This window comes from Phaseolus vulgaris, chromosome 1 (genome assembly GCF_051622355.1).
Source record: "Phaseolus vulgaris cultivar YP4 chromosome 1, ASM5162235v1, whole genome shotgun sequence".
NCBI classification, from domain to species: domain Eukaryota; kingdom Viridiplantae; phylum Streptophyta; class Magnoliopsida; order Fabales; family Fabaceae; genus Phaseolus; species Phaseolus vulgaris.
Genome location: NC_143498.1, coordinates 41568352 through 41712530, shown reverse-complemented (window position 1 = coordinate 41712530; position 144179 = coordinate 41568352). Strand labels below are relative to the sequence as shown.

The following is a 144179-nucleotide window of genomic DNA, read 5'->3' as shown; positions in this document are numbered from 1 at the left end:
ACTTTTATTTAAGTTGTGTAAATTTCTTCCACTTCTGTCAAATAATTAATAATTTAAAATATTCATTGTCACAATTATTGCAATTTTATTGAAATTGTCAATAATCAATAGGTTCTAGTTCTTAATAGTTTGTATAGCTTATTTTTAATATAGTTGCGAATTTTGAATGTATTGGTAATTCACGCTCATTAAATATTAATGCAAATATTTTAAGTTTTTTTTCATTTATAGAAACATTTTAAACTTTTATGAATGAGGTTAGTTGCTATCCTAAAATCTGAAATTGAGAGTATATGTTGTGAAGAAATTTAATTGCAGAGTTTGGAGTTCTATATTGAGTAAAAAAATTAAGGTGGATAATATATAAGGAAAAAAAAATCATAAATCTAATGTTTTAAGAATTTAGGTTAAGTGGTATCAATATCTCTTATTTATAGATTTATAGATTCACTTATAACTTGAGATTCACTAAATCTATGTTTCCTAAATTAGGTATTAACTCTTTTTGTGAGTTAGATCATCTAATAAAATGATATTTTCTATACAAAACATTTTTTTTATGTCTAATTATATATAAAAATCAAGAATATTTGACACTTATCAATATAACTTACTCATATAATTATATAATTGTAAGTTGAAGTATGTATGCTTTAGAAGTAATACAATTCAACTATAACTTCTCATTGTATTGGTGGATCTTAGAGGGACATAATAGAATGAGGTTATGAAAAACTTCAATATGTAATTTAGAGAAGTTAATATATTTAGTGTAAGAGCAAAACATTGTTTATATGAACTTGTTATATTAATTGTAGGACTCTTTTGTATTATGTCTTTTTTTTTGAACGGGGAATAATGTCAAGTTTAAGTTATTAATGAACCTTATCAAATATATATCTTTTTTAAAAGTGTTGGAATATCCTAAGTATTCTGATTTTGATCTAATAACTTCTACTGATAAAAAACAACTAAAAAAACTAAAAAGGAAAATGATAAACAAGTTCTTTAACATATTTTTCTAACACATTCTATTAGTTCCCCTCTCCAAAATAATGTTAAGAAACAAAATAATTGTGTGCAATTGAAAAAGCGGATAATAATATAATATGTTGACTTGAGTTCAATCTGCAAATCATATAATGAAGTTAAAATTCAGAAAATATATAATTGATATTCATAAGAGAACCCTTTACATTTTTTTTCTTTGTTGAATGGATAAGATTTTCCCCTCAAAATATTCAACGATAATATATATATATATATATTTATTTATTTATACCACGATCTTATCTACCAAAGAAATATTCACCATCTTACCCCTTCAATTCGGCCTAACTTTCTTGCTCATATGTGACCATATACCTTAATGGCCAACTACAACTGTATATTAAAAGTTTCTTTTATATGTTTTATTTCCCATTAAATGGTCTAAACAACCCTGATTTATACTTCGAGGGGACCACTTTCCTTTTATTTCATTCATAATTACCAAATTGGTTTTTAAAATTTAAAATTTGGATTATTTTAATTTAACCATGATTTAAAAAAAAATATTATCATTTTTATTTCTGAAGTTCACAAATATTTATAAATTTTAGGAATCCAATATTATAATTGAAAAGACTATGATGTTTTTTTTGTATTGATCACATTTTTACATATTATCTATATATTAATCTCAATACTTCTATTTACCAATATAAATACTTTAAAAAAAAACTAGTATACCTCCCTTGCCTTTTTATGTTATCTTCCTTCTTCCTTTTGACGATGAGTCAACCTAATTATGAGTAATTTGTAATATGAGTAAGATCACCTTGATTCCTTTGTAATGTTTGATAGTGTTATTAATCATATATAGCCTTTTTATAGCCCCTTCAAGCGTAGTAAAATTATAGAGGATAGAAAAGTTTTCTCCACCCTCCTATGATAAATAAATAAAATAAAAAAGTTGAGAAGCTTTTGTTATCACGTGCCACATGACATTTATGGAATACCTAATACATTAACTTATCAATAAAACATCATTACCAAAATGAAACCAAAATATGTTTCGTGGCCACCATTGGATGTGGGAGCTAAATGAGTACATGGTACAATTTGAACAACCAAAGCTTGAGTACTAATTATAACTTCTGGTTTCGTTTCCTTTCATGTGTGTGTGACTCTTTAGTAGCATTGCTTGAGAATGGGAGAATTAATGGTACATTGTCCATTGTCCTTTCTCGAAGACTCAGAATTAACAGGTCTAGTGTTGTCTCTTTACAATCAAATTTCACTTTTTTATAATTGTTGAAGTGAATTATGCTTGCTAAAGTGCCCTATAAAGGAGAACCTATTTCACTTTGATAATGCCATTGTTAGGTTTGTGTGAAGTCAGGGTCTTCCCTCAGGATAAACCAACCCTCCAATGCAAGTTTGTTAAATGAAAATAACTTGTTCCACTCATATAGCCAAATAGTATAGGTATACCAATGTGTCCTATCCAATAAACTAGAACACTGAATACGACTACACTCTGCTTGCCAACCCTAGCCAATTAAACAATAATTATATTCTTTTCTAAATTTTCATTATTTATAATCAAACTCTCATTTAACATTCACCTATAAACTTGTTTTCTTTCTGAAATATTTTTTTTATTTAATTTATTCATTATTGTCAATCATATCATATTATATACAAACAAAAGTTAAAGTTATTCACTAATTATAATATTATTAACAATTTTTTATAAATAAATTATCAATTCAACTATATAATTATAATTTTTTAGGAATTTTTTTTATCAAATTTTATCATTTATTTATTATCATTCTCATCATAATAAAAAAATCTTATAAACAAAAATAACCAATTATAAATAATATGTTGGGAGCTTAAGCACATATGGAAACAAATTCTTTTCTTCTGTCGGCAAAAAGAAATAGCACTAAAGGTACTATACATATATTCACATAACTCTTTAACTAAGAAAAACTTCATTCTTCCCTGCAATTCTTCTCTACCCTGAGCATAATTTTTTCATCACTGTCTTTTTCTTCTTCACATTTTTCCTCATTCAAATGTTTACTTTCCATTTTGTTTTTCATTCTCTTCTCTTTTATTTACTATCCTTTTCTTAGTCAAGACTTTTGAATTTTGTTTCTTTTGTTTATATGAATCTATGTCATACTTTAAGAAACAATTGTTATCTCTATTTCTCACTATATTATAATTTTTATATTTTTGTGAAACTTTTTATATTATAACAGTTTATATTAGGGTTTAAGACTATAAAAACGTCCAAAAGACATGCAATCATTTGAGTTTATAAATGATTATTTCTGTGGTCCTAATTAATTATAGTCCAATCGTATAACATTTATAACTTACCAAGGACAAGAAAACAACAACAAATAAAATTAAAAAATGAAAAATAAAACAAAAAGAAGAAAATTTATAAAGATATAAAATACGTTTAAATTTAATTAATTTTAACTTTTATCATAAAATGTCATGATCCTTTCAAAACTACGGTAGTTTGAAACTTTTTAAAAAGCAAGAAGGATTTTGATCCTTATCCTAAAAAGAAAAATAATAATTATATTTTAGGTTCTATCAACAACTTATTCTACCTTATCTAATATTTTATCTATACCAATATTAAAGAGGATATATCACTTGTTAATTTTTTTGTGTCATCCTTTAATTAGACAAATTTACTCTTTAATAAATAAAAGATAATTTATTTTTTTCTTAAATAAATATATAATTAAGTAACTTCTTTTTATTTTAAAATAATTAAATATTTTTTAAAATAGTTATATAATTTTTAATATTATTTTTACATAATTATATATATATTTAAATTATATTATTTTTTAATTAATTACTCATAAAAATAGTAAAACTATAAAAACAATAAAATTATATATATTTCAATATAATAAAAATATAAATATACATGGGTAATAACACATGTGTTTTCGTGTTCTTAGGCCTTACCTTTTAGGGCATGTCAAGGTTTATATAAAAAATTTATTTTGTTTTATTTTTTGTTTCATTCATTGTTATTGTATCGGTCGGGACCGAATTGGCTAAGTTACTCGATCTCGGCGACCGACCGACCAGTTGAAACTACATTAAAAGTACACTTGTAATGAATGACAGTTAAGGAAACTCCTTACAAATTAGGACTATACCCATCAAATCCGGTAACATCCTGATAAATCAATCATTGTTGATTTATCGGGATGTCACTTAAACATACCATCATATAAATCAGAGTTACCTCCCAAGAAATCAACTAACATTGATAATTAGTGCATATATACACCAGATACAACCGATCAATCAGATGACCCATTACTAAATGTTACAAATAAGCCCTCTACAATGGAGTAATGTACATTTTTATCAGTTTTACCATACACTCTCATAACACAGAGTGCTTACTTGATCATCGGAGAACCTTTTGCAAGTTTACTCCCGATCGAGCACTAAAAAACTATAGGGAGAAGAAGTCTTGAAAGTATGAAGGAGTGAAGCATTGGAGTACGAGAGAGCAACCCAACGGCCGATGTTAACAACAATTGTTACAGTCAATTTGAGGTAATATTAAGACTCACTTTGTCTATACAAGAACAATTATAAAGAAAAAACATTTTTTACTTTTGTTTTTTCATTTATCAAAAAGATTTTATATATATATATATATACACACCTTTGTTCCTTTCATTATATTTTTTTTACTCCATAAATTTTTCATGGACTACACTTCCTTCGTCCTTTGTTGAGGTTAGCTATCATAACTTTATAGGTTACTTATTCTCAAGGACCACCAAATATCATTTACTTGTTTTGCGGTTTAGAGGTTAAAAAAAATGAAAAGTTCAAATTATATTTGGTCAAATATTTGGAGTACAATTAAGCGATCATTTTCTTATTACAAAGTTAAGCAAATAATATTGGATACAATTTCAATTAAAAACTAGTATTCACATCATTATTATTTATATTACTTCGCATGATTTTATTAAAAGGAATGAAAATATTTGTTTGATAAAATGTTGTTTTCAAGGAGAATGTTGATTACATGATGATAATGTAATTGAAGATGTTACATGAAAGAAACAAGTGTAAGAAAATGTTAGACAAAGGGATTACAAGGTACCATTAGAAACTAAATGAATAGAATTGTCTAGTTTTACTTTTTTTATATTTGGTGGGTTCTTTGACTAGATAGTGGGAGAGTAATATTACCTCTAACCTAAAATTTTAAGATAAAAAATGAGTATTTTTCCTTACATATTGCTCATATCCACCAAATATAATATTCCTAACTTCATACTTTGAATTTCTCACTATCTTTTCTTCAAGTGAGTCATATATATATATATATATATATATATATATATATTTTTTTTTTGTTATCTATTTTAATTTGTATTACTTTTCATGATATGTTGAATGTATGTAGGTCTAGTATTCGAACTTTGACAAATTACATTGTTTGTCAAAATTTTGAGAGTCCATATTGCTGATGAAAAAAAAACCGCACACGGAAGTAACACCCATAATCACGAATTAACTGCAGAAAATAAATAACACAGGATTTAATGTGGTTCGTTCGCCAATTGCAACCTACATCCACACGGGCAACAATTAGGTTTCATTCAGTCTTGTTGCACACCAATTACAAGTACAATGATCTCTTTAAATAGAAATTATAAAGGGGACACAATGATTAAGCTCACTCACTAAACATGGTGTCTAGTTAGCCCAACCCAATTGGTCCTGGTTTCATACCCAACAATCTCCCACTTAAAGCCACGAAACAATGTTCACCTGCGCTTCAACTGTGTACATGTACTTCTGTAATCTGTCGACGGAACTCAATGTTCCACCTTTAGTTGCCACCAGCCTTCTTAATCATTTTGAAGACTTTGTTGAAAATCCCCTGAGTTTTAACACGTTCGTCATGACTGAAACGACCACTGACCCATCCTCTGTTCCTACCGACTCTCACTTACACGAACTGTCGGATCCTAGAATAGCCTGAGAACAAACATACTCCATACTCAACAAGAAATTTTCTGGACATGTTTCAACAGCTGGAATACTGGTTCTCCTAACCCACTATCGTCTAGGAACCTCAGCTGAAGCACGACCTGTGCTCCCACTGCCATAAGTACCTATGACTAGTGTATCTGAACCTTTCCATGCTCGTTCATTCTGAATCTGACTTGTGGCTCTATGTTTCTCTCTTGTAAAGACAACCCTCTTCTGCCCACGAGATTCTATAAACCGGACTTTGTTTATCTTCCGAGTTGGGACGATCACTCCCTCAGACGGTAGTCCGACGATATACAGTGAACCTCTCTTTCTTCCGTGGGCCATGACAAGATTTCCCTTCACAACTTTCCACTGTTGATTTCTGAACTTTACATCATGTCCCTGTTCGTCCAACTGCCTAACAAAAATCACACTTTTCGTTAAGCTTGGAACAACTCTGACATCCTTCAAAGTTCAAAAATCGACTGACGTCTTCAACACTATGTCACCCATGTCCGTAACATCAAGATTTATGTTGTATGCTAGTCTTACCTTTTCAAAGTCTCCAATAACTAGATTCTTCAATGCTTCACTACTGTGGGTAGCATGGAATGAAGATCTAGAATCCATGACCCAGGAATCCACACTGCTATCCGCACAACAGACTAAGAGGTCCTCGTCCGCGAAGTCTTCTACAACGTTGACTAGTTTATCATTTGGGCATTGATTCCTGAAATGCCCCACCTTCTTGTAGTTCCAACATGTTACACTTGAGAAATCCCGAGTCTTTGACTGACTTCTTCTTTTGTTCTTGCTCCCACTATCTCTTATATCTTTCTTACCTTTGATGACATATAACGATTCACTAAATAATTCCCACTACAAGAAAAACGCAAATTATATACGGATTATTACATACGGATCAAAATCCGTATGTAAAATCAACATTACATACGAATTCTATTCCGTATGTAAAGAGATATTACATACAAATTTTTTCTGTGTAAATTATATTAGTAATAATATAATAAGTATAATAAAAATCATAATATGACCAAAGAACTTGTCTGGTCTAAGTCTAGTGGTTAATGCTTCACTGTCATAACTTCGTGCCGCAGCGAAAAATAGTCATATCTCGCGCCTAGCACCACACCATCACTGCTGCACCAATAGAAAAATGCACGGGCCACCCTGCGTCTTCCGTCACTGCTATCGCACTGCACCTCCGTGTCGTCTCGCTCACCGCAAGCATTTGCACCTGTTCGCCGCAAAACGCGATCTGTCGTCGCACTTGCACACTCCACCGCACTGCCTTGACACGACCCTACTGTGAGCAAGCCACCTGCACAACGTCGCGAGCTGCCACCACTCTTGTTGCGACCCACACCATTGCACATCACACCGCTTACTACGCGCGCCTGCCACGAGTTGCAGGTCTGGGCTGTCGCGAATCTTGGGCCGCAGTGAAACCCTAGCTTTGGGACGCTGCTGCCACCTCTACGAATCCCTAGATTTGGGACGCTGTTGCAGCCACAATTTTTACGTCTCGAGTCGATTAATTTCTGCTGATCGGATCTCTAGTGTGTAAACGAACCAAGCTCTGATGCCACTTGATGGGAAAAAACGTATGTGGAAGGAACACACATAATCACGAAACAACCGCAGAAATTAAACAACACAGGATTTAACGTCGTTCGGTCGCCAACTGCAACCTACATCCACACGAGCAACTATTAGGTTTTCATTCTGTCCTGTTGTGCACCAATTACAAGTACAATGATCTCTTTAAATAGAAATTATAAAGCAAACTCAATGAGTAAGCTCACTCACTAAACATGGTGTCTAGTCAGCCCAACCTAATTGGTCCTGACTTCATACCCAACACTTGCATAAAGTGAATCTTAATATCTCGTTTAAGATTTAGTATAAAGATCAAGTTTACCTCCAATTTAAAATGGTCATATATTTTATTTTTGTAAAAACTAGAGGATGGATTATTAAATTTTGAATTGTCTACTTTGGACATTTTGGAAAGATTAATAATTTTTCAATAATTTTGATATATATATTTTAATCTACATTTTCATGAAATTTTGATTGGTTGCAATTTGTGTTAATTATTTAATTGAAGTTGATTTTGACGTCACCATTTTAATTTTGTGTCATTTGAAAACCAATGCAAAATAATGCTAAATTTTGTTGAAATATATAAATGTTAATTTAAATTTATGTTCTTGTGAATTGTAAAAAGTGAATTTCATAAATAAGATACAAGCACACATTTTTTCTTAAAAAGTGAGATAATCATGCATAAATCTAATTCTTATGATATGTAGTAATGGATTCTTGTTGGATGAATTCAAGTTGAATAAGTAAGAAGTATAAAAATAGATATGAAGAGTATTTACAAGTTGTTCAACAAAATGTAGAAGACACTAATGAAGGATATCATTTCCCATGATAAATTATTTGAAAGGAGAGAAGATTACAAGTTGAGTTGATACGTGAGCATCTTCTTATGATAATTTCTTAAGGAGTTATACAATTTGGCTTCACATGGTTAGAGAGTAAACATTCTAGACATATAGTTTTCTTGAGTCTCAAGTCATACAACGGTTTGAAAATACAAATGGAATGTGGGACATACATTTAATAAAGGATTAATGAATCCCAAGATATTTTCTTAACTCCTTATACTAATGTATAAGTACAACTCACTTATAATATATATATATATATATATATCACTTATTAATGTAAATAATTTATGTCTCATTGATAATGGATGATTATTTGTCCGATAAACAATATTGTTTTATAATTTTTTTTATTATATAATGTACTGGTAGCCTAAAACCGAGAGGTATAGGCCGAGAATTACATGTCCAATAATCAAAATGATAAGTTAGAACCGAAAGGTCTGGACCGAAACCTGAAAGGATAATAAAGCCCAATTTAAATAAGGAACTTGCACAAGGGGGTGTAAAAGTAATAAAAAGGTGTGATAAGAAAGTCCAAAAGTACTGTAGAAGGCCCATCAACGAAACTCTATAAATAGGAGGTTAGCACAAGAAAAAGGTAAGAGTGATTTTATCTGAAAAACCATTACATTGTTTCTGACTTTGGCATCGGAGCGACTTGCAGGTACATCCCCCCACCTGTGATGAATACCAACCGAGAGGAGTAGCCGAGTGGAACAGCCGAGAAGAACAGCCGAGATGAATAGCCGAGAGAAGCAGCCGAGAGGAACAACCGCGAGCCTAGCCCAGTTGAGAATCCAGCCCAAGAAGCAATCCAGCCCAATAGAAACCCGAGAGTATAGCCCGAAATCAGAAGATTTGTGTAAAAGGCCATCTTGTTTTAGTTCGAGTGTTCTTGGTCCCTTTTTGTAAGAACATTTTGGCGCCCACCGTGGGGCCGAGAACTAGTTAGAAGGAAAGGTAGGAGACAAGATGGATCAGAGAGAAGGACAAGACGGAGAGCAAGTAGATAACGTCAGTATGCCAATGACAATGTTGGTGCAGCTGCAAAAAGAGTTCGAGACGTTAAAAAAAAGTAATGAGGAAGAGCTGAGTATGTTAAGAGCCGAAAATGCACGCATGAGGAGAAAATTACAAGAGGAGACAGTTTTGAATGCATCATTTGAAACTGTTCAGCCAAGAGCACAAGTCAATGAGAGGATTTATCATAATGAAAGTTCCCAAACGAAAAGAAGATTCCTTGGAGATTCTGAAGTTTTTGCAGGAGCATCTTCAAGAAAACATCCCTTCTATGATGTTATAGTTGATACTCCATTGCCTGACAATTGGAGAAGTTTAACTATTGACAAGTATGACGGAAGCACAGACCCTGATGAACATGTTGCGGTATACACCACGCAGATCAGTCTATATACGTGGAACGATGCTATTATGTGCAGAGTGTTCCCTACAACCTTAAAAGGGACAGCGTTAAGTTGGTTCACACGCCTTCCGCCTTTGAGCATAGATTGTTTTGATACATTGGTGGAAAAGTTTGGAGCTCAGTTCGCAACCAGTCGTCCCCATCGTTTAACTTTGATTGCTTTGGTGAATATAAGGCAAGAAAAGGGAGAGTCGTTAAGAATGTTCATGGAACGCTTTGGGAAGGTTGCCCTGGGAATTCGAAACCTCAGCCCAGAGGTTACCATGCATCATATGATAACAACATTAAAGCCGGGACCATTTGCTGATAGTCTTTGCAAGAAACCTGCGACTAGTTTAGATGAGCTAAGACAACGAGCGTCAAAGTTCATGCAAATGGAAGAACTGAGAGAGTTCCGGAACCAGGCAAGGATGGATGGAGGTGAAAAAAAGGTGATAGAAAAAGAAAGTGGACCTATGGCTAGAAGAGCCAGGGATGAATTCAGAAGCCGAAAGTTCCAGCAATACACACCCTTAAATACAAACAGAACAAGAGTCTTACAAGAAGCCATGGCAGCAGAGATAATACCACCAACTAGAAAAGTGCGAACACCGGAAAGGGCCGACCACACCAAACATTGTGAATATCATAAAAATCATGGCCACCATACAGAGGAGTGTGTCGGGTTGAAAGATAGAATAGAAGAATTGATTCAGGCTGGGCAGTTGAAGCGTTTTGTTCAAGGAGGAAATGTTAGACTGAGGATCAGTCCGGAGAGGAGGTTGAAAGGAATTGAAACAGGGGGAAGAAGGGCAGACAGATTTGAAAGAGAAAAAAGAATAGAAAGAAGAGATGATAGAAGAGGTGGAAGATCAGAAGGAAGAAATGACAGGGTTTATCAAAATACACAATCAGTAAGGCGAAGTAGGGAACGGAGCTTGGGGAGACCTGTCAGGGGGTTTATAAACACTATTTCAGGTGGTTTCTCTGGAAAAGAATCATCATCAGCAAGGAAACAACATTGGAGAAGTATAAGGACCATTAACCACATTTTTAAAAGAAGAACTTTGCCACCAATGCTTTTTACAGATGAAGATTTCCAAGAAATTGATCTCGATCACGACGATCCTATGGTGATAACAGTTGAAATAGCCGAATATGCCGTCATGAAAACCTTGGTTGATCAAGGCAGTTCAGTTGATATTTTGTTTTGGGATACTTTCAAAAGACTGCATCTGAAAGAAGAAGACATTGTACCTTTCCGAGAACAAATCATTGGTTTTTCAGGGGAGAGAGTCAGCACGAAAGGGTATGTGGATTTGATGACTACGTTCGGAAGAGGAAGTAAGACTAAAAAGATTAAAATCAGATATTTGGTGGTGGATGCTTCTACGTCGTACAATGTGTTGTTAGGACGTTCTTCTTTGAATAAGTTGGGAGCAATAGTTTCAACGCCACATCTAGCAATGAAATTTCCAACAGAAAAGGGGGAGATAGCAACAGTTTATGTTAATCAAAGAGATGCTCGAGAATGTTATGCAGCCGGTCTAAAGATGAACTTAAAAACACACAAAGATACCGAAAGAATGGTGGCAATGGCGGATTTGGATCCGAGATTAAATGATGAAAGGTTGGAACCGAAAGAAGAGACTACAGCCGTGGTATTAGGCCGGGATGAGAAGCAATGCACTTATATAAGTGGAAGTTTGCCCGAAGAATTGTTAAACAAACTTGTCACATTGTTACGCGACAACAAAGACTTGTTCGTTTGGGCACCGTCTGATATACCTGGAATTGATCCAAAGGTAATTTGTCATAAGTTGTCGGTATGCCGAGAAGCAAGACCGATATCTCAGAAACGAAGAAAGTTGGGTGAAGAGAGAAGAAAAGCAGCAATGGAAGAAACTGAGAAGTTAATGCAAGCCGGTTTCATTAAGGAAGCTCAATATACGACATGGTTGTCCAATGTGGTGCTCGTCAAAAAACCGAATGGAAAGTGGAGAATGTTTACAGATTATACAGACTTAAATAAGGCTTGTCCGAAAGATACATATCCATTGCCCAACATTGACCGATTGGTAGATGGGGCGTCTGGACAAGAAATGATGAGTTTTCTTGATGCTTATTCGGGGTATAACCAAATACAGATGTATGAGCCAGATGTCCCCAAAACAGCTTTTACCACAGATACGGCAAATTATTGTTACAAAGTCATGCCTTTCGGCTTAAAGAATGCCGGAGCAACGTATCAGAGATTGATGGATAAGGTGTTCAAAGATCAAATTGGAAGAAACATGGAAGTATATGTGGACGATATGGTTGTGAAGTCAGAGAAAGTGGAGAAACATTTGGGAGATCTTGAGGAGGTGTTTTCACGCATAAGAGAGTACAATATACGTCTCAACCCAGAAAAGTGTGTATTCGGCGTCAAAGGTGGAAAATTTCTAGGTTTTATGTTGACCAACAGAGGGATTGAGGCTAATCCTGATAAATGTGAAGCAATTATGAAGATGGGGAACCCGAAAAACCTGAAAGAGGTACAGAGGTTAGTGGGAAAGCTAAATTCATTGTCAAGGTTTTTACCGATCTTAGCCGAAAAAACTAAACCGATAATAAGCCTGTTAAAAAAATCTGAAACCTTTGAGTGGAATGAAAAATGTGAGCAAGCCTTCTCTCAAATCAAAAGCATGGTAGCTGAACCACCAATCCTAATCAAACCTGAGTTGACCCAACCCATCATAGTTTACTTAGCAACTTCCAATGAAGCCATAGGAGCAACGTTAATCCAAGAGAATCCAGACCAGAAACCAATATACTTTGTAAGTAGATCCCTCCAAAATGCTGAAACCAGATATCCCAAAGTAGAAAAAGTCGCCTTAACCTTGGTGTACGCCGCAAGACGTCTTCGGCCATACTTTCAGAATCATCAGATAATTGTGAGGACAGATTATCCAATATCAAAAATCTTGAGAAAACCAGAACTTGCAGGTAGGATGGTGACATGGTCAATGGAGCTTTCCGAATATGGAATCAAGTATGAACCGAGAGGACCAATCAAAGCTCAAGCCCTTGCAGATTTCATCATCCAGATGCCGACAACAGCACAGCAGGAGCAGTGGATATTGTATGTAGATGGCGCATCAAGCAAAAAAGGAAGCGGAGCAGGGATAGTACTTGAAGGACCAGACAACTTCCAAATAGAGATGGCATTGAGATTCGAGTTCAGAACATCCAACAACCAGGCCGAATACGAAGCTCTTATTGCAGGACTACTACTGGCGAGAGACATGGGAGTTGAAAACGTCATTTGCAAAAGTGATTCTCAGCTCTCAGTGGGACAGGTACGAGGAGATTATCAGGTAAAAGATCCATTATTGATGCAATATTATCATAAGGTATTAAATGTCATGCAATGTTTCAAACAAGCTGAAATAAAATATATTCCGAGAGAGCTAAACATGAAAGCAGATTCATTATCCAAATTGGCAAGTCAACAGCGGCAACTCCAACACAATTCGGTTATACAACAAACCCTCAGTCACCCGACAGTCGGTTTCGAGGAATGTTGCAATGTCACTACAACAACAGATGAATGGATAGAAACATATTTGGAAGCCATAAAGAATCAAGAGCAAGGTGTTCAATTGGATACAAAAATGACCAAAAAAATAGCTAGTTTTGTGTTAATTGGAGATGAACTCTACAAGCACGGATATTCGATACCTTTGTTGAAATGTCTCTCAAAAGAGCAAGCTCAGTATGTAGTGAAAGAACTTCATGAAGGAATATGTGGCTTACATTGTGGAGCCCGAACAATGGCAACAAAAGTTTGCAGAGCTGGATATTATTGGCCAACACTCCAAGAAGATTGTGAAATTTATGTTAAAACATGCAAGAAGTGTCAAGAATTTGGAAGTTTGAACCATATACCAGCACAGGCATTACAAGGAATTACTTCTCCATGGCCCTTTGCAAAATGGGGAATTGATATACTCGGTCCATTTCCACTTGGCCGAGGACAAACTAAATTCATGATAGTCGCTGTAGATTACTTTACGAAATGGATAGAAGCAGAAGCACTGACTAAGATAACAGCTCAGCAAGTTCAAACATTTATATGGAAAAATATAATATGTCGATTTGGAATCCCACACACCATAATAACTGATAATGGTCGACAATTCATTGACAAAAAACTTATGGAATTTTATGCAGATTTGGGAATCAAGTCAACAACCACTTCAGTTGAACATCCGCAGATGAATGGACAAGCGGAGGCTGCAAACAAAGTTATTTTGGGACAATTGAAGAAGAGGTTAGGAAATGCCAAAGGTTTGTGGGCAGAGAAGTTACCAGAGATCTTATGGGCATATAGATGTACGCCACAAACTTCAACTGGTGAAACACCATTCAACCTCACATATGGGACGAATGCAATGTTACCTGTAGAAGTGAATGAACCAACGTTACGAAGGCAGATAGAAGACTGGAATATCAACAATGAATGTTTGAGAACCGACCTTGATCTCATTGAAGAACTTAGAGAACGAGCAAAGATAAAAGAGGCAGCAGTAAAAAGAAGAGCAATGAAAAGGTTCAATGCGAAAGTAAAATTCAGAGATTTTAAGGAGGGGGACTTAGTATGGAGAATGCGAACTGATGCACGAAAAGATCCGCGACATGGAAAATTGGCCTCTAATTGGGAAGGTCCATTCAGGATACTCGAAAATTTGCAAAATGGAGCATACAGATTAGAAACTCTAGAAGAAAAAATAGTACCGAGAACATGGAATACAAGTCATTTAAAGTTTTATTTTAGTTGAAATTCGAAGATGTACAAAGAAGGTTGTATATATATATCTATCCATCAATGAAGAAGCATTATCCATTAACAATGTGTCGTTCATTTACATAACTTTCGGTCATGGATGATTTCACTCTAAGTGAAAACCCACCCGAAAAGAAACGTGTTCCTAAATCTTTCGGTCTTGGATGATTTCACTCTAAGTGAAAACCCACCCGAAAAGAAACGTGTTCATAAATCTTTCGGTCTTGGATGATTTCACTCTAAGTGAAAACCCACCCGAAAAGAAACGTGTTCATAAATCTTTCGGTCTTGGATGATTTCACTTTAAGTGAAAACCCACCCGAAAAGAAACATTTATAAATCTTTCGGTCTTGGATGATTTCACTCTAAGTGAAAACCCACCCGAAAAGAAACGTGTTCATAAATCTTTCGGTCTTGGATGATTTCACTCTAAGTGAAAACCCACCCGAAAAGAAACGTGTTCATAAATCTTTCGGTCTTGGATGATTTCACTCTAAGTGAAAACCCACCCGAAAAGAAACATTTATAAATCTTTCGGTCTTGGATGATTTCACTCTAAGTGAAAACCCACCCGAAAAGAAACGTGTTCATAAATCTTTCGGTCTTGGATGATTTCACTCTAAGTGAAAACCCACCCGAAAAGAAACGTGTTCATAAATCTTTCGGTCTTGGATGATTTCACTCTAAGTGAAAACCCACCCGAAAAGAAACGTGTTCATAAATCTTTCGGTCTTGGATGATTTCACTTTAAGTGAAAACCCACCCGAAAAGAAACATTTATAAATCTTTCGGTCTTGGATGATTTCACTCTAAGTGAAAACCCACCCGAAAAGAAACGTGTTCATAAATCTTTCGGTCTTGGATGATTTCACTCTAAGTGAAAACCCACCCGAAAAGAAACATTCATAAATCTTTCGGTCTTGGATGATTTCACTCTAAGTGAAAACCCACCCGAAAAGAAACGTGTTCATAAATCTTTCGGTCTTGGATGATTTCACTCTAAGTGAAAACCCACCCGAAAAGAAACGTGTTCATAAATCTTTCGGTCTTGGATGATTTCACTCTAAGTGAAAACCCACCCGAAAAGAAACATTTATAAATCTTTCGGTCTTGGATGATTTCACTCTAAGTGAAAACCCACCCGAAAAGAAACGTGTTCATAAATCTTTCGGTCTTGGATGATTTCACTCTAAGTGAAAACCCACCCGAAAAGAAACATGTTCATAAATCTTTCGGTCTTGGATGATTTCACTCTAAGTGAAACCCACCCGAAAAGAAACGTATTCGTAAAACTTTCGGTTTTAGATGATTTCACTCTAAGAGAAAATCCACCCGAAAATTCATATATTCATAAAAACTTGTGATCTCAAACGCTTCCATTTCCGATAAAAAATTCACTCGCATACCATGTTTTTGTTGATAATAAATTGGATAAAACCACTAATAAATTATGAATCAACACTCATTATGATATTTTACATAAATTTGATTTCATGCGTTCATAGATTACAAAATCCGCAAAGAATCCGTTATTTCGAAACCACTTTCGCCTACAAACCGACAGGTACTCGGCGTATGAACAAAACATCATCGCATTAAAAATAGTACAATTAACTCGGTAGGTTACAATTATGCGACCAATAATGCAAAACAATATAACGCTTGACAATCTAACAAACTTTATATGTATTAAGGCTTTCAAAAAGACAGTACATTTAACAAAACGAATCCTCCCACATGGATTAGCATATCAAAAAGCATCCATACATGGATTGGTAGTTCAAAATAAATCTACTTTCGGCAAGCACACCTACACCTTTCTAGCTCTCAATATTGACATCTTCAGCATCTGTGTCTGGGATTTCGTTAGCCGGCACCAATTCACCCTTGTAAAAATCCTTTTTAACATCAAAGTTGCCTTCATCAAGTGGAATCTTATAAAAATATTTGGCTTGTTGAAGCGCTTTCTCAAAACCAAGTTGATGTTGTTCAAATATAAAGCTTTCGGCTTTAAAAACGTTGGTCCTCAGCTGACTTATTTCTTCATCCATGAGTTTGATGGCATTTTTGTCGGCTTCGCTCGTAGACAATAACGCTAACATCTTCTCGTTCAGCAGTTGATTCTCTTTACGGAGTTGAGCGTTTTCTTCACTTGACCTCAAGCTTTCATTCTTCAAATCAACAATTTCTTTTTTAAACTCTTCCTTTGCAACTTCTTGTTCACCTTTTTGTTTCTTCATTTCTTCTAGTTGCTCGAACAAAGAGCTCGTTTTCTCCTTGTATTCAGCAAGGTCAGTCCTCAATTTCTCAAATTCAGATAAAGACACACAATTTCCATTTTTCTCCTTCATCATTTTTCCAATCAACAAACTTCTACTCGACAATTCAATAATCGAATCAGCCAATGAAGCAGCATCCATATTTTTCAACATATTGTAAGACGATTCATTAAAAGAAGTTTGGACAAACTTTGCATACTTAGTTGATGCACAAAAAATGGTTTCAGAAAGTGGTTCCGATGACACATTCTCAACACAACGATGACGCCGAGAAGAAGAGTGTGATCTCTTGCTCTTCTATCTCATTTCTTTGATTTTTTCGAAGGCCCAGCAACATCAACATGATGCACAACTTCAACCATTTCAACAGGTGCAACACGCTCCGCTTCTTCCGTTTCAACAACAGGATTCACCACATTTTCGCGCCGAGGAGTTACATCACCTACTTTGTTTAGCAGCTTCGAAAAATAAGACCGAGCTTTCGGATTTGTGCTTGCCATCAAAGCTGAAAATCAATAAAAAACTTAGCAAAGTTAAAAAACACATCCTATCAAACAAGTACATGAAGAACAACCACCTACCAATAAGATCTTCTTGTGGATGGGACGAAGTGTACAATTGTAGCAAGGCGCGAGTGGGAACTTGGTACGAGAGGTGACTGAAAACTTCAATAACATGACGATCGGCCGCCCCCATTGAGTGAAAAGATATTGAATTAAACTTCACCGGATCTCTTGTCCAGTAAAGAGGAAATTTTGGAGATTCTCCATTGAAAAAATACTCTTTCCCTATCGGCTCTATTAGAATTTTGAAAAAACCTCCCTTGAAATCCTTATAAGAGGATGTAAAAGGTTTAAGGAAGCAAACGTTGGATTTACTAATAAGAGAAAGCCATCCTGGTCGTTTACCAGGCCGAGAACTATAATAATACAGGAACGAAGCTGGACTAGGAGAAAGCGATAATAATTTACACAAAATACTAAAAGCTTGCATGGCAGCCCAACCATTAGGGTGAAGCTGAGTAGGGGCAACATTAAGAAAATTAAGAACGCCTATTTGAAAGTTGTTCAAAGGCAATCGAATATGAAGGTCTCTAAAAAAGCAAGCATAAAAATAGAAAAATTCATAACTATCATCTTCTCGGCCATGGCAAACATTATCAACATCCCCAACACGCCGAAAGGAAATAATATCGTTTTCAATATCAGAATAATAAATCTGAGAATGAGAAAGAAAACTACGAAGTTCGGTAGCAGAACGATACTTCGAAAAATATTCCCGAACCCTAGGGTTAACCCACTGATAACCTGGACGAAGGTTTTTCCGAGGCAACATAAAATCGACTTCTTGAGGAACATCAACAGTAGGATCTCCATTAGAATCATTCATGCAAGAAGGGGTCGCAGATGAAGACTTTAAGTCTGGATGATCCTCTTCCCGAACCACTCGCCCAGTTGATTCACCACCCGCGCTCGAACAATCATCACTAGCAGAAAAGCTTGAAAGAGACATTACCTTTCCAGAATCAACTGAAGATGAAAAATGAGCTTCTGTTAATAGCGATAAGTTTCACAATCACAAAAAGACTCAGAAAGGAACCTATTTATAACCCACGCGAACCCTAGAATTTGAAACGTTATGATAGCACAAAATTGTTCAAAAATATATATGATCTAACGGTTAAAATGGACATCTCATGTCAAATCATGTATTTTCAGAAAAGTAAATTACGAAAACCAAGGCATTAAATACCAAATCAAATCAACACTTAAAACTATTATATTATATTAAGACACAAATCATTTCAATCTAAATCAATTATTTTTGTCTCGGGGGCCAGTGTACTGGTAGCCTAAAACCGAGAGGTATAGGCCGAGAACTACATGTCCAATAATCAAAATGATAAGTTAGAACCGAAAGGTCTGGACCGAAACCTGAAAGGATAATAAAGCCCAATTTAAATAAGGAACTTGCACAAGGGGGTGTAAAAGTAATAAAAAGGTGTGATAAGAAAGTCCAAAAGTACTGTAGAAGGCCCATCAACGAAACTCTATAAATAGGAGGTTAGCACAAGAAAAAGGTAAGAGTGATTTTATCTGAAAAACCATTACATTGTTTCTGACTTTGGCATCGGAGCGACTTGCAGGTACATCCCCCCACCTGTGATGAATACCAACCGAGAGGAGTAGCCGAGTGGAACAGCCGAGAAGAACAGCCGAGATGAATAGCCGAGAGAAGCAGCCGAGAGGAACAACCGCGAGCCTAGCCCAGTTGAGAATCCAGCCCAAGAAGCAATCCAGCCCAAGAAGCAATCCAGCCCAATAGAAACCCGAGAGTATAGCCCGAAATCAGAAGATTTGTGTAAAAGGCCATCTTGTTTTAGTTCGAGTGTTCTTGGTCCCTTTTTGTAAGAACATATAAGAAGTTGAAGAGAGACCCAAAATTATAGTATATGAGTATAGTTTAATTACAAAATGATCTTGTTTTTTCATTTCATCCAAATTATTGTTAATAGTTAATAATTTTTTCTTTATTAGTATTATTAGTGTATGCAATGTCTTAAGAAGGTAAATTTACTTTATTATCAAATAGTCAATGTTAAATTTATTCTAAGTTAATTTTTCATTGAAATTATTATAATAATTCTTATTAGCTCTTAATGTATTAAGTAATTAAATTTCATATATTAATATAATAAGCAATAAATATGTTGTGTGTACTACATCCACTAGTGCAAAAATGACTTATTTCGACACTACATTTAAGGCAATTTCTTCAAAACGCGGTGACATTTTTTAAATTAAATTTCTCTAAGAGGGCGGTTATTTGGTAAAATGGTCTTCTTACAACAAAGCGCTTTGTGTAAGAAGGCAACTTTACCTCACAGTCGCCCTATTAGAGTATTTTCATTACCCAACTCAGAGCGTGCCAATTACGCTTTCATACTTCATTTGTCTTCTGGCACTTCATTTTCTTCTTCTTCTATATGCTTCTTTTTCGTTTCCCTCGAGTCATTGTCTTCTTCGTGCCATTGGGTAAGTTGCTTCCGAGCTCTCTACTTCTTTTTCACCATTGCTTGTTTATTTTGGTTTCTCTTATTTGTTTCTTTTCTGCCATTGATGTGAAGGTTACCATTCCTACTGTTTCATTGTCTTCAACGCTGTTATTTGGGTTTTCGTTGTGCCCCCATTTGCTTCGTTCCGTTGTTGTTGTTGTCGTCGCTCTTCACCACCACTGTTGCCTTCACGTAAAAAGTTGGTGGTGTTTTAAACTTGTTTAAATATTTTTTTAATGTTATTAATTTGTTTATTTTTTTATTTATTATAATTTTTATTTTTTAAAAAATTTAAATTTATATTATTTTTCTTTTTAGGTTAGAATAGAATTATTAAATTACTAGATTGTAGATAGATTTATATTATTTAATATTTACAATTAATTTAATGATTTTAATTTGTATATTTAGTATTTATTATTAATTTATATTATGTTAGTTGTTAGGTTAGAATAAAATTATCATGTTAGTATTGAGTCTGAGGGTGTTCGACCATCGACAATTGATACGTTATGATATTTAGTATGGGGGTGTTCGACTCTCGACAAACATGAAATTTCACACCCATTAGTAAACATTTGAACGACTATTACAGAATATAATGGATCAAAAATGGATTAATTTTTTTCGCATAAGTGATGAGTACGAAAGGGGAGTAAAATAATTTATACAATTTGCACAACGTAATGCCAATAATAGTGGTTATGATGGAGCAAATATTAAGTATTTGTGCGTTAATTGTTTGAACGGAAGGAGATTGAATGTTAAGCGTATAAGGGAGCACCTTCTATGTGATGGGTTTCTTCGATCTTATACAACTTGGACATGACATGGTGAATTATTAAATTTACCACGTGTTTCCGTAACGGAAGATTATGTGGGGTCCACAATGGATGATTTAGTACATGGTGAAGTACATCATGATCGATTGGAGGACATGATTCGTGATGTGGGAGATGAGTCTTTTGCAGAAGCACATGGATATGGAAGTATTTCAAGCGATGTAAAGACTTCATTGTATCTTAGATCAACTAATTTCACACGGTTGTCGGCGGTGTTAAGTGTAACATCCCTAATCTTTACTCATATTTGCTACTATATTATGCATGCAATATCTAATTAACAGATAAACATATATTGTTTTCTCATATTTGTATCTCAAAACAAAAGATATCCCTCTTCATAGGGATTTAATATATACATAAAAAAGTTTTAAAAAATAAAACAAAGCAAAACTTTAAATTTATTTAATCCTTCTGCTGCTCACTGAGGAGCTCTATTACCTGCAATCTCATATGCTCCCGTGTAAATACACGATCATCATAGTTTGAGAAACAACACAACCAAAATAACAAGGTAAGCTAGCCATATAAAACAAAATTCTATAAAATTTCACTTTGAAATTAATAAAACATAAATCATAAGTCTTATACAAATTCTCAAATCATCAAGTGTCTATTAAAATTCAATATTCATTTTTCACATGTCAGACTTCCACTGACTCATATAACATAAATACTTGACTCTACTTCCGGAAGACTTGTGCGTTGACTTAGACTCAGTGATCAGCACCTGTCATACTATATCACTGTGAAATCCACACAGCTATGCGCATATATAATCTCAATATCATATCTCTCCTAGTATGACAGGGTTAACTCATATAACATGTCAAGGTAGTTATCTTTCAAACAACTTACCCATTCATATGAACCTCCTTCGACTCTCACCACCTGAATAACTTCATCTATATGATTCCATTATCTCAGTAGAGTCAGGATATCTCCTTTTAGACGAATCCCTAGTCAATGCACATCCTAAACAATCTTAACACGATATTTTCTTTCCTGAAAATACTATGTCTTGATCTTACTTTCACATCATCGCACACTTCTTTTAACACATCAATACACCATACAATCATAACATATAATTTAACTTTCTAATAATCCAAATATATCCAAAAATTTATTTAACAATAATAATCTAAAATAAACTATGCTAAAATAATAAAATAGCAATATTCATATATGTATACAAACTTTTGGATTGAGTGAAAATATTTTAGGTTGATCGAAATCACACCAGAGAACACCCAGGAAATTTTGGTTTGAACGAAAATATTTTAGGTTGATCGAAATCACACCAAAGAGCACCCATAAATTTTGGTTTGAACGAAAATATTTTAGGTTGATCGAAATCACACCAGAGAGCACCCATAAATTTTGGTTTGAACGAAAATATTTTAGGTTGATCGAAATCACACCAGAGAGCACCCATAAATTTTGGTTTGAACGAAAATATTTTAGGTTGATCGAAATCACACCAGAAAGCACCTAGAAATTTTGGTTTGAACGAAAATATGTTAGGTTGATCGAAATCACACCAGAGAGCACCCATAAATTTTGGTTTGAACGAAAATATTTTAGGTTGATCGAAATCACACCAGAGAGCACCCAAATTAACAAAGGCCCTGTTATAGCTAAAATTACTCTAATCAACATCAAACAACCAATACTCAACAACATTATATTTGTATAACAACAACCATATATCAAATTTCACCTTCAAATCTTCTAACCTAGTGTTCTATTGGAAATGAAGGCTAGCTTCCCTTACCAGAAAATTAGAAGATATTCACTAAGAGCTCCAAAATCACCAAGAACTCAAAGGTAACTTAACCTATATCACATAGTCCTAATAAAAAATCTAACTATATCACTAGGACCCTGAGCTAACAGAGATTAACCTTGAAGCTAAAAGGGTCACATGCAAGCAAGGACAAAAACAACCTAACAAGTTCCAAATTTGACTCAAAGAGAAGAACAAAAATAAACATACTCTATCAGAGATTCTGATCGGGCAGTCTTGTAGTACTCACTGCCAGGAGTCTGATGGTGGACTCTGATCGTCGAACAGATGAACGAGGAAGTCAGAATTGTAGAGAGAAGGGAGAGGAAAGGAAAAGAACTTTCTAGAGAGATGATGAAATGAAACCTGAATAACTGAATTTCTATTTATATGCCCTTTTCATTTAAAATTATTCAGGAGTCATTTAAAATATACCACTTCTACTCTAAAGTAATTTTCTAGATCCTTACATTCTCCCCAACAAGAAAAATTTTCGTCCCCGAAAATTGACTTACCAGAAAAGAGATAGGGATAGGTTTCCCTAATGGTTTCTTCTAATTCCCAAGTGGAATCACCACTTGAAGATGAAATTGTTGTTATCTTGTGTGAATGGGAGATGTTTTTTCCTCCATCTTTTTTTGACATCATGGTTTATCTAGTTGTGCATCTGGTAAGAGAGGTTAGATTGTATGAACCAATGTACTTAAGATGAATGTATCCTATTGAGCGATATATGAAAATTTTGAAAGGGTATGTGAAAAATCATTATCGTCCATAAGCTTCAATGTTTGAAAGGTACATAGTTGAAGAAAATATTGAATTTTGTTTAGAGTACATGTCATAAGAAAATCCAATTGGTGTTCTTCAGCTAACTCATGGCACCACAGGCATTCTACAAGTAAATGTTTACGTGGTGTACATGTGGTAAACAAATCTCTATTAGAAGTCTTGTAAGCACATTTGTATGTATTAAATAACACAAATGAAGTTATACCTTTCGTATATGCTCAAAAAGCCATTGTGAAGACAAATAACCCAAGAAAACCAAAGAAATGGGCCTTGATGGAACACAATAGAACTTTCATGCCTTGGTTTAAAGACAAGGTGTTAAAGGATTCAACGACATCGAAGACCTTGATCTGGTTGGTTGCTGGATTGAAGTTTGATGTCATTTCTTGTACAGGTTACAAAGTGAACAATTGTATATTTTACACGAAGTTTATGGATGAAAAGAGTACAATTCAAAATTCTGGTGTAGTTTTCCACTTCGAAAGATACCAATCTTGTACTTGTATCAATGGCATACTATGGGTTAATAAAAGAGATATGAGAGATTGATTATACTAAGTTTTTCATTCCAGTTTTCAAGTGTAAATGGGTTGACAATAAAAATGGGGTTAAAATTGATGAATCAGAATTCATACTAATGGAATTTCGAAAGATAGGGTATCAAGATAAGCCATTTATAATGGTTCAACAAGCATCTCAAGTTTTCTACGTCAAAGATCCTACGTCAGAACATTGGTATGTCATTTTACACGGGAAAAAACAAGGGGAGGCCATTGATGATATTGAAAATGGTGACCCCCCTTTATTCAAACTAATGATAATGAATAAAGATGATGATTTAGTTGATGATGTACATGCAACCCGTAAATACCAAAGTGAAGGAATTTACATATGAACATTCAACCCACTATGGAAATAAATTTTAAGAAATACTTTTAATAATATGAATTTAGAATTTTATGTATTTGTTTTATATGATTTTCTTTCGATGCAATTTAACTAATGTTTGTTACCTAATTTTTTAACAAAGATATGGCCGACGATCAGACTCCGATCAGACCCCGATCCGGATGATTCAGCAAGGGACCTACTAGATTGAAACGTTTGTCATTGAGATGTGCTCCAGGTTAGAAGACACCGGTTGAGCTTAACGTCAACACTGGAGTGGCTTTTGGTCCTAAAGTTGAGACCTTTAACAACTATCTTGGAGATGTTTCTCGTGAGAGGCTCTCCATTTTGATTAATTCATGGGATGATGTGTCAGAGGTCGATCGGAACATGTGAGCAAGCAATGCCTTCAACCACCATAGAATATGTGAAACATGCTTGGGCCACATATTTCCTAAATTTTTAGAACTCTAGGATATCAATCAATAGTATAGGAATTTGATAAATATATAGGAATATAGATAAAATATATATGTTATTAGTGTTTGTAATACATTTTTATCAATATATATAACTTGATTATCTGAATTTATGTGTTTGTCTGGCTGAATTATAATTAAACATGTCAATTTAGATGGAAATTAGCATCAAACAGAATGTGTTAAAAAAAATTACCATCTACAAGAACGACTATTTATCATAACCGCCTTCTTAGATGTTCCGCAATGGTTTATAAGGGCGACTATGGTAAAAGTCGCCATTTTACACCTCATGCATACATCTTATAATGGATGTGTAAAAAGGTAGCTATTACCATAACCGCCCTCTTTGTTTGAATTTAAGAAGACAATTAAATAGCTATCTTATTTGCTTTAGGACATAAGACTACAAGTTGATCAAATGTGAGCTAGAAAGCCGTCATTTTACGATTAAAATAACCGTTATTTTTAACATTTTTTGTACTAGCGATCACACATTGATGTCAGTCATAATCCATAAAAGTATTTATGATTCATGAAATTAAATAATATAATACTTTAATTTTTCTAAAATAACACATTTGTGAATTCAAAATATACTATTTTAATATAAAATTAGTATGTAATATATATGTTGCAACTTTTTTTTGATAACAAATAATTGGAACAAAAACAATTGAAGAATTCGTAACGGATGAAAGAAATATTTTATACATAAAAAAAATTAGTAGTCGTTATGGTTTGATTTTAGGATTGAAGTGTTTAGTTTTTTTTATTGATTGTTATAATTGATAGATATTTAAATTTTTTATTTTAGCCTTTAGATTTTGATGTACTGTTATAAGTATAATTTTTTTTCATATTTAGTATTCACTGTCTTGAATAAATATGAACTTGATTTTGGCTAATATATATATAACAACTCTATGGATTAATGTTTTTTCCATTACAAGTGAAAATACCTAAAATAAAATCTACTAAAAAAAACCTTATACTACATTATATATTGTCAAAGTCGATGTAAAACACCTAAAATAAAACCTACTTAAAAAGCACATCATACTAAATTAATTATTGTCAACACCAATATAGTGTGAACGTCTTTTGTATCGGTTATAGTGTGCAACTTATATAGGGATATGCTTTCAGTACATTTTGAACAATTTTCCTTTTTGTTTGAATCATACTACATTGAACCATGTTATAATCGATGCTATATGTCTATTTTGTACATAGACTATTATCTAAATAAAAAGGTCTTCCACTTTTACATTATTAACATCTAAATGGACTTTACAACATATAGAAAATAACCAACAAAACAAATATTTTTCCTAGTAGTGAACCATCATTATTATATATTATTATAGTATGCAATGAAATTTCCAAGTGAAATTGCGTGATAAACTATCATAAAACTCAACCAGAAATCACCAATTCGGATCTGTGTTCAATAACCACACTAATCTTTAAAACATTGATTAAAACTATATAAATTTTAATGATTTTTTAATAAACGTTATACTTATAGGATACCATAAAATTTCTTAATAATACTTAATAATGAGTAAATTCAAATTTGGATGACAAAAATTCTAATATTATCATAAAGTTTAATACATTTACTGAGGCTGCATACATATTCACCACAAATTAAAAGAACACGACCATTAAAAAATAATACTAAAAAAGTGTACATCATATTAGTAACTTAATATTTATAAGAAAACCTTTTACCTAAAGGCTAACTAATAATGTTCTTCTCCTATCAGTAAACGTGTTAAGAATTGTTTTCTCTATTTAGTTTTGTTTCTTAGACTACTCATAAATGTTGTGGTTTTAAATATACCAAGAATAGTCACACACTTAACAATATAATAATTAGTTGAGTAGTAGAAGAAGTCATATTCATACTCTTAATCGTAAACATTCAAAACGTAGCTAATAATAAGCTTATTTTTTGTATGATTATCATTTATCATAATTAGATACCTATATTTTCTTTCTAATATACATACATTTAGGTTGGTTCTTGACATTCTTTGAAACTATATACATACATTTACCGAAAGGGGCTCTCTTTTTCAAGCTTCTAATGTGGTTCCTTTCGTTCCTAATTAAGGTGCTCTCATAATAATAATACGTGATCAAAGAATCAACAGTGTTTAGTTTTTCCAACTTTGGCATGCAAATATTGGAAAGCTGAAATGTTTTAAGAAAAAAAATATAAGGAATCTCTTCTTTGCATGCACACAAGAAAATTAAGAAAGATGAGCATCGAAGAATTAAACCTACTTATATATATACTTTGGAGAAAACTTAAAAGTTGGGATTTACTAAAGTCTGACGGAAATGTGACTCTGCCTTGATTTGTGTTGCGTTTACTATTAGGACAAATGTTCTTTAGATGCTTCGTAATCGATGAAATACTTGTCTTAATTACGATAGAAAAATCAGGTTTAGGATTACTCATATTTTTCGTGAAGGGAATGCGTGTGTTGATATTTAGAATTTATTCATAGAAAAATCATTTCATTAATATAATAGACTTCTATCTAGTCTGTTCTTAAATTTTTTTATTAATAGATATAGTCTACATATGTATCGTTAGTTTTTATTAACATGAGTTTTGATCTATGCTTCCCATATTTTTGTATTTTTTTTTAATAATATTTTTTTCATATGATGACAAATGATTGTTGTTACTTAAAATGTCAAATAGTTATGCTTAACATGAAAGTTTTTAATTAAAAAATAAATTAAACCTACTTATCACGTTATAATTAAACAAACTAAAAACATTATATTGGTGATGTGCGTTGCTTATCAAATAATTAAAAATAAAGATTGAATGTCTATGAAACACGCCCTATTCCATTTCATTAAAATAAAAACAATTTTATGATTAAATCCCTGAATTAAAAAAAGAAAACGAAAGTTAAGATCACAGGAGTTTTAGCGCTGACTCTGCGGTCATGTGAAGCACGTTACGGAGGAAGTAATGAATAATTGAATGAAGAGATTAGGCAAGATGAGAAATTCCGGAAAGAGATAATGAGTTGGAATCGCTTTATAATGGCACTCACATTTCAAATCGATAACTTATTATGAGATAACAAAGGGTTATAAGAAGGTTAGTGCAAGAAATAGATTATGATACGGAGTGCGTCAACGAACGGGGTTCTTGTCATCCGCAGGCACATCGAATCTCCGTAATCGTAAAAAGGAGGAAACAAACTATGCGTAAAAAAAAGAATGAAACTGAATGGACGGTGGAGATAGAAGGAAGGCTCTTGAACTGAAATCAGTATTTCTGAAATAAATAAATAATATTCGCAGAGCATGGGGCCCTCAAAAGGGTGGTGGTCCCCAACGTTCCCTTTAACCTTACCTCAACGAAACTGTATGGCTAGAACCGTACGCGTACTCAACAGTAGTAGAGTAACCGTAGCGTAGCAACGTTGCTTTCGCAGACTTCAAATGGCTGAGAAGCAATCTCAGAGACAGAATCACAGAACCAGAGAGAAAGAGATAGAGAGAGAAATTCATTGACCGCCATTGAAGAAGGACTGCTTCTTCTACTACTATCTCACTCGCAACAAAATTCCTCACGCACATTCTTCATTCCTCATTCCTCATTTTCTCCAATTTCCACTATCCGCTTCATTACTGTTACGGTTCAGAGCTCGCATAATTAACACAATTCGAGGTGAATCCGGTTCAATTGGATCTTCTACTCTGCGTTTCGTTCGCTCAATGGAGCAAGCTCCGGTAGGATTACGCGGATCCGTGCACGACGGCGCCACACTCGAGTCAATTCAATTCAACGAAGAAATTCAGGGAATCATGGCGCCAGCACCGGCGCCGGAAAACGCCAACTCGTTCACCGCGCTGCTCGAGCTTCCGCCGACGCAGGCGGTGGAACTCCTTCACTCGCCGGACTCTGATGGAACTCGGAATCCGCTTAATTGCCACGTCAGCGCTAATCACAAACCCTATTTGCTCAACTCTTTCGGTGGCAATTTGACCTTTCCTTCCAACGCCGCCTTAATTGAACGCGCCGCCAAGCTCTCCGTCTTCGCCGGCCAAAACTCGTCGTCGCCGGGGGAGGCGCGTCTGCTTCCGGCTGGGTCTGGTTCGAATTTGGATAGGGTGAAGAACGAACCGCAAGAGACCGATTCGAACCCGTGCTCCACGCAAGGATGCGTTTCGGATCCCGCTGTTGAGAACAAGAACGAGAGAACCGCGAAGAGAAAGGAACGAGAGAAGAAAGTAACGGTAACGTTGATGTTAACCTCCCTAACTACAAGAAATTGGATAATCAGGGTTTCTGTTTACGGTATACTTGAATGCTCAAAACTTGAAATGGTATATGATTTTGCGGAATTCAGGTTAAAGGATCGTCGAAGAAGATTAAGAGCGTCGCCGATGAGACCTCCGGCGATGGTGAGAAGCTTCCCTACGTTCACGTTCGAGTTCGTCGAGGTCAAGCCACAGATAGCCATAGCTTGGCGGAAAGGGTAAAAGACTTGATTAATTACTAATTAATTTGTTTAATTTTGATCACTTTTTATCAAGTTTTAATATTTTTTAACTAGAAAAATAATATCTCTCTTAAAATTAAAATCAAGTACTTTACAATTCATTATAATAATATAATAATGAATATTAAAATTTTAAGTTATAACATAAAATAAGTATAATTAAAATATTACTATTTTAAATTGTCAAATCAGATGTATTTTATTTGGTAGATGTAAAAATATCATCCTCGTTCGGATGTAACGTAACTGAGTTTCTTTCTGCTGTAGGCTAGGAGAGAGAAGATCAATGCTCGCATGAAACTTTTACAAGAGCTGGTCCCAGGCTGCGACAAGGTTGGTCTCTCTTCCTTTCTTGTTTTAATCTTAAAACCTTAAACCCTTTAGTTCTTTGGATTAATTAATTAGTTGTGCTTTTCCGTCTAATTTTTCTACCAAAAGTGCAATTATATAGGTAGATTACGAGCTTTAACACGGTTTTTGTCATTGTCATCTTTTCAACCCCTTCAAAAAGTGATTGATTTTATATCAAGAGAAGTGCTTGCTGGCACCGAGTGTCAAGAGTGACATTTATGTAATTTCATCCTTTCTTTTGCTTTTGCCTTTTATGGGTTTCTTTCTGGGCAGTGCTAACAATTTTTTCTCAAAGCTTAGTTTAGTAATTACATACTGTGAACTTTTTGGCTCTTACAGTGGAGATATATGACATTATAAGTATCATATCTCGACACTGATATGATAAGATAGTATTATCTTATCACTATATTTTCTATCTCGGAAAGAGGGATTAGATTCAATATAATAATTTTTCTCTATTCTTCTTTCTAATATTTATACCTAAATTTAAATATTAATCATAATTAATACATAAAACTTTTTATCATTCAATTTTTTTTAAAGAAAATATTAATTCATATAATTTATTTATAACTATTTAAAATGTAACTATATAGATAAAATAAAAGTTTGTATAACTTTGTTGATATCAATTTATATCATATTGTATATCATGGTTTTTATTTAACATATTACCATATATGTATTTATATTTATATTTATAATTATTGTGACATTTAAATTTAAATAATATTATTTATTAGAATATTAAAATTAAATATAAATTGCTTAAATATTTTTTTAAATATCATATAATTCTTTATAATATAAGAAATAGTTATATAAATTTGTATAATTTATTTCAAAATACATTTTTATTATTTGTTAAAAAATTAAATTAAAAATCAATTTTAAGATAATTATATATAATCTTAATAGAGAATTAATGTTTAAACATAATTGTATTATATTTTATAATTATTTAACTTGTTATCTTGTCTACACCAAACAATAATATATTAGTATAACTCATTCTATTTTTATTATATTATAGATTTATTGTATCATTTTATATTCTTTTATTTCTATTATATTAGGTAGCTCAAACGAGTTGTTAATATCCTTATGATATGAGCTGAATACGCCAGGTAAGTAAAGGAAACTTTTTAAATTGGTTACTTCCAGAAATAACAGATTAGAATTTTTTTTTTATAACTTTGGGCTTTATTTTAAGAATTGGAAGGAACCTCCTTGTAAGACAGCTTGCGTATTCTAGCCCATGTTTTGATCTTGACAGAAAAAAAATAAAAAAAAGTAGAAGTTGATAAGATAAGCTCTATGATACACTATGGAGTACCATCCAACCAAGTAAAGCTTAGCCTTGCGTACCTTACTTGAACCCAGACAAAAAGAATGGATAATTCACAGATAAAGAAGTCTTAGACGTTGTTAAGTAAAAGTCTCTCCCCGTTTTAACCTAATTTTATGCTGATAAATTGAATAATTTACTAAAAAAGTAAATTTTAATTAGTATTAAAATGCTCTTACAGAAATTATTTATTTATTTTTAGTTACTCTTCCAATTATTTAAATAAGTAAAATAATTCACTATTTTTTTTAATTTCTAACAATTCAAGTAATACACTTTTTTAATTTGTTTTTTAAGTTAGGTTTCTTTTTGTTCATTTGTCTTTCTTTTTCTTGTACAATTTTTTTTTTCTTTTATATATTTTCTCCGTTTCACTGAACAGCCTAAGTGGACAACTCTTAATGCACAACTTCATGTGTAATCATGTATAAGCCACGTGAAGTTGGGCCGTCTTTACAAGACCACGCTTGATTGGATAATGGGACACGTGTTGTCACTCAGTTAAAGGCATAGCTTTTTTTTCATATAATTAATGCACTACCTTTTAACTTTTGATGAGATAAAAAATATGATATGCATGGCAAAAAAACAAAAAACATAGGGCTTTAACCATTTAGCAAGCAGTACATAAGAAAAGATTTGACTCAGGATGATGGCTTCTTACAAAACGGCACTTGTGTTTTTCACAAAGTGCTGTCACGTGTAGAAGGCCCCAACACTGGCAATTATTTGTGTGCGTTTATATATACTTAAAAATAATAATTTAAAAAATTATTTCTTATCTTTATTTGGAATTTATGAAAAAATAGTCTAATAAAATACGTTAGGAAGTAAACTAAACCTATAGGAGCCTTCAGGGAGTGGTGAGTGAGTATCCAACAATTGGACATGGAGCTCAGTCCATCTCAAAGTGAGCCATAAAGGAAAAAGGAAACAAAAAAAAATGAATACATTGATTTACTTCAGCATGGGGCACTACGGGTTGAATGAAGGAAAAAGAAAGAATAAAGGAAGGAATAAAAAAGGTAGAATTATTGTCAGGGGAGATAATTAGTCGAGTTTAAATAGGGGAAATAGAGCATGGTTTTCATACCCAGGTCCAAGGAAACAAAACTGTAGCTAATTTCTTCGTAGAGCCTTTTCCATGTAGATCTCTTAAAAATGTTTTAAAATTGAAGATGTAGGTTTTAGGAGTTATAAAAATATTTTATTAGTATATGCTGACAGTCTTAAAATTAAGAACTTCCATATAGAAGACATATAATCTTAAAAATAAGAAAACATTTTTTTTAATATAAAAAACCATATCTTTATAACACTAATTTCACGGGGAAAATAACTTTCCTAACATTTAAGTGTAACATTGTGAGCTCTTATTAAACATCAACATTAGAGAAAGGTATAAAAGTGAGCTTTATAAAACTTTTATATTAAAGTAAAACTTGTAAAAATTAAATCTTTAAAATAGTATAGGAGGAACCACTTAGAATAAAATAAGAGCTCACAATAAAATCTTTGGAGATAGCCGAGGAAAGTTTGACATATAAACTATCCCTTCTGTAAAAATCTACTATGTTGTGAGTGTTTTTTTTTTTTTTTTAAATACTTACAATCTAGAAACAATCCTTAAACGCCAAGAAAGAGGGGTAAAAGAGAGTGATGTATAAGGGTGATGATGTACATGTTAGGTACGTGGCAAGTTGGAAGCACATGATAAAGAGCGCGGGATTGGGTGAATTTTTACTTTTCTCTTAATTTTTTTTATTGTATGTTAGTTGACATTTAACCATATTATCAAGTAGTTTTATGAAAAATAAAAAATAAGTTGTGCCTTCTAAACTCTTAACAATTAGGACAGGCATTCTTGGGATGCACTGTGGGTTGGACTAGCTAGGCTAAATAATCCAACCCAACTTCTCTAACTTGATCTAATTGAACAAGGTTAAATTTTGTCAGTTCAGCAAGTTACATTGGATTGAATTATGTTAAATCTAATCTAATTACCTAAGTTATCAGGTTAATAATGGTTGAATTTTATCCTTTTTTTTAAGTGAACTACACCTAACTCAACACAAACTTTTAATCTTTTTACTTTTTAAATTTATTTCAATTTTTTAAAATTTAATTTCAAAAAACTTATGATCCACCCAATCTCAATTGATCGAATCAATTAATTCCCCCCACCACCCCCAAATCGGACCCATTGCAACGTATGTCTAGCCTGCTTTTTGGCTTGTAGATTGCAATGAGTTTTATCCACAAATAATAGTTTGTCAAATAATAGATTTTTTTTTATCGGCAATTTTTGGTTAGATTCAATTATGGTTTTCCAATCCAATAGAAACACACCACTAGTCGTTTAATCAATAACACTCTTGCACGTGTTAAATTTCTATTTTTGAGTGAAGTTGTGTTTGAAGTGAGATATTTCGGGTTGGAAATTATATCCGTTGCTTGCATTGGCAAAATAAGATCCTACTAGACTCTCGAAAATAGTTTCAGAACTACGTCTGTAACTACTGAAACATTCTGAAGTTATGCCAAATAATTCACTATAGGCTGAGAATATTCCGGTGTACTTTGGAGGTTGTGTTTCCTTCGAGTCAATGCCAAGATGTGCATGATGCTCTACCACAACGTATGAAATATTGAAACTAGGCAATCACTAATTGCTGCTGAGGATCAATAAGGGCTGACTAAATATCTTCATAATGACTTATTATTTATTGCACCCAACGGAATCACAGATGTTGAACAACGTTAGCCCAATTAAGAATACATTTTACCAAACTATAACTGTGATCTTAAGAATCCTGCCTGCCATCGAAGCTGCACCTAGCATAAATGGGCAGGCAGAAGAGCTTGGCGACACTTTTATTAAATAGTCGAGTTAAGTTTGACCTAAGTCTTTTAGAAAAAGAACTTAACAAACGCAGAAAAGAAAATCTGTTCTCCTAAACAATTGACATGTACAATATTACATATAATACAACGGTAGTTTTTTAATGGTAAGGTCGCTGTTGTTTATAGAATAGGACGATATATGCATACACAAACAAGTAATGGGTTATACACGACAATTGTGGTAGTCCCCTATGCTCCTTTCTTGAGCCATCTGTCTTATTTACGAGACAGAATGGTGGCCCTGTGGGGGCGGAAGAAACAGGAAAGAGGGGGGCAGGGGTAGTTCTACTTGAACTTCTAACTAGTATGCATAGCCCTCCTGGGTCCCTTTGACAAGTAAAGTATTTAATATGTAGTCCATTTTTTGACGGTGATGGTATGGTTATCTTTACGAGTTTGGAATCCATCGTTTGTAGAATGAAGAAAATGGGCGAGAAAAGAATGCGTACTTTTGGAGTCCAGCTGCCAACCAGCAGACCATTCACCTAACTGCATGGGGTCCTTTGTACAATCAAATTAATGTCACTACACTTAAGCACATTTTTTATATCAACATCACACACTTCATAATATACAATTATTGAAATCATATTTAAATATTTATGTGTAAATTGCTGTCTACGTGATATTGACGGGTGAAAAGTGTGCAACAAAAAAAAAAAAAATATTTATTAAACTAAAATATGTAATATATTTCAAAATTCAAACAAACTATTTTATTTTTTCATGGCATTAGAAGAATTACTGCAAATAAAGAAAAGGAGGTATTAGAAGTTCTAATGAAAATAATATTTTTTCTCCGTTTTTATGTTGTACAAATAAACGTGGTAATATTTCATTCATGATGAAATATTCTAAGGGTTATTCCCGTCTATTCCTAAAAAGCCCAGCCTGGTGGTATAAAATCCCATGCGTAGTTTTGAAATGGAATCAGAACCGTCGTACGAGGCTACAGCAGACAGCATACGCGGATTCCACGACCTGAGGGGAGATAGTTGGGCCCGTTGATCATGGTTATTGAAGCTTTAATCGACAATTTTCTTTCTTTATTTTTTTGTTTGCTTGGTGAATAAGCTTCATTTAGTTTTAGTTTTAAATATTTTGGATCGCTGGCCTGGTTCTCTTCGCTAATCGATTAAAAATGGCACTTGCATTTTAGCACCATTTTTGTTGTATTTTCCAAATCTAAAATTTGGGGGTTGGTTTTAAATTTGAAATTTTAACAAAATGAGGCAAAAAAGTTATCATGTATCTAGATAGTATTTTGAAGTACTATATGAGTCATTCTAGTCTGTAATATTTCGGAATGTGGGGGAAGAATAATATGGTACAAATTATAACCGAAAATGCATTCTCTCATTCTGGCCCAATTACTATGTACCATTTTTCATCACACTTGCATACATTCTTACGGCTTGTTTGATCCATAAATGAGCCCTTGTTTTTTGTTTATATGGAAGCCTTAATCCCAAAATCTGATATACAGGTCACACAATGCCAATTATCTTTAACAGAGAACTTTTCCAAGCTTCCTTTTGTCTTTTCAGATCATGAGTAATGTGATAAAGCAATATGAATCGAGAAGGATTGTCTTAAGTTTGGGAATTAATTTTCACGGAGGGACTTTTGTTTTATGCACTGCTGTTGTTCTATACAGGATGTGATTTTTTTGTACTTTCGGGTGGTGAGAAATAAGGCATTTCTTTTGCTTACTTTGATCTACTTAATTGCAGAGTCACTATAATTTTGTAGTGCATTTGGATTGTCTTTATATTCTCAAAATAGCCAATGTGGGTGAAATATATCTGAGATTAATTGATTTTCTGTGCAGATATCAGGAACGGCAATGGTTCTAGATGAAATCATCAATCATGTGCAATCTCTACAGCGTCAAGTGGAGGTCAGACTCTCAAATTGAAGATATGTTGCGAAATATTTTTACAATGAACAGGCTTAGGCTGTGCTTGTTAATTATTATCTGTTTGGTTCCCAATCAATTACGGACTGTGTTTAGAAATTTTTTAAACAAAGTAAAGCATTGATTTCCTGTAACTGCATGCAAGAATTAAGCATTAACAGTGATGGTCCTATTGTTTTGGACTATATGACTTGTAATCTACTTAAAAATTTCTTAATGGGTCGTCTACCTACTATTCTTCCGTCATATTGTGGACTTGAGGCATGACACTACTAGACTTTTTCATCTGTTTGTTCATTGAACATGCTCAAAAGTTACTATATTCTTGTACTTCGAATAATATTTGTGTACTTTAACTTTCATGAATATGATTTTGTTCTCACTAATTTATGCTCTGGCTGCAGATTTTATCAATGAAACTGGCAGCAGTTAACCCAAGAATTGATTTCAGCCTTGACAGCTTATTGGCTACTGATGTGAGTTATAAATTCATCCAAATTACACAATTTTATCTTCTGTCGAAAAAAAATCTTTTTAATTTTGACGGGGGAGTAATCTGAAGACCTAAATTATTTATTTCAAGTAAAATGCTATATTTGATGGATAATGCATGACCTCTCCTTCTGAAACACTTAATTTTGCCTTCATGGTAACCATTGACGCCATAAACTTAATGCATCGTGTAGGTGAAATGTGCTTGACAAAAATTCCAAATGTTGTTATCATCCTATTTAATTGTCTTTGCTTAATTAATAGTTGTCTGAAAACTGACGTGATACTCGTGGGACTCTGAAAGAGATGCTTGTAGACAGTTAGTCATTTATGCCAATCTGTTGGATGTCATGGCAGAGCATCTAAATAGTATGAACATTGCACATAGCAGCAATGAGCATGTCAGGCAAATGATTACACTTGATTGCCTCGATCCATCGTAGTCATCAATTACAAATCCTTTGGCATATTTTTTTTTAAAGCCTTTGCATCTTAATCCTCAAATCAGGGTCAGGGGTTGCTAGCTTGGTTCATAGAAATGAAAATGACTGTTTGAATGTCTTCAGCTAAAGATGGAGTTGGGCATGTGTGATTTGGTGAAGGTACAATGCTGAGAACTGCTGATAAAAAATAAAATATCCTTTGTGACTTACAGGGGGCATCTCTAATGGATAGTAACATACCTAGTATGATGACACCTCTCATGTGGCCAGAAATCCCAGTCAATGGCAACCGGCAGCATTACCAACAACAGTGGCAATTCGATGCATTCCACCAACCGCTATGGGAGCGGGAAGAAGTCAACCACAATTTTATGACTCCGGAAAACTCACTTTTGAGTTATGACTCGTCAGCGAACTCAGGTAGATCAGAATTTTAGCCTCTATTGTTTAGTCTCAAAAACCATGCTTAAAAAAATATTATGATACTGTGTCATGGTTCATGCTGCCATTGTCCAACGGACTTCATAAGTAGGTATAGATTGGAATTGTTTTCTGTCTCATGAAAGAAGCAACTGGAATAACCAATTATTTATTTATGAGCAATGAGGATATTTTGAAAGATCCCCAACGATTTTCATCACCAATACAAGATTCTCTTACTCTGGTTTTATTTTTCGTTATTGAACGTGCATATAATAATTTAATGGATGCAGGGTTGGGAAAATGCTTTGGTATGCTGCTTTGGTTATACCGGAAAATTATTTTTACGACGGACATACCGGTTCAGTTTCTTTTTCTTTTTATATTATGCATATGATATGCTTATTGGCCAAGTTTGAAAAGGTTTTATGGTTGATTGTGTTTTCTTCTTTAAAAGGCATGATAATAATATGTTGTGATAGATAACTTGAAGCTATTATGTGCAATTGACGTTTGAAAAGATTTATCCCTGCACGTATTTTTTGTGAGTGTGAATACATTACCTGCAAGGTAACTTTGGTCATGCTATTTTATGGTTTTATTTGAAAAGCAATTTCTATTATTGTTTTTATGGAAAATAAATTGTTTTGCACCAAAATGATCAAATTTATGAAGTTAATTTCCAAATTATATGGTTGAGATAATGATGCTATGAAATTAGTATGTTTCTATTAATTGAAATTGTTAATTATAATGTATGTACGGTTTACCTTATAATTCATGATATTAAGCAGTTGTTGGCATGCTTGTTGAGTATGTATATCCAAAGATAAAGTGCACGTGAAGGTGGTGTGATGTGATCTATTGCTCATTAAAGTATATTTGTTTTCCATTTTTGTTGATATGAAAATGTATTTATTTATTACCCAAAAGTGAAGTTGGGTGCATAATTAAAGTCTATATAATTTGAATTCATTAGGTTTACTCAAAGCATTGACACGTAAGTTTGTTTTGGGTAATTGTATGACAAAGTTCGATGGGCTGAACTATGCTGATTGGTATGAAATGATCAACTTTCAACAGAGTGTAATGGACTTAGACTAAGTATTGGTAATGAATGAGAAGACCCTCCAATTATTTCATATATTAGTACAGATTAGTATAGATGCTGAGAAGTCTCTTTCTGAGACTTGGAAACAGGCTGTTATTGAATTTGATGAATATGATTCCAAATTTAAGTCATTCTCGCCCAAAACAATAATGCTAAGAAGTTCGTGAAATCAGTTAAGAATTCTTAATTCAAATTCTTAATTCTTGTATGGTATACACGGTTTATGGAGTTAATTCAAATTAGCAATACAAAAAGTAAATAGTTCTTTTTGAAGTTTATTTTATTTTATTTTACGATCATAAAAATTTATATGTATTTAAGCTCAAATTGAAACTGTTACAGCATCTCTGCACTCAAATCAATTGAAGATGGAGCTCTGAAAGCGTACAGAAGTCGTACCAGTGGCTATTAGCTTATTAGTGTATATATCAAATATAGTATTCGCAATTAGCAGTGATTTGACCGGTCTCAACATTTAGCAGGGTTTCCGTGTCTTCTATTTGTCAGAGGGGGTTGGAAACTGGATTTTCTTTACCCAGAAATGAAGATGAATTGGAATGCTATTCTTCTATTATATTATTATTACTATGTATACTAACTATAGGGGTTATTCAATCCATGAGGTGATTGATTCATGATTGTAAAATCATAGAACGGACTGTTATTGAAGTATCAGTGGAGTGAGTTGCTTTATTCATTAAATGCTACTTAGATGATTGGCTCTTTATGAGGATTTTCCTGAACAAGCTACTTTAATTCTGAATTACATGCAATATTTTCTTTCTTTTACTTTTCCCATGCTAATCAGAAAGTTATAAGTCCCTTGTTTACTGTTGATTCCAGCAGCGGTGCAGCCAATTTATCTTGTTGTCTTACATTCGGACTCCCTCAATTCTGTTGTGAGACATTGTTTTAGAACAGACATTAAAATATGTAATTGCAAAATAGGAGGGTTTATGAAGTATTGAAGGTTGAATTTCATGTAGAAGCAAAAATGCCTCAAACACTTGTTACAACCAACTCAATAGTCTGACATAACTCCAGGGTTGTGAATACAAAAAATTACTAAAAATTCATAACTATCAAAAGTGAATTACGTTACCAATTCAATGATTTTAGCAAGTTCTTTTGCTTAAAAAACAGACCGTCATAGAAAGAAATAATTTCAGAAAGAGTTACTTCTTCTGAAATAATTTTATCCTTTTCAATGTTACAGTAATCAAATGTTAAGAAAAGGTTAAGCTTAGATAATTAAAACTAAATCCAATAGAAAAATTATCTTTCATGTTAATTTTCACTTTTCTTCTTTTTTTCACAAATTTTTTTACTCACTTCTCTTATCTTTTTACTTTTTAAATATTCAAACAATTTCACTTTTTACTTTAATTTTTATTTTCATTTTTAACTCACTTTCTTTCAAAAAATTTAAACAAGAATTTATTTTCTAGAATAAACCAAAAACAAAAACAAATTAGTCACAAAAAATGCATCTGATTTGAATTGCTGTAAATTCAGTTTAAACCCTGTTTTCCCTTTTTATAAGATCAGGATTTTAGAAAAAGTTTTAAATTGTGAAATAAAAAATAATAATTTTAAACTGAATTTCTTTAATACAATAAAAAATTAATAATTTATTATAAAATAGAATAATTTAATTGGAAATTGTTTTTTATTATTAGTAATTAAATTATTAATATATTATTATTAATGAGTTAATATAATAACTAATTTTAATTTTATTAATAATGAAAATATTATTATATAAAATATTTACACAAAATATTGTGGATGACAGTTCGTAATTTATATGACTCCAATTACAATAATTAAGAAAACCAAAAAAATTGACCCGTTTTTTCAATATTTCAATTTTGATAGATTATTTCAATTTTCAAGTATTGTTTGTCGTTTTATTGTTATTTTCTCTTTCAATATTATTTTTAATTGTTGTTGATATGTTAGTGAATGATATTTGTGTTTGATGTTATGCATGTTCTTTTTATATCCATTTAAATTATTAATTTCATCAACTTATGTTCCTGCTAGGGAGATGGGACCTAGAGAACTGTTGAAGTCTTCTTCTCCTTCCTTCGGTCGGGCAGATGATTGGGTGGTGAACTGGGATTCTTCCCGTCCTCCTGCTTATCCTTCGGCACTCGGCACTCGGCTGAACACCGGATGGTGGGGGTACCTGCGAAGGCACTCCGACGCTCAAGTCAGTAAAGCGGGTGATCAGCTCTCAGAGTGATAAATGACATACCTTACTCCCTGGGATGTGCGCTATTTATAGTATTCTAGTGGGCCTTCCTTGTTGGGCCTGTTTATCGAGGTGGGTACCGCTTAGGGTTGCATTACCTAATTCTTAATGATGGATTAGCTTCACTGATCTCGGTTTGAGCGTTAATTGAAATGGGGTTCGGCCGTCGGCCAAGTCTACAAAGGTCTCGACATCTCTGTCGTTCGGCCAAGTCTCCAAAGGTCTCGACATCTCTGTCGTTCGGCCAAGTCTACAAACCGCTCTGTCGTTCGGTTAAGTCTCCAAGGGTCTCGGCCTCTTGGCCAAGTCTTCAAAGCTCTCGGCCTCTCGGTCGTCCCGTCCCATACCGGTACAACTTAAATTTAATATCTTACCATAAATAATTTTACACAAACATTTTTATCAGTATTTTACTTGTTAACAAAAAATTTATAATTCAATAAATCTAATACAATAAAATGTATTCACGATTACTAAATTTAATACCGAATATAAAAATAAATTTACCAAATTAAATATATCTAAATTATTAACAAAAAAAAATTAGTATATTAATAGTTTCAATACCTAAGAAGCGCAAGGAGAAGACCTACACCAATCCTAAGAAGATCAAGCACAAAGCTCGCCATCTTGCAGTTCTATAAGGTTGACGACTCTGGTAAGTTACTTATATGACAATTTTTTTATAAAAATAATTTTTTTTTTTCGTTTTCATGCATTTTTATAAACTTCTACAAAAAAATACCACATCCAATCCCCAAATCCCTAAACATTGTCGCGTGCCAAGGCTCCAATCCTTAACGTGCTCCCTCCGAGACTCCAATCATGCTCCCGAAATTGTAGCATTCTCGATGTCGCTGGTGTGATTGGAAACCCTACCTGGTAAGGAAATTCCCAATTTCTCCGTGTTTCAATTGGTGAAGTGTTAAAAAACTGTTATATATGAACCTTACAAAATATTGAAGCAAAATATTTCTGTTATGAGTTTTTTGCATAATCATTTTGTTCCAAGTTATATATTTGGCGGCCATTAAGAAATTCCACTTGTTTAGGAGTTAAGTGTTTGCTTATTTTATTTTTGCGTACTTATCCTAAACTGTAAAATTAAGCTTCGCTCAACGTTGGGGTTCAACTTTGTACAGATATATTAATTTATTATTATGTCAATGTCGAATTGCATGATTTCTTATATACAGTTAACTTCCACTTACTAGTAATAAGACTACTTGAGCTCCTATAAGCATTGATTTGTAGCAAGATGGCAGTTTGAGTAACATTTACTTAAGTGTAAATTTTCATTTCCTTTTGATTTTCATCTCAATTTAAATGTTGAAATGGATTAATGCACATTATAATTGGTTTATAAGATGTCTATTTCACCTCATTATGTACTGATTAAGCATAGAATTGAGATGGCAGTTCGTTTTTTCTAAGCTGAGTCTGAGACCATTTCTATTTTATGAGAATTTGATTTGGTAAGAAAATATTTAAGGTGGATCCCTCTCACCCTGTCACCCCTCTAAATTTGACATTTAAATTTGTTTTTACTAAATCCTTTTCAACTAAACTTATATAGTTTAAGCTCTGTAATTCTTATTAGGACTTTGAGTCATGTGGGTTACATTTACTTCATGGTTCTGTTAGTAAGTGTACACAGTTTCTCGTGTTTATAAATTTTGAGTTGTCCAAGCAAATGGGGTGGACTGGTAGAGCTATTTTGAGCATTCTTGTGATTTTTTGAGGGAACTTGAATATTTTTCACCCTTTTCTTGCGAGCAATATCCTATCATCTGCAATTACCTTTTTTTGTTGAACTTTGTTAAAGCAGCATTGACCTGGATTTTGACACATTTGTTTACTCATTTTGTAAGTCCAAATGGCACCAAGATGGAAAGGAAAAGATGCACAAGCTAAAAAGGACGCAGAAGCTGAGGCGCTCAAGGAACCCATGTCAAAGATTGTATCTCAACTTAAGTCTTCTCTAGTTCAATCAGATACTTGTGGACTTCTCTCTGATAATAGTGTACAGTTAGCAGTGGGAGTAGAACAACTTGATCTGCTTGATAAAGCATGCTTTGGTCGACCTGTGAGAACAATTGAAAAGGACAAACACTGGTTTCAATTAAGCTTCGAGGAGGCATTCTACCTATGCTACTCCTTGAAATGCCTTAAGATTAATGGCAGTGGTACTGGTCCCCAAAACGATGAAGAGCTGTGGCATTACATGAAGTCCAAGAAAGAAACATTCCCTTGTTTCTACAAGGCTTATTCCCACCTTCGAATGAAAAACTGGGTAGTGAGGTCAGGATCTCAGTATGGTGTAGACTTTGTTATCTATCGACATCATCCATCTCGGGTCCATTCTGAGTATGGTGTGCTTGTTTTATCAGATGGGGAAGATAAAGATCTGAATGGAAGACTGAGAGTATGGTCTGATATTCATTGCACAACTCGACTTGTTGGAAGTGTTGCAAAAATCTTACTGGTTCTACATGTCAATAAAATTGGTAACAACAACGAATCTCCATTATGTCTTGCAAACTATACCGTTGAAGAGTGCACAATAACCAGATGGAGTCCAGAGCAGAACCGTGAAAAGATGTAGATCATGCTAGCACTGATAACAGAAACGAGTAATACTGGACACATGTTGTCAACGTAGGTCTTGCTAACTTTTTACGTCATATTTAGAGCTAAACACAGAAGCTACACTCAGTAGCTTATGCTGAAGTGGATTTCAATGTTGGCAAATGTTTTTTTCTCAGCATGTAAAAAATATTGTCAAATGTTTTAAAGTAAGAATATTTTTTATTGTCTTTGTTCAAAGATAATATTGCTATTCAAGTATAACAGTATATAAAGATTATCATTAGTTTTTTAATGACATTGCTGTCTCATTTTTCTGAAGGTTCTCTACTCTACATTCGGGTCAGCAGAACCTACAGAACTAGTATTCCTCCGATCCTCGTCTTTTGGCTTGAATCTAATGTTGACTTAGACTCTGGTGAAACCACTTCCTTTTATACTTCGATTTAATTTTACTTTTGATCCTTTTGTTATGTGTGGTTTCGTTTCTTTTGATTTTAATGGCTCAATGGAAGTATAATATATTACGATTTGTATAAATTAGAAGAAAATATGTAAACTATTAAACTATAATGAAACCTTAGTTGTCCTGTCCTTCGAGTTTTCTTCTTCCTCGCGTGCCTCGGTCGGCCGGTGGGGGTACCTGCGATTGTGCTCCGACGCTCAAGTCAATAATCTCCCTCAGTGAAAATCCTTGATAATCTGAAAAACATACCTCTCTCTCTTTCTTTCTCTTCTTTTATACGTTCCCCTTGGGCTTGGGCCCTCTGGGTCGCTAGTGGTTTGCGACGTGTTTTGTGGTTTTTTGGGTCGTGTGAGATGGTTTCCTGGGATCTAGGGGATGTTCCCGAAAATCCAGGGAGTGCTCACGTGTGTTTGTTGTTCAGTGGGGATTGTAACCGTTTGTCCTGTGCGCAGCCACGTTGATTAATTAGATAATTTTTAATTTTTAATGTCCGGTGCCGACCGGTACATTTGCCCCCCAGGCTCGAGGTCATGGAAGGACGAAGAGCTGTATAAGGCTCGGGGTTTTTGAAACAATGCGCGATAGCTGGCATCATTAATGTGTGGCAGAGATGTGACGCATGGCAGAGTTGCCGTTTGGGGATGCTGTCACATCTAGATCGATTGAATGGTTGGGATTTTGTGCCGTTTCGTATGCCGAGCGTATATGATCGTTGGATTAGATTTGATCTAATGGTGCTAGACGAACGCAGGGATTTTGCTTCTCATCTCTTTGCCTATAAATAGTATTTCATTTGTAGAGTTGAGGGTTTTTCGTTTCTCTTGCTCTGAGTTCTGGGTCGCTTGCTCTGTTTTGCTAGGTGCCGATTTTGCTGCCAGTGTCTTCTTCTTCGTTTCAAGGTTAGTCATGCCTTCTTCTGAGGAGTCTTCGAGTGTCGCGGGTTCGTCTTTGACTCGCGGCGCGAGTCAGGCATCGGGCGGCCCAAGTTATGATTGGGTTGATCCTGCCGTTCTTCGAATCCCCAGTAAAATAAAGTCTTCGGATAAATTGGATCAGTTTCTAGCAACCCATAAAAATTTTCTACCCTCAGATTGCCTGGCCGATGCATTATATGTCGATATATGCACTATGACCGACCGTGTTTGTCATGGCCGGGAGAATGCTCCGCACGACTTTTTCTTTGTGTATAGTACCTTGTTTTCCCATTTGCACGTAAGTTTACCTTTTGATGACTTTACCATGAGTATCCTTCGGATTCTCAATGTCGCACCGACACAATTGCACCCTAACTCGTGGGCAATTTTACAAGCCTTTCGAGTTATTTGTCAGATATTTGGGCTCATGCCGACCGCCGAATCATTTTTATATTATTATAACACGTACCCGAGTATCCCAGTAGGTTGGTTGTCGTTATCCAGTCGTCCGGGGAACGTACGCTTTGCTGGTTTTACTACCTCATAAGAATTTTAAGGATTACTTTTTTAGTGTCTGTCGAGCCGGACGGCCGGGATATATTCTATAATGCCGATGGAAGCACAATTTCCATTCCATTGGACGGAGAATCCCACCTCCCTTGACCATCGGCTTTGGGAATCTTTGTCTCCCATCGACCAAGAAATTTTGATGGTCGTGAATCAACTACCGTGTAGGCTCCCTACGCGGGAACTGATAGCCCTTTACGGGTCGTCCAAGCAGTGGGCAGACCTAAATGGTGAGCACCTTCTTCCTGCGGTCGTTCGGCTGATATCATTTGTTTCTTACCTTCGTGTTTATGTTGCAGAAATTGTTGTGAGCATGGATCCGAGTTTGAAGAAATATATGAATAGTCTGAAGAGGCAGGCTAATAAGAGTAAGATAGCCACCATCGCCGGGATTGTCCCGCGGACGACTGAGCGGGAGGTCGTTCCGGTGGAGGTTGTCCGTGTTCCTGCTCAAGGAAAGAAGAGGGGACGGTCTGCTAAGGTGCCTCGTACGGACGCTCCGTCCTCGTCGGGCAGTCCCATTAGCTTATTGGTGTCATCCGTCAGGGTGGCACCTAGAATGCAATTTGTCTTGCGTCCGGAGGACGAGGAAATTTTTGCTACCATTCCCACTTTAGATATGGTCGAGGAGACGGTTGAGCTGCAGTGTCGTGCGGCCGTGGCGACCAGGGCTCTTGGGGATGAGCTAAGGAGAGTGAAGACAGTCTCGATTCCAAAACTGAAATCTCAGCTCAACGAATCGGCTGTCTCGTTGAAGGATGCCCTGAAGGCAGTGGACGAAGCCCGGGCTGACGCTCAGACGGTCAGGAAGGAGCATGAGGCTTTAAAGATTACTTTCGAAGAAGTAGCAGTTGGACGGGCAGATGCCATCAAGGAGCGGGAAAAACTGGCCGCGGAGAAAGAATTGTTGAGTGCTCAAGTTGAACAGCTTCAAGGGTTCATGTTGAGCATCAACGAGGAGTCGTTCAGGCAGGGAGTACGGCAGGTCGCCTTTTTCCATGGGGTTCCGGACGACGTGGAGCGATACGACTCGAACATGGATGTGGTGGACGGCCGTCTGATGCCTCTGGGGGACGAGGAGGCCGAAGAGAATGATCAAACCATCTGTCCTACAACTGAGATGCCACGTGCAGATGATACCGTACCGCCGGAGGAGTCGATGCAACCGGATGACACCCATGATATTGTTTAATATTTTCATTACCTGGGCCCGGGGTGTGGGCTAAAGACAATTTTACTGCTTTGTGACGTGTTTTGAACTATTTTACTTTTTGCTATCGAATTTATTTTCATGTTGCTATTACCACGCAGTTTAATACCGGACGACGGTGCTTTGATGTCGCGCGTAACTTGGACATTTATATATAATTTAATTGAATTTCTGACTAAGGTAATTTAATTGAATTTCTGACCAAGGCTGGTGAATAACGTTTTAAAGTTATAATTCGGCTAACTTTAGTTATATCTTCCGACCGAGTGAACGGTTAATTAATTTAATTGAATTTCTGACCAAGATTGGTGAATAACGTTTAAGTTATAATTCTGATAACTTGTTATATCTTCCGACCGAATGGACGGTTAATTAATTTAATTGAATTTCTGACCAAGATTGGTGAATAACGTTTAAGTTATAATTCGGATAACTGTAGTTATATCTTCCGACCGAATTAGCGGTTAATTAATTTAATTGAATTTCTGACCAAGATTGGTGAATAACGTTTAAGTTATAATTCGGATAACTTTAGTTATATCTTCCGACCGAAGGAACGGTTAATTATTTTAATTGAATTTCTGACCAAGGTTTGGTGAATAACGTTTAAGTTATAATTCAGATAAATTTAGTTATATATTCCGACCGAATGAACGGTTAATTAATTGAATTTCTGACCAAGATTGGTGAATAACGTTTGTTATAATTCGGATAACTTTAGTTATATATTCCGACCGAATGAGCGGTTAATTAATTTAATTGAATTTCTGACCAAGGTTGGTGAATAACGTTTAAGTTATAATTCGGATAACTTTAGTTATATATTCCGACCGAATGAACGGTTAATTAAATGAATTTCTGACCAAGATTGGTGAATAACGTTTAAGTTATAATTCGGATAACTTTAGTTATATCTTCCGAAAAGAAGAAATGGTGATTGGATTTTTGGTTTCAGAGTTAAAACTGGAATATGTTCTGTTCCTTTTGGAGTTACATGAGGCCAACATTTATTTTGTGGCCCTGACTTTAAGTGCTAACCAAAGACTACTCTTCTAGAAAACTGATTCCCATCAAAAAATTAGAGATCAAATCACATAATTATAACTCATGATTGAGGTGTATCTTATCTAGCTAAAGGAACTAATGGTTAAAATTGAGAATCACAAATCATGTGGCCATAATAGACTCTAAATCCATATTAAATAAATTGAATCTTGTATCGATAGGGTCCGTAAGACAATTGAAAGTCCAACATTCAATTAGGGTTGACTGAAACAACTGAATTCATTATGTCTAAACAGATAATTAACAAGACTAATCAGTTAATAAACATTAGGTAATACATTCTTAATTATGGTCAAAAGTTTTAATTCAATCCAATAATAAAGAACTCATCATAATCGTATAATTATGCACAGATTTTAAGAATAAGGTATGTGATCTTCAGTATTAATAGCACCGAGTATTAAATACTGGAGATCTCACCTGAACATCAAAATGTTTTTACAGGTACTATCCAAGTTTAGAATTCACAAAGTTAAAAAAGATATCGAGAAGAAGACAATAGTTATTTTGATTTCAATCTGTTTGAGAACAAATCCTAACCCTTACAGTTACAACTCAAGAGTTTCAACATAGTGATGATTACTATGATATGAGTTAAACGAGTGTGTTGACCAAATTTTCTATTGAGGGAGAAAAATACTAAAAATCTACTACTGTACTTGGAAGTATCTGTGCCAATGTTCTACACCGACATGGGACATTATTTTATGTTTGAGATGTGTCATTTATTTCATAATGGGGAAACAGAGAATTGTGTTGTCGTATCTTACCATCGTTAGATAGGATAATAAAAGTCGTCGGTGGTTTATTCTTATTAATAATTATACATTTTCAAAAGAAGAAAATTGCTTTTCTTTATATTTTTGTTCATGCGTAATATTGTTCAAACGAAGTATAATGCGATCAATTAAAACGTTTCAAGCGTCTTATAATTCTTAGTGCATTTTATATCGATCTGAAACTACATCTTATTATGACTTTGCACAGTTGCAGAGTTTCAAATCGATACTTTTCGGTTTAATTTTTCAAAAACTTTGTGTGGCTTACAAAATAACTTTGTGTGGCTTACGTCAACTTTGTGTGGCTGCCAAAATAAGCAATGGTTTTGCCCAGTGCATCATTCCCATTGTTGTACTAGAGGAAAAAGAAAAGACAAGACAAAATTGGTATACTATAATATGGCCTTCATTTCAGTTTTTTTTCTACTTCAAAGTACTGTACTAAAACAATACCTCCAGAAAAAAAAATATGACCAAAAGAAGAGTTTTTATGCCAACATTCTAGAATAAATTCTAACCTCAACCAAAAAATTCATTCCAAAATTTGTGGGTCAACCATGTTCAAAAATTTGTTGAACGGAAATTTGATCATTTTGTATTTGTGGGGGGGGGGGGGGGGGTGCAGGGAGATATTCTTACAGTGTAGAAAGAAAGGTACACTTGGGAGCCCATGGCTCTATTTGGGCCTTGAGCCCCTTCTCTTTTGTTAAGAAACCCAGAAACAAAAGCACCAGAAATTAGGGTGTTTCTCCCTGCACCCCATCATTTTCCAAAAAGACCATTTTACCCCTTTTAAAAATGACTTCCAGGTTACTATTTCATCCACTTTCCAAAACATATTTTATGAATTTCAGATTTATCATTCTAAAAATTTAAAAATGTTTTTTCCAGAATAGACTTTTACCTTCCAGATTTCTTATTCGAAAAACACACTTTACTTTCAAAGCCCCTATATCCCAGAAACACCCTTTCTTACAAAACTACTATTCCAGAATCACCCAAAATCATCAAGTATTTCAAAGAATGTAGGGGTGCAAAAAGAAAAATATAGAGATGCAGGAAGAAATACCTGAAATTAACTACCAAGAAAAGAGCCACCCTAAACGAAATATATTGAAAACACTAACATGGTAAAAATGTGAATATATGTTTGAAGCATAGTAGGCCAAAATCTGATTTACCCAATAGGAATCTTCTATCAGTATTAGACAATTATTTTATATTTTAAATTAGGCCAGCATAGGTTATAATGAGACCGTTGATAGTGATTTATTACTGGTGAGATATAAAAAAAAATGGTAGTTCTCTTCTCTACAGGGGAATGAGAGCTCATAATAAACATATCATTCAAACCCAATCTCAAAACTGGAACCTTCTCTGCCAAAATTTAATTTCCATCCACCAAATCAATGTCTGATAAGAGAACAACCAGCCCCCACAAAAATTACAGAAAAAAACATTGAAGAATAAAAAAAGTCTCCCTTTCATGTTACAGCTATATCTTCAATTGAACATATAAAGAATTTCACATCAAAAGCTGTTGCTACCAACCAAATGTTCCATCACATGATGAATGGATATAAGGTGAAATATGATTTTTTTTTCTTACTCTTTAGCTGCGGTTGTATTCAAAATCAATCTTTCCACATATCTGCAAACTCATCAGGCTCCAGAGGATTAGACATCTCATGCATTTTCCTCCTTGTCTTTGCTTTGACCTTCTTCGCAAACTTTCCAGCCTTCTTCTTTTTCTCCAAAGCTCGAACCTATCAGAACCAGCAACCAATGATAGATAAGCTTATTAGTAGTAGAAAGCTTGAGAAATTCTAAGCATACACGAAAAATATATTGGTTGGTACCTGATTTGGAGATACATAGAATGGGTTCTCATATAATGTTGGGCCTCCAAAACTGCCACCAAATATTTTAATTGGGTTCAAGCAGAATCGTGGACCGACCTATTCAAGCAGAATCGTGGACCGACCTACACAAGTAGTTTGCACACAGGTTAAATGAATGTTATAAATGGAAAGATCAAAAATACACCAAGAACCAGTTTTCAGACCTCAATCAATGTCATTTTATCAAGGCCTCCCCTTGGTAATTTATCTGCTTCATTATGATGAGTAGAAATCTGCAAGGGAATAAAGATGTAGCATTCCTTAGTAGGCCACAGGCAGAAAATAATACAATACTTTGTCATGAAAAAATCAATATTATATAGTTGGAGAAAATAAGACCATATAATGGTCGAATTAAATGAGTCTTGTGAACAACTAATAGTAACAATTGTCCTCTAAAAGACTATGCCATGAGTACAACACAAATGACTCAATCTAATGGGTTATTGTCCTACAAAAAATGAGTAGAATTTCTATTGCAGGCTCGCACAGGAATCAAACCAAAATCAACACTTGATTCAGTCATCACTGATTTGGTGAGACTGACCATCTGTGATGCACTGATACTTCAATTTGTATCAAATATCCGTATCCAATATTCTGGGATACTTTACCAACGATGAAGTATCTAATCTATTAAACACTAATACTTATTTTGACAATGTCTAATAAATGTGATTTCAATTTTGCATTCACACATGTAATTTTTGTACATTTTTCAAAATTTAAATGTATAGCCGTATCAGGTATGCATCATAACTGATATCGTGCCCATGCATCATAGCAGACCATAATTAAATGAATGAAGTTGATCAATAAATGAAACATTACATGCACCATAGTTTAATCTTTGAGCTTATAAAACAATACCATACTGGAACGTCCAAAATGTTTTACACTGGTAGTAGATAAAAATTTAAACTCATTATAACAATCCAATATCCTCCATCTTAAAAATTATTGTGGTTAAGCATTCTTTACATCATATTGAAGTCTATTTATTAAGGAACCCAAAAACTAATCCTTCAAATTGAAATGTATAGATAGAAACTTAAGTTTATTCCTCGGTAATGTTTATAAGAAACTAAAGGTTAAAAATGCTCCACCCAAACTTCAGTTCAATCATTAACCTGTGGCTAAAAAAACAATCAACATATTTATAATCACAATGTATACACATAATTTCTTTAGAAGTAGCTAGAAAGGAGACCCCAAACAACAATGTTCAAATTAAGGAACCCATAAATTCTTTAAAGGACAATGCTAATACAAACACAAACCTGGTAATTACGGAACCATATATGGTCATCAGCTATTGAGAAAACAAAAACATGATCATGGAAGGGCTTAGCTTTTCTATGGTCCTTTGGTATTTCGAATATCTGAACAAAAAAGAAAGAAATAGTATATCAAATTATCAATTACAGTAGACATACAACAGTATCAGAAATAGAGAGAACTGTACACAGAAATATATGCACTAAACAGAACTCACAGCTTACTCAATCTAAACTATGTAAAAATAGATGGACCTACAATAACATTAATTGAATTTTCTCCAATCAGAAACAACAAATTGAGAAAATACTCTTAGGAAGATACATGACAACCACAATGCAAGATCCCAATTATATCAGGAAAGAGCACATGAAGCAGTTCATAATTAGACTGGAAATTCATAGAGGCAACATCATGAATCAACAAACTAAGATGAAACCATCAAGCTAACCTTTACCTTGTATATGAAATGGCATATATGAGAGTAATCAACTAAGTTTTCCTCGGATGAAACTAGGTGGAAAAAGATGAAAAAACTTGCAAGGAAAGAAACCGACCACATACCTGTAACAACATCTCCTTTAACAGTTTCCAGTGTGCATCTTTTTCAAAATTTGCAGAAAACGTCAAAAGAGGACGGGAACCTTTTAGGTGATTTCCTGTTAGCTTCAACTCCTCCATTGTATGCACTGAAAAGCAGTGGTGGAAAAAGGAAAGTTAGTAAAAGTATATACAAGAAATGGGAGGGAGAGAGAGAGAGAGAAACACAAAATCATAATTCACTGGGAAGAATGACCAGTGATGCCTAGAGTATACAGACATCAGAACTCTACATGATCAGCGCAAGCAAATTAGAATTAAATAAACATTACGACAATGATCAGATCAGAATATTACCCGCACTAACTAAAATTTTTACAGATTGGGCCATTGGGGCATTTGGCCATCCAGAGATAAAGATCTTTTTGCTTCCTGCACTGAAATTGATACATAGAAAATGAGAGGAGAAGACACTAATCAGAATATTACAAGTTGACCAGACACAAACTCATGACTACCACCATATCATAGTTAAATAGCATCAACATTTGTAACCAACAAACGAATCCCTCTACCTACAAGCAGTGTTATCAATATCGGATAACGGATCATATCGGAGACCCCAAATTTCCTTTATAGAGTTATAACGGAACCCATATCGGGTTATGGCGGAAGCATGACGGTCAAAAGAAATATAATATATATATATATATATATATAAATAACTTCAAAAAATGCAAAAATAATGAAAGAGACAATCATAACTAAAGATTAAATTATGTCTAAGAATGAGAATGTGTAGTGGCTGTGGTTTAGGTTTAGGGTAAGGCAATTGCTTCCTGCACCATATCACTGCACCCGATTCCAGCGAAAAAGACGAAACTATCCTTAAAAAAAATTTCCGAAATATGTGTTCCGGATTTTTTTTTCTGGAACGAAATTTTATATTACAGATTTTTTATCCGGAATGAGTTTTTTATTTTTGTTTCTGGATTTTTATTTCCGAAACACAATAATCTCTTTTCCGGATTTTTTTTTCCAGAATGTATTATTTATCAATTCCGAATTTTTTTGTCCGGAATAGAATTTTAAATTCTGTTTCCGGATTTTTATTTCCGAAACTCAATAACCACTTCCGGATATATTTTTCCGGAATATATTATTTTCAAATCCGGATTTTTATTTCCAGAATAAAGGGCATTTTTGGAATTTTCAAAATTGTGTTGGGTGCAGGGAGCATTTGCCTTAGGGTAATATGTCTCTTAATTGGGCCAAAATAGGCCCAAAAGCCACACATCAGTTTTTAAAATTTTAAGATTGAAAAACCCACTAATAAGGTGTTTAAATTAGGGTTGCAGCCCCACCACACACCACACGTCAGTTTTAAATATTTAGTATTTTTAATTTAAATTTTAAATTTTTTATTATTTTAAATCTGAAATGGGCCAAAGGCCCAAATCTTTTAATTTTAGAAATTAGGGTTAGGGTTTTGCACCCTTCTTCTTCATCAGCCGCCGCCTTCTTCATCAACTCCGAGCCTTCTTCTTCATCAGCCGCCGCAGCAGCCCTTCTTCTTCATCAGCCGCCGCAGCAGCCCTTCTTCTTCATCTACTCCTTCAAGCTCCGCTGCCTACCGATATTTTGGATATCTCCGATATCCGTTACCGCTCCGCCATGCCAATAGCGGCCGCCATGGTCCGCCATGCGAAATCCGATTCGCCACCGCCTTGTTGTGGCGGTGGTCTGGAATTCCGCTACCGAAATCCGCCATGGCGACGCCATGGCCGATATGTGATAACACTGCCTACAAGCATGCTTTAGATTTTCCAAATAGCGCAAACATAATGCAAATACTAGTCTAGAGAACAGCACAACGCATCAATCCTAAATCGAAGTAACACGACACTGAAAAACCTTGTGGCATATAAATAAAATACCTCAAAAAATAAACACGAGGAGCAACTTTTGAGCTCAACAAGCTCGTTCAGGGTGGTGCCTTTAGTTTCCTTTGATTCAACCTTGTTATCCTTCTTGCAATGCGGCAAAAGTGACACCAAGTTCAACATCAAATGCCGGTACCTACAAATTAATGGAAAATAAATACTCCGCCCAAAAAAAATACCATTATAATATACAAAAACTGACTCACTGCACAAGGTTTCTCTGTTCTTAAACTTTGCACATCAAGACACAAAAATAGAGTAATACAAACTATAAACGAAAAAACACAAAATCTATAACTACAAGTCATGGGGTTTGTATTAGATTGTACCTGTAACTGATGCGCCTAGAGCAAGTGACCAAAACCTTCTCTTTGTTCCTGAATATTGGTGAACCAACGTTGCTGTCGTCGACTTCATCAGTGACTAGACTCTTATCCTTCCAACCCAAAAGGGTCCTCGTTGGTCTCTCTGGAGCAGTATCTTCCTTTTTGGGCTGTGCAACAAGTTCACTACTCTCACCGTGCTTTCTCTTCTTCCCCATTTTTTGCTTCAAAATTTGACACACCCAATAACCATAATCACAAAAATATAAAAAATTGACAACGACCCTTTAGAAAGGAGTGCGCCAAAGAATAAACGCACCTGCGGAGGAAAGTGATGGTAGAAAAACTGGTTTGGGCTTTCGCCGGCGGTGGCGACGAATGATTGAATGAATGAGCTGTGGCAATGGCGGCAAAGGGTTTTTCTAGGTTTATGCTTAAGTTGGGCCTTCATAAACCGGTTTCGCCCTTTTCGGAGGCAAATTCTTCCTGCACCATATCAATTTTAACCTCCACCATATCAACTTTTTAAATTTCCAAAACTACCCTCCTGCACCATATCAATTTTAACCTCCACCATATTAATTTTTTAAATTTCCAAAACTACCCTCCTGCACCATATCAATTTTAACCTCCAACATATCAATTTTCTAAATTTTCAAAACTACCCTCCTGCACCATATCAATTTTTTAAATTTCCAAAACTACCCTTATTTCAAATTAAAAAATCCAAAACAATAATTATAATTGAGAAATAAAAAAATACATGCTGGAAAAAAAAATCTGATCACAAAACTAAAATACATTTTGGATAAAAAATTTCCGAAAATTGAAATCCAAAATATTTCAGATAAAAGTTTCAAAAATAATTTTTCCATTTTTGTGTAAGATTATTTAAGTCATTTAAGAGGGGTATTTTTGTCATTTTCTAGAGCTGATTGGGTGCATGTTGAAATTGATATGATGGAGGGAGAAATTGCCCTTTTCGGATATGCTTATGAAAAGCTCATTCATTCAATCATTCGTCACCACCGCCGGCGAAAGCCCAAACCAGTTTTTCTACCATCTCTTTCCTCAAAATATATTTCAGAAAAATAAATCTGGAAATGATTATTGAGTTCCGGAAATAAAAATCTGGAAACAAAAATTAAAATTCTATTTTGAATAAAAAAATCCGGAATTGAAAAATAACACAGAAAAAAAAATCCAGAAAAGTAATTATTGTGTTTCGGAAATGAAAATCCGGAAACAAAAATGAAAAACTCATTCCAGATAAAAAAATCCTTAATATAAAATTTTGTTCCGGAAAAAAAAATCAGAACACATATTTCGGAAAATTTTTTTAAGGACAGTTTCGTCTTTTCGCTGAGATGGGTGCAGTGATATGGTGCAGGAAGCAATTGCCTTAGGGTAATATGTCTCTTAATTGGGCCAAAATAGGCCCAAAAGCCACACATCAGTTTTGAAAATTTTAAGATTGAAAAACCCACTAATAAGGTGTTTAAATTAGGGTTGCAGCCCCACCACACACCACACGTCAGTTTTAAATATTTAGTATTTTTAATTTAAATTTTAAGTTTTTTATTATTTTAAATCTGAAATGGGCCATAGGCCCAAATCTTTTTATTTTAGAAATTAGGGTTAGGGTTTTGCACCCTTCTTCTTCATCAGCCGCCTTCTTCATCAACTCCGAGCCGCCTTCTTCATCAGCCGCCGCAGCAGCCCTTCTTCTTCATCAGCCGCCGCAACAGCCCTTCTTCTTCATCTACTCCTTCAAGCTCCGCTGCCTACCGATATTTTGGATATCTCCGATATCCGTTACCGCTCCGCCATGCCAATAGCGGCCGCCATGGGCCACCATGCGAAATCCGATTCGCCACCGCCTTGTTGTGGCGGTGGTCTGGAATTCCGCTACCGAAATCCGCCATGGCTGATATGTGATAACACTGCCTACAAGCATGCTTTAGATTTTCCAAATAGCGCAAACATAATGCAAATACTAGTCTAGAGAACAGCACAACGCATCAATCCTAAATCGAAGTAACACGGCACTGAAAAACCTTGTGGCATATAAATAAAATACCTCAAAAAATAAACACGAGGAGCAACTTTTGAGCTCAACAAGCTCGTTCAGGGTGGCGCCTTTAGTTTCCTTTGATTCAACCTTGTTATCCTTCTTGCAATGCGGCAAAAGTGACACCAAGTTCAACATCAAATGCCGGTACCTACAAATTAATGGAAAATAAATACTCCGCCCAAAAAAAATACCATTATAATATACAAAAACTGACTCACTGCACAAGGTTTCTCTGTTCTTAAACTTTGCACATCAAGACACAAAAATAGAGTAATACAAACTATAAACGAAAAAACACAAAATCTATAACTACAAGTCATGGGGTTTGTATTAGATTGTACCTGTAACTGATGCGCCTAGAGCAAGTGACCAAAACCTTCTCTTTGTTCCTGAATATTGGTGAACCAATGTTGCTGTCGTCGACTTCATCAGTGACTAGACTCTTATCCTTCCAACCCAAAAGGGTCCTCGTTGGTCTCTCTGGAGCAGTATCTTCCTTTTTGGGCTGTGCAACAAGTTCACTACTCTCACTGTGCTTTCTCTTCTTCCCCATTTTTTGCTTCAAAATCTGACACACCCAATAACCATAATCACAAAAATATAAAAAAATTGAGAACGACCCTTTAGAAAGTAGTGCGCCAGAGAATAAACGCACCTTAAGTTGGGCCTTTATAAACCGGTTTCGGCCCTTTTCGGATATGCTTATGAAAAGAGAATTTCTTCATGCACCTCCGTATATTTTTGTGTCACCCACATTGAAAATACTTTTTTATCTTTTTTACCACTCCCATAGATTTATACCATCCGGAATCAATTTAAAAAATTATATATATTTTGGACTATATAATCCAAAACCTAATCTCGAATTTAGAAATAGCTTGTGAATTATGTAAGGCAAATTTTTTCTGCACCATATCAATTTTAACCTCCACCATATCAATTTTTTAAATTTCCAAAACTACTCTTATTCCAAATTAAAAAATCCAAAATAATAATTATAATTGAGAAATAACAAAATACATGCTGGAAAAAAAAATTATGAACACAAAACTAAAAATACGGATAAAAAATTTTAGAATTCAAAAATATGTTCCGAAAATTGAAATCCAAAATATTTCAGATAAAAGTTTCAAAAATAATTTTTCCCATTTTTTTGTAAAGTTATTTTCGTCATTTATGAGGAGTATTTTTGTCATTTTCTAAAGCTGATTGGGTGCATGCTGAAATTGATAAGGTGGAGGGAGAAATTGCCACTATGTAATCCAAAATATATTTCAAATTACATATTCCAGAAACTACTTTCAAATCCATAAAAAAAATTTCAAAACATATAATCCAAAAGTAATCACTCATCTAAAAACAACTTTCAGAATCCAAAAACTAATATTATATTAAAAAAATCTGGATTATGAAAAAAGGCTTTCCAATTATATAATAAGCTAATTTCATATTAGAAAAAATACTTTCAAATTAGGTAATCTAGAATATTATAGAATGACATTTTTGGAATACAAAAATTTATGGAAGTGAGAGAAGAAACGTAAGGAGGTGTAGGAAGAAGCAATCTTACTACCCGCTTGCAGAAATGTTAAGTTCTAGGCCGTCCCGTTTCAATTTCTTGGGCTTCATTAGGTATGTTGACTCATGTTGGATCCTATTATTTACATTTCCCTTTTTGTGAAATGCACCCCCTTTTGTTGCTTTTCATTTAAAATGACATATTTTTACCGTATTTTTCCCTTTCAAAACTATTATCTTCTTTGCATTCTCTTTCATATCACACATTAACTTTTATGCTTTCAGTACCAAGCTCGCAACAATGCAATGCTTCTTCTTGAATAAATATAAATTGAGATTAAGTTTGTTTTTCTCCGATTAAATTAAACTATTTTCCACTCTTTTAATGTTATCCTTTTTTTTTGGCAAAACTTTGGCTGAAAATGTCACCTTAAAAAATAATTTCATAAACATTTTTTTATTCTTACATTCTGTAAAGTATTTTACAAAACACTAATGATTTTCATGTTATCAAAAGCACCATCTAACTTTTAAGAAAACCAAAACTTATTTGGAAAAGTACATTTCGAAATCTATAAATTAGAAGATTGCAGTGAGTAATCCAAATATTTATTTACCTTATTTCTAAAACATTTTTATCCATTTGTTATTTCAAAATGTACTTTACAGACGATATTTTATTTACATAACATTATTAAAAATACTCTCCAAAATTGGAATTAAGAAAGAGAAAATAAGTGCCAATAGATCATTTTAAATAAAATAATTGAAAGTTTAGTACAATTAGCAAAAAAAAATGTAAATTATTGAAGCCTCCAAGTTTTATAATTTCCATCAATTTATGACATTAATTAAGATGAAAATACAAACAAGCATAGGGTGCATTGGATTATAGGAATTGAACACATGTAAAGGAAGTTTACACTAACTCAATTAAAATAAAATCACTAAATAAAAACTACAATATCAAAATAATTAGTTATTGTTTAACTAAAATAGAAAACATTTTATAAACTAATTTTTTTTATGTAAAGTAATTTTTATTATTAATAAAAATTTATAAAATAGTTGATAAACCGTATCTAACTATTAACTACCAATTTTTTTAACTATTTACTACATATTTTAAATTAGTCTCTATTAGTCTTTTATAGAGTAATTTATAAACTAAAATATTAATAACTAAAACTTTGATAACTAATCTAGATACCAATTTATAAATTTTTATTAATGATATAAAATATTTTAGATAGCAAAAAATTTGTAGTCTTTAAAATAGTATCTAATTTAGATCTTACTCGATCAACCAAACCAAATTATATACTTAATTATAATTATTAGGGTTTTCTTAAGATTATATTCAATTAAATTTTCAATAGTTTATAAAAAGGAGTTCTATGATACAAATCCATTAAAATATAAATCACAAATGAAAGTGTTATAATATAATTTTGGAAAACATGAAACAAAATCAGTTTGAAAAGGTGAGATCTTCACTCACTTTATTTTTTTTGTAAAGTAAAAAGAAAACAACAACACCCTTTGTGGGCTTGTTTTTCTTTGTTCATGTCTTTCCTCCATAATTTGGTGGAAACGCTTACTAGATTTCATCAATAATTGGAACACTTTTGTCATTGTTTGTGTTACTTTTGCTGTTGGACAAATTAGCAAGCTGGAATTGGTTCTCTTAGAGTTTGTGGATCTTAAAGCAAAGGCAACATATTTGGCCATGATTCACTGTTTTTAATTTGGGGCCACCCACATGTTTGCTTTCCAAGGTTGAAGTAACTCTTTCATATAAAGAACCCTTTTCCCTTTAATGCTGCACGCTATGATTATATGTAAAGACTATTTTTAGTAACACAGATGATATGTTAATGATTTTTAACATGAAATGCATGCCCATGATGGAAGGTAATAAACAATCTAGTTATACCATTATCGGCAAATACAATAATGATATTCAAAGATAGGAGTTTATTATGATTCTGCAGCAATAGAAGAATTCCTTCTTAAAATATTATATCTGTTCTTGTAGGGACGGAACTTCCCTTAGAGACTAAGTGTCTTGAAGTCTTCTACCTATTTGACACTAATTAGCAATAAGAGAACAAGGAGTATAGTTGCCATTACATTTTGTTCTTACATGGTCAGGTTAGTCCTAGAGTGATTCCTTCTGTCTTCGTCTCCCCGTCTTCACAGTCTTCCGGCACGGTGGTCTCTAATTTGTTCTTCCTTTCTTTGAGATGAGTGGAGAAACCTGCAAAGACACTCCGACGATTAGTTAGTCCGAGTATAATATACAGGTGAGTTGAGAAAGGGAAAAATTACCTCTGACGCTAAGTCTTCTCTAGTATTTATACCTTTTAGATGGACTTCAGCTATTATGGGTCTGCTTCTGAGTCTAAAAGAGGACTCAATCATATTTTACCACCAAACTGACTTAATTACTTACTGTTAACCATGGATTTATGGTTTGTGTTTGGATTAAGACAATCATTAACCTTCTCAACCATTCGGTCATGTCGGTCTTTTCGACTATCTAGTAGTACACATTTGATCTAAGGGACTTGTCTATTTATATTTATAGTCGCATGTTTGGACCTGAAAGTATACGGTCGTATACGGATGTGATCCAATGAAACTCAATTGTCTCTGGATGGTAGTTTTTGCATAACTGTCTCTTCAAAGCAAGGAAATATTTTACTGAAAAGAAAAAGAAAGAGCGGAAAGGGAATAGGTGTTCTTTTCGTCTTTAGAATCAATTTGGTGAGTGCGTGTACCTGTCTGAGTTTTGCAGTTTGTGAGACATGCAGATCAAACAAAAGGGTATCGTTCCTTGTACATATGTAACAACAACCTCCACAAGTTCACTATTCTACTTCTGTCTCATACCATTTCATAAAATAAAAAAAAGTGTAGCCAATTTTTGAGGACCACTATTTCAGTAAACTGATTGAACTAAGAAACTTACTAAGACAAATTACTAAGAAACTTATTATAACACAGGCTTCTTCTCTCTTTAATCTGATACTTTTATACCTTAAGAGGGTAGAAAAACAAATAGTGGCAGAAATAAAATGTGAAGATATATTTATAAATAGATGTGGAAGATCTACAAGGAACAATAAATTGTATCACCACTGCTTTCAATGAATGATGTCATTTTTTTTATTGGTGAGGATTACTCTTACCTTAAGGTGAATGATTTCCAAAACTTTTGATGTAAAAAAGCATTACCTTTTACTGAACCTCGTATTCCGCAACAGAAACTAACTTAACAGAGAGTACAAGGTTAAAATCAGAGGTATTTTACTTTTTCAGAGAAAGAGAAAAGAAAAAGTTTTATTGCAATTTTGGTGCTGATTTGTCTCAACTCACCAGAAGAGGAGTATACTTTACATTCAAATAGAAACCATACCACTTACTATAGCCACCTAAGCAACTTCTGACATGGTAGAGAAACAATATTGGAATATGAAATGTGGGAAGGAATGAATATTGTCTGCTATCACTAGTTATGTGCAGCAAATAGAATAGCAGATACTGAATATTTATAGCGTTGGCATGGTATTTCTTCAACCTGTTCTGTTCATTAACCGAACCCGTAGCCACACTTTCACTGTAAAAAACTTCATTGTTTCTTTCTTCAATCTCTTCTCTCGTTCCCAGTTATCTGTAGACTAAAATAATCAAGAGGGCATTTTGTATGCGATAAATTCATCAATCATTTTGTGCAGATTTTTTCCAAATGTACTTTGCCATGTATGGTCAGGGAGAGTCATGATAAAAAGATCTTTTCTTAAGAATATGCTGTGTTGCTACAAAAGCATATTCGGCTTCTCAAAATTAAAGGACATACATGTTAAAGAATAAAATTCACTTCCATGTATAAAAAATCTAAACTTGTTACAACCTTAATCATTAAGTTTCTAATCAATGATTTTAAATGCATTTTTTCCTCCAAAATAGAATTCTCTCACTTCAGCCAAATATGCCAAAAGATCTCTTTCTCTTGATGATATAGGAGCATTCTATGCAGAGGAATGATGAACAGTGGAAATCACAAAGAGAAAGAGAGGAGAAAAGAATATATAATTAACAAGTTTTGGCTTTTGACCTTCTTCCAAGGCAAACAAATGAAAAAGGAATTATGTGCATTATATTAAACTCGACAACTTTCTATCCTCTTTTTCACTGTAGCCAGATCAGGATCGTGAGTATATAAACCAAAACTCAAGCCACAGTAAGTTCAATGCACCTGAATGATGTTTGATGAAGATAATTAGTTTTGGTCCCTAAATATCTGTTCAGAGTACTTAGTTTGATTGAAGTGATTGCAACTAAATGAAATGACAGATACACCATGATAGAACTAGAGAAAATGAAAATTTATCAAAGATATGTTGACTATAATTTAATAATTTAATACAAGGACTGTATTTACAAATACAAGTTCCATTCAAAATACAGTAAACAAAATAATAAAGCATCCGATTAGTGCAACTGAGAGTAATTAGATTACATAAAAAATACAGTATCAACAAAATAACTTAGTACATAAGTGGTTGCCATTGCCATTTCTATTGATCACGATCTTCTAGCTTCTTCTCTGTCTTGTGGCCATTTTTGTTCAGCACAGCATATTCAGAAAGAGGGAACAATGCCATATCCAACTTCTGTAATTAGTGTTGTGGAGAACATCTGATCCACTTCAGCTTCTACATCTGTTCTCTTGGCGAATCGACCCTTTATACGGGGTCTAGTTTCTGCATAGGCCTTCCTTGAGGCATACCTTATTGTCTTCTCAAATTTTCTTGTCTTCTTTTTCTCCCTGTACCTTAGGACTCTGGCCTCCCTGTCCATTGGAGAAAAGTGGGAAGGCATCATCTGAATGGGAGGTCCAGAAAATAGGTCAATCGTCCCTTTGGGGGGTCTTGTATGGGAAATTGAGACATCCCTCATGGGTGATTCAGGTACAACACCAATATCCAATGTTGAAACTGAAATCTGAGTTCAATGAAAAAAAGAAGCAAACTAAGGATCATACTTTAATAATTCAACTGGTTTTAAGAAAAAGAAGGATTGTCTTTTCTCAGTCGGTATCTTTTTCACATAACGTCTTTGTACTCTTCTTTAACTCCTTTACTTTTCGACTTCTTGAGCTCCAAACTCGGATAATATCTGTAAAAACATTCTGACGTTCAAGTCAGATTTCCAATATTTGATACTCGGTGCTATTAGTCCTGAAAGATGACATACCTTATGTACCTGTATGGATATTGGGGACTGAGTAATGTTGGTCCACGTCGATACAAGGTGTCTGCTTCAGTCTTAGTTGTCCTGTCATTCGAGTTTCCTTCTTCCTCGCGTGCCTCGGTCGGCCGGTGGGGGTACCTGCGATTGTGCTCCGACGCTCAAGTGAGTAATCTCTCTCAGTGAGAATCCTTGATAATCTGAAAAACATACCTTTCTCTCTTTCTTTCTCTTCTTTTGTATGTCCCCTTGGGCTTGGGCCCTCCGGGTCGTTAGTGGTTCGCGACCTGTTTTGTGGTCCTTGGGTCGTGGGTCGTGTTAGATGGTTTCCTGGGATCTAGGGGTGTTCCCGAAAATCCAGGGAGTGCTCACGTGTGTTTGTTGCTCAGTGGGAATTGTAAGCGTTTGTCCCACGTGTAACCACGTTCTTTGCTTAATTAGATAATTTACTTCGAACAACGAGGTCGTCCGGTGCCGACCGGTACACTTGCCCCCCAGGGTCGAAGTCATGGAAGGACGAAGAGTCGTATGAGACGCAGAGGGTTTTTGAGACAATGCTTGATAGCTGGCATCATTAATGTGTGGCAGAGATGTGACGCATGGCAGAGTTGCCGTTTGGGGATGCTGTCACATCTAGAACGATTGAATGGTAGGGATTACGTGCCGTTTCATATGCCGAGCGTGTTTGATCGTTAGATTAGATTTGATCTAATGGTGCTAGACGAACGTAGGGGTTTTGCTTCTCCTATAAATAGTGCTTCATTTGTGGAGTTGAGGGTTTTCCGTTTCTCTTGCTCTGAGTTTCACGTCGCTTGCTTCGTTTGCCAGGTGCTGAGTTTGTTGCCGGTGTCTTCTTCGATTCAAGGTTAGTCATGCCTTCTTCAGAGGGGTCTTCTAGTGTTGTGGGTTCGTCTTTGACTCGCGGTGCGAGTCAGGCATCGGATGGCCCAACGTATGACTGGGTCGATCCTGCCGTCCTTAGGATTCCTAGTAAAATAAAGTCCTCTGATAAATTAGATGAATTTCTTGCTGTCCATAAAAACTTTTTAACACCAGATTGTCCGGCAGAGGCGTTCTATGTCGATATATGCGGTATCACCGACCGTGTGTGTCACGGCCGGAAAAATTCTCCGCATGACTTTTTCTTCGTGTATAGCACTTTATTTTCTCATTTGTACGTATCTTTCCCCTTTGATGATTTTACCATGAATATCCTTCGGATACTTAATGTTGCACCAACCCAACTACATCCGAACTCGTGGGCCATTTTACAAGCCTTCCGGGTTATCTGTCAAATTTTTGGCCTTACGCCGACTCCTGAGTCCTTCTTGTACTACTATAATACTCATCCCAGCCATCCTGTGGGTTGGTTATCCCTATCCAGTCGTCCGGGTAATGTGCGTTTTGCTGCGTTTACCTCCTCTTACAAAAATTTCAAAGACTATTATTTTAAAGTTTTTGTGGAGCCGAACGGCCGAGATCTTTTCTATAATGCTGATGGGACTACCAAATTTCCCTTTCATTGGACCGAGAAACCTGCCACGCTTGAAAATCGATTTTGGGAATCTTTATCCCCTATTGATCAGGAGATTTTGATGATTATAAACCAATTGCCGTGTAGACTTCCCACTCGGGAACTGATAGGTCTTTATGGATCGTCCAAGCAATGGGCAGATCTGAACGGTGAGCATCTTTGCCCTTCGCTAGTTCGATTTGATATTTGACACTTATTTAACTGTGTGTGTTTTGCAGATATTCTCGTAACAATGGATCCAAGTTTGAGTAAGTTCATGAACAGCTTGAAAAGACAAGCGAAGAAGAGCAAGGTTGCTGCTATTGCTGGTGTGAAACCGAAATCCCCAATTGCTGTCATCGGGGAGGAGCCGACCGAGACTGCTATTGTTGCTCCAGTTGCGAATAAGAAGAGGGGCCGTCCGACCAAGGTGCCGAGAATCGAGGCGGGCTCTTCTTCTGGAGGCAAACCCATCAGCATGTTGGGAGTTGGGATACGAGTTGCCCCCACCATGCAATTTGATCTGCGACCAGAGGACGAGGGGATCTTGGCTGCCGTCCCGACTTTGGACCTTATTACAGAAATGGTAGAACTTCAGTGTCGGGCAGCGGTTGTAAGCCATGCTATTGGTGAGGAGTTGAAGAGGGCTGAGTCGGTCGTGATTCCAAAGTTAAAGCGGAAGCTTGACGACTCGGCCACTTCTTTGAAGAGAGCCTTGAAGTCTGTTGAAGAATGCCAAAGGGAGAGGGAGAAAGATATCCGGCTTGCGAAGGAAGAGCAAGAAGCATTGAAAACCGCTTTGGCTGAAATGACGACCGAACGAAATCTTTTAAAGAGAGAAAAAGATGGTCTGATGGTTGAAAAGGAGTCTTTGACCGCCGAAATCGAACAATGCCAAAGTTTTATGCTGCGTGTAAGTGAAGAGAGTTTTAATCAGGGCGTTCGTCAGGTAGCTTTCTTCCATGGTGTGCCGACTGATGATGACCGCTACGACCCGGGTATGGATGTGGTGGATGGCCGCCTAGTACCTCTTGGGGGCGAAGAGGGTGAGGAGGCAGAAGGGGCGGAGGACGAACGTCAGAATCGTGAAGAAATTGTGTCGGAGGCTCCGCAGCAGGATGAAGCCATCGAGATAGTATAATTTGTGAAAATATCTGGACCCGGGTTGTGGGCGTTTGAACAATTTAACTGCTTTTAGTTCTTGCTTTTTTCCGCGCACTTCTATTGTTTTTGAACGTATCATGTCAGTATTAGAAGTTATGCGCTCGGACGACACTTAAGTTACTAATTGTATGTTCTGACCAAGTTTGGTAGATAACGTTTAAGTTACAATTCATGTAACCCAAGTCACATGCTCTGACTGGACGAATGGTTGATTATTAATTTTTAATTTCTGACCAAGGTTGGCGGACGAGCGGCTAACCACTTAGGTTATGAGTCGCATGTTTTGATCAAGGTTGGTGAATAACGTTTAAGTTATAATTCGGATAACTTTAGTTACAAATTCTGACCGAAGGATTGGTTAATTAATAAATTAATTAAATTTCTGACCAAGGTTGGTGAATAACGTTCAAGTTATAATTCGGATAATATATTCTGACCGAACGAACTGTTTATTAATAAATTAATTAAATTTCTGACCAAGGTTGGTGATAACGTTTAAGTTATAATTCGGATAACTTGTTATATATTCTGACCGAACTCACGCTTTATTAATAAATTAATTAAATTTCTGACCAAGGTTGGTGAATAACGTTTAAGTTATAATTCGGATAACTTGTTATATATTCTGACCGAACGATCTGTTTATTAATAAATTAATTAAATTTCTGACCAAGGTTGGTGAATAACGCTTCGTTATAATTCGGATAACTTTAGTTATATATTATGTCCGAACGTACGGTTTATTAATAATTGAATTCCTGACCAATGTTGGTGAATAACGTTTAAGTTATAATTCGGATAACTTTAGTTATATATTCTGGCCGAACGAACGGTTAATGAATTAATTGATTTCTGACCATTGTTGGTAATTTAAAGTGCCTCGTTAAAACCTTCTCGGTAGAAAACCCTCCTTAGGGATAATATTTTGAATTACAGATTGACGGATCCGGAATGGTTTTTCAATTATGAATGTTTTGCATTTTTTATTTTGGATTAACACTACTATTCATGTACTACCGAAAGCATTAATCCGTGAGATTACCTAAAATTTACCGGATTTCATAATCTGGAATACAAAAAAATGTACAATTTATATAGGGACACTTTTGTCTTTGCCCAACCTTATGGGGGTGTAGGAAGAAGAATGTAGGGGTGCAGAAAGAAACTGCCAAGAAATAGTCTTTTCATAAGCATATCCCAAAAGGGCCGAAACCGGTTTATAAAGGGCCCAACTTAAGCATAAACCATTTGCTAAGTAGAAAAACCCTTTGCCGCCATTGCCGCAGCTCATTCATTCAATCATTCGTCGCCACCGCCGGTGAAAGCCCAAACCAGTTTCTCTATCATCTCTTTCCTCCGCAGGTGCGTTTATTCTCTGGCGCACTCCTTTCTAAAGGGTGGTTGTCAATTTTTTATGTTTTTGTGATTATGGTTATTGGGTGTGTCAGATTTTGAAGCAAAAAAATGGGGAAGAAGAGAAAGCACAGTGAGAGTAGTGAACTTGTTGCACAGCCCAAAAAGGAAGATGCTGCTCCAGAGAGACCAACGAGGACCCTTTTGGGTTGGAAGGATAAGAGTCTAGTCAATGATGAAGTCGACGACAGCAACGTTGGTTCACCAATATTCAGGAACAAAGAGAAGGTTTTGGTCACTTGCTCTAGGCGCATCAGTTACAGGTACAATCTAATACAAACCCCATGACTTGTAGTTATAGATTTTGTGTTTTTCGTTTATAGTTTGTATTACTCTATTTTTTCGTCACTTGCCCGCTTGCTCGATTAACATCGCAAGTGCCGGCCGACCTCCCACCAAACTTGCTCGAAGACATTGCTAGCATTGGCCGAACGCCCGCTTGCTCGATTAAACATCGCAAGTGCCGGCCGCTCGTCTGCCCGCTTGCTCGCGGGCAAAGTTTAAGAACAGAGAAACCTTGTGCAGTGAGTCAGTTTTTGTATATTATAATGGTATTTTTTTGGGCGGAGTATTTATTTTCCATTAATTTGTAGGTACCGGCATTTGATGTTGAACTTGGTGTCACTTTTGCCGCATTGCAAGAAGGATAACAAGGTTGAATCAAAGGAAACTAAAGGCGCCACCCTGAACGAGCTTGTTGAGCTCAAAAGTTGCTCCTCGTGTTTATTTTTTGAGGTATTTTATTTATATGCCACAAGGTTTTTCAGTGCCGTGTTACTTCGATTTAGGATTGATGTGTTGTGCTGTTCTCTAGACTAGTATTTGCATTATGTTTGCTATTTGGAAAATCTAAAGCATGCTTGTAGGTAGAGGGATTCGTTTCTTGGTTACAAATGTTGATGCTATTTAACTATGATATGGTAGTCATGAGTTTGTGTCTGGTCAACTTGTTATATTCTGATTAGTGTCTTCTCCTCTCATTTTCTATGCATCAATTTCAGTGCAGGAAGCAAAAAGATCTTTATCTCTGGATGGCCAAATGCCCCAGTGGCCCATCTGTAAAATTTCTAGTTAGTGCGGGTAATATTCTGATCTGATCATTGTCGTAATGTTTATATAATACTAATTTGCTTGCTCTGATCATGTAGAGTTCTGATGTCTGTATACTCTAGGCATCACTGGTCATTCTTCCCAGTGAATTATGATTTTGTGTTTCTCTCTCTCTCCCACCCAATTTTTTTATATACTTTTTCCACCACTGCTTTTCAGTGCATACTATGGAGGAGTTGAAGCTAACGGGAAATCACCTAAAAGGTTCCCGTCCTCTTTTGACGTTTTCTGCAAATTTTGAAAAAGATGCACATTGGAAACTGTTAAAGGAGATGTTGTTACAGGTATGTGGTCTGTTTCTTTCCTTGCAAGTTTTTTCATCTTTGTCCACCTAGTTTCATCCGAGTAAAACTTAAGTTGATTACTCTCATATGTGCCATTTCATATACAAGGTAAAGGTTAGCTTGATGGTTTCATCTTAGTTTGTTGATTCATGATGTTGCCTCCATGAATTTCCAGTCTAATTATGATCTGCTTCATGTGCTCTTTCCTGATGTTATTGGGATCTTACATTGTGGTTGTCATGTTTCTTCCTAGGAGTATTTTCTCAATTTGTTGTTTCTGATTGGAGAAAATTCAATTAATGTTATTATATCTCCATCTATTATTACATAGTTTAGATTGAGTAAGCTGTGAGTTCTGTTTAATGCATATATTTCTGTGTACAGTTCTCTCTATTTCTAATACTGTTGTATGTCTGCTGTAATTGATAATTTCTGATATACTATTTCTTTCTTTTTTTGTTCAGATATTCGAAATACCAAAGGACCATAGAAAAGCTAAGCCCTTCCATGATCATGTTTTTGTTTTCTCAATAGCTGATGACCATATATGGTTCCGTAATTACCAGGTTTGTGTTTGTATTAGCATTGTCCTTTAAAGAATTTATGGGTTCCTTAATTTGAAGATTGTTGTTTGGGGTCTCCTTTCTACCTACCTCTAAAGAAATTATGTGTATACATTGTGATTATAAATATGTTGATTGCTTTTTTAGCCACAGGTTAATGATTGAAGTGAAGTTTGGGTCGAGCATTTTTAACCTTTAGTTTCTTATAAACATTACCGAGGAATGAACTTAAGTTTCTATCTATACATTTCAATTTGAAGGATTAGTTTTTGGGTTCCTTAATAAATAGACTTCAATATGATGTAAAGAATGCTTAACCACAACAATTTTTAAGATTGAGGATATTGGACTATTATAATGAGTTTAAATTTTTATCTACTACCAGTGTAAAACATTTTGGATGTTCCAGTATGGTATTGTTTCATAAGCTCAAAGGTTAAACTATGGTGCATGTAATGTTTCGTTTACTGATCAACTTCATTCATTTAATTATGGTCTGCTATGATGCATGGGCACGATATTGGATATGATGCATACCTGATATGGCAATACACTTGTTTTTGAATATTTAAGGTACTATGCGTGACATATAAGTATTGAAAAATGTATAAAAACATAATAAATATATAATTACAATTGTGTGAATCCAAATTGAAATCACATTTATTAGACATTGTCAAAATAAGTATTAGTGTTTAATAGATTAGATACTTCATCGTTGGTAAAGTATCCCATAGTATTGGATACGGATATGTGATACAAATTGAAGTATGTATCAGTGCATCACAGACGGTCAGTCTCACCAAATCAGTGATGACTGAATCAAGTGTTGATTTTGGTTTGATTCCTGTGCGAGCCTCCAATAGAAGTTCTACTCATTTTTTGTAGGACAAAAACCCATTAGATTGAGTCATTTGTGTTATACTCATGGCATCAGTCTTTTAGAGGACAATTGTTACTATTAGTTGTTCACAAGATTCATTTAATTCGACCATTTATGGTCTCATTTTCTCCAACTATATAATATTGATTTTTTCATGACAAAGTATTGTTTTATTTTCTGCCTGTGGCCTACTAAGGAATGCTACATCTTTATTCCCTTGCAGATTTCTACTCATCATAATGAAGCAGATAAATTACCAAAGGGAGGCCTTGATAAAATGACATTGATTGAGGTCTGAAAACTGGTTCTTGATGTATTTTTTATCTTTCAATTTCTAACATTCATTTACATGTGTGCAAACTACTTGTGTAGGTCGGTCCACGATTCTGCTTGAACCCAATTAAAATATTTGGTGGCAGTTTTGGAGGCCCAACATTATATGAGAATCCATTCTATGTATCTCCAAATCAGGTACCAACCAATATAATTTTCGTGTATGCTTAGAATTTCTCAAGCTTTCTACTACTAAGAAGCATATGTATCATTGGTTGCTGGTTCTGATAGGTTCGAGCTTTGGAGAAAAAGAAGAAGGCTGGAAAGTTTGCGAAGAAGGTCAAAGCAAAGACAAGGAGGAAAATGCATGAGATGTCTAATCCTCTGGAGCCTGATGAGTTTGCAGATATGTGGAAAGATTGATTTTGAATACAACTGCAGCTAAAGAGTAAGTAAGAAAGAAAAAATCATATTTCACCTTATATCCATTCATCATGTGATGGAATATTTGGTTGGTAGCAACAGCTTTTGATGTGAAATTCTTTATATGTTCAATTGAAGATATAGCTGTAACATGAAAGGGAGACTTTTTTTATTCTTCAATGTTTTTTTCTGTAATTTTTGTGGGGGCTGGTTGTTCTCTTATCAGACATTGATTTGGTGGATGGAAATTAAATTTTGGCAGAGAAGGTTCCAGTTTTGAGATTGGGTTTGAATGATATGTTTATTATGAGCTCATTTCCCCTGTAGAGAAGAGAACTACCCTTTTTTTATATCTCACCAGTAATAAATCACTATTAATGGTCTCATTATAACCTATACTGGCCTAATTTAAAATATAAAATAATTGTCTAATACTGATAGAAGATTCCTATTGGGTAAATCAGATTTTGGCCTACTATGCTTAAAAAATATATTGACATTTTTACCATGTTGGTGTTTTCAATATATTTCGTTTAGGGTGGCTCTTTTCTTGGTAGTTAATTTCAGGGGTATTTCTTCCTGGATCCCTACATTTTTCTTTTTGCACCCCTACAATCTTTGAAATGGGTGATTCTGGAATGAGTTTTGTAAGCAAAGGATGTTTCTAGAATATAGGGGTTTTGTAAGGAAAGTGTGTTTTTGGAATAAGAAATCTGGAAGGTAAAAAACTATTCTGGAAAAAACATTTTTTTAATTTTTAAAAGGGGTAAAATGGTCTTTTTGAAAAATGATGGGGGTGCAGGAAGAAACACCCTAATATCAGGTGCTGTTGTTTCTGGGTTTCTTAACAAAAGAGAAGGGGCTCAAGGCCCAAATAGAGCCATGGGCTCCCAAGTGTAGCTTTCTTTCTACACTGTAGGAATATCTCCCTGCACCCCCAACAAATGTTGGCATAAACTCTTCTTTTGGTCATATTTTTTTTTCTGGAGTTATTGTGTTAGTACAGTACTTTGAAGTAGAAAAAAAACTGAAATAAAGGCCATATTATAGTATACCAATTTTGTCTGGTCTTTTCTTTTTCCTCTTGTACAACAGTGGGAATGATGCACTGAGCAAAACCATTGGTTATTTTGGCAGCAACAAGTTATTATTTTCAACACTTAATTTGAAATAAAATTTCTCGACAATTTTGTAAGCCACACAAAGTTGACGTATCCAAATTTCAATCTGTTTGGAAAGTTTCTGAAAAATTAAACCGAAAAGTATCGATTTGAAACTCTTCAACTATGCAAAGTCATAATAAGATGTAGTTTCAGTTCGATATAAAATGCACTAAGAATTATAAGACGCTTGAAACGTTTTAATTGATCACATTATACATCGTTTGAACAATATTACGCATGAACAAAAATATAAAGAAAAACAATTTTCTTCTTTTGAAAATGTATAATTATTAATAATAATAAACCACCGACGACTTTTATTATCCTATCTAACGATGGTAAGATACGACGAGACAATTCTGTGTTTCTCCATTATGAAATAGGCATGGAAGCATGACACATCTTCCAACATAAAATAATGTCCCATGTCGGTGTAGAACATTGGCACAGATACTTCCAAGTACAGTAGTAGATTTTTAATATTTTTCTCCCTCAATAGAAAATTTGGTCAACACACTCGTTTAACTCATATCATAGTAATCATCACTATGTTGAAACTCTTGAGTTGAAACTCTTGAGTTGTCGTTATCCAGTCGTCCGGGGAACGTACGCTTTGCTGCTTTCACTACCTCTTATAAGAATTTTAAGGATTACTTTTTTAGTGTTTGTCGAGCCGGACGGCCGGGATCTATTCTATAATGCCGATGGAAGCACAAAATTTCCATTCCATTGGACGGAGAATCCCACCTCCCTTGACCATCGGCTTTGGGAATCTTTGTCTCCCATCGACCAAGAAATTTTGATGGTCGTGAATCAACTACCGTGTAGGCTCCCTACGCGGGAACTGATAGCCCTTTACGGGTCGTCCAAGCAGTAAGCGGACCTAAATGGTGAGCACCTTCTTCCTGCGGTCGTTCGGCTGATATCATTTGTTTCTTACCTTCGTGTTTATGTTGCAGAAATTGTTGTGAGCATGGATCCGAGTTTGAAGAAATATATGAATAGTCTGAAGAGGCAGGCTAATAAGAGTAAGATAGCCACCATCGCCGGGATTGTCCCGCGGACGACTGAGCGGGAGGTCGTTCCGGTGGAGGTTGTCCCTGTTCCTGCTCAAGGAAAGAAGAGGGGACGGTCTGCTAAGGTGCCTCGTACGGACGCTCCGTCCTCGTCGGGCAGTCCCATTAGCTTATTGGTGTCATCCGTCAGGGTGGCACCTAGAATGCAATTTGTCTTGCGTCCGGAGGACGAGGAAATTTTTGCTACCATTCCCACTTTAGATATGGTCGAGGAGACGGTTGAGCTGCAGTGTCGTGCGGCCGTGGCGACCAGGGCTCTTGGGGATGAGCTAAGGAGAGTGAAGACAGTCTCGATTCCAAAACTGAAATCTCAGCTCAACGAATCGGCTGTCTCGTTGAAGGATGCCCTGAAGGCAGTGGACGAAGCCCGGGCTGACGCTCAGACGGTCAGGAAGGAGCATGAGGCTTTAAAGATTACTTTCGAAGAAGTAGCAGTTGGACGGGCAGATGCCATCAAGGAGCGGGAAAAACTGGCCGCGGAGAAAGAATTGTTGAGTGCTCAAGTTGAACAGCTTCAAGGGTTCATGTTGAGCATCAACGAGGAGTCGTTCAGGCAGGGAGTACGGCAGGTCGCCTTTTTCCATGGGGTTCCGGACGACGTTGAGCGATACGACTCGAACATGGATGTGGTGGACGGCCGTCTGATGCCTCTGGGGGACGAGGAGGCCGAAGAGAATGATCAAACCATCTGTCCTACAACTGAGATGCCACGTGCAGATGATACCGTACCGCCGGAGGAGTCGATGCAACCGGATGACACCCATGATATTGTTTAATATTTTCATTACCTGGGCCCGGGGTGTGGGCTAAAGACAATTTTACTGCTTTGTGACGTGTTTTGAACTATTTTACTTTTTGCTATCGAATTTATTTTCATGTTGCTATTACCACGCAGTTTAATACCGGACGACGGTGCTTTGATGTCGCGCGTAACTTGGACATTTATATATAATTTAATTGAATTTCTGACTAAGGTAATTTAATTGAATTTCTGACCAAGGCTGGTGAATAACGTTTTAAAGTTATAATTCGGCTAACTTTAGTTATATCTTCCGACCGAGTGAACGGTTAATTAATTTAATTGAATTTCTGACCAAGATTGGTGAATAACGTTTAAGTTATAATTCTGATAACTTGTTATATCTTCCGACCGAATGGACGGTTAATTAATTTAATTGAATTTCTGACCAAGATTGGTGAATAACGTTTAAGTTATAATTCGGATAACTGTAGTTATATCTTCCGACCGAATTAGCGGTTAATTAATTTAATTGAATTTCTGACCAAGATTGGTGAATAACGTTTAAGTTATAATTCGGATAACTTTAGTTATATCTTCCGACCGAAGGAACGGTTAATTATTTTAATTGAATTTCTGACCAAGGTTTGGTGAATAACGTTTAAGTTATAATTCAGATAAATTTAGTTATATATTCCGACCGAATGAACGGTTAATTAATTGAATTTCTGACCAAGATTGGTGAATAACGTTTGTTATAATTCGGATAACTTTAGTTATATATTCCGACCGAATGAGCGGTTAATTAATTTAATTGAATTTCTGACCAAGGTTGGTGAATAACGTTTAAGTTATAATTCGGATAACTTTAGTTATATATTCCGACCGAATGAACGGTTAATTAAATGAATTTCTGACCAAGATTGGTGAATAACGTTTAAGTTATAATTCGGATAACTTTAGTTATATCTTCCGAAAAGAAGAAATGGTGATTGGATTTTTGGTTTCAGAGTTAAAACTGGAATATGTTCTGTTCCTTTTGGAGTTACATGAGGCCAACATTTATTTTGTGGCCCTGACTTTAAGTGCTAACCAAAGACTACTCTTCTAGAAAACTGATTCCCATCAAAAAATGAGAGATCAAATCACATAATTATAACTCATGATTGAGGTGTATCTTATCTAGCTAAAGGAACTAATGGTTAAAATTGAGAATCACAAATCATGTGGCCATAATAGACTCTAAATCCATATTAAATAAATTGAATCTTGTATCGATAGGGTCCGTAAGACAATTGAAAGTCCAACATTCAATTAGGGTTGACTGAAACAACTGAATTCATTATGTCTAAACAGATAATTAACAAGACTAATCAGTTAATAAACATTAGGTAATACATTCTTAATTATGGTCAAAAGTTTTAATTCAATCCAATAATAAAGAACTCATCATAATCGTATAATTATGCACAGATTTTAAGAATAAGGTATGTGATCTTCAGTATTAATAGCACCGAGTATTAAATACTGGAGATCTCACCTGAACATCAAAATGTTTTTACAGGTACTATCCAAGTTTAGAATTCACAAAGTTAAAAAAGATATCGAGAAGAAGACAATAGTTATTTTGATTTCAATCTGTTTGAGAACAAATCCTAACCCTTACAGTTACAACTCAAGAGTTTCAACATAGTGATGATTACTATGATATGAGTTAAACGAGTGTGTTGACCAAATTTTCTATTGAGGGAGAAAAATACTAAAAATCTACTACTGTACTTGGAAGTATCTGTGCCAATGTTCTACACCGACATGGGACATTATTTTATGTTTGAGATGTGTCATTTATTTCATAATGGGGAAACAGAGAATTGTGTTGTCGTATCTTACCATCGTTAGATAGGATAATAAAAGTCGTCGGTGGTTTATTCTTATTAATAATTATACATTTTCAAAAGAAGAAAATTGCTTTTCTTTATATTTTTGTTCATGCGTAATATTGTTCAAACGAAGTATAATGCGATCAATTAAAACGTTTCAAGCGTCTTATAATTCTTAGTGCATTTTATATCGATCTGAAACTACATCTTATTATGACTTTGCACAGTTGCAGAGTTTCAAATCGATACTTTTCGGTTTAATTTTTCAAAAACTTTGTGTGGCTTACAAAATAACTTTGTGTGGCTTACGTCAACTTTGTGTGGCTGCCAAAATAAGCAATGGTTTTGCCCAGTGCATCATTCCCATTGTTGTACTAGAGGAAAAAGAAAAGACAAGACAAAATTGGTATACTATAATATGGCCTTCATTTCAGTTTTTTTTCTACTTCAAAGTACTGTACTAAAACAATACCTCCAGAAAAAAAAATATGACCAAAAGAAGAGTTTTTATGCCAACATTCTAGAATAAATTCTAACCTCAACCAAAAAATTCATTCCAAAATTTGTGGGTCAACCATGTTCAAAAATTTGTTGAACGGAAATTTGATCATTTTGTATTTGTGGGGGGGGGGGGGGGGGGGTGCAGGGAGATATTCTTACAGTGTAGAAAGAAAGGTACACTTGGGAGCCCATGGCTCTATTTGGGCCTTGAGCCCCTTCTCTTTTGTTAAGAAACCCAGAAACAAAAGCACCAGAAATTAGGGTGTTTCTCCCTGCACCCCATCATTTTCCAAAAAGACCATTTTACCCCTTTTAAAAATGACTTCCAGGTTACTATTTCATCCACTTTCCAAAACATATTTTATGAATTTCAGATTTATCATTCTAAAAATTTAAAAATGTTTTTTCCAGAATAGACTTTTACCTTCCAGATTTCTTATTCGAAAAACACACTTTACTTTCAAAGCCCCTATATCCCAGAAACACCCTTTCTTACAAAACTACTATTCCAGAATCACCCAAAATCATCAAGTATTTCAAAGAATGTAGGGGTGCAAAAAGAAAAATATAGAGATGCAGGAAGAAATACCTGAAATTAACTACCAAGAAAAGAGCCACCCTAAACGAAATATATTGAAAACACTAACATGGTAAAAATGTGAATATATGTTTGAAGCATAGTAGGCCAAAATCTGATTTACCCAATAGGAATCTTCTATCAGTATTAGACAATTATTTTATATTTTAAATTAGGCCAGCATAGGTTATAATGAGACCGTTGATAGTGATTTATTACTGGTGAGATATAAAAAAAAATGGTAGTTCTCTTCCCTACAGGGGAATGAGAGCTCATAATAAACATATCATTCAAACCCAATCTCAAAACTGGAACCTTCTCTGCCAAAATTTAATTTCCATCCACCAAATCAATGTCTGATAAGAGAACAACCAGCCCCCACAAAAATTACAGAAAAAAACATTGAAGAATAAAAAAAGTCTCCCTTTCATGTTACAGCTATATCTTCAATTGAACATATAAAGAATTTCACATCAAAAGCTGTTGCTACCAACCAAATGTTCCATCACATGATGAATGGATATAAGGTGAAATATGATTTTTTTTTCTTACTCTTTAGCTGCGGTTGTATTCAAAATCAATCTTTCCACATATCTGCAAACTCATCAGGCTCCAGAGGATTAGACATCTCATGCATTTTCCTCCTTGTCTTTGCTTTGACCTTCTTCGCAAACTTTCCAGCCTTCTTCTTTTTCTCCAAAGCTCGAACCTATCAGAACCAGCAACCAATGATAGATAAGCTTATTAGTAGTAGAAAGCTTGAGAAATTCTAAGCATACACGAAAAATATATTGGTTGGTACCTGATTTGGAGATACATAGAATGGGTTCTCATATAATGTTGGGCCTCCAAAACTGCCACCAAATATTTTAATTGGGTTCAAGCAGAATCGTGGACCGACCTATTCAAGCAGAATCGTGGACCGACCTACACAAGTAGTTTGCACACAGGTTAAATGAATGTTATAAATGGAAAGATCAAAAATACACCAAGAACCAGTTTTCAGACCTCAATCAATGTCATTTTATCAAGGCCTCCCCTTGGTAATTTATCTGCTTCATTATGATGAGTAGAAATCTGCAAGGGAATAAAGATGTAGCATTCCTTAGTAGGCCACAGGCAGAAAATAATACAATACTTTGTCATGAAAAAATCAATATTATATAGTTGGAGAAAATAAGACCATATAATGGTCGAATTAAATGAGTCTTGTGAACAACTAATAGTAACAATTGTCCTCTAAAAGACTATGCCATGAGTACAACACAAATGACTCAATCTAATGGGTTATTGTCCTACAAAAAATGAGTAGAATTTCTATTGCAGGCTCGCACAGGAATCAAACCAAAATCAACACTTGATTCAGTCATCACTGATTTGGTGAGACTGACCATCTGTGATGCACTGATACTTCAATTTGTATCAAATATCCGTATCCAATATTCTGGGATACTTTACCAACGATGAAGTATCTAATCTATTAAACACTAATACTTATTTTGACAATGTCTAATAAATGTGATTTCAATTTTGCATTCACACATGTAATTTTTGTACATTTTTCAAAATTTAAATGTATAGCCGTATCAGGTATGCATCATAACTGATATCGTGCCCATGCATCATAGCAGACCATAATTAAATGAATGAAGTTGATCAATAAATGAAACATTACATGCACCATAGTTTAATCTTTGAGCTTATAAAACAATACCATACTGGAACGTCCAAAATGTTTTACACTGGTAGTAGATAAAAATTTAAACTCATTATAACAATCCAATATCCTCCATCTTAAAAATTATTGTGGTTAAGCATTCTTTACATCATATTGAAGTCTATTTATTAAGGAACCCAAAAACTAATCCTTCAAATTGAAATGTATAGATAGAAACTTAAGTTTATTCCTCGGTAATGTTTATAAGAAACTAAAGGTTAAAAATGCTCCACCCAAACTTCAGTTCAATCATTAACCTGTGGCTAAAAAAACAATCAACATATTTATAATCACAATGTATACACATAATTTCTTTAGAAGTAGCTAGAAAGGAGACCCCAAACAACAATGTTCAAATTAAGGAACCCATAAATTCTTTAAAGGACAATGCTAATACAAACACAAACCTGGTAATTACGGAACCATATATGGTCATCAGCTATTGAGAAAACAAAAACATGATCATGGAAGGGCTTAGCTTTTCTATGGTCCTTTGGTATTTCGAATATCTGAACAAAAAAGAAAGAAATAGTATATCAAATTATCAATTACAGTAGACATACAACAGTATCAGAAATAGAGAGAACTGTACACAGAAATATATGCACTAAACAGAACTCACAGCTTACTCAATCTAAACTATGTAAAAATAGATGGACCTACAATAACATTAATTGAATTTTCTCCAATCAGAAACAACAAATTGAGAAAATACTCTTAGGAAGATACATGACAACCACAATGCAAGATCCCAATTATATCAGGAAAGAGCACATGAAGCAGTTCATAATTAGACTGGAAATTCATAGAGGCAACATCATGAATCAACAAACTAAGATGAAACCATCAAGCTAACCTTTACCTTGTATATGAAATGGCATATATGAGAGTAATCAACTAAGTTTTCCTCGGATGAAACTAGGTGGAAAAAGATGAAAAAACTTGCAAGGAAAGAAACCGACCACATACCTGTAACAACATCTCCTTTAACAGTTTCCAGTGTGCATCTTTTTCAAAATTTGCAGAAAACGTCAAAAGAGGACGGGAACCTTTTAGGTGATTTCCTGTTAGCTTCAACTCCTCCATTGTATGCACTGAAAAGCAGTGGTGGAAAAAGGAAAGTTAGTAAAAGTATATACAAGAAATGGGAGGGAGAGAGAGAGAGAGAAACACAAAATCATAATTCACTGGGAAGAATGACCAGTGATGCCTAGAGTATACAGACATCAGAACTCTACATGATCAGCGCAAGCAAATTAGAATTAAATAAACATTACGACAATGATCAGATCAGAATATTACCCGCACTAACTAAAATTTTTACAGATGGGCCATTGGGGCATTTGGCCATCCAGAGATAAAGATCTTTTTGCTTCCTGCACTGAAATTGATACATAGAAAATGAGAGGAGAAGACACTAATCAGAATATTACAAGTTGACCAGACACAAACTCATGACTACCACCATATCATAGTTAAATAGCATCAACATTTGTAACCAACAAACGAATCCCTCTACCTACAAGCAGTGTTATCAATATCGGATAACGGATCATATCGGAGACCCCAAATTTCCTTTATAGAGTTATAACGGAACCCATATCGGGTTATGGCGGAAGCATGACGGTCAAAAGAAATATAATATATATATATATATATATATATATATATATAAATAACTTCAAAAAATGCAAAAATAATGAAAGAGACAATCATAACTAAAGATTAAATTATGTCTAAGAATGAGAATGTGTAGTGGCTGTGGTTTAGGTTTAGGGTAAGGCAATTGCTTCCTGCACCATATCACTGCACCCGATTCCAGCGAAAAAGACGAAACTATCCTTAAAAAAAATTTCCGAAATATGTGTTCCGGATTTTTTTTTCTGGAACGAAATTTTATATTACAGATTTTTTATCCGGAATGAGTTTTTTATTTTTGTTTCTGGATTTTTATTTCCGAAACACAATAATCTCTTTTCCGGATTTTTTTTTCCAGAATGTATTATTTATCAATTCCGAATTTTTTTGTCCGGAATAGAATTTTAAATTCTGTTTCCGGATTTTTATTTCCGAAACTCAATAACCACTTCCGGATATATTTTTCCGGAATATATTATTTTCAAATCCGGATTTTTATTTCCAGAATAAAGGGTATTTTTGGAATTTTCAAAATTGTGTTGGGTGCAGGGAGCATTTGCCTTAGGGTAATATGTCTCTTAATTGGGCCAAAATAGGCCCAAAAGCCACACATCAGTTTTTAAAATTTTAAGATTGAAAAACCCACTAATAAGGTGTTTAAATTAGGGTTGCAGCCCCACCACACACCACACGTCAGTTTTAAATATTTAGTATTTTTAATTTAAATTTTAAATTTTTTATTATTTTAAATCTGAAATGGGCCAAAGGCCCAAATCTTTTAATTTTAGAAATTAGGGTTAGGGTTTTGCACCCTTCTTCTTCATCAGCCGCCGCCTTCTTCATCAACTCCGAGCCTTCTTCTTCATCAGCCGCCGCAGCAGCCCTTCTTCTTCATCAGCCGCCGCAGCAGCCCTTCTTCTTCATCTACTCCTTCAAGCTCCGCTGCCTACCGATATTTTGGATATCTCCGATATCCGTTACCGCTCCGCCATGCCAATAGCGGCCGCCATGGTCCGCCATGCGAAATCCGATTCGCCACCGCCTTGTTGTGGCGGTGGTCTGGAATTCCGCTACCGAAATCCGCCATGGCGACGCCATGGCCGATATGTGATAACACTGCCTACAAGCATGCTTTAGATTTTCCAAATAGCGCAAACATAATGCAAATACTAGTCTAGAGAACAGCACAACGCATCAATCCTAAATCGAAGTAACACGACACTGAAAAACCTTGTGGCATATAAATAAAATACCTCAAAAAATAAACACGAGGAGCAACTTTTGAGCTCAACAAGCTCGTTCAGGGTGGTGCCTTTAGTTTCCTTTGATTCAACCTTGTTATCCTTCTTGCAATGCGGCAAAAGTGACACCAAGTTCAACATCAAATGCCGGTACCTACAAATTAATGGAAAATAAATACTCCGCCCAAAAAAAATACCATTATAATATACAAAAACTGACTCACTGCACAAGGTTTCTCTGTTCTTAAACTTTGCACATCAAGACACAAAAATAGAGTAATACAAACTATAAACGAAAAAACACAAAATCTATAACTACAAGTCATGGGGTTTGTATTAGATTGTACCTGTAACTGATGCGCCTAGAGCAAGTGACCAAAACCTTCTCTTTGTTCCTGAATATTGGTGAACCAACGTTGCTGTCGTCGACTTCATCAGTGACTAGACTCTTATCCTTCCAACCCAAAAGGGTCCTCGTTGGTCTCTCTGGAGCAGTATCTTCCTTTTTGGGCTGTGCAACAAGTTCACTACTCTCACCGTGCTTTCTCTTCTTCCCCATTTTTTGCTTCAAAATTTGACACACCCAATAACCATAATCACAAAAATATAAAAAATTGACAACGACCCTTTAGAAAGGAGTGCGCCAAAGAATAAACGCACCTGCGGAGGAAAGTGATGGTAGAAAAACTGGTTTGGGCTTTCGCCGGCGGTGGCGACGAATGATTGAATGAATGAGCTGTGGCAATGGCGGCAAAGGGTTGGGGACCAGTAATGTTTCTTTCTTGGACTTCATGTAATGCCACAGCTCTTCATCGTTTTGGGGACCAGTACCACTGCCATTAATCTTAAGGCATTTCAAGGAGTAGCATAGGTAGAATGCCTCCTCGAAGCTTAATTGAAACCAGTGTTTGTCCTTTTCAATTGTTCTCACAGGTCGACCAAAGCATGCTTAGTCATTTTTTTCTGTTATGAGTTTTTTGCATAGTCATTTTGTTCCAAGTTATATATTTGGCGGCCATTAAGAAATTCCACTTGTTTAGGAGTTAAGTGTTTGCTTATTTTATTTTTGCGTACTTATCCTAAACTGTAAAATTAAGCTTCGCTCAACGTTGGGGTTCAACTTTGTACAGATATATTAATTTATTATTATGTCAATGTCGAATTGCATGATTTCTTATATACAGTTAACTTCCACTTACTAGTAATAAGACTACTTGAGCTCCTATAAGCATTGATTTGTAGCAAGATGGCAGTTTGAGTAACATTTACTTAAGTGTAAATTTTCATTTCCTTTTGATTTTCATCTCAATTTAAATGTTGAAATGTATTAATGCACATTATAATTGGTTTATAAGATGTCTATTTCACCTCATTATGTACTGATTAAGCATAGAATTGAGATGGCAGTTCGTTTTTTCTAAGCTGAGTCTGAGACCATTTCTATTTTATGAGAATTTGATTTGGTAAGAAAATATTTAAGGTGGATCCCTCTTAATTTGACATTTAAATTTGTTTTTACTAAATCCTTTTCAACTAAACTTATATAGTTTAAGCTCTGTAATTCTTATTAGGACTTTGAGTCATGTGGGTTACATTTACTTCATGGTTCTGTTAGTAAGTGTACACAGTTTCTCGTGTTTATAAATTTTCAGTTGTCCAAGCAAATGGGGTGGACTGGTAGAGCTATTTTGAGCATTCTTGTGATTTTTTGGGGGAACTTGAATATTTTTCACCCTTTTCTTGCGAGCAATATCCTATCATCTGCAATTACCTTTTTTTGTTGAACTTTGTTAAAGTAGCATTGACCTGGATTTGACACATTTGTTTACTCATTTTGTAAGTCCAAATGGCACCAAGATGGAAAGGAAAAGATGCACAAGCTAAAAAGGACGCAGAAGCTGAGGCGCTCAAGGAACCCATGTCAAAGATTGTATCTCAACTTAAGTCTTCTTTAGTTCAATCAGATACTTGTGGACTTCTCTCTGATAATAGTGTACAGTTAGCAGTGGGAGTAGAACAACTTGATCTGCTTGATAAAGCATGCTTTGGTCGACCTGTGAGAACAATTGAAAAGGACAAACACTGGTTTCAATTAAGCTTCGAGGAGGCATTCTACCTATGCTACTCCTTGAAATGCCTTAAGATTAATGGCAGTGGTACTGGTCCCCAAAACGATGAAGAGCTGTGGCATTACATGAAGTCCAAGAAAGAAACATTCCCTTGTTTCTACAAGGCTTATTCCCACCTTCGAATGAAAAACTGGGTAGTGAGGTCAGGATCTCAGTATGGTGTAGACTTTGTTATCTATCGACATCATCCATCTCGGGTCCATTCTGAGTATGGTGTGCTTGTTTTATCAGATGGGGAAGATAAAGATCTGAATGGAAGACTGAGAGTATGGTCTGATATTCATTGCACAACTCGACTTGTTGGAAGTGTTGCAAAAATCTTACTGGTTCTACATGTCAATAAAATTGGTAACAACAACGAATCTCCATTATGTCTTGCAAACTATACCGTTGAAGAGTGCACAATAACCAGATGGAGTCCAGAGCAGAACTGTGAAAAGATGTAGATCATGCTAGCACTGATAACAGAAACGAGTAATACTGGACACATGTTGTCAACGTAGGTCTTGCTAACTTTTTACGTCATATTTAGAGCTAAACACAGAAGCTACTCTCAGTAGCTTATGCTGAAGTGGATTTCAATGTTGGCAAATGTTTTTTTCTCAGCATGTAAAAAATATTGTCAAATGTTTTAAAGTAAGAATATTTTTTATTGTCTTTGTTCAAAGATAATATTGCTATTCAAGTATAACAGTATATAAAGATTATCATTAGTTTTTTAATGACATTGCTGTCTCATTTTTCTGAAGGTTCTCTACTCTACATTCGGGTCAGCAGAACCTACAGAACTAGTATTCCTCCGATCCTCGTCTTTTGGCTTGAATCTAATGTTGACTTAGACTCTGGTGAAACCACTTCCTTTTATACTTCGATTTAATTTTACTTTTGATCCTTTTGTTATGTGTGGTTTCGTTTCTTTTGATTTTAATGGCTCAATGGAAGTATAATATATTACGATTTGTATAAATTAGAAGAAAATATGTAAACTATTAAACTATAATGAAACCTAGATTTTATTATTTTTATTTAAACATTATATAATTTTTCTTTTGTGAATATATAAATTATTATACTTCAAATGCATCTCTACTATTACATGAAATTTCAGACGAAAGATTTAAGTTTAAAAAAAATGGAAACTTATAAGGATTTTGTTTAGACAACTATCAACAAAGAATCAAAATTAAACAGATCTATAAAGTGTTATTAAGCCTGTGATAATTTTGTAGGCATAGTATAATATCTACATGCATAATTGATTTGATGTTTGGAATATCAAAGTTTCTTATTTGATATTTGCAGTCTCATTTACATTTTACATAACTGAGAACTGAAATTATTTAAAATAATTTTAGTTGACATGTAATTATGCACTTACGTTAATACCAAATCAAATATGTACTATAACTTTCATCCATTCTTTTAGTAAAATATCGAGTTTAACAAACCCAACTATTCTTTAATCTTAAAAATTCAAAATATTCTCAAAATAAATAATTTAAAAACCTACTATAATACAATTTCAATTATAGTAAATACAGAGCAATTTAAAGGCAATTGATGTCCATTTTTTTTAATCCTAAAAGTTGGTTTTCTAAAAGGTTATTTTCGAGATTGAAATTTCATCATTAAAAAATCCTTTGTGAATGTACACAAATTTTAACATTATGGAAAATACTTTTGTAAGTGTAAAAAATTCAATCTATTTGGGAGGTATTTACCACTTTTTTTCCATAATATATAAAATAAAGATAGTAAAATTAAAATATATAAATCATAATTGTCTTAATAAAAATTAATTTGATGCTAGGAGTCTCAGAACATTTTGTTTGACGTGTCTTATATTTATATTTAAGATGTGAAAAGTTTAAAATTATTTAAAGTAAATTTAGACGTGGCCAATTTACGTTAAACTTGAGTCCAAGTCAAATTAAATATATCATAACTTTCATTCTTTTACATAATGAAACCTAGTGAAAAATTGAATTTAACAAAACCAAGTTATTTTTTTTAATGTTAAAATTGAAAATATTTTAAAAAAGTACTTTAAATTGAAAAGCAAAAATAGTGGCTATTAATTCCGCTGGTATATAGGTAGAGAACACGTAGTGTCAGAGAAGAGTCAGAATCCTACAATGAACAACCAACTCATCTTCCTTCTATTCTTCCTTCTCACCCAATCTCTTCTCGCCACCTCATCACCTCCAAACCCGATCTTAATCACGCTCTCCGTCGCCGACTTCGGCGCCGCCGGTGACGCCAGCAGCTACGACACCGAACCTATCCAGTCGGCCATCAACTCCTGTCCGGAGGGCGGTCCCTGCCACGTCATCTTCCCGGCGCCGGGAAAATACCTGACGGCCACCGTATTCCTGAAATCCGGCGTGGTGCTGGTCGTGGAGCCTGGTGCCACCATCCTGGGCGGCTCCAGGCTGGAGGACTACCCGAAGGAGTCGTTGCGGTGGTACGTGGCGGTGGCGGAGAATGCGACGGACGTGGGAATCCGCGGCGGTGGAGTGGTGGATGGTCAGGCTTCTAAATTCGTAGTGAGGGAAGATCCGAGGAAGAACGTGATGGTTAGTTGGAACCAAACTGGGGCTTGCTTAGGAGACGAATGCAGACCTAGACTCATTGGATTCATTGGTTGCAACAATGTTGAAGTTTCTAACATCACTCTTAACCATCCTGCTTATTGGTGGTGAGTATTACCACTAACTCATGCATTTCTCTTTTTTTTCAATGCTCATTTTTTATCATTTTAAAGTATGCTTATTGGTTACAATTTTATATTTTATTTTGAATGTTTTATTAAAGCTGTAATAACAAGATGTTTTAATTAATTAAAATATAAAAATATAAAAATAAATATAGATAAAATTAAGGATTCAATTAAAGTTATTGTATTTATGCTTTCAATTTTTCTTTGTATGTTTGAAGCTTTTTGAGGACATAAGGATAAGGATGAAATTAGAGTATTATGAAAAAGAAAGAATTAAAGTAAGATTTTAATTTCTGTTCAAATTAGACCAATCAGAAATGGGTATAACTTAAAAAAATGTAAAAGTCAAAAAGTTTATTGTGATTATTAGATGAGAGTAAAATGATTTTGTTTTGTTTTGTTTTGTTTTAATTGGATGTGACGGAAGGTTAGGGGTTTTACTAGAAATAAATGAGAATTTATTTTGGGGATGGGAGAAGTGTTAGAATGTCATTAGTGATTATTTCATAAAAGGCATCGGCAGAGGATTTGATTCTGAAGTGGCAATTTGGTTGGAGTGGATTGATATCACTTGTGGATGATGACTTCTTATACTGGTGGGCTCACTGAGTTGTTTTCTGGAACTTCGTAGTTTATCTACACGCAAGAGCGATTCGAGTTTGAGTGATAAACGTGTGAAGTCTGGGTCCCATAACAAATCATTTTCTACAAGTTATTACTGTTTTTATTTGACCATAAACAATGCAATTAGAGTAGTCATATTATGCTAAACTTTTAAATGCTGAAGGAATGAAAAAGGTTGAAGGGGCTATATGTTATTTCTTGTTCCAATAATTGAGAACTGAAACCCTAATTTTGTTAGAGCGGAAGGTTGATCTAATGAGACAACTCCATGTTGAGAAAAGGCTTGATTCTCTATTAAAGATATTGCAATTTACTACCTTGCAGTTTACACTTGGTGCGGAGTAATAACATATCCATTAAAGATATTGCAATTAATGGGGACTTCAACATACCAAACAATGATGGGATTGACATTGAGGACTCAAACAACACAGTAATCACTCGATGCCACATCGATACTGGGGATGATGCAATCTGTCCAAAGTCATACACAGGTCCTGTTCACAACCTTACAGTCACTGACTGTTGGATTCGATCCAAATCTTCTGCAATTAAACTTGGCAGTGCTAGTTGGTTTGATTTCAAGCACTTTGTGTTTGATAATATCACTATTGTTGATTCTCATAGAGGGATTGGATTCCAGATCCGTGATGGAGGTAACATGTTTCTTCTCACTTATCTCCCGATGAATGATTACATCACAAACTATTGCTTTGTTATGTGAATTTTTTTTCTTAGCCCAGAATGTTGAATCTAAAACATGTATCTAACACGCTAACTTGGTTCATTATGAAACAATAATTTCTAACAGATGTAAATATTTCTCGTCAAACATATTCTTCATTTGTTATTGAACATTTGAGGAAAGATAATGATACATTCTTTTGATATACTCTTTCTCACACCTTTTTTGTTATTGACTGTAATTTATGCGTCCCGAGTCCCATTTATTGTTCCCCTACTCTTTTCAACAATAGCAAGTGTTGGAAACAATGTGTCACATCACAGTATATTTTCCCTTGAACAGTTTTATATATTGTGTTTTGGCCTGGTAAGCCTCACTTTTATTGAGCCTGATTAATCAGTACGCTTTTCATCCTTGCTTGCGTCAACAAAAGTCTAGCCTTAAAACATATTTTTGAAATGCTTTCAACTTCCTCGTACAGGAAATGTAAGTGACATTGTATTCTCAAACATTAATATCAGCACAAGATATTATGACCCGTTATGGTGGGGGAGAGCAGAGCCCATCTATGTCACGAGTTGCCCACGAAACTCAGCCTCAAAGGAGGCTTCAATCTCTGATGTATTTTTCATTAACATCACTGCAAATTCTGAAAATGGCATCTTTCTATCTGGTTCAAAGAGAGGATTGCTTAGAAATTTGAGATTCATCAACATGGACGTTACATATAGAAGGTTCACTAATTATGCTGGTGGGTTATTGGACTACAGGCCAGGATGCCAAGAGTTAGTTAAACACAGGACTGCGGGCATAATGATGGAGCACATTGAAGGGCTTGAGGTTAAAAATGTTGAAATTAGATGGTCAAACAATCAACTAGAGCAGTGGAATAATCCTTTAGAGTTCAAACCATCTACTGTGAATAACATATCTTTCCTGAATTTTAGTTCTGGTTTCTATACAGATAGCAAATCAAATTATTAACTACTTGGGTTCTGCAACATATAAAACTTCATCAAAATATTTTTTTCTATCTTCAAATATGATTCGCAATTATATTCCTTTTTTCTTCTTTTAATATTTTTTTTGTCTATAGTTTATTTATATTTGTTTAGTAGAAATGATACAATGCCTTTTTTCTCTCTTTTGATTTCAATAGAATTTTATATTTGCTGTTTTTTGTTTGTATTGGTTCAATATCTTATTCATTAGTTTGTAATTTGGTTTAACTTGAATGGTGTAATTGAATAGTAATGGTGAAAACTAGGGGAGGAGGTTCACAAGGTGATCGTCTACGTCCCACAATCTCTGTTAGAAGAAGATATGTTAATGAAGATGAAAAACATGAAGAACATGGATAATGACTTCTCAATATCATCATCATCCCACAAATCAACTCCATCATATAATTCTTGTTCAAATTCATCAATACTGTCCATGCTTCTACAAATAAAAGAAATGAAACAAAATCATTGCATTTCGAATCCTTGAATCCATAAGTCAAAAACATTATTCTGGATCCAACTATCCATAATTCAAAAAGATTATTCCGGATTCAGGAATCCATAACACAAAAAAACGATTATGGATTCAGAAATCCATAATGCAAGTGATGCATTACGGATTCAAGAATCCATAACACAAAAAAACAATTTCGGATCCACCAATCCGTAATGCAATTTAGGCTTCTGGATTCAGCATTCTGGAAAACAACAATTTATGACCTTTTATCTTCCAGAACACCCCCTTATTCGGAAAACACAATTTAATCAATTCCGGATTCATGAATCCAGAATATATTACCGGATCCCGATATCTGGTAGCCCCTTTTGAAATTATAGGTCAAGGTTAATGTTGGAATATTTAAAATTATGGGGTGCAGGAAGAAAAACGTGGGGGTGTAGGATGAAGAAGCCTCAATTTATAGTATGTGTTAATCTTATTGTTGGGCTTCTTAGGTCCTATTTTTACTTTGTGTAACCCTTTTTTTCTGGGCTTATTCTTTTAGCTCATGCCTCTTTGGGTTTCCTTTCATTTTTCTTTATATTACCTTTTTTTTTACCTTATTCACACAACAGTAATAATAATACAATATCGCTTTCTACTTTACCCTTCCATTTTATTTCTCGCACTTTTTCCCGTGTTCTTCACTTTCGTTTTTCCTTTTTCTCTTGCTCACCACCGATCGCGTGTATACTTTTGGTGTCGCTGCATTTTTCTTCATCGCGTTTTGGAAATCATAATCGTATTATGGTATCAAAGCTCTCCTTTTTGAAGATCTCTGTTGTGCACTCTGAAATTTCTTTCTCTTAATTGATTTCTTGTTTTCTTGCCCTAATTTCTTTCTTTATTTTTTTATTTAGGTATGGCGAAAGAAGATTCAGAACAACAAAAACAATCCGATCAAGAGAGCCATTTTATTTGTTGTGAATAGTTTTCTTTACCTACATCCCAATGAAAATCCTGTTGCCCCCTTGGTGTCACTGATGCTTGACCCTACAAACTATCATTCTTGGAGCAGATCAGTGGTGACGGCGTTGAGTGTGAAGAACAAAGTGGAGTTCATTCTGGGTTCACATCCTTGCCCAACCAAGAACCATCTAACGTATTCGGCTTGGCAAAGGTGTAACAACATGGTTGTTTTTTGGTTAGTGCATTCTGTCTCTACTCCTATTAGACAGAGTATAATATGGATGGATATGGTCATAGATGTTTGGATTGATTTAAAAACTAGATATTCTCAAGGAGATCTTTCTAGAATTTCTGACTTGCAATATGAAGTAGTCTCTTTAAGTCAAGGAGATTTATCGGTTACAAAATATTTTACTAAACTTAGAATCATTTGGGATGAACTAGACAATTTCAGACCTTATCCTGTGTGTGTCAGTCAAACAAAATGTACTTGCTTTGTTGCTTCGATTATTAGTCAAAGAAAATGTGAGGATCAGGCTATGCAATTCTTGCGTGGGTTAAATGAACAATATCATAACATCAAATCTCATGTCCTTTTAATGGAACCTATACCACCCATTTCCAAGATTTTTTCTTTGGTGGCTCAACATGAACGTTAATTGGCTAACAACTTCTCCGTGACCAATATTAATAGTGTTAATTCCAATCGAAATAATGTTCTTGGTGTTTGCACCTTTTGTGGAAAAAAATGGCCACACTAAGAATGTGTGTTTTCGTAAGGTTGATTTTCCTGGACAAGATAATAGAACTTATAAAAATAACATAAAAACATGTACTCACTGTGGTAGAAATGGTCATACGGTTGACACTTGTTACAAAAAACATTTATACCAGTAATTCTATAATGGTAAAATTGGTCAAGTTAATAATGTTGTTACTACTGGTGAAGTTGTTTCTGAGCATTCTCAAAAGAAACAGGAAAATAGAGATTTTCACCTCATTGGACAACAATATCAAGTGTTATTCGAATTGTTCAGGCAACATTCCTGCAACAATCCAGTAAATCCAGCTCATATGAACCAGGTGGGATCCTTCACTACTGATCTCACTCACAAAGCAACAAACTAATCTCCCATGGGTAACATTTATGCTTTCAATAGTGTAAAGAAAACTAGAAATTACTGGATTATAGATTCAGGGGTAATAGATCATGTTTGCACCTCTTTATCTGCTTTTAATACGTATAAAAGTATAACATATGTTCAAATTAGTTTACCAAATGGCCAAAATGTTTTTGCTAAAATTTCTGGCATTATTGTCTTTAATCTCAAATTCTACCTTATTGATGTTCTGTATATTCCCCAATTTGCTTTTAATTTGATTTCCACCTCTAGATTGTGTTTTAATCTTAACTACAATTTTTTTTTCATCCATAAACTGTGTGATACAGGACACTCAAACCATATAGAGGATTGGTTTAGTTGATGCTAGAGCCGGGTTGTATGTTTTTGAACATTCTACTTTTAAAAATACTGCTACACCTCATATTGTTTCTGTTTTACATTGTACTGTTAAGGACATAAATTCGTAGCATCATAGAATGAGGCATGTTTCAAATGAAAGATTGATTGTTTTGAGCACTAAATACCCTTATATTTCTGCTAAGAAGTTTGATGTTTGTGATACTTGTCATCTTGCCGAACAAAAAAAGCTTCCTTTTACTTTAAGCAGTTCCTGATCTTCAAAATCTTTTGAGTTGAGGTCAATGTTATGTTATTTCCATGCAAGGTTTCCGTTATTTTTTAACTATTGTGAATGATTTCTCTTGCTTTACATGGACAATTTCTTTGTCCAACAAATCTGAAGTTTGTAATCATATAATTAGTTTTGTTGCTTATATTGAAAACCACTTTAAAACTACTATTTAAACTATTAGAACTGATAATGGTGCTGAATTTGCTATGAAAGATTTTTTTTTTCTGCTAAAGGTATAGTTCATCAAACCAACTGTGTTGAAACTCCTGAACAAAATGGCATTATTGAACGCAAACATCAACATCTTTTAAATGTGACTCGTGCCTTACTTTTTCAAGCTCATTTACCTCACTTGTTTTGGAACTTTGTTGTACAACATGCAACTTTCTTAATTAATTGTACTCCTACTCCCCTTTTAGAAAAAATTTCTCCTTATGAAAAATTAAATGGTAATCTCTGTGATCTTTCAAATTTATGTGTTTTTGGGTGTTTATGTTACTCTAACACTCTCACTTCACATAGAAAGAAATTAGATCCACGTTCTGTTCATGGTGTTTTTCTTGGTTTCCATCATCACACCAAAGGTTATATTTTTCTTAATCTTAAAAATCATAAAATTGAGGTTTCAAGGCATGTTATTTTTCATGAAACTAATTTTCCATATCAATTGACTACTAATGTTCAACAGAGTCTAAATAATTTGTCATTACCTTTTCCTCCCAATTATGATTCAAAATGTGATCTCTTTTTTTCCACTACACCTTATACTGCTGAAACTACTACCACCACCAATGTTGAAAATGTTGTTGATCCTCCCCCTTGGCGTTCAACAATGTCAAGGAGACCTCTAGCTTATTTAGAAGATTTTCAAACTGATTTACCAGTTGTATACAATGTAAGTTCTCACTATCCCCTTATCAATTATGTTTCATACCATGCTTTATTACCTAGTTTTAAGCATATGATTCTTTATGTTTCATCCCATATGGAGCCACGCAACTATAATGAAGCCTCCAAACAAACCTGTTGGCAGCAAGCAATGAAAGCTGAATTAGATGCTCTTGACGTCAATCAAACACGGCAAATTACTTCCCTTCCATCTGGTAAGAAGACTATTGGTTGTAGATGGATTTATAAAATTAAGTACAATTTAGATGGGACTGTAGATCGTTACAAGGCACGCTTGGTTGCCAAATGTTAGACTTAGTTGGAAGGTCTTGATTTCTTGGATACCTTTGCACCAATTGCAAAATTAACTACTCTCCGTCTCCTTCTTGCTCTTGTTGTTGCTCATAACTGGTCTCTTACACAATTGGATGTTAATAACGCATTGCTACATGGAGACTTGTATGAAGAGGTTTACATGCAACCTTCCCCTGGGCTTCTTCTTCCTAGCAATAGTGTTTGCAAACTTCAGCGGTCGCTCTATGGCCTTAAGCAAACTGGAAGACAATGGTATGAAAAGTTGTCAACTTTCTTAATTTCACAAAACTACATTTTATCCTCTACTGATCATTCTTTATTCTTAAAACGTCATGACACTAACATTACTATTATTCTTGTTTATGTGGATGATATTGTGCTTATTGGGAATGATCGTGCTGAGATTCTCAATATAACCAACATGCTGGACCAGATCTTCAAGATCAAGAATTTGGGCGATCTTACCTACTTCTTAAGCCTCGAGGTAGGCCGCAACAGTTTTGGAATTCATCTTAGTCAACAAAAATACACTATTGATCTTCTTCGTGAAACGAGTATGCAAGACTGTGCACCTATGCCTACACCTATGACGGATTCTTCCCGCCTCTCGTTAACTGAAGGTATTCCTCTCAATGAAGACGAAACCTCAACATACCATAGACTTATTGGGCGATTAATCTACCTTACAAACACTAGACCTGACATTACCTTTAGCGTTAACAATCTCAGTCAATTTGTTTCTGTACCCACTAAGTTTCATCAACAAGCTGCTTTCAGAATATTAAGGTATCTCAAAAGCAACCCTGGTTCTGGTATTTTTCTTTCTAGCAGTAGTCCTATTCATTTAAAAGCTTATAGTGACTCAGATTGGGCCACTTGTCCTGACTCTCGAAAATCTATAATTGGTTTCTCTAATTTTTTGGGCGAGTCTTTGATCTCCTGGAAATCCAAGAAGTAACAAACAATTTCTAAGAGATCATCTGAAGCAGAATATAGAGCTCTAGCAACTACTACTTGTGAGCTTCAGTGGTTAACTTACATTCTTCAAGACCTTGGTCTCATCTTCACTTCACCAGCCACTCTCTACTGCGATAATCAGTCATCCATTCAAATCGCATCCAACCAGGTTTTCCACGAGAGAACCAAACACATTAAGATCGATTGTCATATTGTAAGAGAAAAACTTAATACCGGTTTCCTCAAATTGCTTCCTATTTCTTATTCTAATTAAACCCTATCCCCTGCTGTTTTCAAAAATCTTAAGTCCGAGCTGGGAATAAAGATTATATATTCCCATCTTGAGGGAGAGTGTTAATCTTATTGTTGGGCTTCTTAGGCTCTATTTTGACTTTATGTAACCCTTTTTTCTCTGGGCCTTATTCTTTTAGCCCATGCCTCTTTTGTTTCTTTTCATTTTCCTTTATATTACCTTTTATGTACCTTATTCACACAACAATAATAATAATACAATATCGTTTTCTACTTTACACTTCCATTTTATTTCTCTGCACTCTTTCCCGTGTACTTCACGTTCGTTTTTCCTTTTTCTCTTGCTCACCACCGATCGCGTGTATACTCTTGGTGCCACTGCATTTTTCTTCATCGCATTTTGGAAATCATAATCGTATTAATATGAAAGAAAATATTAAAAGAAAGACAAAAAGATATCATAGCGACGACCTTCTAATTTTTTAAAATTTTTATGTTAATGATGAATGATCTTTATAAGCAAAATGAAGAAGCAAAATAACACACACAAAATTTTTAACGTGTTCAAGAGAGGAGTTAACAAGGGAAGGTGAAGAGTCTCATTGCCCAATGAAAGATTTCTTTGGGAACAAGAGTAGCTTCAACAAAAACACCAAGAAGTTGCAACAAAGGTTGAAAGCCTCGTTATCTTATGTGACGCCAAATGTTTGCTTATTTAAAAGGAGTCAATTCTCATGTTAAATATTAGTGTCAATATATTTATTTGAGCGAAATTGGAAGGTGTCCAAGTAAAAATTCATTGGAACATTAGCAAACCCTCCATTGGATAGTTCACTAGTTTCCTTAATGATTTTTTCTCAACTTTTCAGGTACTTTCAAAATTATTCTTGACCTAGTTTGGACAAACATGGAAAAATCACCCAAGATTGGAGATTTGTTTGATATAAATCAACGATGAGAGAAATCTTTGAAGATGCAGCTTAGATGGAGTCAGTTTACAAATTTTCCAACCAAACGAAAAGATATTTGTGATGTCTTTATAAAGGGTTTCCGTGTTAGCCAATTTGATGAATCAATAATATAGAAAAAGCCTAAAAATGTCACAATGTTAAGATCAAGAGTGACTTCCCAAATCAAGTTGACGAAGTCAAGGCAAGAAAACAAATAGAGGATAAAAAAAGAAAGTAACTATGGTACTATCAAAGGTCCCTCGTATGAGGAAACAAAAAAGTTGGATGTGAAGAATTGAAGGAACTCAGGCGAAAATCGAGAACATGCATTTTTAGTTGTATGAGTCTCGCCATCTCAAAGAAAAGAAGAACGATTTTGAGCTCACCTAATTGAATGTGCTTCATGAAGGAATTTTTTAAAGGATGTAAATACAACAAGTCATTTAATTTTTCAAATAGAACTTGAAGGTAGAAAAAGGTGATAATAACACATGGTGTCATTTTCATGGAACATATGGACATAATATAGATAATGTCTTTTGCTAATCAAGTATATTGAAAAGTTGGTAACATATCTTTAGGGTTCTTGGAAACCTATCAAAGATGGATGAGGGAGAAAAACCAAAAGCTAATAGAGACCACCGAGAAAGATTGATTATAGTAAAGACCATGAAGTACCAATTTTGGGTGTTTTCAATACAATTACAAGAGAATGAACAACAAAACTCGTTTAGGATGTGATATTCTATATTGGTTATGATGTATTCAATGCCAATATTGATTGTTTGGTAGATGGTGCTATGAAATGTGAACTACCAAGTTTTATGGATATATATTTATGATACAATTTAATCTGAATGTACCTGTTGAATAAAAACAAGACAATTTTCGTGGTAGAAATTACAATTATTTAACATAAGGTGATGCATTTCATCCTAAAAACGAATAGTCCACCTACCAAAGGTTATTGGAAAAAATCCTACAAAACATGATAAATTGGAATGTCAAAGTATATACTATTGATAGAAAAATCGACAACAAAAACTCGTCATACAATTGATCCCTCAAGGATCTATTTGAGACAATCAATAAATACTTATTGAATTTTAATTAAGATAAATGTGCACTTTTGGAGTAAAGACATATTGAGATTAATTCACATATCAACTGACTTCCTTTTTTAGATTCTTGTCAATGTTGGGGGATAAAATTTTCACTAATTTCTAGTATCTGAAAAAAAAAACAATGTTTTGTTTCGATAGAAGAATACGAACAAGCATTTGTGAAGCTAAAAGAGAAATTGTCACATTCCCCCACTCTTAGCCAAACTAGTAAATTCGAACTCCTTATTTCTTTATTTAACAGTAATAGATCGAGCAATTAACTTGCCTTTGTACATGAAATATCAAGTGAACAAATTCGGTATAGTTTGTTAGTTGCATTGTACAAAGAATTAAATTAAGGTACCAAAAGATCGAAAAAGCAATGTTAACAATCCTCACAACTACAAAGAGTTAAATTAAGGTATTATTTTTAGAGCTTTCATAATATAGTAAAATTGACTTACTTATAAAGAAAGTGCTTTAGAAGATTAATTTGTTTGAAAGAATCTTGAAACATACACTAGAAATGTCAAAGTATGAGCTTGGTTATGAAGCTTGGAGGTCAATCAAGACTAAAGTTATAAATGACTTCGTGGCAGAATTAACACCCTTTAAGAAAAACATAAACTAAAATTCAACATGTACTTTTAAGATGGAACTTCAAATTTTAAAGGAAATAAATAAGGTGTTAAGTTTTGCATTGTCACTTCTTTGATTTTGTGGATTATCTAATGACATCATCTGGTTGGTGCGTATGATAGAAATCAACTATCGTTTGAAGCGTCATTGTCTACTCATTGTTATTGTGATTGTTTTGTTAATTAAATTTTTTTTTCTTTTATGTATTTAGTTATGGTTATAACTAGTCTATAAATAAATGAGTCTATCTAACTTGGTTATATGCTTGTTGTGTTGGGTGCACCCTAACTTAATGGACAACATATTTTTATTGTGTATATTATGCAATATAAAAACCATTTTGTTAAGGATATTTTTTGAAAAATAAACAAAATATGGAGTCAAAATAACAAACATTTGGTCGAAAATAGCATAGTCCATTACCAAATGTTGTGGGCTGCTTCTTCCTGCACCTCCATACCTTCTTCTCTCACCTCCATAGATTTTTGTATTTCCAAAAATGTCCCTCTGTAATATTCTGGATTACATAATCCGGAAGTCATTTTTCAAATTTGTAATTAGCTTCCGGATTATATAATCCAGAAGTCTTTTTTCATATGCATGATTACTTTCCAGATTACATAATCCGGAAGTATTTTTTAAATGCGTTTCCGGATTACATAATCCGGAAGCTATTATATGGGGGTGGCGCAAGAAGGATAAAATTGTATTTTCATGTTGTGTATGGAGGTGTCAGAAGAAGATATGGAGGTGCAGGAAGAAACAGTCAATGTTGTGAGCAAAGCCTAATTACTAGCCAACATGTTCAATGGAAGCCCATCACTAGTCCTTTTCGGAAAATTTTTTCCTGCACCTCTATGACTTCTTCTTGTACCTCCATAGAAAAAGTGAAATTATAATTTTTCCATCTTCGTCATCTTCTCCATTGAACACCCACCTCCAACTTCCACTACAACAACAACCTTCACCTCCAACTTTCACAGCCACAACAACTCCCACCTCTAGTGCCACTGTCGTAGTAGCCCCCACCTCCAACGCCACTACCACATCACCTCACACGTCCAGGGCCATTATCGCAGCAACTCCTTACCTTCACCGTCTGAAGAAAAAATTGTATTCTAGATTCTAGAATTTAAAATACAAAAATTGTATTCCGAAATCTAAAATTGGAAAACAACTTTTTTATTCCAAACTCAACAATCCATAATACAAATTTTGTGTTTTGGATTCTAGAATTCGAAATACATTATATTTCGAATTGTACAATTTGAAATGCAAATTTTGTATTTTGAATTTCATAATTTGAAATACAAAATGAACAATTTCAATATTTTTGAAAATATGGAAGTGCTAAAAGAAACTAGAGATGCTAGAAGAATTTGTCTCCTTTTCAGCATACTCTAATGAAAGCCCAATTTCAACATCGAGATAAGGGAAATTTTTTCCTACACCTTCATGCCTTCTTCCTGCACCTCCATATAAAAATTGAAATTATACTTTTACCCTCTTCTTCATTTTCTTCATTGAGCACCCCACCTCCAACTTTCCATACCGCAACAACCACTACCTCCAACTTTGACCATCGCAGCAGCTCCTCACTTCTACCACCACTGTCGCAACAACCTCTTACCTCACCGTCTAAACAAAGCAAATTGTATGAAAGATTGTACAATTCTACATACAAAAATTGTATTATGGATTTTAGAATATGGATTATAGAATTGTAGAATTTTAGAATTGTAGATTTAGAATTTAGAATACAATGTATTCCAAAATATTTCTAATGGTATAATTTGAAACACAATATATTCTGACTTCTAAAATTCAAAATACATTATATTATGAAGCGCACATGTATTATGGATTCTACAATTTATAATACAAAATTTCATTTTGAATTTTAGAATTTGAGATACAAATTTGTATTTTGAATTGTAAAATTTGAAAGCGACAATTTTGGTATTTTTAAAATATGGGGTGCGGAAATAAATTAAGGAGGTGGAGAAAAAATATTTCCGGAGATCAGAATACTAAAATCCAGATTGTTTGAAAATCATAACTGTTTAGTAAAAAACAGATTGTTATTATGGACCCAATAAAAAAACAGTGAATACATATTGTCAGAAGTTTAAGTTAGGTTCCATTTAAATTTTAAAAACTTTAATTTTTTAAAGTAATTTGAAAAAATGATTGGTTTTAAAAGTTTGATTCTGCTTAAACAGAATACTTTATTAAAAAATCTAGATTTTATTTAAAAAGCATTGTATGATCACACTTAAATTGTACTCAATGGAAGAGCTTAAAATTTAATATTGATAATAAAAATGTAGTAGAATATATTATTATTTGAAGAATATATATATATATATATATATATATATATATATATATATATACACACACACACACGCTAACTGTGTAAAAATATACACTATTATTCAACTATAAACTATCATTTGTGGTATATTTATTTACTTTGGTAATAATTATCCTAAAAACAACAACAAAATTGATTTAAAAATATGTATTAACGATATGATTTTTTTATATCATTATTTAATGCTGATAAAAAATATCATTATTTAATCATAAATGAAAATATACAGTAAATTTATTGGCGTTGATAGTCATCATAAAAACAATAGTAAAACTTATTTTTTTAAGTGGTTAATAGTTTTTATACCATTATATAATTATAAATGATAATATACAGTAAATTTATTTATTGACGTTGATATTCATCTTAAAAATAGGACTAAAATTAATTGTTAATTGGTTGATAATGTAAAAATAAAAATTATGATAACCAATTTTACATATTAAACTCTTGTGTTTAACAATTCTTTGAAATGAAATTACATGTGGATTTTTTTATCAGCACATGTTGATTCTATTAAATAACTTGAATCGGTTCTTCATTAATAACAACATTGTAAACACTTTTCCAAAAAAGTTTATTGATAAAAATAGAAAAAAAATGGTGAAAAATGAAATATTAAGTTAAAATTAATTTATTTACAAAATTAAAAAGTAAAAGTTTCATATAAATCAAAAGTAAAAAATAAATTAATCCTTTTTTCCCTCCTACCTTTATTTAGAAACTCGTATAAAGTAAAAGATATTTAGTGAAAAGTAGAAGACAAGTTCACATGACCCTACTCATGTAGTTCTACTTGGTGCTTAAATTAAAGGTAGAATTTATATTTAATATTGTGTGTAGTCAACACATTACTATACCCTAACCTAGTTAACCTACCTAACTCAATTATGAAGTCTACATCACATATACTATTTCGTCAATCTGAACAAGCCCATTTATATTTCATACTTTTTTTCCTGATATCTCATTGATGCTATGCTACCTATAAACCTATAATTTCTTTCTTGTACAAAACTTTACACCCTTTAATAAAACATTGGAATTTGAGTTTCACATATATCTAAGTATGAAGTTGTAATTTAAATTTTCACCAATCATAATTATGTAACTCTAGTTTTTAAAAACATCATAAATCAACATCACATAATATCTCATGTATTTTAAGTAGATGAGATCTTTCTCTAAAAAAAAAGAGTAGATGAGATCTAAACGTGCATTGCCACATGTTTGTGCTGACTCTGGTCCCAACACCAACAGGAACAACATGATTTGTTATGTGAATTTTGTATTGTTGTGTTTTTTGAAGTGGCATATATGCTGTCAGTGGAACCTCCCTCCTTTCTTTTTGTGCCTCAGCTTTGGTCCACTCTTTCTGCTCCCACCACACCATGCATGGATCTTAAAAACAAAACTCAAATCAATTATCTTAAAATTAATGGATGCTATCAAATTGTTGATTTATGATCTATTTCATAAATATTTCCCTTCTTTCTCTTTCCAAATTCCCCTATTTCAGTGATGATACCTGAGTATTTTAGTATTGATTTACAACGGGAAACTTTTTCTTAAGATTACTGAGATGAACTTCGTTTAGATATTATTGTTAGGTTCTTTGAAGAAGGACACCAAAGATAATCTAATTTCAAATTTTCTCTTCAGTTCATCAATTCATAACTATCAAATTACACATTGCTCTTCCGAAGGAACATGCAGTACTTTCAAATCTTTGCTTCAGACTTTTACTCTGATAAAGAATAAGATTTTTATTTCAATGAGTAGATTTGGACCGAAAGGCTAGAAGACTTATATTCTACTCCATCATCAACACCTCCCTTCTTTTTCATTCTATGTGTGTACGTATAGGTCATATGTTTAATGGTAATAGTTCTCATTTTACACATAAGAATTATAAATATAGATCAGATAACTATACATAAATAATTAAAATAAAAGGTTTTCATAATTTTAAAGTGGTTATTCTTTTCTTAAATTGTGCTCCAAATTCATTACATTTTGATCTATTTTTTTAATTACATTTAAATTGATTTAATAAATTAATTTACCAATGACAAGTGCAATGGCTTTTAGTCAGATTAATATAATCACATATTTTGAGACGTCATATTTTGAGACGTCTTATGTAACCCCTCCTAAAACACAGAATCTCTCCTTCCATATTTTTCTCTCTCTTCCAACTTCTCTTCTCTCCCATCTCTCTTCAATTTATCTCTCATAACTCATTTATTCCAAAATCTGATCAGGTTATATTGTAGCTGAGGATTCAAAGTACATTTCTACTCGATCAGATTTTCAAACAAAGTAAGTTCTTTTTTACTCTAAAGATCCCTTATTCATTGTTTCTCTCTCTAATTTATTCATCAATCTTGATAGGGACAATTGAGAAAAGTTTTCCTCTCAACTTGTTTTACCATATACTAAAATTTGGATAACTTGTTATAGATTCCTAAATTTTGGAGTGGTTCCCCTTTTTGAGATAGAATTTTCATCAACAAAATTTCAGGTAAGGGAAGCTAACTTTAACTATCAATAGTACCCTAGGCTAGAAGATATAAATGTGGAGGGAAAATGGTTCCAAGTTTCAATTTCTCTTGCAGGGATGTTAGTTGATAAAAAAATTTGATTTTATGTTGTGTAAACATGTATAAATATTATATTTTGATAGTTTGAAAGTTAAATATTTTTTTGAAGTTGGAAAAGTTCTTAAATGGTATGAATTTTTAAATGTTATGTGATTGAATTATATGTATTATATATGAACGATGAAAATTATATGAAATTGATGTCATACATTTGGGATAATGTATGAGTTGTTGTTTGATGACATTAAGTATGCAAAACCTATTTTAACAGAGATCATCTAGTTTCATTGTTGATCTAATTCATATAGACTAAGATATCAGGTGGTGAGAAGCTGAGAGGAAATTCATACACATCGGGTCCCGCTGTAGACACTTGGTATTGATTGTTTGAACTTACCCTGATCCTTTCTCTTGGATTCGCTGATAATCTTTGGATCAGGTGTTAGTCTTTAGTAGGGAATACTTAATGAGACTTCTGAAAGACAAAGTGGGATTGAAATGAAATCCAATGATTGTGATTGAAAATAGATTCATGTGTGGTCTATATGAATGATGAAATTGATATTGAAATTTTATATGACAACATTTAAAGAAATGTTTATAAATGATTAGTTTGATTGGTTCTTTTTGCATGAATTAAATATGTTATGGAGTTTCTTTTAATTAGCTTACCCTAGCTTTTCTTGTTGTGTTGTGAACTGCGATGACTGCACTACGTACACAAGCAGATGATCACGGGTGTCGGATGGCTTTAGGATGTAGTTTTGAACCTTATATTGTTAATATTTGAATTTCTATAAGTCATAATCTTGTAATAGGAATATTTTGAAAAAAAAATCCAAGTCTGTATAGAAAGCGGTAGAACTTGTATTGTAATAGTTAGATGTATTTTCTGGGGTGTTACATCTTATCAAACTTATAATTGTTGATTTTGCTAAATTATTATTATTATTATTATAATAATAATAATAATAATAATATTTGTATTGTCCTGATAGGGAGTTGGATATAGATGATTGAACATAAGTAGTTGATCATGAAGGAATATCTCTCAAAGGGTAATCTCTAGTCATCAATTTTAAGGAGATCGACCTCTCAAGTTTCCTATCGTTCGAAGGATGGTCTCTAGTCATCCCCTCAAGTCTCCTATCGTCTGAAGGATGATTTCTAGTCATCGATTTTGGAGAGATTGACCTCTCAAGTCTCTTGAGTGCATTTTGATGGGTCTTAGCGAGATCCTTGACGAGAATCCTTGGATTCGACCAATTAATCTGCGATTTTTGGAAATCATTTTCTAGTACTCCATATATTGTGGGAAGTTTTTTCTCCTATAAAGAGTGGGAACTTAATAAGAAAGGGGATCAAATTTTTGTGACTGATATGGAGAGAGAAAGAGATAGAAATTAACTTAACCCATAACCCATTATACACCATCATAACCCAAAAAAACCTTTGAACCATAAAAATTTGGTGTCCTCTGTGGGACTAGCTAGTATTCGGTGACTAAATTGTTATTTTCTTGTATTATAGGTAAAAAATTTCCTACCTGCACAAAACAACATAGCATACAATCATGAAAAATTGTCAATATTCAGCTAAGAAAGGACAACAACCTATATGAAGGCAACTTTGATGGAAGCTCTTGGCTATGGTCCTCTTGTCCCCACTAAGACTTCGTGATGGAGCGAGTGAAGCATAAATTAAAATAGGGAAAGGTGAATGCCCTTTTGATTCATTTGAAGCAAAATTGAAGGACAAGATTGATGGACAAGGGCTCCTTCGATGAAAACTCTTCCTTGCTAGATCGATAAATCACTCTTTAACTCTCAATATTTGATGAAAGTAACCAAAAACCGATGATGGCTCCATAGATGTTGGTGCATATGATGCACATAGGTGCTTGGGGTGCAAGGCAAACTTGGAGATGGAGCATGAATCAGATTTGCTTTACCTCACCAATTTTACAAAGAGGTATTTTATTTCATTCTAAATTTCACCAAAATATTATAATTTTCTTAGTTGGATTAAACATATTCCATTTATTATATATTGTTTGTAAAAAATTATTATTATGGAAACAAATTTGTGGTTTTATTATCCAATTTTGATTTATTATATTTCGGCCAATTAACATAAAAAAAAGGATTCAGCCTAAATTCTGACACTACTAGTCAACATAAAAAAGGTTTCAACCTAATTTCTGACATTTCTACTTGATATAAGAAAAGCTTCAGTCTAATTCTTGGGATTGTTGGTCGACATAAGGCTTCGGCCTAATTCATGGCACTTCTAATTTACATAAAAAAAAGGCTTTGGTTTAATTCATGGCAGTGCTAGTTGAGATAAAAAGGCTCGACCTAATTCTCAACACTACTAGTTGACATAAAGAAGGCTTCAACCTAATTCCTAACACTATCAATTGATATAAAGAAGGCTTCAACCTAATTCCCGACACTGTCAGTTGACATAAAAAAGGCTTCAACCTAATTCTTAGCACTGCTAGTTGACATAAAAAAGACTTTTGCCTGATTCTTAGCACTGTCAATTGACATAAAAAAAAAAAAAGGCTTCAACCTAATTCCTAGCACTTATAGTTGACAAAAAAAGGCTTTGACTTAAATCCTGACATTTTCAGTTAACTAATAAAAAGGCTTAACTATTTGGCTTATATTGTTACACCACCAAAGTATTGAAAGGTGGACTAATCAGCCTCAACCATTAAAAAATTGAATAAATAGAGAATCATAAAATAAATTTGAGCAGTCTCTCGGCGAATTATGATTTCAAGCCTTATCATATTAAACTCAACTTATGAAAATGAGTGATCTAATGTTTTTGTGCACGACTATAAATCAATTAAGCACAACTTAATTTATTTATATTTTTTCGATGGATAAACTTATTTTCCTACTCGGCTCGAGACTGGGAGGTTGTGTATCATTCTGATAGGGGGTTCTGACATAGGTCATTGGAGTCTCGCCATGATCTCTAGTCATCGATTTTGAGAAAATCAACATCTCAAACCTCTTATCGCCCGAACGGTGATCTCTAGTCATCAAAATTTTGTGACTAGTTTGAAGAGAGAAAGAGATAGAAAATAACTAAAACCATTATACTCCACCATAACCTACTACTAAGAATATAATTAATATTAAATTTATTGAATGAATATAAAATAATAATAAAATATTTACTTTTATTATTATTATTATTATTATTAACTATTACAAAAAAAAAACTCACTTATTTTCTATTACAAATAATAAATACTATATGTACGTTTTTTTTATAAAAAGTAATAATTTTTAATTTCATCATATTGAAAAAATTACATAATAGTTATTTATTTTATATAAGTAGTAGATTATAAAATAGTCATTTATTATTAATGAAATATTGTTCATTACTAGAATTTTAAAATATTATTTATAACAAAGTTATATCAAACCAAATATATTATTTAAGTTGAAATAATAATGATTTAGTTTAACCTAAATTACCTAAACAATACATGTTATTATGTAATACTGATCTTTTCTCAGGAATCAATAATACTTACAGAAACGATGACTCTTATTCAATACAAGATATAATAGCCACATTCAAATGAAACGACTTTCTTATTACACTAAAATGATTAAAAAAACAAATGATGATATTATTTGCAAAGTTTGTAAATAAAATAATTAGTGCATATATTAAAAAAATTCCTAACCTTTGGGTCAAGGAATTGTGATGTTTTTTGTTCAGTTTCTTCCACTCTAATTAAAGTAAAGACAAATGAAATTGAATATATCTTTATAATTTATACTATCGATTCATCAATTTCTTTCTTTTAAAATGTATAATCTTAAAGTTGTTGACACTCTTGTAAAGTTATTGTATCTTGAATACAATTGTTTCTCCAAATCATACTTCAAGGACTATACACATATGCACTCTTCCAAATTGTTGCTCTCCAACATCACATATTATCTCCTCTAAATGATCGTTTATCCCTTCTTCAACATCTTTTGTTGTCGAAATTGTTGGAATGTCTATTATTTCTCTATGTTATGTATATATTGTATAACCCTTAACAATACCAAAGATAAATAAGTGATCACGTATTTTCCCAAGTTCCTAACACCTCTAATTCAAACGACAAACACATGGACAATAATATGTCCAATTGATAGGTTTTCCATTTTGCCGAGCAAATTACAAGAACTCATAAACTCAATTTTGATACACTTCACTAACGTAATGTGCATTCATCCAACTTTGATCAATAACTACGTTCATTACAAACTCCATTGTCATCAATCATGCAATGCAATTCCCACTTCTCTAATTCAAGGTGATGCCCTACCCATTCAGGAAAATATTTTCCATAATTCATTATAGCAGGTATAAATTAAGTATATTATCTTAAATTTGATAAATATTTTTCAGCATTTCTCATTGGTCTCCAAAGTACATGAAATGAAAGTGATTACTGTAACATCCCTAATTTTATCCATATTTAATAAAATAAAAAGCAAGCAGTAACTAATTAACATATGAATATATACAACTATCTCATAATTGTATCTCAAAAAGATATCCCTCTTCATAGGAATCTTAATATATACACAACAATCGCTTTAAAAAAACAAAACAAAGCATTCAAAATAAAGTCATCTCATTTCAGTTGCTCACTGAGGAGCTCTATTACCTGCAACCTCATATGCTTCCGTGTAAAAACACAATCATCACAAATAAAGAAAACAAAACACAACAAACAATAGGGTAAGCTAGCTATAAAATAATTTTATAAAAATTCAATTTCAATTTCAATTTAACAAACATAATTCATCAAGTCTCATAAAATTTCTCAAACCATCAAGTGTCTACCATAAATCATCATTCACATTTCTCATGTCGGAATTCTACTGATCAACATACTCAGACACTTTCTACTTCTAGAAGACTCGTGTGTTGACTTAGACTTAGAGATTTGCACTTGTCATACTATCTCACTATGAAATCCACACAGTTATGCACATAAATAATCTCAATATTCTCTCTTAGTATGGATTAACTCATATAACAGGTCAAGTTATTTATCTTTCAAACAACTTACCCATTCCTATGAACCTCCTTCGACTCTCACCACCTGAATAACTTCATTTATATGATTTCATTATCTTAGGAGAGTCATGATATCTCCTTCTAGATGAATCCCTAGTAAATGCACATCCTAAACAATCTTAACACAATATTTTCTTTCCTGAAAATACTATGTCTTAGATTAAAATTCATATTCCACATCTCACAATATCCAAAATCACACAATTAAATCATACCAAAGCTTAGAATTTCATTTAACTCATAATTTTATAAAACTATACATAAATTGATTGTTCATGCTCAACATTATACAAACACTCTCATTGAGTCAATTAGCTATTATGTCAGTCTACACACACACACACACACACACACACACACACACATATATATATATGATTTCTAAACCAAAATCATTTAAAATCAAACAACCAATTCTCATCAAACATTTCATTTGAATTAATTCAACAAACTATTCAAATACATTCATCAACTCATTCAATTCCAAACTCATATACATTCTACAACATTTATTATATCTACAATTTCACATTTCAATCTCAAACAAATTTCAATCTACTCAAAAACATGAAATCTTGCAAGAAAATTTGAGACTGGTGACCACGTTACTCACACATCCAGATCTTCTAGCCTAGGGTTCTATTAGCAATTTAAACTAGCTTCCCTTACCTTTACTCGAGCAGATGCCCACTAAGAGCTTCAATTCTACCAAAAGCTTAAGAGTAGATTAACTTACACCACAGAGTTGTAATCAACTATCTAACTATATCACTAAGACTCTGAGCTAACAGATATTACTTTTGAAGCTAAAAGAGTCACATGCAAAAACACTAAATTGAGACAAACCTACGAGTTCAAAATTTGACTCAAAGAGAATAGAAATAATGAACTTATTCTATCAGAGATTCTGATAGAGTGGTCTTGTAGTCTTTGCTGCCAGGAGTCTAATGGCGGACTCTGATCGTCAAACTAATGAGCGAGGAGGTCAGAATCTTAGAGAGAAAGGAGAGGAAAGGAAAAATGAAACTTTTAGAGAGATAATGATTCTTTTAAAATAAAAACTGAATAACTAAATTTTATATTTATATTTTTTTTCATTTTAATAATAAGATATTCAGGTGTCATTTAAAATATATCACTTCTACTCAAAGGTTATTTTCTAGATCCTTACATTCTCCTCAACAAGAAAATTTTTCGTTCTTGAAAATTGACTTACCAAAAAAGAGATAGAGATAGGTTTCTCTAATGGTTTCTTCTAATTCTCAAGTTGAATCACCAGATCTATCATCCTACACCACCTTCACCATATTGACGGTCTTGCCTTTGAGCTATTTACTCTATTGATCTTCAATCCAAACTAGTTTTGCTTCAAAAGACAAGTTATCCTTGATTTGCACATTATCCACTTCCAATACGTGACTAGGGCCTAGGATATACTTCCTTAGTTGTGATACATGAAATACATTATGCAGGTTTTCTAGTTGAGGAGGTAGAGCAATTTCATAAGCCATTGGACCTATCTTCCTTAGGATCTTTTAGGAGATAACTTCCTTGATCTGATAGCTCGTCCTACACCATTGGTTGGTGTCACTCTCATGAACACATGGTCTCCAGCTGCATAAGATTTTTGCCTACTTTGAGAAACTTTCATTATATCTTGTATCTACTTCACCTTCTTAGTGGTATGTTGAATTAACTATGGCCCAACCAAAACTGTCTCACCATCCTGATACCACATAAAGAAGTTATGCACTTCCTCCCATACAGAGCTTTATATTGTGCCATCTCAATAATGACATGATAACTATTATTATAAGTGAACTCCACCAGAGGCAACGTCTCATCCCAACCTCCCAGATGATCCAATACACATGTCCTCAACAAATCTTCTATGGATTTGATCGTTCCCTTAGTATGCCCATCTGTTTGAGGATGATATGCAGAGCTCATTCTCAATCTAGTCCCCAAAGAATCTTGTAGAGTCTACCAAAATCGTGAAGAAAACCTGGGATCTCTATCTAGAACAATATTGGAAGTCACTCCATGCAATCTCACAATCTCTCTGATGTACAACTGTGCCAACTTGGCCATAGATATCCACAAATTAACTGGAAGAAAGTGAGCACTCTTTGTTAGTCGATCAACTATTACCCAAGCTACATCATGGCCCTTTACTGATCTTGGTAAATGAGTAATAAAATTCATAGCAATGCTATCCCATTTCCACTAAGGAATATCCAACTACTACAACAAACCACTAGGTCTCTGATGTTATAATTATAGGGCTAAAAGAAAAGGGAGTAAATTGTTTTTGAAAGATTTTCGCAAGTATTGAAGGTAAAGTGAAAAGCTATGAAGAATTAATCAATGGAAAATCTGTCCAGCCAAATATAAAATTGTTTTTAAGCTTGATGCATAAAATTAACATGTTGTTTTTACGAAACAATCGGTTGTTTTTATCAGTAGTTTATAAAAACAGAGTTAAAGTAGTTTAAAGAGTGTAAGGATAGAGAGATTCACACAAAATGTTTATACTGGTTCACTCTTAACCAAAAGCTACATCCAGTCCTCAGAAACCACTTAGAATTCACTATGTAATCAATCATAGATTACAAGCTACACACACCAAGAGTGATGATCTTGAACCACTCAAGAACACACACCACCCCTTGGCAAAAACCACACCAAGAATGTTGATCTTGAACACCTCAAGAACACACAAGACTCCTTGGAAACACAAATACATAAATACAATTATCAAGGAAGAAGGGAATAGAATACACCTGGTAAATCACAAGATTAAAGTTCAGAATACAAGACCCAATCCTATTCCACTCTTAGAAAATATCCAAAGCTTGAAGCAATCTTGGAAAAATTGATTTTGAAAGTGTTAATTTGAATCCATAACAACTAGGAGCGTATAACCACTTATTTATACTTCAATCAGTTGTTAAAAACATTTAATGCAAAAGCCAAATCAGTTTTAAAACAAACAAAACAAATTAAATCAATTAAACTGAATTCTATTAAGGATTTTCAAAAAACAATCGGTTGTTTTATCGAAACAACAGGTTGAATTGGTTTGACAACAAAGTCAACCAAAGTCAAACCAGTTTCAATCCTTTCAAAAACACTAAGTGTAAAACAACCGGTTGAAACGATAAAACAACTGGTTGTTTTTCTACTTCTCTTTGAAAACACGTCTTTTTCAAAAGGATTAAAATCAAACAACCTTGGATCAGTTCTATGAGTGGATTACAAATTCAAACTACCCAAAACCCACACACACAAGCAGCAGCAAAGCCTTCAACCAATCTTCATGGATTTGGAGACATCAAAGCCTATGTTCAACATCTGATGCTCTACTTTTTTCCTTCTGACATGTCAAGCATGCAACAACATACTAAACTATTTCTTTCTTCATGTCTGACCACCAAAAGGACTCATTCAAATCTTGGTACATCTTATTCATACTGGGATGTAGACTAAGATGACTCTTATGACCCTCTTCTAGGATCATTCTCTTCATTTGCAGGTATGCAAATTCTGCCATTAAATCTCAAGATCTCATTTTCTCTCATCACAAAGAATTTAGCCTAATTTGTACCTAGTAACTCCACACTTCTTCAGCATAGGATCATACATATAAAACATCATCATACTAAAATATCATACAAATAAAACAATCCTTCTTTAAAATTTGAAATCACCATAACAATGTTATAAGAAAAAACTCAAATATAACAACTAAATACTTCAAACACGGAAAAAAGGGAGTGCAATGATAACGACAATAATAGTGGAGGAAGATGAAAAACTATCAATCTTTGCAGTGGTAATGACATCTAGCGAGAAACATTCACGTTTCATTGTGTCAATTTTTAATATTAATTCAATGTTATATCATTATTTACCAATTGACGTACTAAAACTCTATTATTGTAACATTTGAAGTATTATTAAAAAAGGTTTATATATATATTTATATATATATATATATAAATTCACTTTGTCGTGGATTATGGTGTGGTTATAATATATTTATGTTTGCTAAAATAAATATATTTAATTAATTGTGGACTAGAGTTTCTGATCTGAGAAAAGAAAAAAAATATAAATATATTTAATTATATGTTAGGGTTAATTTGTATATGAGTTCAAATATCTTAAATAACTTTCTTTGTAATTACAATACATAGAAAGAAATGAATTCAATCAAACCTATATAATATAATTATCATGAATTATCATTAGAAACTATATTAGATAATAACACATGTTCTCATTTTTTCTTTCTATTTTCTTATTCTTCTTCTTTGTTTCCTTTCTTTTTCCTCCTTCCTCATTGCTCTCTTTGAAACATACTTTAAAAGGTTCAAAGTATGAAAGAAAAGGAGGCAAAGATAGAAGAGATTTAGTGAGAAATTTAAGTACATTGGTATTATCATGTATATTGTAACAAATAAACTAATCTTTATGGATTTTTTTAACTCATCCTAATTTTGTTATAAAATTTCTACTTATTTTTTAAATTGGATATGAGAATGAAAATAAGTTTGCACATATTCACCTTTTAACATAACAAATTTATATTAATGTTTAGAGTTTACACATACATATGATGATTTTTATTTTTTTATAATTTTTTATTTTTTATTCAATTGTTATTTGATATTATTTTATATTTGTTCAAATATAACTTTTTTTCTTGATATTTAATATTACATAAAGAAAATATATATCCTGACTTGAAATTAAATCTTTGATAATATTTGTTACAATAAAATATTTAATTAATATTTTAAAAAATAAAAAAGTGGATACAAATATATTTGTTACTCCTGAAAATAATAATGAAACAAAAAAAATTATACCTATTACATATGAGATTAAAAAAAATTAAAACTTGACACATTGTCATTCCTATTAAAACTCCGAACTCAACTATGTTCACATTATTAAAATTATTTAATTCTTTTAGAATTGATTCTAATTTTATTTTGAAAGTAAAATGTATAAATTGAGGTTTCCACTTTTTCAAAATTTTAATGTTATTTTACGAGACAAACGTTGGTGCATTAAAATTTGGGAACATTATATTTATGTCATTTTTCTATTGTAATCCCGAATGAAAATATATTAGCGTTGACGACGTCACCATAGTTAAATTAAAAAAAAATTGTTTCTGTGATATAAAAACTTCACGCTAACAATTATTCTTAAGTTTAACAATAAGAAGTAAATTTTGAAAAAAAATAAAAATGAAATAGAAATTAAAATTAAAATTTAAAAAATGATTATTTTTATCTATATATTTTTTTTGCGCTTCGGATACTAACAAAGTGTTGTTTTCCTTAAAGGGCCCCAAGTTGATCCCAGCTTCACCTGACAGCATTTGATTATTGCAACTCTCCACCAGATTTGCTTGCTGACGTGTGTGTGTGGTGTTGTCCATTCAACCAAAAAAGCGATCCCGTTTTCCTTTTACTTTCAAATCTTGATATATTTTTTTTCTTATTTATTTAAAGACTATAAATACACTTCAAGTTTTTATAACATTAATTCAATTTATTTAAAAAAAATCTTAATTCGTGTTGCCAAGAACTAAAATTATTAACGCTATTATTTATATGTTACATGACATATATTTAAATGCATTATATTGTATTATATAAATTTATAATAATTATTGATGACATAATTTCATATTTTTAAGTCATCACTAAAAAATAGTAAGAACGACTTACAATTTTAAACTTTTCAAAAGGTAAACTAATATTCTTATAAATATAAAATTAATTATTTTTAAATTAAATTAATTTTAATTTATTAAAATAATTGAGATAAATTTTAAATTTATTTCTTATTTTATTTTTATTAACTTCCCATTTCTCCAAGATCTTTCACAAAAAATATATATGATTTATACAAAAGGTTAAATCATCCAATGTAAATATGCAAAGTTTAAGAGTTGAAAAAACTTAAAAAAAATATGTGAGGAAACTTGTAATACTCAAAGTTTTATTTAAAGATAAATTTTAAATTAATAAAAAATATAAAGTTTGCACATAAATGTTATAAGTTTACCTTTTATTTATTTAAAATTTTATCTAACTAAAATTTATATTTTAAATTTTTTTAAATCTAAAGAAAATTATAACTAATGTGATGTTAAATTTTAAATTTAGAAAGGAAAAAAATAAAAAGAGTAAGATAGACCTCTCAAAGGGAAATTTTGATAAGTGGTTCAATCTCTAATAAACATTATTATGAGTTTTACTTCATTTTTCGATTTTTGGTAAATGAGAGATTTGTTGATGTAGGGATTGATACTTGGTGGATTATCTGGATTTTTTGGATTTGTAGAAGGGTTAAGTCATGCTACATCTTGTTGGGTATGAAGTCAAGACCAATTGGGTTGGACTGACTAGACACCATGTTTCGTGAGTAGGCTTAATCATTGTACACAGTTGAAGCGCATGTGAACATTGTTCCGTGGCTTCAAGTGGGAGATTGTTGGGTATGAAGCCAAGACCAATTGGGTTGGGATGACTAGACACCATGTTTAGTGAATGAGCTTAATCATTGTGTCCCTTTTATAATCTCTATTTAAAGAGATCATTGTACTTGTAATTGGTGTGCAACAGGACAGAAATGAAAACATAATAGTTGTCCGTGTGGATGTAGGTTGCAGTTGGCGACCGAACCACGTTAAATCCTGTGTTGTTTATTTTCTGCGGTTGATTCGTGATTATGTGTATTGCTTCCGCGTACGTTTTTCCCATCACATCTAAGTAAGGGGACTTAATATCTATATTTGTTAAATGCATGTAGAGTGTTTAAATGGGTGAAACATATGGTGTTTTGGATTATTATATTATATTAAAATGGATATATGCATATAGTTATGAGTATGCTTTTTTTTGGGAGTAAGTTGAAGTAAGCTATTGAGAGTTTATTTTCATTATAGAAATTAATATGTGTAATGTGGTGACATTGATTTGTTAATCATTTATGAGTGATTGAAAGTCTTGTTGATGTTTTTCAACTCAATATTTGACTTCGTTTGGTGAGACATTTGTGTTTTGTAGACATAGAGCTCGTCATTCTCGTGCTATAGTTGTTTGTGAGCTTGCAAAGTTTCTTTGACATGTTGATGAGATTTTTTTGCTTGTTCTATTTGTTTAACTTCTTTGTTTCGCTGTCGTGAGTCATTCATGATGAACATTATTTGTTGCAAAGTGAGGAAATTGTTATCGATTTTTGGTTAAATGAGATTTCTCTTATTTCTTGTCTTGGTCTTATGATATTACGTGGTATGAACCGTTGATATAAAAGCTTGAAGTTGAATGATTTGATTACAAGCTTGAAGATTTGGTATTTGATGCTTCCAACCACAATATGCTAAGTTGATAATGATGCAAGTATTGGAGATGTTGATCTTGTGTTTGATCTTTGGTTTCAATTGTAACTTGTTTTTAATCATGTTGTAAGTGTTTCCTTAATCTTTATTTGATCATTTGTTAAGTTAGAATTTGTGGTTTGCAATTATGTTTTAATAAATTGAAATTTGTTTTAGTTTATTAAAATGGTCTTAGATTTTCTGGAAAAGCAAGAAGGACATTTTAATAGATTAATAGGACGATTAATATATTAAAATAACTTAAAATCCAAAGTTGTCATGTTGGCTATGTTTTAATTGATTAAAATGACTTTGTAATCGATTAAAATAACTTATTCTCAAGTCTTGTTTCGTTGACTCTGTTTTAATCTTTTAAAATTGTGAGTTAATTGATTAATTTTGCGAGCAAGTTAAATTAACAAATTAAAAGAGACATATTGAAATCTATATATCTTTCTCATTTAAAAAACATTAAACATGAAATCAAAACCATTATTTATGAAAACATTTTACTATTGAGAGAGTGAGAGAGACTTTGACCTAAGATTACAAAATAGTTCTTGGAGCCTTCCTGCCTTAACCTTTGGTTTAAATCTTATGTTTTAAGAAGTTCACATTGTGATCTCCTTGGTATATGTTCTTATCAATTGTACTTGAACTTTCTAGATGATTTTGTTTCCTTTTCTGTGATTACTCTAGTACAATTGTCAAAAGAGTATTGCTTTGTGATAGGATTTTACAAGTGGTGGTAGAAGATCTTATTGTGTGTATTTTTTTCTTGTTTCTCGAGGGATTCTTGTAAAACTTGAAAATATAATAGTTGGGTCTAATCACGGTAATTGGAGAAGTGAATGTAGTTCTTGTGATAAAATAAACTAGTACAAATATTGGTGTATCTTTCCATTCACTTTACTTATTATATTGCACATTATTTGCATATATTTTGCATCTTGAAATAGTTTTTAACTAATCTTTAATTCTACAGTGAATCTCTTCTACTGTTGCATTCTTATAAATCAATTCAATAATCATTTGTTGTTCTATTTCAAAAAATAATGATAGTTCAATTCACCTCACTTTTAAACTTGACCTTAATTTTACTAATTGGTATTATAATTACAAGTCAAAATGAATTAAAAAATTAATTTTAAGATAAAAACAAATTAAAGTAATTAATCAAAGAGAGAATGACTAAAATAAGAAAAAAAAACTTCAGTTTGTAAAAATAAATATAAAGTATTAAGTGAGAAAGAACAGTTTCCACCCTTATTTTCATGAAGGATAAGAAATAAAGCAAATAAAGTGGTTTTAGAATGTATTGAGAAGTAAAATATATAAAAAGAATTCCTTTAATATATATTTATATTATATATATATATATATATAATTTTTATATGAATATATTAAAAACAGATGAAGTATATAAATATGAATAAGTTAATTATTATTGTTTTACTTTCATAAAATTTGATATACATAATTAAAATATATAATTTGAATTTGAATTAAATAAGCAAAAATCACATTTTTATATAAAGTCATTAACAATATATTAGTTAGTGTAAATTATATCTGTATAATTTACCAATTACCTATCCATAATAAAGTTATTGAAAAAACGTGTGACTTTCTTAAATCTGCAATTAACGTTACTAACTAACTACTCCTAGGTTCTTCCCGAGATCTAAAGGAATTTCGTAAAATAAGAAATGAAATGTGATAAGGACCATGCAACCATTTCCAATTAATTAACTTTTAATATCATTTTAAGTGAATCATCACCGAATAAATGCCGTGGGACATATTTTTCAACAAGGTTTCTTAAATATGTGATATCATTTTGATAGGTTTAATATTTTTTTGCGATTACAATGTGTAATTTTAATTATTTATTGAGTTTTTGCCCATTTTTTTTATAATCAAGCTCTTCTATGAATTTTTATTTACTTAAATACTCGAAATCCTTTTTTTATTTAAAACCTTTGTAAATTAAACTATTCTAAGTTTTTGTTAAAGTTAGAAATTAAAATATTAAATTTGACATCAGACTTACTCGTTTCAATTAAAGTTATGAATAAAAAAAATCAATTTAAATTAAAGTTTAATAACTCATAATAAAATTAATATTAAATGTAGACATTAATTATTATAGCAAACTTTAAATTTTAAGTAAAGCGGTTTTTTCTGGTGTATGATCTTGGATACTTTAACAATTAGTAAGCAAACTACTTTATTAAGTTTGTATATATTTATTAGTGAGTAAGTTATAATTCAAAACTTAATTATAACTTTTATTTTATTTTTAATTTTCTCTTATTTAATTCTGTGGCCATCTTTCTCATAATTTTTTTTATCATATACTCCCGTAAATAATTAATAAGATTTGCATTGTTGTAAAATAGTTTATTAACAATGCAAATTTCCAATGATAATAAAATTATCACTGTTAAATAAGACGTAATTTAAAAAAAAAAATTGAATTCTTTTATAATGGTTGAGTCAAAACTATAGTTAAAACGATAAAATAGGAAATAACCAGGAAAACTGAATCTGTATTTCGATCTGAAGGATTAGCTCTACTACTAATAGAGCTGAGGCTAAGGAGAAAGCAGAAAGCAGAGCTAGCTAAAGACAAGAGCGAATATCCCTGCTAGCGAACGAAAAAGAGCCAATATCCATCTCTTCAGCGCGAGTTGTTGGTCGGATCGTGGAACTCCCCCCATTATAAATTACCTTTATCCTGGTTGGGGAGGATGTTAGGTAAAGAGTCAATGATAATTGTAGTTAAACCTTCATTAATATTGAAGCAAAAATAATAGTTTTAGCTAAATCATAATTAAAGGTGAGAATCTCCTTTCTTGTGTTTCATATTTTTTGCGAACCCTTTCTTTTTCAACAACAACAACCACCAAAGTCATTGTCAACCATGTCTCCTCTCGTGCACAACACCCTTATTACATGTCATGAACCCCGTCACCTGTTGTGATGTTCTCGCCCTTGATGTGTCATGCACGACTCCCACCATCTCTTGTGTGAGACCTTGACCCTCACCCCCTCTGTCAGCAACTACGCAAGAACTCAATATGCGAGTTTATCTACATTTAATATATTTGAGTTAACTTTGATTAATTTCATTTTGTGTTGACCTTCGAGTGCATATTTGATTGTGGAGATTTCGTGTCATCACTTTCATTTTGTGTCACCTAAAGACCAATGCAAATATTATCAAAATTTTGTAAAATATATGTGATGACTATTAAAGTTTATGTACTACTAAACTATAATAAAAGTGAATATTCTTGAATGGGATAAGGTCATACATTTGATTAAAAAAATAATGTTGCATGCATAGTACAAAATATAATTCCAATAACTTACATACAAAATATAGATATGGTTCTAAGTTAGATTAATTCACCATGTACAAGTGATGCTTGTGAGAGACGGTTGGACGAATTTATCGAGTTTGAATAATGTAATGTTGATAGTAGTCATAACTAAAATGTCATTGTGCTAATTGATTGAATGATAGGACATTATATGTTTGGGAAATTAGAGAACATCTTTTGCGTGATTAATTTTTTAGAAATTAAACAACATAGACGTGGCATGGTTAGTTGTTACACTTACCAAGTGCATGCCCAACTGATGAGTTTGTTGATTCGATGATGGAGGACATATTAGAGGACATAATTCATGATATTGGAGCAGAGTCCTTTGCTGAAGCGCTTGTGTATGAAAATATGTCAACTAATGTAGAGACTCTTTTATATGTTGGTTCAACTAACTTTGCCTTATTATCAACAATATTAAGGTTGACGAATTTGAAAGGAATGAATGGATGGATGATAAAATCTTCACAAAATTGCTTCAATTGTTGAAGGAAATGCTTTAATAAGGAAATGCACTACTTAATCAAAATTATGAGATAAAAAAAGATACTTTATCTGATAGGTATGAAATATAAAAATAAACATTCATGCCCTAATGATTGTATTTTATATAGAAAATAGTTTGAAAAGTTAAGATGTCTCAAATGTGGATTGTTAAGTGATAAGGTTAAAAATGGTCAATAAGAGAATAATGATGACATCACAAAGGATTGTCCTTCTGCAAAGGTGGTTCGGTATTTTCCAATAATTTCAAGGGTTAAAATGTATGTTTTTTAATCCAAATGATGCTAAAGACCTTAGATGGAATGCAGATGATATGAGATATGATGAGCTCCTTCGTCATCTAGCTATTTGTTTGCAATGGGAGAACATTGATAAATAATTTCCTAAATTTGGAAAGGAATCAAGGAATTTAAGACTTCGATTAGCTACTTATGGAATGAATCCTTTTGGAAATTTGAGTATCAATCATAGTTCATGGTTTGTTTTGCTTGTGATTTATAACTTAGCTCTAGGTTTGTGTTTGAAGTGCAAATACATTATGTTATTTATGATGATCCCTGGTCCAAAACAACTAGGAAATGACATAGATGTTTATATTAGTCCATTTATTGAAGATTTGAAGTTATTGTGGGATTATGTGGTTGAAGTGTTGTCTACTTTGTGAAGAAAACACATCATATGAGCAGATGAAAGATGGAAGGAAAAAAATGTATCTTTGACATCATAGATTTCTAAATCAATGTCACTCGTATCATAAATTGAAAAAGACTTTTAGTGGACACCAAGAACATGACATATGTCTCATTCTGTTAACTAGTGTTCAAATATATGAAAAGGTAAAAAAATGTTAATGTGGCTTTTAGAAAAATGAAGAAGGCAACTATTTTATCTTATGTATTGGTGTAGGTTAGATGTGAGACACTAATTGTACAGATGTAATACATATAGAGAAGAATGTGTGAACTTAATGAGAACACTTCTCCACAAAAAAGGTAAGACGAAGGATGGTGTGAATGCATTAGGCAATCAGGAGCTCAACATATATGTTGTTCAGTTGTAGATGATGTAAGTCCAATGTTGAAAACCTTTATATTCTTTACACATTGTATATATGTTATTAGGAGTGACAAAACGAGCCAACATGACCCGTTTTGGCTCGACCTGCTATTGACCTACCAAAAGCGAGATAAGACGAACTGACTCGTCAAAGTTGTGCGGGCTGAAAATAGTAACATGTCCCGTCATAAGACAAGTTGGCGGGCTTACTTACCACTTTTCAAGTTTTTGTTTTGTAATTTTTTTGTTTGTTTCAAATTTATTTACTTGGTTAAAATTATTGATATCGCGTTTTGGAAAATAAAAATATAAGAAAAAAAAATTAAACCAAATTTTAATATTCTAATGAAAAATGTTTAATATCTAACAAAATAAAGTAAATATCGCCAATACTTTAATGATGTATAAAGAAATTAGTGTAAATAAAGTTAATATAAATTAGTTTCTATTTATAAATTTATAAATTAATATTAATAATAAAACTACTTTAAATATTAATATATTTTTTAATCTTAAAAATAATATTTAATTTAGTTAATGTAGTGAATAATTTTTTAATCTTTAAAATTGATTTATATGTAATAATTTTTTTAATGAAATTATGATATTGAATTATAACAATAAGACAACCATTTTATCAATAAAAATAATTTTGTGTGAATAAAATTTATCTTTATAAAAAAATTTAAGATTTATCATTTAAACAAGAAAATAAGAAAGATATTAAATATTTTAGTACAAAGTTTTTAATATATATGTATCTAGATGATGCTAATAAAAGTTAAAAATGACATATCATTAATATATTTTCAATAAATAACGTGTTGAGTTTATAATGATAACAAAATAAATAAAAAATTAATCTAATTTTTATTAAAAAATAATTATGCATTTATATAACTTCATAAAATTTATTAAAAAAAATCATTTTATTTAGACCCATAAAGAGAGAAAAGTAAAAAAAAAGAATAAAAAAAAGTAATATAAAATTAAAAATTAATACCTTTTAATTATAACTTACTCTTTCATCCAATAAATATATAAAAACTTACATTGAAACACACTTCATAATAATTATTAAAAAGCACTCGCTATAAAAGCCTTAATTAAAATAACTAATATTTATATAAGCAATACATAAAGTTTGTTCATAATTAAAGACGTGATGGCTGCTGTATGTCTACTTGAGTTTGGTAAAAGAGATTTGCTCCTGTAAGTTAAAATAGTAATTAACTAGTTATGAAACTCGTAATCAATTAAGAAAAACAGTTATCATAATAATTATTACATTAAAAAAAAATACTTATCGCAATGTTAAGAATAAAATTGTAAAAAGTTGTATACGCAAAAATTATGAAGTTTATTGTTTTTATTAATTTTCTATAGATATTACGTAATATATTATAGATAAAAGGCATATAAATTTTCATTGTCTTTATAACTTCTACTATAAATATCTAGTTTATACCAATAATTATACTCTTTAAACAACTTATACTTCTAATTGCATTCTTTAAATAATCCACTTTTATTATTTCATTTGTATAAATGTTTTTTTAAATACGGACTCCGAGTTTTTTTAATTTTCTTAACTTCAAGAGTATGTAGGTATTTTTAAAAGAAGTTAATTTAGATAAAACTAAAATTAAATGATTAAATATAAGTAGAAGGTGCTTAAATATTGGGCACATTGAAATGTGTGGATAAAAACCATATGATACGACACGAACACGAACACGAAAATATGACACGAATATGAAAATATGTATAATATCTAAAAGGTATGAGACGGGAACACGGATTTATATATTGTATAATTATGAATTATATAAATTTATAATAAATATTTATGTGCATAAATATGTTTCAGATTATTTTTTGGAGCAGAAAAATGTTTTTCATGACGGATTCAAAATGTTTTGTTTCTTATTTTTTATAATCATAATAAAAATTTATACAATAAATTTGAATTTTTAAAAAATTAATGTATTTTTTTTTTAAATTATGTTAGAACCATATTAAACTTGTAAAAAACTTAACAAATACTTTTTAAACTGAATACTTCACGAATACGTGTTCTACAAATGTCATACAAAATATTGATATTGAGTATTTACACCGAAATGTCATTTAAGAGAAGGGTCTCCATATATCAAAACCCAGTGATGAAGAGGATTAAGAGAAGAAATAAGAATTAAAACATCTTATTAAAGTATTGAGAAGGAGGGGGCGGTGCGGTGCGTTTTAGGAAATAATAATAGGGTCCACAAGGATCACATCGCACCCACTGAAAGGTTGACTCTAATAACCGGCCATACCCGGTCACCTTCATGCACCGACACCATTCCCGGTTTCCCACACCACTCTCTGTTCCGTTTTAAAACGCGTGCACGTTCCTGCACTCTTCTTCTCTGCTATCTCTCTATCGAGAAGTGAGAACTTTCTCCTCGAGAAATGTTTGAATTTGTTACAAAACATCATTACAAACAAGAGAGACAACGTTACTAATCCCAAGGATCCTTTTGTCTGCCATCATTTTTGCGTGTGGTTAGTCAAGTTCTAACGTGTTTAACTGTTCCATCTTCTTCTTTATTGTGACTGTTATAGTTTTTAAGTTTGTATTCTCTCTCTCTTCTCTTTATTTTCTCCCGTGAAATGCCCTTCTTTTTGTTTGTCTTTGTTTCTCATTCTGCCATCTTTGTTTTGTTCTCAGAGAAACGTCAAGAACAATGCTTTTGGGTACGGTTACAATTGTCTTTTTTCTGCAAATAATATTCAAAATCCCAACTCACCCTTCTCCTTCGGTTTTTCATTTTTGTTTTCTGTTTATTAAATAGTGAGTGTGATGTAACGAGTCTGTTTCTTTCCGTTGTTTTGTTTTGAATGCTTTTTTAGTGGAAATTAAGGAAATGTAGTAGTTGAATGAATAAGCTTTCACTGCTAAATCCTAATTTTACTTGATGAGTTGGGTTGGTCAAAGTTAATAGTTAAAAAAAAGACAAGATTTTTAGACTGATCAGTGACAGTTGTTATATGGGGTATTGAAATTATTGGAATATAGCCAGCTAGCATATTTGATGTTGGTGATGACGTTGGTGATGAAGGAAATTTCTTCAACCTCTACTTCTAGGTCTCTGATAGTGCCTGGTTTCTCGCAAATCGATCGAAAGATTCTTTAATTTGTTTATTTTTATTTTCTGTTCTAACATGGTGGCCGCATCTTGTTTGGTTGGCTATTCTTCTTTTTTGCTGAGAATATTTCCAGTTTACCAGCATGTCGCTGTCACTCCATTCTAATTCGACTTGGTACCACAAAGAAGTGTTTTTTGTTTTTTATTTTGTCTGAGAAGACGCATTTCTTGCTCCTAGAGAGAGTATAAAATAAAGAAGCCATGACACCATGTTTGTTCAATTTTAGGAACTTACTTCAATTTCACTAGTGTGGACAAGATCCAAATGAATGCAGAATTGCCTATCAAAAATTTCGGATTAATGCATCTGTGCCTTTTGATTTATATTTTTTTATGTTTGAATTTATTTTTGTTTTTTCTGTATGCTCTCATTTTGATTTCGACCGCTGTATACTCTTGTAGAGTAGTTGTTATTAGTTGCTTTCTAAACGAGGTCTTGATTTATTTCATGCATAAATTTTGTGGCCTGAAATTGAACTTGGTTCCCTTCAATTATTGCAATTTATGTTCTTTATGAATGAATTTTCTGCAATTGTCATATTTCTGGGTTTTGTATTCTGAGCTTGTGCATTCACATATACTGTATGTTTGATTTTTTGGTACTTATTGTGATGAATGCTTCAAATGCCTTCACCTCGCCGCTTTTACCGATAGTCTTTCTTGGTTTCCCTTTATGATTATTGAATATTATTCTGTAAAAATCTAGTCAGTTATTTTATCTATACTTTTGCAGGTAGATACTAGCTGTTTTAATCCCCCGGGAAAACAGAGAGGTTCTGAACGCACTTCTCTGGTGGTGGAAGCCGAAGCACTATTCTGGGGAGTAGGTATTGTTAGCGATTACAGACTATAGGATTTGGGAACTAGCGCTTAACGAGATTGCTAAGGTTAGTTACTGCTATCATTTCCCCCTGTCACAGCATCTTCATTTGATTGGTAGTTGAAGGAATTTGAAAGGATGAAAGAAATTGAGAAGAGAAAAGCTTCAAGAAATAGTCAGACAAAGGGTCCAAGAAAAACCGAAAGGAGAGAGAATAAATTGCCTCAATATAATTCTTCCAAAACAATGAATGAAAAAGGAATTGAATCCAAGACACTCCATAATGGTAGACCAACTGCAGATAATACTATAAGTGATTCCAACACGGCCTCAGAGAATTCAGAAACTTATGAAAATGTGGATATACATTACCTGGACGATGTCAACAGGTCTGAGGAAGCACTTGCCGAGATGAAAGTTAATGAAATGGTTGCTAATGAAAACAAAAATGAAGTGGCTGATGATCATTCCACTGATTTGGAGAAAGAGCAAAAGGAAGGGAATGAAGAAGTATCAGATGCTGAGACAGTAAAGGATTCAGTATCTTCCCAAGGTGATTGTTTCACAAATGAGGATGAGAGAACAGAAATGGCTTCTAAAGATCCTAAAAGTAAGGTCAGAGTGAATCCTCCAGAAAACAACCATGGTTCAAAGGAGAGATATGTTAAAAAAGCAAATAAATTGCAATCAAAGGTATCAGATAGCAATCAAAAGAAATCTTTAAACTCAAATCAAGGGCCCTCCAAAGTGGCAAACAAATGTACTTCTTCCTCAACCAATTCTAAGACTGTGAAAGATCCTGTAAATGTTTCGTCAGATTCCTCTGAAGGTGTTGATGAAAAACCAGTCCAAGAGATCAAGGAACTTGATATTGTGGATGGACCCCCCAATGGTGCTCAGAGCATAGGAAGTGAATATGAAAGTCATGAAACAGTTAATGCTGAAGAAAATGGTGAACATGACGATGGGGTAGCTGTGGAATTAAAAATTGAAGAAATGGAATCGCGAATTGAAAAGCTCGAAGAGGAACTTAGAGAAGTTGCTGCTCTCGAAGTGTCACTTTATTCTATTGTACCAGAGCATGGAAGCTCAGGACACAAGGTGCACACACCAGCTCGGCGCCTTTCTAGGCTCTATATACATGCTTGCAAGCATTGGACCCAAAAAAGGCGAGCCACAATTGCCAAGAATACTGTTTCTGGCCTCATTTTGGTTGCTAAGTCTTGTGGTAATGATGTTTCAAGGTATGCTTGTTTTATTATTAAAATTCTGTTGTTTACTAATTTGAACATGAACAATAAATATTTTTTTCTTGGTTTGTGTTTTAGATTAACTTTCTGGCTGTCAAATACCGTTGTGCTTAGAGAGATAATTTCACAAACTTTTGGGAATTCATGTCAAGCTAGTCTCCTTAAAAGGTTGGCCGAGTCAAATGGGGCTGGCAAGGGAAATGATGGGAAGTATATTGCACTGAAACGGAAAAGTAGCTCCAATGGTAAACCAGGAAGTGGTTTGATGCCTCTCGTTGAAGATTGGCAAGAGACAGGAACCTTTACCTTTGCCTTAGAAAGAGTAGAATCATGGATCTTTTCTCGGATAGTGGAGTCAGTGTGGTGGCAGGTAGATACTGTCTCCTGTGTTAGATAATTGATGCATTTCACTGATATAAGAGAATAATCATTCTTACATATTGTCCAGTACAGTGGGGAGGAGAACAATGGCTATTCCAGCCATCTTATTCACGTGATTAATATATCTACTAGTTTAATTCCAAATAGGAATTAACCATAATCAATACTATTATTTAATATGCTCTACAGTTGATTTGTGATTAGTAAATTTGATAATTCACATACTCTTAAGAACTATTGACTCAGTAGATCTCTAGTATTATTCTTCGAAGCATTTTTATAACTTGAGAAGCATGCTATGTTTTCAGGCTTTGACACCCTATATGCAGTCTTCAGTTGGGGACTCATCAAATAAACCTACTGGGAAGTTGATGGGACCTGCTCTGGGTGATCACAATCAAGGAAATTTTTCCATCAATATTTGGAGAAATGCTTTCCAAGATGCCTTTCAACGACTCTGTCCTGTTCGAGCAGGAGGACATGGGTGTGGTTGTTTGCCCGTATTGGCTAGAATGGTGTGTTTTTTAGTATCAATGATAACCTTCTTGCATTGTTTATAATCTCCCTTTCTTTTGGTCAGGATTAAGTAGATTTAAATCCTTTCACCAGGTAATGGAACAATGCATAGCTAGACTAGATATTGCTATGTTCAATGCTATTCTTCGGGAGTCGGCCCTTGAGATACCAACTGATCCTATATCAGACCCTATTGTGGATTCAAAGGTTTTGCCAATTCCAGCTGGGGATTTAAGTTTTGGGTCTGGTGCACAGCTAAAAAATTCTGTACGTATATTGCCCTTTTTGTTACTGCTTGGCTTTCGCACCTTGTCTTAAAGTTAAATTTGAATATTTGAAAATCTGGCAGCTTTCATCTTCAATAGCCTGTCAGTTTCTTTGAGGGACGGTTTTTTGAAAAAATTGCTGGTATAATTAAAAAAACCAACTCTGCTTAGCGTGTTTAGTTTATATAACTTGGACAACCTGCTTGTGTTGAAACTAAAGCTTGTAGACACATTAAAAAGGAAAAAAAACTAAAGCTTGTAATGTACAAGAAAAATGGTTTCTGATGTGTACAGTGTACTGTTTCGGTTTACCAGTTCATCTGATTTGAGTAGCATTAATAGATTACTTCGTATATTTTTTTCTTTGAAGATAAAATCATGGTGACTGTTCATGATATCTCTGGAGTATTGAGCCCCCTTTATATTAATACGTGATCTTAAAAACTCATCTGCCTAGATGATATCATGTTGTGTATGCTTTTGTGATTTTATATTCGAGAGACATTTCTGATTCCTTGAGCTATTATTGATCTTGTTCTTGTGGTAATGTCCAAAGCCATTAAAAGTGGTGTAATTGAAAAGAATGATAGTATGATTATGGCCGATCAAAATCTGGGGTTTATATTGCATAGTTGGCATGAATCATGTGACTATAACGAAGTATTAAGGATTCATAATATATAGGAAGTTTTTAGTTTATGTGTCTATGCTTATGGAAGAGCTACTTGAACTGCAGGTTGGCAATTGGGCTAGATGGCTTACTGACATGTTTGGCATGGACGTTGAAGATTGTCTACAAGAAGATCAGGAGAACAGTGAGAACGATGAAAAGCAGGGTGGGAACGGTGAACCTAAATCATTTGTTCTCCTAAACGACTTGAGTGACCTTCTGATGCTACCTAAAGACATGCTTATAGATAGAAAAATCAGACAAGAGGTTAGTTTCTGAATTACGTACCATTTTCTTTTGCTACATATCAGTTTCACATTTTATTGGCTTGTCATTGTCTTCATTCCCTATATTTTATTGTTGTGCTTATAGGTGTGTCCATCCATCAGTCTTTCATTGGTTATTCGGGTTCTCTGCAACTTCACTCCGGATGAGTTCTGTCCAGACTTTGTTCCAGGAACTGTCTTGGAGGCCCTGAACGCAGAGGTATACCATACACCACTTTTATTTTTAAGCTGTTTATGAGGATACATCAATTTGTTGCTAGATTTACCAACTCAAACGAATTTAAGTGTTGGTCTAAGAGAATTTAAGAACATTAAATTTTGTAATTTCACTTCAATAACATTAGGAAGGAAATAACAAATTAATTATTTATATTAGATTGATACTACCTTTAATGCAATGTAATTTCATGAAGCATATATTTTGTAACATTTTGATATATAGTGTAGCATTTTTGGAAACTAATATCTTGAATTTTGTATACTTCATCTTCAGACTATTATAGAGCGAAGATTGTCATCAGAACCTGTAAGAAGCTTCCCCTATGTGGCAGCTCCTGTTGTGTACATGCCTCCCTCCTCTGCTAATGTGGCAGAGAAAGTTGCAGAGGCTGGAGGAAAGTCCCACTTGGGAAGAAATGTATCAGCTGTTCAGAGGATAGGATACACCAGTGATGAAGAGCTAGATGAACTTGATTCCCCTCTTACATCCATCATTGACAAGCTTCCTTCATCTCCATCAGTCACTCATACTGGAAAAGGTAATCACAAAGAACAAGGGGATCACCCCACCACAAATGCTAGATACCAACTCCTACGTGAAGTTTGGTCCATGTGAGCCTTGTAAGTTCACATGTGTCGATACCTACCAAGGGAAAAATGAATATCTTGGATATTTAGCAGGAATAGAAAGATTTAGATACTTTGAGAATGCTCATCAACAGCAGAGTTTAAGCCTGAACTTTTATTTTTTGTATATAAAAAGCAAGTCATAATAGTGTAGCATTAAAGAATTACTTCTGGTCAGTGTTGCATCTGTCTGTTTTATTATTACCATGCAAGATACATTTGTAATAGGAAATTTTAATATTTATTTATTTCTATAATGAGTATACAAAATTATGTGATAGAATGTGAGATTAGTTGTTTATTTCATACTCAAGCTCTTTCTGTGGTAAAGGCATCGGATTGATGGTTTGTAGTTCCAGTATCTTTTCCATGTTAGTTTTGGCAACTTAAATGCACTTCATAAAACCTTTATTACGTATTACAAATAGAACACTTGAACTTGTATTTGGAAATTAATTGAAAAAGTTGAAAAGGTTATGTTTTAGTTAAAAATTATAGAGTTGATTTATGTGTTGCAATAGAAAGTACTTGGTAAAATTAATGGTTGAAAATTATTTCATATAAAGTTATAGAAAAAGATCAAATATTTTATTAAAAACTAAAAATAACAGTAAGTAGTGTGAAATAAATTTATAAGTTAGTCCAATAAAATAATTGAAATAAATTTTCAAATATATTATTATTAAAAAACCTTGTATTATTAGATGGCGGATTGCACCTCCAACATTTCTCTCTTCATCTCCATATAATTTTTTAATTCCACTTCTGCCCTTGTCACTATATTGTAGGGATTTGTGGTTGTGTTTTCTTCATTTTGAAAGAAACAATTTCGTGATTGTGGTGGTTATGCGTTTGGTTGTGATGGCCGATGGTGTTTGTGGTTATTGATGGTATGAAGATGGTGATTGAGGTAAGTTGTTTTATTTAGTTTTGTTTTTCATTTTATGTTTGATATTGGATTAGTATCTCCATAATATCTCTCTGAAAATTTCATAGATCGAATCTGGTATTATATATCTAATTGTACAATGATATTTTACAAATCTAATTATATAATTGGGTATGTGTTTTAGATCTATTAATACATACCAGATTGTGCACTATATATATATATGTTCTTTAAATAAATTAGATTTTTTAATATGAAGAGAAAGACTTTTCACTTTTTCTTTTAAAGGTGCAGGATTAGGAAGAATTCGCCTTATTGGATTGAGCAACACACGATGTTGGGGGCCCAATATAGTGTAAAATGAGCCAATTGAAACTTCATGAAAAAATTAATCTAAAACTTCTAAATCATTATTTTACTTTTTCTTCATTTTAGTTCACATATATTTTTAATTATTAATATTTAGTTTCTATAATTTCCTAATAATTGTATAAATTGAATCAAAATCACCCCCAAAATCTCTTCTAATAGTTAGTAAAATTGCGATCTACTATTTGCATAAATTAGTTAGGAGAGGAAAAATGTAAAAAAAATAAAAACAACAAATTAGTTATTGTTACATCATGTACATTTATTTATTTATTCGGTTCATGTGTTTATATATTTTTTACTAATAAATTTATGTAAATTAATGATCTATCGCACTTACATTACCTTTATACTAATTATTACTGAATGAAATTTTGAGATAAAAGACTTAATTTTAACAATTTGGAAACTATAATATAAAAATTAAAATTTCAAATAGACTAAAATAAAATATATAAACATTTTTTTATGCTTTTTAACTCTTTTGTGGTTTAACACGGCTAGAAAACTAAGAAGAGGATAAACAAACAAAAATACGCATAAGAACAAATATTGAAGATTTATAAAGGAGGTCTGTTCACATGACTAGAGATTAAGACATTTCATTGTATATAAATGGGTGCAAACTTCACCTCATGAGTTGATTTTATGAGGTTGAATTAAACTTAAAGTCCACTTTGTAATATGTATCAGATAATAAGATTGAAATAAAAAAATTAACACAAATACATATCTTTCAAATTATCACAATATTCTAATATATATATATATATATATATATATATATATATATATATATATACACACTAGTTTCCATGATTTTGTTCTTTATATATTACATTTGAAGTTTGATTGGCATTGGAAAATGCATATAAATTCTGAAATTAATGCAAGAGCATTAATTTGATCATCATGAAATTGATCATTGTTTAAAGTTCTTTGATCAATATCAAAGAGTTGTCTTGAATTGGAAATTTGAATTGAGTAAATTACATGATTGAAATGATACATGTATGGGTAGGTTACGGAATTCTTAACAAATGAAATCCAATATCAACAGCTTCTCTATTTATTTTGCCATATTTTACACTACACTTTTATCACTATATTATGCAAACCATTATGATGCACTATAAAGAACATTTAATCAAGATAATGAAATTTCTATAAACTTTTCAGTCCGAGGAAGTACAACATTCTACTCATAAGATACACTTTCCAAAAAAGTCCAACAGTTTTCATAAATAAAAAAAATTGAAATTTTCTAGTACACAATTTTAACTCAAACTTATATAAAAACTAATTCAAATTTAATTAAAATATAAAAATATTAATTATTATTTAATAAAAAATTATATTATAAAAAATATTTAATTTTTAAGCATACTAAATGTAAAATTTCCATCTCGAATCATAACTAAAATGAGAGGATTGTAATTTGGCGGGCCATGAATTTTTACGACTTCTTATTTTTAATATCTCTTCAAACAAAGAAGAAAAGTACTGATATCCCTCACAAATCTTTCTCTTTTGAATCGCCCAAAATAAATCCAGTGCAAGTGTGAAAGTGGATGGAAGCTTATCTTAATTAGTTACTTTCATATTTTTGACCTTAAATGTGAGATTAACCTTAAAGTAGTCCTACACACAAACCTGAATAAGGAATTCTTTCCCAAAGAACGACAATAATAATTTTATTTGTAACACTGTTAAATCAATATTTCGTTTTCTATTGATCACACAAAATTTCCAAAGAAAAGAAAATTGTACACGCTTCATTCAAAGAACCAACTTAAGTAAAATGACCATGACCATGAACAAAGAAATCCTAATACAGCAAGAAATTAAGCTCTATATCTTACCATACATGGGAAGCAAAATACCACTAAATAACGAAAACTTGTATGAAAAAAAATAATTTATAGTTTGAAAATAAATATTAAAGATGATGCACACGCTTGGAGAATCACAGGATCACAATGTATCCACTCTTCCAAGATAGGTATATACTAAATGGTATATATATAAATTAACTTCAAACCAAACATGCATAAGGACAAAAAGAGCAGGCAATGCATGCAAGCTCTTACCAGATCTTGCACTAGTGTAGTGTGCAATTAAAGTTTAACTTCAACAAATGGACAACAAATTGTTTGACAGAGAAAGCTGTTCAACATTGAAATTTAGTTAATAGTCCAATCACAGTCTCAATTCTGAACTTGTCCACTAACATAACTTCAACTTGGTCTAGGCCTCTTGATGAATTTCTTATAAGCATTGAACCTTTCCCTGGCCGTGCTTCTCTGACCTCCACTTCTGTCCACATTTCTTGTAGTGTCACTTTCTCTTTGTAAGGGCACATTTGTAGTGGAGCTATTTCCTTCTAATGAGGCCAATGCCACAGAATTTGCCTGTTCTTCTGTGTTTCCTGACATCAACGGCATTTCAACTTCTTCCTCTCCCACCCTGTTCAGATTGCCTTCATTACTACCATATACCATTGTTGAAGAGCCTTGGCCAGTAATGTTCTGAAACACTTCAAAATGCTGCGTATCTTCCACAGGGACAGTGACTTTTGACTCATATACCATTTTTTCATCATCAGTTTGCCCAAGCAAAATGGCATCAACATCATAAAACCTGATACTGAAATTAGTAATGGCGCTGAGCCCTTTCAACCTTATGCTCGCAAAATCATAAGCCCTAGCTGCTTCCTCTTCTGTGTCTGTTTATATAATTGAAAACTCAGAAACTGATCAATGCTTTAAACAGTTTAGATGTTAATAATACTTTAAAAAAAATACTATATAGAATACGTCTATGAAACATATAAAAGACTTCACCGAATAATCCAAGGAAGATGCGATCGTCGTTGCCTTTGTCCAAATATGCTTGCCATTTCCCAGTAGAGAAATCTCTGATTAAAATAAGTAGAAGCGAGTGAAAGAGATGAATATATATAGCTAGAAATTAAAAGACCACTAGCTATATTTTTGTGTATACCTGGAGACTCCACGGAACATGGAGATGGACTTCATAAAACTGAAACTTAACCTATAGATATATACAGGGATACAAAATGATTTGCACTGATCAATATACGTTATTTAGTAGGGGAAATGAAAATGATTGAATTGATAACAAAGGAAACTAGGAGTTTAAGTGGTTCACTGAAGAGTTCTTTTCTGATATTACATTCTGACAGAATCGACAACTTCTGTTTTAGACATATCAGTCATAGTCTCCAGCACTGCCTTGTATTGGCTTTCCTGGAACAACAAAAGGTATTGTTGGACAATATATGTGCATGGACTCATCTATCACATATGCCAAAGTTTCATCTTAAAATTATAAGTGCTGCAAAGTTTTATCTTTTTACTTTATTTATTGTTGTTATTATTATATATGCATCCATATTTGGAATGGCAAATAAATCTAATAGAAACTTAGCTTACTGGAAAGTTTGTTTTTACACCGGATCCCCCAAGTTTCAGGGCCACCAAGTCATGAGCTCTTGCTGCATTTACCTCATTGTCAAATTTACCTGCACATATATAATAATAAAATTACACTTTTTTTCCCATAAAAAAATGTTTGCTAAGAATAGTGCAAGTATAAAAACACGTTTTCATCAACTTGCACTTTATTGAAATGTTCCCATTCATAAACCATAGTTAAAGTTATCAGAGTTGCATTAATCATTGCACTTCCCCTTTTGAAGTCATAATAAAAAGTACTTGAACAATGTTGCTTGACTCACCAAGATGTACTGCAAGATACAGGTAAACATAACATTAGAATTTTGAACTTATCAAGTGGTGGATATTTCCCCCCCTCAAATTACGTATAATATGGAAATTCTGAATTAATGTACATAAAAATTTACTTATTTCCTCGCTCTTGGTTTCATCATTCTCACGTACTTCAGCTATATAGAATGATTTATCCGTGACTCTGAGTCACATAAAACCCATATTAGTCAGTTTAATAGTCAAAGCCATAAAGAATAGTTTATGCAGACTATAAACGGAGTACTGTATATGTACTTTCGAACTCCTTCATATGGATGAGACTCGTTCCTCTCATGACCCGAAACTGAGGATCCTTCAGAAGTAGCAGCAGCAGTCGGAAACATCTTTTTTTTGGCTTTCTTTTTTATAACAACGAGAAATCCTAAAGAGAACAAAATGAAAACTACTCTCAGTAAAGTAACCATGAATTTTGAATAAAGGCCTACCTGCCAAAACAAAATTGATCTGTTTCTTTAGAAAATAAAGATAAAGCAAAAAATTGTAAAAGTTAGGGATTCAAAGAAACGCAGTAAATGAACACAAAATTTGGCATGTGGTTAGGGCATGGATAGTTTTAATATGGTTATACTATTATTTTTCTTTCCTTATCTGTACTAAGCAAACAAACTAGGAGACTCTTCCCTTCCCTCTCCTTCCTTTCTCTTTTTTTTCTTCATTAAAATCCCTGTCATTTTATCCTCTCCTTTTAAATATAACACAGAATGTTTTTTTTCTATACCAAGCCCTAAATAAATGTGATATCTCATGGCCAATAAGCTTAAATCCAAAGAATATCCAGCTCCACAAGCAGAATTAAATATATTGAAATCCCTTAAATTCTGTTTCAATAGGCATTATCTTTTTGAAGGATTTAAACTATCATCTACATGTAACACCATCAGGTACTTTTATGAATTGAACTTCTAGTTTCAGTGTGTGCTCCCCTGAACTGAAAGTAAAGCATGACCTCTATAAGTTTTTTTTTTAAAACCAACAGTTTAATGCGGTTACCTTAAGTAATAATAGGGTTTTTTTCCCTAGATTTATTTAGTAAGTATTAGACTAGTTCTCCAAACTCTTTTATTATTATTTTTTTTTTTGTCTTACAAAATATTGTTGTTAATTGTGTGGAGATGACAACTAATAGTACTATCAGTAAAGATATAGCTAATCTCTTTATCTTTATATATTCACTAAAAGATATTAACAATATTTAAATTTAAAGAATTAGTCACTAAAGTAAATAAAGACTAAAATTAGAATTTAAATTTAAAATACTGCTAATTTCAGAGACTTTAATTACCAGTTAAAGAGCTTATTCAACGATACTATAATAACATAATTTAAATAATAATAATAATCCTTAATTTTTTGAAATATTTTATAAATCAGTCACAATGATTATTTTTTTCTATAAATAAGTTTTTATTTAATAAATTTATTGTAGTAATTGTATCAGTCATTATAAATTAAGAATTGAGTTTAACAACTTCGGTCTAAAATTTTGGCAATAAACCCTTCTAGTTATAGATTTTATTAATTCATTACACACTAAACTTATAATATTCTCACTCTAATCCTTTATTTGATTTATTATGTAATACTTAGGAATAACCCAAATAATTAATAAAATTGAAACACGTCAAACTAACATTTTCGTGGTTTGAATTTGTTGAAAAAAAAAACAATAAGATTTTCAAATAATTGAAAATAACTGAAAAGTCAAGATGAGTATGTTTCTTATCTTTTGGAGAATTTACTAACATAGGAAGATTAGCAAAAGGCGAGTCTCATCCATAATGAAGTAAATTTATTGCAATATAAAGGGATCATCGAAGGAGAAGAATTATTCTATTAAAAAACAAGAGAAAAGAGTAAGTATGAGTGAGTGTGAGTACTTGTGAAATACTTCTGAGAAGGTTTTATGGAAATAGATAAAAGGTAACCACATTAATATTTGTGCGTTCAATCTAAAGATTTTTGGCGTGTGGGTGATTTCGTTTTGTGTGTGTGTTTCCAACAATATGGTGTATAAGAGCAATGCGTGAGAAAAGTTTAAGTGAAGAAATAAGTTTTATGATTCGGTAGGCTTTGGAAGATGAAAATCAAACTTGAGAGATAATGACAACACTATGATCAGTACAATTTGATTAGCTCCTGCTCCTAAAATCAACTGGAACATGTTGAAGAAGACAACATTGATGAATGCCCTTGGAGAAGCCCTAAAGCTGTTGACAATTTGTATATGTTTAAAAACGGAGTTGTATCAACTCAAAATGGATATGGTCCATGACAGCAGTAAGAAATTTAACCAGCTTTTGTCCATTGTTGATTGCAAATCTGTGATAAGGGCAACATTGAGGTTGGACTAGGTACTGCTGTTCTAAAGGGAAAATGAGAGAATGATGAGAAATGAGGGTGTTCATATGAAGGTCATGCACTAGTTGTGGAGGAGTTTGAATGAGGGAGGAGTAAGATGAGTGTTCCAGAGGAAGGTCCAAATCAATCATGTCAACAACGAGATCAATAACATGTCATGTCACTATTCTAGAAAGAAAAGTTACATACAAATGAGAGAGGACTTTAAAAGAATAATAATTATTAACGAAGATGATGAAACCTTTTGGATTAACATGGTCAAAAGCATTAAACATGACGAAATTTGCATTTGACAACAACTAAGAAGGCTGCTAAATCGAAATGAGTAGTGAATTTTGCAGCTTCTGAGCACATTCGTAGAGATGGAACGATGTTTGACACTTTCAAAACTCGAAGGCAATTTTACCATTTTAAGTTTGCAAATCGTAAGAGGAAAGATTGAAAGGAATAGGGAGTGTGAGAATGAAAGATGGACTCATCCAGCTTTTCAAATGTAAGGTTTGAATCTCAACAATGAGAGTAAATTTGAGAAGAAGACACTTTTTTTATGAAGTGATTATTAAAAAAATTAATTAGGGAAAAATGTAAATGGAAGTTGAAAGAAGTTTGTATTCTTGACTGTTGCGAAAACAAAAACCGTAAGTAATACAATTGAGATTGAATTACAAATATTTTAATCAATTTTAAAACAGTTAAATACTTTTGGGACAAATATTATATGAAAAGTACGTAAGAAGAGTCAAATCACGTATATTCCATCTAGGAATTCTTGGGTGTGTGAATGATTATGTTTTTGTGAGTTTTATCCAACAAAATAATTGAGTTCCTTAGATACACATCAAATATTTAACAGCCTCAGCTAGCTAGGTGCTAACCCTGGACAATAATTAAACCTGTGCTGAAGAAAATCAAGATTTTTGCATCTTAGTTTGATCTATGAGTAAACGATTTGAAACAGGGGTAAAATAATTACATGCATTGAAAATTTTCAAAATGAGTTTGCGCCTACTTAACTGTTCTTACTAACGAATGCAAGAGTCTCAGAAGCTCTAAGAAGAATTTTCGCCCAGGATCTGATTCGGTTGATGTATGTACTCTGATTGTTTGCTAAGATCGGAAAAGCTGCACCAAAAAAGATAAATTAATAACAGTTGTTGTTCTTATTTTGTAAATTGTAGGAAGTTAGGGATTGAGATCTACATATAGAACAGAAACCAAATCAGTACTTTTACCTCAGAAGAGAAAACAAGAGTACGATTGTATCTATCTCTATTTCTCTTTGCCACCTTTTATTGAGATTTTCTGTGTGCTCATCATTTTCTTGTTTTGAGAAGTACAATGTTCCGACAAATTACAAGGATCAGTGTGTGTTTGATATCCTTTCTAGACCTTAATTCTCACTTTCCAAAGGATTTCCAACGTGTATCTATCTATGTCTCGAGGTTCATTATTATCATAAGTGAACGCTCACTCTAACGTACCCAGAGCAGTTTCTTTTTCGTTATTTTCAGCTTTTAAACATTATATTCAATTCTATTCTTTATACTGCCACTTTTATTTTATTTTTATTTTTCTATCTAACACTTTTTTTTTCTATCCAGCACTATTTCAAAAATAAATAATAATAATAATAAATTAAAAAAATTAATAAATTTAATTTTGAATGCATTAAAAAAAATATTTTTAATATTTAAAATAGTTATTAATGAATAAAGAAACAAATTTTTACAAAATAAAAAATTAAAAATGTTTAGTTTATTTTTTTTTTAAAATGAAGAAAATAAAAAATGTTCATATTGTCAAACACCAGGACACACAAAAAGAACGTCTTCTAACATTACTAGTTCATTTCTCGTCATTAATTATGTTTCATTTCACACAAACTATTTAATGTACCATTGAAGAAAATATTAAATGAATGATCATCTCTCATTTATCTTCCTTTTATGTTCAACATATACTTATTTAATATCACCTTATATCTCTTATCTTTATCTTATTTTGCTTTTATTTTATATCTTTTATGTTTTAAGATTTTTTTTTGTCATTCTTTATTTATTTCTGCTTTTTTGTTTTTATTTTTATTGTTACTGTTTTTATTTTCTATATTTATTTATTTTTATATTTTTTTCTTCTCATTTTTAAGCATTAAGTGTCGCATTTGCATTAGTTTTTTTTAGGATTTTGCATTTAAGTTAGACACTTCAATATTATCTGTGTCCACTACTAATTAATACTAATTGACTTTGTTTTTTTTTATAATTATGTTCTGTATTTTTTACTTGAAATTAAATCATCAATAATAATAAAAATAAATATTAATTTTTGTTTATAGATTCAACTTTTATGTTGTTGTAGGGTTTAATTTTTTATTTTCTTCATTCTTAAAATAAAAAATGTAAACTAAATTTTTAATTTATTATTTTTTTATTTTTATTTTGTAAAAACTTCTTTCTCTATTCATTAATTATATTTCTAACTATTTTAAACATTAAAAATATTTATTTTTTAAAGCATTCAAAATTAAAATTATCATTTTTTTATTTTTTTTTTACTTTTTAAAAGATGCTATATAGAAAAATAAAAACAAAAGGGTACTAGATAAGAAAATAAAAACAAAAAGATGCTAGATGAAAAAATAAATGTGTAAATAGTGGTATATAAGGAATTGAGTCACCAAGCTCATTGTCACCCAAATCCTGCTATCATTGTCACATACTGTAACAAATCCTGCTATCATTGTCACATACTGTAAAAAAAACTGTGTAAATTAACATAATGATTACTTTTAAGAATCTATATTTCCTTTTTTAACCATATAGAGGTATTTTTTGTTTTATAATTTTTTGTTTTTAGTAAAAATATATGTCCCCTTTTTAATATTTTTTATCAATTTAATAAAATTTTATCTCTTAATTATTAAAATTGATAAAATTTTAAAAAATTATTGAAATAAATAAGTCGTATATTTGTAACACAATTTCAGTATAAACAAAGTGACATACAACTTTTAGTGTATTTAACTTAAGTAAGTCATGACATCATACGATTTACTTATTTTATTAATTTTTTAAAATCTTACTTATTTTGATAATTAAGAGATAAAATTATATTTGAATAATAAAAATCAATTTTTTTAACAAATTGTAATTTTTAATTAAAGATTAAGCATACGTTTTTATAGTTAAATGTTTTTATAGTTAAAGACAAAAAACCATTTTTTATATTTTTGTCTACAAATATTAAAAATCATTTTACAAATTAAAACAGAAAACACTATTGGGTCCACCATAGGTTGTCCACTTAGTGGACCAACTCAACCTAACTCATTTTTTAGTTTATTAAAATATATATTCAACGTATATTTCTAATATAAAAATTGAAAGCAAGTTCTAATAACCTAGGAAGTTTGTACACACCTGATGTGTTTGTGTTTATGATGGACATACCGAGTATAAAACTTTTACAACAATTCTAGTTCTAACATAATTTAAAAAATATATATATTAATTTTTTTAAAACTCAAATTTATTGTATAAATTTTTATTATGATTATAAAAATAAGGAACAAATTTTTGAACTAGCCATGAAAAAACATATTTCTGTTAAAAAACAATTGAAACATACTTGTGCATATAAATTTTTATTATCAATTTATATAATTAATAATTATGTAATATATATATATATATCCTTATTTATATATATATATATATATATATATATATATATATATCCTCGTGTTCTACATTTTAGAGATTATACGTATCTCATTATTTTTGTGTCGTACCAATATCCGTGTAGTGTCTCTGATAAATAGACCATAACACAAAAATAATATTATATTAATATACACATAATTATCATATAATCATCCTAACATATCTTAATATATATATAAAACAATATCTGATAACTCTAAATATCATAATTACATAACATCTAAATGAAATGTAAATAATTTTAAAAATGAATCCAATATATTTCTTCCGTAACTCAAACTTCAAATAAATATAATCCAAAATCATCTTAAACTAAAATTACAATTCAAATTCATAAAAATATAAATTATTATCCAACATCAATTCATTAATCTTGCACTTCTATAACATTGTACTTAAAGTCATGAACAGAAAATACATATTTATCTCCTAAAATATCTTGTTTATCCTCCTCACCTACAATAAAAAAGATTTAACTAATAATAATGAAAAATTAAGTAATAAATTATTAAATTAATTTTATATAGTAATAATAATATTGAGAAAATAACTCCATAATTAATAGATTTTGATTTTGAGAGAAAATAAATGAAGAAAAATAAGAGCTAGAAAAGAGAAGGGAAACATGTGGATTACATATAGTTCCCTCACCCCATTTTTTTATAATTATGCTGAATTGTATTAAAAGTTTTTTTTAATTTTTTTTCATGAGTAGGTGAAGCAACTCTCACTCATCATGAGTTTTATTCAGTGAACTATCGATTAGGGATGACAATGCAGGCGGGCCATGCGAGTCAGTCCACAGTCTGTGTGGGTCAACAGCGGGATAGAGCGGGTTGGTCCACTAGCCTGCATAAATAAAAAAATAATTATTTTTAACTTTTTAAAAAAAAAAAAAATCATACTCATTCATCCATTATTGCAAAGTGACCTTTACTTTATTTTTTTAAAAAAATTGAATTCAGTGCACTAAAAAAAGAAATATTTTATTTTAATCATCTAAATGAGTTAGTATTAAGAATGACATTGAATTTAGTTTTAAGTAAAGTCTTATATTTAAAATTTGTTAATAAAAAAATAATATAAAAAAAGATTTCAATAGGATAGTTAAAAAATTAATCATCTTCATTAAAATATTTTGTAGCAAAACTTTCATAAGGTACTCTTATACATTTACATACATATATAAGAAAAAATATATACAAAACAAAACTTTAATTATTTTTAAGCAAGTCTTCTAACAACACTCATACTTGAATCTATATTTTTATCTTAATTGAATAATTGAAACACGAATAAAATTTTAATTTTTCAGTGGTAGAAATAAGTTTTTTTTTATAATTAATTAAATTTTAATTTTAAAAAAAAATATTTTTCTTATGCGAACTGGTCCACAGACCCACAAGTTACCTCTTATGTGGGGGTGAGCAAGTAAAATAAGTTAGCACTCCGGGTCAACCCGATCCACATTTTGTAGGTCAAACGCAAGACGCCCAGTCTGTTTTACCACCCTTTGGTCGAATTTGATTCTAATTCTTACTAAAATTTATAATTTGATTGTCCATCATAATTTAAACTCGTGGTAAATGGAATTAGAAAATAGTTTCGGCTTTTAATCATATTTATTTAGTCTTTGATTTATTTTTAAAAACTGAAACAAATACACCGAGAAAGTAAAACAAATAATTAAAAAAAGTGGTCCTAGCCAGGTCGTCAAATTTGGCATTTTCTTGTTCCTAGTCTTAGCCAGGTTGTCTAAATGAAAATTTAAATGTTAATCCTATATCACAATTTTTATTCATACCATATTAATTACCATATGTTCTTGATTACTTTTATAGGTATTTACTTCAGATTTATGATAAATAATTATATTATTATATTTTTATACGTTTAATTATTAACTTTCTTAAAATATATTGAAATTTGCGTTTAAAAATTTAAAATTGAAAATAATAAATTATATGTGATAAAGAATTAAGTTGAAGCCTTGAATTAATATTAAAAGCAAAAGAAAAATATTAAACACCGTGGTTTTTTTAAATCTCCCTGCTGTGTAATTAAGTTTGCAGGAAAATATTAACTACTGTAGTTATTATTATATATTCAATGTAATAAATATTTATTGTAGAAGATGTTTTATAAGTGGAGGATAGCAAGAAATCTTAATTGTAAATCACATAGCGACAACTTTTTTATTTCACCTAATTTTATGAGACCAACTCAACAATCAAAATTTAATAATCAATTTATTGCTAATAATATTAAATATAATAAGTAGAACTAGATAATTTTTAATGATTAATTTGAAACTATAATAATAATTATTATTATTAATTAACAATGTATTAGAGGAATCAAACCATGTTCTATAATCACTACACCAAATTTTTTTATCATGTAATAACTATTATAATTATTATTATAATTATTATCATTATAACAATAGTTATTGTGATGTTATTATATTATTACTATTATATTTCTTATTATTAAAATTAATATTATTACTATATTAATAATAATCAAAACAATATTCATAATAATAATATAAATAAATAAATAAAAATAATAATCATAATCATAATCATAATAATAAAATAATTATAACTCGTTCTTTAAATCAGTAGATAATTTGTAGTGGTATATTTCTATTTAGCAATCAATTTAATTTCGATCGCTAAATCAATGTAAATTAGTGACAAAATCCAAATTCAGTCACTAATTTGTAGAGATTTAGTTATCGAAATCAAATTGGTAACTATTTTGTAGGGATAGATTTGTATTTAGTGATCAATTTGATTTTGATCGCTAAAACAGTGCAAATTAACAACAAAAACCAATTTCAATAGCTGATTTTTAGGGATTTAGTGACCAAAATCAAATCGATCGCTATCAGTATAAATTTGCGAAAAAAAATTAGATTGGGTGCTAATTTCTACTAATTTATAACCAAAATACAATTGGTCGCTATTTCAATGACAATTTGCAATCAATTCATTTCAATCGCTAAAATTGATCAGTAAATGATCTTTTATACGTATGATATTTAGAATTAATTACGTCATGTAAGAGTTCGACGTGGATACAAGAAATGTAAATTTACTTCGAATATAATATCCAAATTAAAAATGTGCATATTTATGTTGGACCGTAAATTGATCAACATAAATGAATATTTAAAAAGTACAAAACAAAATTCAAAAATTTATGTTAGACCATACATTTACTAACATAAATTGATGTCGAACTTGGTAACGTTCAACGTGCATTTACGTCTACTGCATGGTTCAATGTAATTTTGATTTTTTTTTTAATTTAATTGGTTTTAGCTTAAAAGAAATGCAAAAAGTTATAAAAAAAATATCTAATCTAATATAAAAATTAACTAAACACAAGAGAATAAGACTAACTACACTACAAAAAGAATGTTATCCATTGTTTTCTTATTTGTTGTATGTCATTTTAACACAATATTGAATTGATCACTAAAGACATGAAACATTTGACTCACATGTGCAATAGTCATAAAAGTATAATACCCACTCAAATGATATTTTTCATGTAGTAAATGATATTCAAACAAAGCAACTTCCCTATTACACTAAAATGAGAAACAAGTGACAAAAGTTACGTCCATGCCATATTTTCTTCATCAACATCACATATCATCTCCTCTAAATGATTGTTCGTTCCTTTTTTAAAAGTTTTTGACACAGTAGGAATGTTTAGTATTTATCCATATCAAGTCCATATTATATAATTTTTCACTATATAAAAAATAATCAAGAGATCATGTATCTTCCTCAAATTTTGACAAATCATTCAACTCGGTCCACGTAGATTACAAACTTCATCATCATCAACTATTCAATATGTGATATATTCAATATGTGATATATTCAATATGTGATATATTCAATATGTGATTTTCACTTTTGTAATTGAAGGTGATATCCTACTTATTCACAAAGATATTTTTCCATAAATCGCTAACATCCCTCAATATAAGTACCCAATGCCTGAAAAGATACACATATGTCAATGTATTCACAAAAAAAGAACAACAAAAGAGGGGTTTATAACCTTATTAGACTGCTTAGCCTAGAAAAATCTTATTATGATGTATGTGGAAGGATTAGTGCAGAATCGATATTATTGAAGAAAGTCCTGGACCAACTCTAAACTGCAAAAGGTGGAAGCATCACAACTCTTCAATATAAATCTGTAGCAAGTGTCCTCTATTTGGTTCCAACATTTGTTGCTGCTTATAGGCATTATGTATTTAGAGTTCACATTCCAAATGGCCAGGATATTGTTGCCTTCTTCTTAGGATGCTTTTGGAGGCTTATTGTACTACAACTGTAGAGAGGGTTGGCTGAACAATTGTACTATATTATTTTTGAACTTGTAGTGAAAATGTAATTATCATAATAGGCTAAAGGTAGTGGGTGTGAAACACCACTTTTTAATGTAAGTCTTATTTTCTTTTCTTTTTTAGAAGGGTTGAAGCAACTTAAGTATGCAATACATTTATATGGTTATATATTTTTGCTGAAAAAAAAGAAAATAAGTAAAAGAATTCTGAGTTTGAGAAACTTGAAAAAAGAGTGATTAACGTTCACTTATTCAAACCATACACTTTGAGCCAAAGTTTGAATCCGCTTTGAAAGACAAATGACAAATTATGTAAAGCTACTAGCATTGACAGCACTGGAGGTCTTATCTACCCCATTCATGGCTGAAAACATGTCATAATCACATGTGAAATCAGTGTCTTCTATATAAGACCTGTTGAGATAATCTCTGATGTCCAAATCAATTGGACTTTGGAAGCCGTTGTTGTTTGGTTCAGAAATAGGATTCTGAAAACTATCAGAGGAGAAGGAGTTCAAGTTTTGATGCTCATAACTCTGGTGCAATGCAGGTGGGTATAGCTGTGTTGATCCTGTACTTCCATTCAGCGTGACTTGTGGTAGAGGTTGCACACTGAGGGAAGCAATACTGCTTAAAGGTTCCAATTCCATGTCCCCCCCTAGTAACTTCTTTCCGAAACCTGATCGCCAATCAGGGAAACGGACACACTTTTCTAACTCTAGATTTCGGATGCCAGGAGCAGGCAAAGCAAGGTTAGAACTCTGAGGCAGAAATTGGTTACTGTTGTTGTAGTTGTTGTTTACAAGATTCTGATTAAAGCCATAGTTAAAACTCACTTGACTTGGAGTCTGAAGTGACTGTTGCTGTGTTGCATTATGATTTGGAAGCTGATTGTTGTTGTTGTTGACAAGGTTCTGATTAAAGCCCTCGTTAAAACTCACTTGCCTCTGAGTCTGAAGTGGCTGTTGCTGTGTTGCATTCTCATTTCGAAACTGTACAGCATCGTTACCAGTTGAATTGTCACTTCCACTATTTCCAGCAGTATCAGCAAAGGCACCAAGAGCATGAGGGTTGCTTGGTGTGAGAATTTGGCTGTTGCAGCAACGACAAAAGGATGGGTTGCTCGGTGGTTGAGGATGGCATTGGACTGAAGAGCTGTTTTGAGGAGATGCTTCGGTTTGTTTATTGTTTCCTTCTTTCTGCAGAATAATCGATCCATCCGTTGCTTGAGTAATCACACTCTCCATTATGCCCTCAGTTTCATAGGAATTCCATTCAAAGTTGGTAATTGCTTCCCCTCCCTTCAGTTTTA

At 32.9% G+C, this 144179-nt stretch overlaps 13 protein-coding genes and 1 long non-coding RNA gene across 38 annotated transcripts; 9 read left to right on the top strand and 5 right to left on the bottom strand.

Moving 5' to 3' along the window:
* Positions 1-9491: 9491 nt before the first annotated feature.
* On the top strand, positions 9492-14744 carry LOC150029644 (uncharacterized). The gene has a single exon (XM_090296767.1). It carries the CDS (start codon positions 9492-9494, stop codon positions 14742-14744), a length of 5253 nt encoding a protein of 1750 aa, XP_090152893.1.
* A 13225-nt stretch (positions 14745-27969) lies between these two features.
* Positions 27970-39193, top strand: LOC137814096 (transcription factor bHLH48). Of its 6 annotated transcripts, none has more exons than XM_068616666.1 (8): positions 28281-29148; positions 29262-29390; positions 29682-29747; positions 35852-35920; positions 36343-36414; positions 37086-37293; positions 37587-37654; positions 38747-39193. In XM_068616666.1, exons 1-8 carry the CDS (start codon positions 28627-28629, stop codon positions 38768-38770), a joined length of 1158 nt encoding a protein of 385 aa, XP_068472767.1. In that variant the 5' UTR covers positions 28281-28626; the 3' UTR covers positions 38771-39193. The 6 variants fall into 6 exon arrangements, 2 of the variants coding, with proteins under 2 accessions (XP_068472768.1, XP_068472767.1); XR_016521169.1 differs by lacking the exon at positions 37587-37654 and adding an exon at positions 30845-30895 and having other exon boundaries at positions 28282-29148; XR_016521165.1 differs by lacking the exon at positions 37587-37654 and adding an exon at positions 35568-35704 and having other exon boundaries at positions 28284-29148.
* A 2005-nt stretch (positions 39194-41198) lies between these two features.
* On the top strand, positions 41199-46497 carry LOC137814093 (tRNA-splicing endonuclease subunit Sen2-1). 4 transcript variants are annotated; one of them, XR_011081602.2, is made up of 3 exons: positions 41199-41319; positions 42533-43319; positions 43570-46497. XR_011081602.2 is itself a non-coding variant. In XM_068616661.2 (3 exons), exon 3 carries the CDS (start codon positions 42538-42540, stop codon positions 43264-43266), a length of 729 nt encoding a protein of 242 aa, XP_068472762.1. In that variant the 5' UTR covers positions 41229-41319; positions 41449-41543; positions 42533-42537; the 3' UTR covers positions 43267-43542. The 4 variants fall into 4 exon arrangements, 2 of the variants coding, with proteins under 2 accessions (XP_068472764.1, XP_068472762.1); XM_068616661.2 differs by lacking the exon at positions 43570-46497 and adding an exon at positions 41449-41543 and having other exon boundaries at positions 41229-41319; positions 42533-43542; XR_016521163.1 differs by lacking the exon at positions 41199-41319 and adding an exon at positions 41403-41543.
* On the top strand, positions 45235-46497 carry LOC150029643 (uncharacterized). The gene is made up of 2 exons (XM_090302728.1): positions 45235-45424; positions 45494-46497. Exons 1-2 carry the CDS (start codon positions 45235-45237, stop codon positions 46384-46386), a joined length of 1083 nt encoding a protein of 360 aa, XP_090158854.1. The 3' UTR covers positions 46387-46497.
* A 3110-nt stretch (positions 46498-49607) lies between these two features.
* Positions 49608-55262, bottom strand: LOC137814090 (ribosome biogenesis protein BRX1 homolog 2). Of its 3 annotated transcripts, XR_016521152.1 has the most exons (9): positions 54553-55262; positions 54240-54457; positions 53905-54046; positions 52325-52404; positions 51992-52116; positions 51430-51531; positions 50314-50382; positions 50108-50232; positions 49608-50014 (listed from the first exon to the last, which is right to left on the bottom strand). XR_016521152.1 is itself a non-coding variant. In XM_090302721.1 (8 exons), the coding sequence occupies exons 3-8, from the start codon at positions 52356-52358 to the stop codon at positions 49883-49885; spliced, it is 561 nt and encodes a 186-aa protein (XP_090158847.1). In that variant the 5' UTR covers positions 52359-52404; positions 53905-54046; positions 54240-54710; the 3' UTR covers positions 49608-49882. The 3 variants fall into 3 exon arrangements, 1 of the variants encoding a protein (XP_090158847.1); XR_011081598.2 differs by having other exon boundaries at positions 54240-54719; XM_090302721.1 differs by having other exon boundaries at positions 50108-50206; positions 54240-54710.
* A 153-nt stretch (positions 55263-55415) lies between these two features.
* Positions 55416-56875, bottom strand: LOC150029642 (ribosome biogenesis protein BRX1 homolog 1-like). Of its 2 annotated transcripts, none has more exons than XM_090302723.1 (3): positions 56649-56875; positions 56314-56455; positions 55416-56176 (listed from the first exon to the last, which is right to left on the bottom strand). In XM_090302723.1, exons 1-3 carry the CDS (start codon positions 56858-56860, stop codon positions 56018-56020), a joined length of 513 nt encoding a protein of 170 aa, XP_090158849.1. In that variant the 5' UTR covers positions 56861-56875; the 3' UTR covers positions 55416-56017. The 2 variants fall into 2 exon arrangements, with proteins under 2 accessions (XP_090158849.1, XP_090158851.1); XM_090302725.1 differs by having other exon boundaries at positions 55886-56180.
* Positions 56876-62216: 5341 nt separating this feature from the next.
* Positions 62217-63431, bottom strand: LOC137814095 (uncharacterized). Its single transcript, XR_016521156.1, has 3 exons — positions 63295-63431; positions 63088-63222; positions 62217-63009 (listed from the first exon to the last, which is right to left on the bottom strand). It is a non-coding gene; the product is annotated as an uncharacterized LOC137814095 (long non-coding RNA).
* LOC137814088 (uncharacterized) lies at positions 63393-65935 on the top strand. Of its 2 annotated transcripts, none has more exons than XM_068616648.2 (2): positions 63393-64764; positions 64834-65935. In XM_068616648.2, the coding sequence occupies exons 1-2, from the start codon at positions 63954-63956 to the stop codon at positions 65733-65735; spliced, it is 1713 nt and encodes a 570-aa protein (XP_068472749.2). In that variant the 5' UTR covers positions 63393-63953; the 3' UTR covers positions 65736-65935. The 2 variants fall into 2 exon arrangements, with proteins under 2 accessions (XP_068472749.2, XP_068472750.2); XM_068616649.2 differs by having other exon boundaries at positions 63666-63946.
* A 1014-nt stretch (positions 65936-66949) lies between these two features.
* On the top strand, positions 66950-70987 carry LOC137814092 (ribosome biogenesis protein BRX1 homolog 2). Of its 2 annotated transcripts, none has more exons than XM_068616660.2 (9): positions 66950-67120; positions 67207-67434; positions 67765-67906; positions 68173-68251; positions 68441-68565; positions 69030-69131; positions 70235-70303; positions 70384-70482; positions 70576-70987. In XM_068616660.2, the coding sequence occupies exons 2-9, from the start codon at positions 67223-67225 to the stop codon at positions 70705-70707; spliced, it is 960 nt and encodes a 319-aa protein (XP_068472761.1). In that variant the 5' UTR covers positions 66950-67120; positions 67207-67222; the 3' UTR covers positions 70708-70987. The 2 variants fall into 2 exon arrangements, with proteins under 2 accessions (XP_068472761.1, XP_090158814.1); XM_090302688.1 differs by having other exon boundaries at positions 67048-67120; positions 67207-67695.
* A 5958-nt stretch (positions 70988-76945) lies between these two features.
* LOC150029641 (ribosome biogenesis protein BRX1 homolog 2-like) lies at positions 76946-82039 on the bottom strand. 6 transcript variants are annotated; one of them, XR_016521145.1, is made up of 9 exons: positions 81900-82039; positions 81587-81804; positions 81252-81393; positions 79663-79741; positions 79330-79454; positions 78768-78869; positions 77652-77720; positions 77446-77570; positions 76946-77352 (listed from the first exon to the last, which is right to left on the bottom strand). XR_016521145.1 is itself a non-coding variant. In XM_090302692.1 (9 exons), exons 2-9 carry the CDS (start codon positions 81796-81798, stop codon positions 77221-77223), a joined length of 960 nt encoding a protein of 319 aa, XP_090158818.1. In that variant the 5' UTR covers positions 81799-81804; positions 81900-82039; the 3' UTR covers positions 76946-77220. The 6 variants fall into 6 exon arrangements, 4 of the variants coding, with proteins under 4 accessions (XP_090158818.1, XP_068472758.1, XP_090158825.1 ...); XM_090302692.1 differs by having other exon boundaries at positions 77446-77544; XR_016521144.1 differs by having other exon boundaries at positions 81587-81991.
* A 916-nt stretch (positions 82040-82955) lies between these two features.
* On the top strand, positions 82956-84451 carry LOC137814094 (tRNA-splicing endonuclease subunit Sen2-1). Of its 2 annotated transcripts, none has more exons than XM_068616665.2 (2): positions 82956-83867; positions 84118-84451. In XM_068616665.2, the coding sequence occupies exon 1, from the start codon at positions 83086-83088 to the stop codon at positions 83812-83814; it is 729 nt and encodes a 242-aa protein (XP_068472766.1). In that variant the 5' UTR covers positions 82956-83085; the 3' UTR covers positions 83815-83867; positions 84118-84451. The 2 variants fall into 2 exon arrangements, with proteins under 2 accessions (XP_068472766.1, XP_090158833.1); XM_090302707.1 differs by having other exon boundaries at positions 82956-84004.
* A 976-nt stretch (positions 84452-85427) lies between these two features.
* On the top strand, positions 85428-91471 carry LOC137814091 (Pectin lyase-like superfamily protein). 3 transcript variants are annotated; one of them, XM_090302679.1, is made up of 3 exons: positions 85428-86066; positions 87036-87367; positions 91259-91471. In XM_090302679.1, exons 1-3 carry the CDS (start codon positions 85504-85506, stop codon positions 91291-91293), a joined length of 930 nt encoding a protein of 309 aa, XP_090158805.1. In that variant the 5' UTR covers positions 85428-85503; the 3' UTR covers positions 91294-91471. The 3 variants fall into 3 exon arrangements, with proteins under 3 accessions (XP_090158805.1, XP_068472760.1, XP_068472759.1); XM_068616659.2 differs by lacking the exon at positions 91259-91471 and adding an exon at positions 89760-90207; XM_068616658.2 differs by lacking the exon at positions 91259-91471 and adding an exon at positions 87878-88458.
* Positions 91472-121447: 29976 nt separating this feature from the next.
* On the top strand, positions 121448-127620 carry LOC137814086 (uncharacterized). 4 transcript variants are annotated; one of them, XM_090302666.1, is made up of 9 exons: positions 121526-121660; positions 121827-121852; positions 123038-124368; positions 124453-124744; positions 125064-125270; positions 125365-125538; positions 126274-126474; positions 126580-126693; positions 126988-127620. In XM_090302666.1, exons 3-9 carry the CDS (start codon positions 123263-123265, stop codon positions 127327-127329), a joined length of 2436 nt encoding a protein of 811 aa, XP_090158792.1. In that variant the 5' UTR covers positions 121526-121660; positions 121827-121852; positions 123038-123262; the 3' UTR covers positions 127330-127620. The 4 variants fall into 4 exon arrangements, with proteins under 4 accessions (XP_068472744.1, XP_090158792.1, XP_068472746.1 ...); XM_068616643.2 differs by lacking the exon at positions 121827-121852 and having other exon boundaries at positions 121448-121660; XM_068616645.2 differs by lacking the exons at positions 121526-121660; positions 121827-121852 and adding an exon at positions 122132-122243.
* A 3073-nt stretch (positions 127621-130693) lies between these two features.
* LOC137816005 (uncharacterized) lies at positions 130694-131861 on the bottom strand. Its single transcript, XM_068619110.2, has 4 exons — positions 131794-131861; positions 131602-131652; positions 131442-131515; positions 130694-131323 (listed from the first exon to the last, which is right to left on the bottom strand). The coding sequence occupies exons 1-4, from the start codon at positions 131835-131837 to the stop codon at positions 130836-130838; spliced, it is 657 nt and encodes a 218-aa protein (XP_068475211.2). The 5' UTR covers positions 131838-131861; the 3' UTR covers positions 130694-130835.
* Positions 131862-144179: the final 12318 nt, after the last annotated feature.

Coding starts and splice junctions, on each gene's coding strand:
- LOC137814094 (XM_068616665.2), top strand. CDS start 83,086: ATGGCACCAAGATGGAAAGGAAAAGATGCACAAGCTAAAAAGGACGCA.
- LOC150029642 (XM_090302723.1), bottom strand. CDS start 56,860: ATGGGGAAGAAGAGAAAGCACAGTGAGAGTAGTGAACTTGTTGCACAG. Junction 56,456..56,648: donor TCTAGGCGCATCAGTTACAG/GTACAATCTAAT, acceptor ATTAATTTGTAG/GTACCGGCATTTGATGTTGA. Junction 56,177..56,313: donor CCTCGTGTTTATTTTTTGAG/GTATTTTATTTA, acceptor GCTTGTAGGCAG/TGTTATCACATATCAGCCAT.
- LOC137814088 (XM_068616648.2), top strand. CDS start 63,954: ATGCCTTCTTCAGAGGGGTCTTCTAGTGTTGTGGGTTCGTCTTTGACT. Junction 64,765..64,833: donor GCAATGGGCAGATCTGAACG/GTGAGCATCTTT, acceptor TGTGTTTTGCAG/ATATTCTCGTAACAATGGAT.
- LOC150029641 (XM_090302692.1), bottom strand. CDS start 81,798: ATGGGGAAGAAGAGAAAGCACGGTGAGAGTAGTGAACTTGTTGCACAG. Junction 79,455..79,662: donor AAAAATTTTAGTTAGTGCGG/GTAATATTCTGA, acceptor ACTGCTTTTCAG/TGCATACAATGGAGGAGTTG. Junction 77,545..77,651: donor ATAAAATGACATTGATTGAG/GTCTGAAAACTG, acceptor CTGCTTGAATAG/GTCGGTCCACGATTCTGCTT.
- LOC137814096 (XM_068616666.1), top strand. CDS start 28,627: ATGGAGCAAGCTCCGGTAGGATTACGCGGATCCGTGCACGACGGCGCC. Junction 29,748..35,851: donor TGGTCCCAGGCTGCGACAAG/GTTGGTCTCTCT, acceptor TTTTCTGTGCAG/ATATCAGGAACGGCAATGGT. Junction 36,415..37,085: donor ACAGCTTATTGGCTACTGAT/GTGAGTTATAAA, acceptor TGTGACTTACAG/GGGGCATCTCTAATGGATAG.
- LOC150029644 (XM_090296767.1), top strand. CDS start 9,492: ATGGATCAGAGAGAAGGACAAGACGGAGAGCAAGTAGATAACGTCAGT.
- LOC137814092 (XM_068616660.2), top strand. CDS start 67,223: ATGGGGAAGAAGAGAAAGCACAGTGAGAGTAGTGAACTTGTTGCACAG. Junction 67,907..68,172: donor CCTCGTGTTTATTTTTTGAG/GTATTTTATTTA, acceptor CATCAATTTCAG/TGCAGGAAGCAAAAAGATCT. Junction 68,252..68,440: donor AAAATTTCTAGTTAGTGCGG/GTAATATTCTGA, acceptor ACTGCTTTTCAG/TGCATACTATGGAGGAGTTG.
- LOC137814090 (XM_090302721.1), bottom strand. CDS start 52,358: ATGGCCCAATCTGTAAAAATTTTAGTTAGTGCGG. Junction 51,532..51,991: donor TAAAGGAGATGTTGTTACAG/GTATGTGGTCGG, acceptor TTTTTTGTTCAG/ATATTCGAAATACCAAAGGA. Junction 50,383..51,429: donor TATGGTTCCGTAATTACCAG/GTTTGTGTTTGT, acceptor ATTCCCTTGCAG/ATTTCTACTCATCATAATGA.
- LOC137816005 (XM_068619110.2), bottom strand. CDS start 131,837: ATGACTGATATGTCTAAAACAGAAGTTGTCGATTCTGTCAGAAT. Junction 131,653..131,793: donor GTTGTCGATTCTGTCAGAAT/GTAATATCAGAA, acceptor ATATATCTATAG/GTTAAGTTTCAGTTTTATGA. Junction 131,516..131,601: donor ATGTTCCGTGGAGTCTCCAG/GTATACACAAAA, acceptor TATTTTAATCAG/AGATTTCTCTACTGGGAAAT.
- LOC150029643 (XM_090302728.1), top strand. CDS start 45,235: ATGCCGATGGAAGCACAATTTCCATTCCATTGGACGGAGAATCCCACC. Junction 45,425..45,493: donor GCAGTGGGCAGACCTAAATG/GTGAGCACCTTC, acceptor TTTATGTTGCAG/AAATTGTTGTGAGCATGGAT.
- LOC137814086 (XM_068616643.2), top strand. CDS start 123,263: ATGAAAGAAATTGAGAAGAGAAAAGCTTCAAGAAATAGTCAGACAAAG. Junction 124,369..124,452: donor TGTGGTAATGATGTTTCAAG/GTATGCTTGTTT, acceptor TTTGTGTTTTAG/ATTAACTTTCTGGCTGTCAA. Junction 124,745..125,063: donor TGGAGTCAGTGTGGTGGCAG/GTAGATACTGTC, acceptor CTATGTTTTCAG/GCTTTGACACCCTATATGCA.
- LOC137814093 (XM_068616663.2), top strand. CDS start 42,538: ATGGCACCAAGATGGAAAGGAAAAGATGCACAAGCTAAAAAGGACGCA.
- LOC137814091 (XM_068616658.2), top strand. CDS start 85,504: ATGAACAACCAACTCATCTTCCTTCTATTCTTCCTTCTCACCCAATCT. Junction 86,067..87,035: donor AACCATCCTGCTTATTGGTG/GTGAGTATTACC, acceptor ACTACCTTGCAG/TTTACACTTGGTGCGGAGTA. Junction 87,368..87,877: donor ATTCCAGATCCGTGATGGAG/GTAACATGTTTC, acceptor TTCCTCGTACAG/GAAATGTAAGTGACATTGTA.